Here is a 123,946-nt window from a genome sequence, read left to right on the forward strand (position 1 = left end):
CTCCAACAAGCCCTAGTGTGCGATGGGCTAAGTGGGCTGCCAAACGGGAACCGAAGATAAACATCTATCCGTCCCGTGCAGAGCACAGCAGGTAAAAGCCGTTGCCGCCTGTGAACCCGGCTGCACTAATGTTATTTTAAAATCAATGGGGCTAAGTAGATACACGAGAGACAGAGTGCACACGCACCGAGGGCAGTATAATGACAGAGTCCAGGACAAATCTGATTAGCATCCATTTGGACGGAGATGTGGCGGTGGGAGCTGGGGAGATGGGGGTGTATGGTAAAAAAAAAAAGCCTTCTGTTGGGGTGACCCTGTTTAACCTCTTGACTTCCTGGGTTCAAGTCCAATTAACCTTTGGTTGGGATCAACAAGGGTCCCACAGAGTCACATCAATGAGGCCCAATAGTAATCATTTCATTTTCCACATTATCAAAGGACGGCAGCCCCACCCCAGCCGTTTCGCTCAAAAGGCGGCCGTTTGTCAGAGATGTGGTCGAACAAGCTCAGACGACAACGGCGACGTCAGATGTGTGTTAATCAAATGTACAAAGCCCATCTGCACAACAAACGCACGGGGGGGGGGCGGCGAAAAGAAATCGAAAGTCTTCCGCATCAATGAATTTCCTGTCTTTTTTTCCTTCTACATTATCTTATCACTTTCACTCAGTAATGCGAGATCGTTTCGTCCTAGAACCAAAGTCAGAGTCTGTAGTATCTCCAAATATCAGCTGTCTGATGCAACTATGCATTTCGGCTCATAAACATATTTCTTACTTCCATTCAAACAGGTGACAACTTTTCACGAAATTCTGCACATTGTTCAGATTCACGACACACTGCAGCCTACTGGCTGCCTAACATTGCTTAATATTGTTCATCTTATTTCAAACCTGATTTTAATATCAAAGGTTAACTTTGAAAATAGGCTACAAGTGAATTCTTGGGACATGGAAAGCAGAATTTTCATTTAATTTCATATTTAAAAATGAAGCCATATGACCCTCCAAGCCATGTTAGTTATGCAGAGAACTTGCACTGGGGGGGGGGGTGTGGTGGGATCTCTGAAGCCCTTTGGTCTCTCTGAATTAGTGATTGACCCCAGCGGTTGCAGCTGATCAGAAGTTCCTGGATTGCATCTCTATATTTGCAAAGGCCTGGGAATAATAGAAAGTGTGTGGATAACACATGCGTATTTATAGGAGCCCATAGTGTGACAAGGTGAGGAGCACAAATAAAAGCATCCACAATCACTCATGTCAAGGAAGTTTGCAACGACTGCATCAGCGATAGCAACAAAGCATTTGATTATGTTATATCATACACACTTTTTTATTTCAGTCACTTTCATAGAGAGATCTCAGGAACCCAGAATTGTTTGCTCAATAATCTAGCAATGTCTGCTCTCAGATAATAGTGGGTGACCTTTTATTACGTTTATTATTCAACTGCAGTATTTTCAGCTGGCATCATGGTACAGGTGAGATGTGTTTCCAATGACGTTTGATACACTGAGGAACTGCAGCCCCTGTCTGCCTAAACTTCTACTGACTGTAAAATTTACAAAATAGGTGAAAAGATGCTCTCGCTGTGCGTTTCCAGGAAATTATCACAGCAGTGGCAGGACATTTTCTTTCTAGTGACCAGCTCACACCAGTCCCATCATAACCCAAGGCATCAACAAGCCTGACAGATCCCCATATTTTGCATACGCACCCAGAAGAGGGATGATGCGGGACAAGATGTTTTTGGGTAGCCTGACAACCGAAACTACCCCCAGCACTGCACGCACTCACATGCACGCTTTAAATCTGATTAAAAAGCGTCCATCTGCTCAGCTCTACAGGGGTCAGAGATGGCACTTGTTCTCAGGTCTCCGAAGGATAGGCGCGCAAACGGCAGTGGGTTCACACATCTTGGGTGGTAGCGGGGTTATGCAGCCACACCCTCACTGTGTCCCAACAATGGAACGCAGGGGGGTGGGGAGTAGAGCGTGACTCAAGTGCTTCCCCTTCTTGCGCGATACGGCCTGCGACCTGCATATGGGCCGTGAGAGCCCTTTAAATCCCATTGTTTGCCTGGGGGCGACATGCTCTTGTCACCATATAAACCTTGTTTAATTGTTTGCCTCTTTATCCCCTGGTCCCAAGTGACAGATGCACTTTTACGTGCTGCAGTACTCAAAGTCCAGGAAGATTAGGGCTCACAACATAAGGGCGTTATTTAATCCAAGAAGATATGTGTTGATTGTTGTTTAAATACACATTGAAGGATACGCATATGTGAGAAAGAAACACAGGTGATAAAACTACTCTGTAATCTGCAACGTTTTAAGGATCTGCCCTTAGGACGCAAGTCAGTACAGCTGCATTTCACTTTCATTGTTGACCTGTAAACTGAAACATCCTCCTGTTTAAAGGTCTTAATCCAAACCGAACTGCAGTTTTGGAGAATTGGCAAAATGATGTAAAAGCTTCACTTCTGTAATTAATCTAAGGCACTCTTTTTCTACTTTTAGATGTCTTATGGTCCCATATTTCCAAGCAGTACCCAGAACTTAATAGGGTGAACGTCAGTTGACAGAGGTATTAATACCACCTGATACAAAGCAACGACTCGCTGGCCTGATTGATAACATTATAATGGACATTACAAGCATTCTTCTCTCTTTGTGGATTTGATTCACTAAAAAACCAAACTATCACAAACAATGGGAGGAGTGACCCATGGGAACACCACAGTTCACCCTCCCCTGAGATCTAGTGGCCGTCATGCATACCACTTTCCCTTCGGACAGTCAACAGGGACATTTAAAGGGAGGCCAGCAGAAGCAGTCCTTGCAAAATGTTGCTTAGAGTGGACATACCCACAAAGCCCTCAAAGGTCTTCTCCATTCAGACAAGTTCAAAGTGTCCTCCTGCAATCCTGTGTTTGCCATGACATTGTTTTGCTTCTGTACGCTTCAACAATGCACAACTAGTCATTGTTAGTAAACTCCACACTTGAGTTCATCGCAGTTTCTCGTCTCCAAGTGTTACACAGAACCAAAGGCGCGAGGGCGACTGGATCCAAGCGCAGGATCGGTCATCAAGGACCAACGGATCAGGCAAGTTCTCGTTGTTGGGGATGGGCGAAGAGTCAGTTGATCGGAGGTCAGAATGAGAGCGGAGATCCATGGACGTGGTCAGGGGACGAGGCAAAGGGTCTAAAGCTGGGGAACGGAGACAGGAAGCAAGAGACAAGGAAAAACAGAACATAGTGCAGACGGGACGGTTGTCTCAGTAAGGTTCCCCAAGGGAACGGGAGCTGAGGAGGGTCTTTGAAGGGTGTGTGTACCGATCTGTGTCTTGTGCTTAATTGGTGTCAGGTGCTGTCGATTATGATGGGGGTGTGAACGTGACACCAAGTTTTTTGGTACACACACATAAGTAAAAATCAATCCAGTGCACATGCTGTTGAGGAGAGTTTGCACTGAAGGTTAGCATGTGTCCTCAGGCAGCAGGGATCAAACTTAGCTTATCGAAATGATGGCTTGTTTACTGGAATAAATGCAGAAAAAGCATAAAAACAGCACCAACAGCAGGATGTTGAATAACTTCAGAACAGCAAAAAAAAACAATTTTAAATTAGCATCTAGAAACATGTGTGAGGACACTGCTGTGCACCAGAACCCCAAAGACTAATTTCTGTAATTGTCTTGCATTCACCTGTATAAATTTTGACATTTATAACTTTTTTTCCTTAAAATCTTCTTTGGTTTTCCCATGAATATACATTTCTTTTGTCCTTCTGTGTCAAGCATGAACAGGTTTAACAGCTTTGGATGAATCAAACATCGTGGCATCTATGGCTCTCAGTCTTTTTCATTCAAGGTACAGTAACTCATTGCAGCTCTAGTTCCTTCTGAACTCATTTTATGCTTTGACCTCTGATCCAGGGGTCTCCTGTAACAAGATGAGTTCTACCCTTCGATCCACAGCAATTTTTAATAAAATAAAAACAGTTTTGATAAAGTACTTTCTCCTAGAGTGCTTGGCAGTGGTGACTCCTGACTGTCACTGGGTCTCCAGAAGATCAGTAGTTCCTTGGCAAAAACACTCCTTGGAAGCTAATTTGTGAAAACCATAAAGATTAGGAGCGGTCCCTCCTGAAGACTTTCTCTAACCTCATGCTTAGGCAGCACACGACATCTGACCTGGCACCGAAATCCATCAAAGCACTTCAATTAGATGTTGGCAGCCCTTCTGACAGGTGGGTCTCCTGCTTCCTTCTGACCTAGCAGCAGACAAGAGCGGTGGCTCTGGATGACCACAAACTCATTGTCCTGACACCACTCACCCCTGCCCTGTCACTTTGATCAAGGTCACTCAGTGTGAAAATGAAGTGCTGGTTTCATAATTAGGGGAATCTAGGCACTCACCATGGTTTGTCAAAAACTGGGGACACCAAATTTTGCTGCTAAAATTGAAAAAATGAGGTGTTAATGAATTAAACACAAAATGTGCTTAATAACAAATAGTTTTATTAGAAAATGTAAGATTTGGCCCCTTATATTTTATTTAAACATCAAATGACACGTTGCTACTCATGTCCTTGTAATGTTATAATTCTGTAGGTAACATTTTCTATTAAATTAATTGTTGGTCTCTGCAACAGTAATAGGAAAAACAATATATATCTACTTGTTTCATTTTCAGTCTGCATTAAAGTAACTCCAGTGAGAATTATTGATATTTTTTTGTGCCCCCAAGTTATTACACCACTGAACTGAATGTCTCCTTGTTGGCGTCTGATTCCAGGCGCCTGATGGCTACATGATGTGACATCCAGGTCCAAGAATGGCAACTTCCTCCCACAGGACTTCATCCTCCTCTCTCATCAGCCCAAGAGGTGGGCTTTTGGGACTGTTTCGTTCTCACAGAGTTCTGCGAAAAGATTCACAACCCCACCCATCAACCTCCCAGAATGTCTTTTGTTGTATATGTCAATCTCTGGCTGTGATAAGATGACATATGTTAACAGATGTTTCCTTCAAAGCATAAAGTGATATAAACAAAGGTTTGTTTTCTGTTATCAACTGGTCCACTTATTGTTTAAGCTACAGTGTTTTGTGTGCCTGTTATCCAGAGCTATTTTGTCCTTGTTTAAGTAAATTAACTTCAGTATTAAAGTGTAAACTACTGATTTAGTCTTTAAAGGGTTAAGTTATATAACGATGACACTGCAGTGAATATAATATGAATCTATATGAATCACCGTCTATTTCTTGAGATACCATTTCAATGCCCAGAGAGGTAGTGTTGCTTATTTTATGCTGGTGTGGAATTTTTATGGAAAGGTCTTCATATTTTCTGGGACGCAATCCATGCTACGACAGGAAATATGTTATAGTTTAATTCATATTACCTCAGACAAGTCCATTCAAGGAACTATAATGTAATCTTACAGTCATGACATCAGTTCATGACAAAACACCAAGGCTACATGAAAAGTCATGCACGATGATCTATTTTCCACCAAATAATGCTTTAATATATTGTATTATACAAAATTTAAATTACAATCCTGTGATGGACTGGTATACCATCCAAAGTGTGCCTTCTCGGGCTTGTGGCCCATGTTTCTGAGACAGGCACCAGATTACTGCGACCTTGGCAGTTTAGGTGAGTGAATAAGTTAAGTTATCATTAAGCAAATCATAATTATAATTATACAAATTGCAACCTGAAGTCTATGTATAATTTGTTTTGTTCATAATTTGCTTTCTTTGAAAAGCCAAAGTCACTTTCACTGTAAGTAAATCTATGCTCTAGGCTCCCTTGGAGAAAAGGCTCAACTATATACTTCAATGAATTGAATTAAACAAAATTAAAATTACAGTCCCTTGATGAACTACTTTCCCATCCGAAGTGGAAGTTGTACCTATCCAAAGTGCAAATGTATCGTCATCACCAACACTCACGAACACCGGACACGTAACCAGAAGCAAGAGGAATTACGGCAGTCCCACACTTCTTTCTGTTTGCATTTTACAGAAATTTTCCCTGGAATTTAAATACAGCTCACTTTCACTCTGCAGGAACAAAAATTTTAAGAAATAGAAAATTACGCTTTGTAAAGCGTGTGTATTTCTTAACAAATTTGATCTGAATCTGAAAGGAACTTGTGTGTGACGTTCCGCATGACTGACGGTATTAAACCAATTCTTTATAAACGTCTTGATTTCCTTAACCCCTACACTATAAAAGCTTTGATAGCTAACGTGGACTCTGCCGACGGCTGTATCCGACCCTCTGTAGTTGCTGTAGGACAGGCACCCCACTCTCTGCTTCCCAACAAAAGGATGAAATCCCCTTTTCAAAGGGATTTTCTGCCTCATTTTCCCTCTCACAGCTGTCGATGGCCAGTGCGGTGTGTGAGGTGACACAAATTAGCAAGATGGGGAGCAAAGGCGCACTCCTCTCCCCCAGCAACACTGGGTGCCGCGCACTTGACCGCCAACCTACGGCACCTTGCCAATATTCCCAATCAAGGTGCTTTATCTGATTCCCCCAGGTGTCTTTTACCACGGTTGAAAGGGACAGGACCCCTGTCTGCCAGGTCATGTCAACAGCACAGGTTCTGGGAAGGCTGAAAAGCGGCAATGGCTCTGGCTTCGGGACGGGGGTAATTATTATCTGAGGCGGCCGTGTTCCCCGCTGCAGACGCATTGTCTGGTAACACTCTGCCGGACTGGGGCTGGCCAGTTCTGGGGGCCATCATTTGACAAACTGCAACTTTTCGATCGGGGGTCCCTGGGTGTTGCAGCTTTTGTGCGCAAACCCCCGCGAGCCACGCGAGCAGCCTTTCGCTTGTGGCGTGGCTGATTGAATCTGTCAAGCAGTGCTAAACAATGGCGAGGTTGGGGTCGGGTGGTTGGGGGAGTAACCTTGGTGGGATGTGGCATTCTTTGCAGACTAATTCAATCTACATTTAATCAATGGGAGTAATTCTTTGTTTGTTTAGGGCTAACAACAGAGAGGGTCTTCTGGGGTCTTTGACGGTACGCCACGCGACCCAAACCTTTCCGCTGAACTGGTATCCTCCATGTCTCCACCAGCCCCCACTTAACTACAAGTGCGGCTTAAGAGATTTGACTGAAACAATGCATTAATAAATACATTTAGTCCCCGACACCACCACATCTCATGAGTTCAGCTTTCAGATGACGTTAAGAGTTTAAAGCTGGGGTCAGACAGATGTATTTATCTTGGACGAAATCAGTCAGGTGCAACGTGCCATCGACGGTTGCCGTTGAGGGTTAACACATGCACCCTCAATCTGTAGTGAATAAATTGTTCTCCCGGTATTACGGTAAATAGAAAACAGCCACTTGTGCAAGTTCAAGGGCTCCATTGATCGGCTACCTTGTCTTAATCAAAGTATGTCTTCAATTGCACTCAGGGTGATTAAATAAGGCAAACGGTCTTACATAGGTCTTTGAGTTTTTCTATTGCTACTCTGGACTGGAAATTACACTCTGCAATTTCTTTGTCCCTTTTGCTCTCGAATCTCGAACAGATAATAAAGTTTTATTTATTTTATTTTTTTTTTTTTCTTGAACGGGAAGGTAATACAAATGGTTTCCACTCCAATATATTGCTGCGTTTTTGCTCCAAGCCCTAAACAGCACACATGGGTCTGGGACTTACCTGGAATCTAATAGCAAACTATTTGCAGAAATTTCATTCATCAAGGGTCTAGTACATATAAAAGAATTTTAAAAAAGAAAGATTTGATAAAGTAAACTTAGTGTAATAGTGTGCAAGAACTGGCTGGAGTAAGGTGAACTGTTGAGAGCAAGGGTACATGGCTCCCACAATGCACTGCATCTCACAATCCCTTCCACACAACTGCTTGGCACAACTTTCAAAGGCAGTTTGAGTTTTTTGCACTGGGCTGAATGTTGCAGGCTGTATAAATAACAATCATTTAACAGTAAGTGGTATTCTCGAACCGGATACATGAAAAACCAGGTACTGGGAGTCCGAATAGCGGGATAGGTGCATTTGTACGAAGTTGAGAAAACTTAAGATCCTCTCAAATATAACTGAAAAATAATTTTCACTTAATAATACACATAACAATGTTATATAAAGGTTTACACTTCATCCAAGATAAATATGTATTGTTCATGGATGCTTTGCTTCTGGTCTCCTGTTGAAATATCAGTTGTATATCAATATTGTGTGCTGGGGATAGTGACAGCACAGCACACAATGAAATCTCTTTTTCTGCTGGTTTTTCACAGCCTCCAAAGAAAGCTTTTCACTGCATTGACTCTGTAACCCGCAGCCTGCAGTTTACTTTAAAATGCACGTTTTCAAGGCGCTGTTGATGGAACTTCAGCGGAGGCAGATGTGCTGGTGATGCTGACTTCTCGTGTCATCCTCTCTGCAGACACTAAGACAGCTGCCACTTTTCCATTGCCTGCCTTCCCCCCTCCCCCCAGCGATTTGCATTGATGTGCACTTGGGGACAAAGGCAGGGCACAGAGTGCGGCTCCAGAAACTCCACCACCGCACCGTATGATCTGCTCATTTTCCCCTCTTGCTATATCCTAGGCAGCATCGCACTCCGTCCCAAAGCCCTTTACAGATAAGAGAAAACTAAGAATTGTTCCCCATACACTTTGTACCACAGCTGCACAAATTCCCCTTTGTGTACAGCCGGCTGGAGTGTGTGAGTGTGTGTGTGTGTGTGTGTGTGTGTGTGTGTGTGTGTGTGTGTGTGTGTGTGTGTGCGCATTTGCAGGTGTTCTACAAAGAGCAAAGCATTATCTCTCACAGACGCTGTTTGGATTCTGGTGTTTTCCAGCTAAATTTTGTAAGGTGGATGCAGCTCCTTTTTTTAATTAGAATCGCATCAATACTTTGAGTAGTTACTTATATTTAAGCTTCAAGTATTAATTGTGAATCTCACCTATGATATGTATGAGAGTGTATCAGTGAAATCAGTGACGAATATTCAGTTTAAAGGAGATGTATGTACAGATTATAATATTTATAATATTTTACACTGCTTGTGTATTCCAGGTATTTCACAATTGTCACGGTGAACCGGGTCGGAAGGACTCAAGTGCGGGGTCGTTGGTCTGGATTCAGAGGATCAGGCATGTCAGGGACAGGCGGGTGGTCGGTCGATCGGCGATCAGAGTCGGAACGAAGATCCATGGACGTGGTCGAGAAACAAAGCGAAGGGTCAACAACTGGAGAACGTGAACTGAGAACTGGAGATGAGCGAGGAGTCACAAGGAAGGGCAGTTGTCTCTGACGAGATTATGCAAAGGTATGGGAGCTGAGGAGGGTCTTTTAAAGGGTGAGCGGTTAATCTGGTGCTGGAGCAAAGTCAGGTGTTTTCGTTTGAGATGTGGGCGTGGACGTGACAACAATAAGCAAATAGTAACTATTTTGACTGTTAGATATTTCTTTTTTCCTTGAATTATGAATTTTATTGTGTAATTCGCTTTTTTGTTGCTCAGATTTGTAATACACCTTTGTACTTAGACTGAAATTATTTCTTCACATAGAAGAGTGAACCAATGACCTGAGTAATCTTAATGAAGCTTCCTTACTTTATTAGCATGAATCTAGGTGCAAAGGGTGGACAAAGCAAGATAAACAGTAAAAGTTTAATGTTGAAGTAACTAAATCACAATTACAAATGTATTCGTAAAGATGAGCCATACTGCTTTAATTGTCAGTTATGAATGAGATCTAACAATTAGCACTTTGATTTGTGAGTTTCAAACCAAAATGATGCAACTGACAGAGCTCCAAAGAGGCCGAATAGTCGGTACCTGAATTAGAGGTGCATCGATCACAAAAACTGAAAAATTAATTTATATTGATTATTTATAGGCCAAGGAATATGAGGCCGTGTAACAGGACCAGGTGCACCCTACACTGCAAACATTCTTTCCTCCCACATTCCGAATTCAAGAGTGGTTTCATGAACAAATGCCGTCCATGGCTTCCCAGGTCAACAGCGTCACAGTGTTTTCATTGTTTTATCCACCCCCTATTTCTCTGATGATTCATCATAGCTATATGTGGAGATGCCTTGTTCTGACTGTTATTAACTCATGGAAACAGTTTATTATAAGACTCTGAAAGATCTTGTTGCTGCTGAGAGTCTGGATGTCCTCTTGCCAAAGGCCCAGACATCTTCACTGGGATATGTGAACTATTTATTGCCAACCACTACAACAACACATTAGCTCCTGTGTCTCTTTCAGAGAGTCACACTGCATTGCTCAAGAAGTGACTGATACATTTGGATGATGTACGATCAGGATACTTAGCAAAGGAGATTAAGCCCAATTTTCATTATTGATTTATCATTATTCCAAAGCTGCATTTAGGCAGCTAGGTGGAGTCTAAGTGGTCATGTGCTTATTTTTAAGGGCTTTTACATGTTCAAGTGTAACATTTTTTGATACGATGCTGCTAGAAGACAGATTTGTTTATAGTGATGCAACAGACTTCTGTATTGAATGTTATTTTCAAGGTATTTAACGTAAGATGTGTAAAAATTGAGTTAAAACTAGATATTTATTTGAAACATATATAAATATATAAGAAATATAGAAATATGTAAATGGGAGAAGCTCCTCTTGCAGGTAATATTATTCCAGCAGACTACAAGAGAAATTTGGGAAAAAGCTAAAGAGCTATAGTTTCTAGTTGGATTTTTTTGGGAAAAATGAATTGAATACCCTGGAACCCACTGGAAGAGAGTACTCCAAAGTTTCAGCCTGCATGACTATTTTACCAGTTTATGACTGGTTTTACGTTAAATGAGTTACCCAACTTCATAGTTCATGGAATAAAGACTGTAAAAAAAAGTTTGAAGGCTATAAAGACTATGATCAATTTACATAAATGTCAGCTAAAAAGTCTAAATGTCTAAATTAAATTCAATTTGTTCATTACTGTGTACTTCTTCTGCTGTCAGGACAATTCAGTTTATTTGCAAAACCAGACAAATTTTATGTTAACATTTAGCTGACGCTTTTCTCCAAAGTGACTTACAGCCCATTTATAGAGGCGGGTAGTTTCATTGGAACAATATAAGTACCTTGGTCAAGGGAACTACAGGTGGAGGTGGGATTCGGATCTTTGACCTCTGGATCCAAAGGCAGCAGCTTGAACCACTACCCTACCAGTAGCCCAGATTTTGCTCTTTAAACAAATTTCTGGAATGTGGCCTACGTGGAAAACCCTAAACAATTTGTGTGAAGCTACAATGTGATGGTTATTCAAAGCACCGTTAGACTGAAACAGTATCTAGGATCCCAACCTTTTCTGTAGTGGAACTATGCAAAAGTTGTGAATCCCTTTCTAGGTTGTATTCAACTCTTTTTAAGCTTTAGAGAAGGATTTCTAGTACCAGTTCACCAAACCATATCGTTATGCTCTGGGCCACTTACATGGAAGCTCAGTTTCTGACTTGAGGATATAAACAAGAGCCAATGAACGAAGACCTAGTGTCTTACTTTTATATTCCAGCCGAAACGGCTTTTTTCCACACAGAAAGCGCAGTCATTTTGTGCACAAGAAGAGTGACCTTCATCTTCTGCTCGGAGGTCAATTTCACCAGTCACATTACAGCTGGTGTCTCCGCTCTACATTATCTGTGTAGTGCATTCACCGCTCCCGGGGCCAGATGCGACCCCCTCGGAGAGAGCAACAGTTAGTAATTTCAGCCACTTATCCTCATTTGTTTTACTTTCCGAAACATTTAATAACTCTTTGATCATTGTAGTTTTTTGTATGCATAGAAAATGTGCTTACTTTGTGTGGTTTACTAATGCGAAAATTGGGGTCAAAATGTATTTACAGTATTCAAACAGTTGCAAAAAAACTGAAAATTCTATTAAATAATTAGCATTAATTGGACTTTACATTGAGACATACAGTATATATACTTTAGATGTCAAACATGTATTAACGTTTCTACAGTATTAATTAGTATTAATTAGATGTCATGTAATTATTGATCAATTAGATGTAAATTATTAATCGGCTTGCATTCAGTATTAACTGATATTAATTATATTTTCGAACATCTGTAACATCTATAAATGCTTGTTCTTACACTACATTTTTTTTCAGATCATATTTGTGATCCGTTGCAAGTGATGCAGTGTAACCTTTCCATAAAAACTATACAATTTCCATAAATGCAAAGGTGAGTCTACATGCTTTTTCTTACTTGAGATGGAATGAAATGCAGAAATATTAGAATATAACAATATACAATATTTGAGTGGGAGGAATATTCATTTCCTTTTTGGAAGTTGCCAGCATGCAATATGCTGGGCACCTTTGTTGTGGAGATACTCCTGGGATACCAAGTAACAGGAGTGCGGGTGCAATGGAGTACCCGACCCTCAACATGAAAAAGGCAGGGGCTCTCCAGCCGCCCATTTCCCAGGTCTGCGTCACATTTCGTGGCCTTGAAGTCTCCGTAGAGCCGGGCTCCTGAGCGCTTACTGTACATATGATATGTACAATATATATTCATTTTTTTTTGTTTACGGATCATCGGTTGTTTACTATGAAGCCATAAAGCTTCCACGGCCTGAAGAGATGTGAACCGGAGATGTTTTATCTCTTGTCCAGGGGGGTTGGGTGGGGTTGGAGGGGCTCTCACTTCAATTAAATTAATGGATCCATTCAGCTTTCCATTCCCCCTTTCAGCTGCGGCCACAGCGAGTACATTAAAAAGATCTTATGCCTGGAGATGGTGCATCATGGTATTAGACCAGGCACTCGTCTGAGGTCCAACTTCTTCTTTTCAAGTAAATCAAGTAATTAATGAGATCTCCCCTCTACAGGGCACTTCATCAGTGTTTTGTAGTGGACGCACGGCATCGGGAAGGGAAAGAAAATGCTTTTGCCTCTGCTTTTATCTTTGTTTGGCACAAATGTAAAGCTCTCATAAAGCTTAAAATATTTTCCTTCATGCATAATTAGCATTGTTTTAGAGACAAAAAGGGGGTCGGGGTTCTTGATACATTGCAAATCCCAAGTAAATTACAAGAACTAGGCACAGAAAAGAGAAGCATATGAATTTGTGTCAGACAGCTACAAAAGTGCCCTTGTCACATTGTGTGTGTGTGTGTGTGTGTGTGTGTGATGGGGGCACTGACAACAGAAAATGAATTTAAAAATATTTTTTTCACTCAAAATCTTTGGATTTATTTCTCAGGCAGTGCCACCTCAGGGACTCAGAGTGTCATCTATGACTCTTTTATAAAAACCAAAAAATATTTCTTTAAATGTCAGTGTGATGATTGTATTCTATATTAATTATAGTGTAAAATAACTTGCTTTTTTGATTTTCTAATCCTTTAATTTCCTGAAAAATCTTCCAACTTATACCCTGTAAAGAGAGAACAACAGGATTCGGATGAGTATGTCTAATACAATTTACACAGCCCCATCCCATGAAAGGCATTAATAAGAAGAGTAAATTAAAGAAGAAGCATTTAAAAAGTAGGAGACATCTTGTACATATATTTTTACATGTGATGCTCCCCTTGGTGGTGTGCGCCAAATATCTCAAGTAGCGAAAGGCTGCCCTGAGTGGCAGGTCGCAGTTTGGTGCAAAAGCAGTTGATCAGTTGTCATTGTGCCATAAATATTTCATAGCGCATGTATTTTAATACCATGCTGGGACCCGCCGAGGAGGCGATAAGCCGCTGCCTTGGGGTAATCCTCACACCTCCTCTCCTCCCTCATCTGTACGCCATTCTCTTATGGCGTGTCATCTGTCAGGATCCGGGGGTGTGTTTGGTGTAATACATCCATGCATGACAAAATCTCTAAGAGGAGGATGTCGCACTACTAAAAATAAAGGAAACTGGCAGACTGGGGGTTATGAAGTTCTCTGTCATGTTGAGTTAATAGAACTGGTCATTTGGAGCTCAATAAGGCAGTGGTCAGTGGCCAGGTTCCTTTTGATGTGCAATGAACTAGTAGCAAGAAAGGCACATGCACTCATCTTTTATCCGTATGACAAAAACGGCTGCAATGGCTTTTGAAAATATATACCCTTTATTCATACAATGGGTGTTTTATACTTTAAAAAAGCACCGCTGCTTCCGTTACACATCTTGGGACAGAGATTCGCGTTTGGTGTCTCGAATCCAAAACGTTTTCGTCCTTCAGCGGTGTTTCATTGTGACCATTTTTTTGTATGAAACTTTCCATTATAGGTAAGTTTTCAATGAGGTGAACAAAGCTTTAAAATAGCTAAAAAAAAATGAAGGACACCTCCCATCGAACATGGGCGTCCAACCGCGGTTTCTACACGGGCAGCGAAAAACACGGGCAGCAATCCTGCGAACTTTATTTCTTTATATCATTAACACCTGCAAGTCAAAACATCAAAATGTTGAAAAAGTGCAGAGAAATATAAACCCAAAATGAAAAAATAAAACAGTCAAAGTTAGAAACCATGCTTTTTTGTCAAGTAATTGATTTTTTCCCCATTTACATTTAAGGGTTATTCAAATAATACCTGCCTAATGGGGTGATTTCAAGGAACGAATTAACACCATTGAAATAAGATTGATTTAATGTAATAAGATTTATTTTTAAACATACCATTTTAATCACAGCTCATAAGCAGTGTGATGCTCTATTAAATTTATTCATTCAGGAGTCCCTTTTCCCTAAAGAAACTTACAATGAACTCTTTGTAATATTGAGCCGGCACCTTTTTCAACCCAAGGTGACTTAAAGTGAGTTACCGCTTCTCTGTGCCCTTCCACGTGTCTTTTTACTGTGGGAGGAAACCAGAGCACCCGGAACAGACCCATGTGAACTCTGCAGAGAGCAAGCAAGGATCGAACCCACATCATTTCACACCCCCGAGGGGCTGCTCGCTGCCCCACCATGCCGCCCACCATGCCACTATGCCACAGTACAGTACAACCCTCCAGCTGTACATTTCCAAGCTCTACTCCAGGACCGTTCCCCAGGGCGCTACGATCCCGCAAGCAAAGCAGAGATACTCAATCCTTTCAGCTCGACTAATGGTTCCTCCTCAGGTCCTCATAGCTCTTCCATCCCACCCTCTCCATGCCTACCTCCCTCTTTGAGTTAAAACCACTTTCGCTCCTACCTTTGATGGAGGCTGTTGCTCTAGCAACCTGCACAACATTAAAGACCAGAGCAGCAAGGCAACACAAGCGGGTTCAACTTTGTAATATGGGCCCTGCAACTCACTATACCTCCATCTTCTTCTTTATCTACCACTTTTGTCATTGTGCTTCCTGGACCTTCTCATCATCCACATGCCAGCTCTGAATAGTACAGCTCCAGTTCGCCCTTCTGTTGTGCTCTATAGCAGCTGTACACACATATACATGTACAATATATATATCTATGCACATGTATTTACATTTACAGTTATGATTGATGCCCTCAGCAGACCTCTTTACAACTCTGGGTATTTCATCAGAGGCAAAAGCTTTAGAGACAGATGTGATTATTGAAACACAGTCAGTCTGTCTGATACCACAGACATTTGCAAGTGCAAACTGCTTGACTAACCACATATAGAATAGAGAATCATATGCGAAAACGAACCTGACAGATACGGTGCACATTTATGAGCTGTTACCACATCAGGAAAAAGTAGTTTTGTAAAGGATGTGTTTTAAGACTGGCAAGGATTCAGCAGTGCTGGGGGATATATACAAACTCACATTCCTAGCAAGCTTGGAAACAGAATGGAAAAGCTGGGAAAGGTAATGAATAATAATAATAATAATATTAATAAATATATATAATATACACACACACACACACACACACACACATTTTCTGAACCGCTTGCCCCATGCGGGGGCACAGGGAACCAGAGCCTAACCCAGCAACACAGGGCGTAGGGCTGGAGAGGGAGGGGACACAACCAGGATGGGATGCCAGTCCATCGCAAGGCACCCCAAGTGGGATTCGAACCCCAGACCCACCAGAGAGCAGGACCCAGTCCAACCCACCGCGCCACCGCGCCCTCCATTATTATTATTATTCATAGATTAAACATGAATAATAATTCAGACATTTCTTTTTTTAATCTGGGATTTATCACTCCAATAAGGACACAATGAAAAGTAGCTGGACTCAGGACTCTTCCTGCACACACATCATGCCTGAATCCAGGCCCTACAGTTGAGAATTGACATTGTGCCCACTCCGTCCTCTTTGTGGGTATAGGGTATCCTGGGGCTCGACTGCTGGCGCCACCCTCTGTCCCTCTTTGCACCACAAACCAGAATTAATTGCAAATCAATCGAACAAAGTACAACGGATCAGTAAACCAATTAGTAACTTCATCTGCTCACCCTGGTTTTGTTTACTTGAACTGTATTTTCTGTGCTCTGATTCTTTCAAAGTTCTGTTGTATTTTCACATTGCTGCAAGAATATCTGGAGAAAATCCTGTAGATGTGGGTAGAAAAAATCTTTATGCTTTGCTACTCATTGTGGTGAAGAATCATTCAAAGGAAAAAATTCCATTTATTCTGAAGAGTCAAAAGCTATATTTACAGTAGCAGTGTTGACACAAATGTTATTTTTGAAGAACATCACAGGTTTTTCCTTATTCACTCTGATGTGAAACAAGATTGTTTCCTCTTATTTGAGGCTTGATCTACCCAAAGAGGTTGCTATACAGCTAAACCTACAGCCTTACTTTCAATTTCAGCATAGATTTGTTGTGTATATACATTTATTCATCGACCTTACAATGTTAAACTGCCAACAAACTATTAATCTGTTCATACACTGGGTGACAGGGTGGCACATCGAGTAGCACTGCTGTCTCACAGTGCCTGGAGGGTGTGAGCGGATGTGGGTTCAACACCCTCTCAGTCTGTGTGAAGCTTGCATGTTCTCACTGTGTCTGTGTGGGCTTCCTGCGGGTGCTCTGGTTTCCTCCCACAGTCCAAAGACATGCTGTTCAGGTTCCCCCATAGTGTGTGAGTGACAGCGAGAGAGTGTGTGTGTTCCACTGATGTATGGATGAGTGACCCAGTGTAAGTAGTGTATCTAGCAGTGTAAGTCACTGCGGTGAATAAGGTGTGTGGGCTGATAACACTACAGATGACTTTGAGACCCAAAGGCAACAACTCAATCCACTATGCTGTCAGTCATCCCAACATGAGATGCAACACCACTTTTTAAGTTTTTGGTACATATTGAAATGCTATGATTTAAAAATCACATGTTGATGCGTTCATACACAACTTTGCAGGAAATAATGAGTAATAGGGTGTTTAACAGTAATTTTTCATTTATTTTTTATTGTTTTAAGGGTCAGGGTTTGGATGAAGCCAGACTTGCAATAAGCTACTAATTTTTAAAACTTTTTTATACATCAGAGTTATTTTTACTAGAGTAACTAAAGCTCAGTATCTTCCTTAAGGTCACTACAGCAGGAGCAGGGGCTGAAAACCAGGTCCTTAGGTCATAGGGCGACATATCAAATCATCACACTCTCTGTTGATCACATTTTAACTTAAAAAATAATAATATATCAGTGTACAAAAAGTGTGTGGAAGGCCCAGCCTGGTCACGCTTGTGGAGCAAGTTCAACAGTAATACCTGAACGCAGCTTATTAAGCAGATAACAAGCACCAGGTGCGGCCAATTGTCCAGTAAATAAATAAATAAATAAATAAATAAATAAATAAATAAAGCATCATATTCTGAGACAAAAAGAAGTTTTGATCATGCTACCAAAACCTGGTTTCTCTTTAGCATAATTTTCCCTTTGCTGTTGCCTTCTGTTGTTGGCTTTCTTTTGTTGGTATTATTGTCTCTGTCATACCAATAGCTGTGGATGATGAGAAAAACTAATTAAAAAGTGTCACTAATTCTCCCACCACTGTTCCCCGCTTGGCCACCCCCATCAAAGCTGGAATTTCCCAGCATGCAACAGTGTTAAAATAATATCAGTATGAAACACAATATCAATCATAATGTGCAACGAACTGAAACTGAAATCAAAAGTTGAAAAATCAAGATTTTAGTCATTAGAGTGGAAGCGATGACGTTTACATTTATTGATTCAGCTGATGCTTTTCTGCAAAATGACTTGTAATTTTAATGTATTTGCCCATTGATACAGCTAGGTAATTCTACTGGAGCAATGTAGGGTAAGTACCTTGTTTAAGGGTACTACAGCCAAAGGTGAGATTCAGACCAACAACCTTTGGATCCAAAGGTAGCAGCTCTAACCCCATGTTAACATACTGCCCTGATTACCACAACTTAAAAAAAATACAGTTGGTGCAATTACATCATGGTAAGTCACTGAGAAGAAGATATCCTGCTTCTAAGTGTGGGATGTTTCTATGGAGGACCAAAGCTTGGGAGAAAGCAGTCTGGAGTCTGCAGGAAGCGAGCGGTGAGGAAGGTCTGACCGCAAACGCTTTCTGATTGCAGGTTGCCATCTCTTTGGAGCGGCGATCCCGTTACAGAAGTGACGCGGGGGGTCCTGAGCGGTGTCCCAGATGCCGTGTTATGGACACCCTGGCCATAGTGGCGGCTCAGAGGTCCCGTGAGTGGGAGGGCCGCAGTCTCCCTGGCTCCAACGCGGCATTGCGGTCGTCTGTCTGAGTTACTCAGGTGTTCTTCCCTGAGCTCGGCGGAGAACCGCACCATTTCCCGTTGAGCTCTGGGTGAACATCTCATCATTCCATCTACGGATGTGTCCTTTACAAAAATTTCTGACGTTTCATTTCATAATTTATTAATCGTGCCCTTTTTCACTGCCTAATATCTGCTCTTTGTGTCCAGATGCTTCATCTTTTTCCTGAATGCGACAGTTTCTTTTAAACAAAAATGTAAATGTACAAAATCCATATTCACAGGTCTGTTTTATAACACAGTTACTTTTGAGAAATACGAAGAATAACTGCAACACAAATGATTAAAAAATAAAAAATTAAATATTAATCACATCATAATGCACTTCATATATATCACTTCTCTCAGCACGTCACTCGTTTCAGCTACTTTATGAGGGAAGTAAAACAAAGTATACTTTACCTCAGTTACAGAGTTCTTAAACACTTTCACACTCTCAGAATAAACTGAAAATACCACGTCGGCATCTCGTTTCAACCATGTTTTGCTTTCAAGAAGGAAATATATTATGAACCATGTTCATAAGCTTTCTTGGTATTTCAGAGGGGAACAAGATGAAGGAGTTGTAGTGAGATGCTGGTGGGCTCCATTCAATCAGTGGAACTGAAACTTGAATACAAAATGTTTTCATGGACATCAAGGCTATTTTTTCTTTGTGCACATGGGTTATAGCAGGTTTCAGCAACTTGACCCCTGACCCTTGACTTAAAGTGCTTAGGTCTCCCTAGCTAGTAAAGTCAACTAGAACATAAATCTCTGTTGTATGTATCACCCTCTTATCTGAATTAAAACAATACAAGCATGAATCTGAAGAATCTGAAAAATAAATCACCACTGAAGGAATGCATACTTGATTTCTTGCAAATTATGTTTGTCAGTTCCTAAAATAATTACTAAATTTCTAATTAGTAATAGGAAAAATACCTAAAAGTAGCACAATCTTTGATGTTAACACAACAGGTATAAATTGAATCAGTGGGTGTATTAGTCGAAATATTCTCACTCAGAGCTGTACAAATTAGAACACACCATCTCTCATGTAAAATATGGTATTGTTTTCAAATTCAGTGGATAGGGAACCCTGAGATGATTAACTGAACCGCAAGAGAAATCACCACATGCAACTGCTGAATAAACAAATAATTATTGGATGCACCAAGGCAGCGCCATGCCAGGCCTCTACAATCACAACAGATGAAAGCCAGAAGGACGGCACAGCCAAGAGCCATCTTACTCTATTACCGCGGTTGCCGATTACCTGCGGTGGAACTTCAAAACATGTAAATACACCGTTGTTTTAGTCCTCTCCATCCACTTCTTTTATATATGTGTGTGTATGTGTGTGTGTGTGTGTGTGTGTGTGTGTGCGTATAAAACTTCTTTGAGTGACATCATTCTTACTCCAATGGAATCTTGTGCTCTTTGAAGTTGTCCAGGAAGAGTAGATATAAAATAAGGGAAAATTGCAGCATTTTTCTGTCATTTTTCTAAATTGTTCAGTATTTTAAAGTCAGATTATATCTCGGATGTGGTATCTGTCTTCTGCGCCAGAGCGCACCCATAGTTGTGTAGATGTTGCGGTGAGGAACATAAAAAACCTCAAAAAGAGTGGTCTCGGACACTGCTGGGATGCTGACTGCACTCTTGTGTCTTGGTTCTCGCGATATAAAATGACAAAATGAGAGAAATGAAGTGATTTATCATAAGTAAATAGCGCCAAGGGCATGTCCTGCATGCACGCCTTCACATAATTATTGCTCAGTTGTAAACAGTAATAGCTAGTCAAGTATTCTGCGTGAGATGAGAAGTAATATCCATATTGCCATTGAAAAAACTAGACATACAAACGTTATTAACAGGTGTGCTGTTATGTAATACAATGTTCAAAACGATCATGGAAACAGAGTAAAATTAAATATTTGGTGATATCGATTTCAGAGGACTGGTTAAGTGCATTATAGTAGACATGTAATGTCAGAAGTGTTTATTCTTTGGCCCACATCAGAGCACGGTACCAGTCAAAAGTTTGAGTACTCTTGGTGGAAACTACTTTTTATTCACAATTGGCATTTGGTTAATAAATATGAATAGAAAATCACATTTACATTTCTTTGTTTAGCTAACGCTTTTATCCAAAACGACTTACAATGTTAAGGTTACAATTATTTACCCATTTATGCAACTGGGTAATTTTTACTGGAACGATTCAGGGTAAGTACCTTGCTCAAGGGCACTACAGCCAGAGGTGTGGAAATGAGGCATCATGTCTTGTACAGCAGTTCGCAATGATGTAGGATGCTTGAGTGTTGTTGTTGGCTTCCACACTTCAGCCCGCTTCATTCCATACAGGTGTTGCTCAGGTAGAACTCGTGTTCTCACACTTTCGACTGGTACTGCTTATCCTTAAGCTGAAATGCAATGACAGTTTTGAGAGGACCTTGCCAATGACACACATGCAAGACCATAGATATGATGAATCATAAAGTGCAATTTTCTGGTCATCCTGGACTCTCTGCCTTTTCTGCAGAACAGTTGATCAAGTGTAAATTTATTACCTGTTTTTTTATGGTCATACCTTAGGTTAGTTCTTCTTCTCACTCCACAAACTACTTCATCAGAGATCTGAAAGAGTCCCAACATTCACTCTCAGCAGGCATTCATTCGATGAGCCAACCTGGCCCTACAGAGTCCAAAATCTGAGATTTATTGCAGGACTGAGGTATGAAGTCCCACTCCTTCTGTAAATATATCTTAACCTGTCAAAATATCATCGATTGGCAATCTCTGCACTTCTAATGGTCTATGATAGCAGCTCCAGCTTGTTTACCTGCAAGCTTAGTGTTACAGTGCCCTCTTGTGTATCAGTCCTGGGCTGGAGCAAACGATGGGAGCCAGGATGGCTCTTGTGGAAGTCACAGGCCTCCACTCCAGGGACAATGAGACAGACTACAGACACAGTGGCAAAAACCCTGGGACCAAAAGGATGGCTGTGATAGCACAGCTAAGAAAAACCAGAACTGTGTATCCCATCATGATCATCCATGATATCATCATAGTCATTAATCACCATCATGCGCTCATCAGAAGTCCTCACATTGTTTACAAGAAGTTTTGACATGACCAAAGCTGTTTTTTTGGGGCTGTATCAGTATGAAGCCCTAAGTGGCACCACCACATAAATTACTCACACTTACTATTTGGTTTGAAGCATTTTTCATTTTCATTATTATCAGGTAAACTCTGTGACACTTTGCATGGAAAATATTACGTGGAATCTGTGGGTTCAACGAAATATGTTTTGGCTACTGCATATCTCCCTTGAAGCATTTCAACCAGTCTCTACTGTGCATTGAACAAATTTTACAATCAACTGCAGCATTTTATTTAAATTGCATTTAGCACTCATTATTGGTTTCAAACCTCACATTATAGATTGTTTTGGAGAAAAGCCTCAGTGAAATGAATTATGGCTAATTTTTTCATGAGTGCTTTCTTTCAAGGTGACTTGGAATGTTAGGTTTGAATAATAAGCTACTTACAATGATTTACCCATTTATACAGCAGTTAAGTGCTTACTATATTTATGCAGGGTAAATTCCTTGATTAAAGGTACTAAAGCACGAGCAGGGCAGTGGAGGTACATTGATAGCAGCTCTGTGCCACAGTATACATATATATATGTGTATATACAGATATGTATATATATGATCATCAATATGTCATAGATGTAACTACTGCACTTAGAAGCAATAAATACATTTTCATATGTAATTAATTTAACTATCATAAGTATTTGATGAAAGACTGGAAAGCATTTACATGTAACATATATCGATCTGAGAAGCTGACTCTTTAGCTTATTGATGCTCTAAGTAAGGCTGCTTTTAGTTGGCAAGATTGATGTTGGTTTTTGCCAAAAGCAGCTCCCAGAGGAGTCGCTGCAATATGTATTTGTGATGTTACAGGATCGAGTTTTTCTAGTCAGCAACAGCTATTCATGTCAACAAGGGACATATTAATTAAAACAATAGCTTTTTTCACAACAGGTGCTGCAATGTTGAAAGACAACAGATTTTTTAAGGTTCAGCAGGGTAGAAAATAGCATCTAACATCTGGGCAGGAAAAGATGAATCTACAGTAACAAATAAATGAAATGAAAGCTATAAGAAGATTAGAATGAGAGGAGCTTAGTTTGTGAGAATTGCTGAAAGCTCGATATGTAAGTGTGAATTAAATTATGTCACGAAACAATGAAGAAAATCCACATCTCTCACTGATAAATCACAGAGCCTTTTATGGATATGCTCTAGGAAAGTCCATTTTAATTTTCTGTATTTTCTTTATTTAATTCACTTCATGCTGTCAAGTAGCAGAACTAATACCATGAACAAAAGTACAGTTTTCCAGAACCTGAGAAGACAAGCCATCAGTTCATAATATCAGAAAACTAACAAATTCAAATTTAAATACAATAACTTTTAAATAAAATAATTACATAAATACAATTTTATGAAATTCTCCCTTAATCCAGCCACCAACAGCCAATATCATTTGGGATTTATTTGCATATATCTCATGTTCACTAATGAGTGAAATAAAGTTACTGAGGAGGAAATAATTTTCATTTTAAATGCTTGTAAAGTAAACTAAAAATCTGTTATTGTACGCAATTGTGTTATTATAACCATGACTTCTCTATGTTGAAAAACAGGTGAAGAAGCTGTTTTTACTGCTGCTTTATGGGAAATAGTTTAATTAGGATTCTCCCAGTCTGTTCAATTAAGACTAATTTGTGACTCTAGGTAAAAAAAGATCAGAATGAGTTTAATAGTGTGTTTTTTTTTGCCCAAATACTAATGATTTTCTCTTGTATAGCAAGCAAAGTGGCCACATTGGATTTAAAATCAGAGGAGCATCATGTTAGCTAAGAGGCCTTGCAAAGAACATCTCCCCTGGCAGCAAAACCTCATCTACATAAGAGTATTAAGACAATCTTGGCTCTCCACTACTGTTATTATTGACTTTGTTTAACTGAGACTTATGTTCGAGGCAAATTATAACATTTGGTTTGTATGCTAATCTGTTTACGGTGATACTACCTACTTATACAGCTGGGTAAGTTTTACTGGAGTTAGAAAATATAACACTTGTTCACCGCAACTGTTGAGGGAAATTGACTGCCCTGGGTGCAGCATCCTGAAATAAAGAATATCTAGGAGTCATTCACAGTTGTTAGTGTATTTGTTTACTGCAATGCAAAATGTGTAATTGAGACAGAGATGCCTTTCAGCCGTAAGCCATCATCAGTGTGTGCAAACACTAGTGAGCATCATTGGATAAAAAATAATTTACAGAAAAATCACTGATTGAATAAAGGGAGACCATTACGTTATATTACGATTGTTCATTTTGACTATTCACAATGGCCTTATTGTCCAAAAATAATATTTTGCCACTGATTTTGTTTAAGGCGACTTGCAATGTTGGCCTTGTATACTAAGCTACTAGGAATTACTTACACATTATAGGGCTGTGAAGTTTTTATTTGTATCAATTCCGTGTGGCTCGACCAAGACTCAACAGCAGGAGAGGGATTCGAACCTGTGTCTTTCAGGTATAACACAAGAGCTCTGACAACAACGCCACCATCTTGCCTGTAAGGTTTATTTCGATCGACTGAATGCCGTGTTTGGTTTGCAAGACAGTCATGATGAGACCTTCAGTTAGCTGAAGGATTTCAGCCGTATTTGTTCTGAATTCAATTCCATCTCTGAAATCGAACTAGGAGAAGAGAGTAATTAATGACCCCCCCTCCCAGGTAGCTGGTAGAAATAGTTAAGTAGCTAGTTTTGGTAACTGCTGTTTGCTGTTATGATTTGGACAGGACAAATGAGCAGTCGGAGCAGTGAAGAAGTATATATTCTTAGGTATAATTTCAAAATGTAATAATTTCTGACATAATTTCCAAGTAGCTATTTTTGGAATTTTTATATCTTTCGGATACTGCAAAAAAAAAAAAAAAATTTCTCAGTGCATCTTCAGTGACTAAAGGTGAAATGAGAGAGTCGGAGAGACACCGGAAAGCACACATCAAACTTCAGGACCCCCGCAGCAGGCCAGACGAGCCTTCAGAGACCGCCCTGTCATGGAGGCCAGCGACTCCTCCCCGAGGCCTTGTCGAGCTGAGCCGCAATCTATTGTCGGGCGCTGTTGGTGAAAAATGATTCCCGCCCAGGGCAGGGGCTGTCCAACTCGCCTGTTACCGCTGCCCGTATCAAATATAAATGTGTCACATGACAGGAGCAGCTCTCCCAGGACTCTTAGTCAACACTTTCTCTGTTGTGCCAGAACACCGTTGAATATATTCTTATCAACAGGCCATCTATGCTCAGCGTGCGGCGATAATAAAAAGACTCAAAAGGCAGAATGTGTCTCCAACTTCATTCATGCTATACATGGAATCTCATAATTAAATTAAATTAAAATAAACTTCATGATTTAACTGAACTCATGAATGCAAATTTCTTTAAGTTTGTTACAATAAAGTTTTTATTTAAAATCAGAGCTGTAGAGTATCGAGCTCCATTATTATTTTGCAAAGCAGAATTAGGCAGGATGCTTTAAATTGTAACTAAAGGTCAAAAGCATAGAGCAACCCGCAATACATTCCACTTCTTCCAAGGTCTTCCTGAAGTCTCTTGAAAATGAATAAACACTCATGGACACCTGTGAGGGAAAGGAGGCCTCCAGGATTTTGGCATTTGTTTTTGAACCCAAGGATTCATCTGAGTTTTCACCTGTAAAAAGAAATGATTGTTGCAATCTATTGTTTTAACTTTCATTCTGGGTATGTCTCTGTCAAAGGCAAGAAGCAATGCTACAGCACATTTGCAATGGTTGACCCATTTATACAGCAAGGCCTTCTTACTGTAGTGCCTTGCTCAAGAAAACTGCAGCAAGAGCATGGATTCGAACCTGGGACCTTGCTCTAATTCCTATACTCCCTGCTTATACTACCATATTATTACACACACCCCAGATGTGAAGTGAGTTACACCCCTACTGTGAGAAGCAGATGAGTTTTCCCATTTGTTTCACTCTTAACTAAATTGTCCAGGTTCAGTATCCCCAATCCAGATGCCATGGCTGGGAAAAAGACAGGTCCATCTAATCACAGAAATGATGGGTAAAGCAAATATAAATGTATCATACAACACTTTAATGCACCAGCACAAAAGCAATTTTATCTGCAAATGTTGGGGCTGTTCACTAAGAGATTGCAAAGACAGTGGCACAAAGGTCTAATTCTAAAGCACAATTCCATCTACATATTGCCTGGATGCCATGCATAAAAAGGAGATTTTGACAATCATTTTAATACCTGGAAATTCTGCCAGTTGCTATTTTCTTTTAACCTGTTTAAACCTGCAGCAGCAAAATGACATGTAAAGACTCAACTAATTTCATCATCTTCATAGGAACTGTCCATATGTATATATGTGCATTATATTACATTGAAAAATAATCCTTAGAACAAAACTCAAATGTGGAGTTAATCCTGAAACGGCAAACTGATTAATAGCAATTTTGGGAAGGTTTTATAGAAATATGGAAAATCTGTAAGTTTGTAGTAAGTGAAATTACTTTAAGCTCAGGTTATCCTCTTCTAAGTAAATTTTCTCTGTATTTTAGTAATGAGGTTAAAGATTTTGCGGATGGATATTTGCTGTCTAAATATGATACCGATATACTATTGTTCTAAACCTGACAAGTAGTGCAATCAGTTTTTCAGTCTTAAAGTTCAGTCCTTTTACAGGTATCATGTAGCAGGTCGTCACTAAAAACCCCAGAAAATTACCATGAAAATAAGGCAAGTAAACACTGAACAATGAGGACTCAGCTGAGAATAAAGTAGAACGTTGAATTTCATTTATAAAAATAATATTACTCTGGCTTTTAGCATGTTTTTAATCCCTGTCCTGGTAATATGAATTTACTTTTACACATTTAAAGTTTTATCAGTGTTAAATTATTTTCTGCTTACATTTCAAGAGGCTCCATGGTTGAAGGAAGCAGCCTCATCTTCCCTCTTCTAGTGTAATTTCCTTATTTCAGAGGAAATGTTATGTAAGATGAACTATGTGTCTCGTTTTTGAAACTGCCCGGACATGTTGAACTCATAAAGCCGCTCCTTACCATATGAGTAGGATGCTGGCATCGCAACACATCTTGCACCAGAAAGGTGCTTGTGCAAATATCACCAACAAGAATTGTTAAAATTTGTACTCAGTTACAAGGTATTAATCAAATTGTCAGCCAGGCCCAAAGTTCCCACTGTCTTCTTTACACACACATCACCTGAAGCTGCTTCTCCCATACGGGGTCACAGGGAACCAGAGCCTACCCGGCAACACAGGGCGTAAGGCCGGAGGGGGAGGGGACACACCCAGGACGGGACGCCAGTCCATTGCAAGGCACCCCAAGTGGGACTCGAACCCCAGACCCACCGGAGAGCAGGACCCGGTCCAACTCACCGCCCCACCACACCCCCCTGCTCCCTTTCTTACGAATGAAGCAAATTCTGATTTAGTCTTTTTTACAACCCTCCATCTGCAGAACCAGAAGACGTGTAGATACATCTCAATGCTAGGAAATGAGGGCAAGCACACAACGTGTGCGCGAATGCACCGAGACATGCCAACATTTTAATTAGCCGTCCCTCGCGAAGCTCCCTGGAAGTCAATTTAACGGTAACACTTTGCTCAGCGTGTAGGCCCATCTTTCCATCTTTTGTCAGCAAGAATAATTTATTTTACATGCCGCTCCCTCTGCTCGCAGGGCGGCGTCCCTGTCTGTTATTTCGGATATGGGCGGGATCGAGCGGTTCGGGTCAGCGCGTTGCAGTCTGGAGGTCCGTCGCTCACTTGGGGAAGGGGTTGGGGAGGGTGGCCAGGGAACAGGGGTGGGAAATTACATCTCGGCGGTGAGCCTCTCCCTCCCCCAGCCGCTATTTGTTAGTGCGTCAGGTCACTGCTCCGATCTCGCTGACAGGGGAAGATAACGGCCGCTGTGCTACTTCCTATTTATTACACGCCGAGTGCCTCTGACCTTGGGCAGAGCTGAGGAGACGGGAAGATGCCTGACTACCGGTGTCTCCTATCGTCTGCCTTGACTCCAGGATGCTGCCCTTCGTGGTGCCGAATCAACAAATGAGCAACATTATCAGGATTATTAGTGCTCTATATTATGTCGGTTTAACGGGCCTGGTATATGGTCTGTTTTGTTTAACACTCACTAAGTCTTCTGATATTTCAGTTTTTCTGTATTTAATGCTGTCTGAAAGCCCGATGCATTGAGATGCTTTACTGAACAAAGTTAAATGCAACATTTCTTCTGGCTTTGGACACATCTATTGCACTATATTACAAGGGCAAGTAAAAAAAATTAGATTTAACCTTGTATGTTGCTTATTATATTATATTATATTATATGGGACAAGCGGTTCAGAAAGTGTGTGTGTGTGTGTATATTATAGTATATTATATTATATTATATTAAGGGGGGCACAGTGGTGCAGTAGGTTTGGCCGGGTCCCACTCTCTGGTGAGTCTGGGGTTCGAGTCCCGCTTAGGGTGCCCTGTGATGGACTGGTATCCCGTCCTGGGTGTGTCTCCTCCCCCTCCAGCTCCATGCCCTGTGCTGTCAGGTTAGGCTCCGGCTTGCTGCAACCTCGCTCGGGACAAACAGTTTCAGTCAATGTGTGTGTGTGTGTGTGTGTGTGTGTAGGGGGGGTGTTGTAGCACAGCGGGTTTGGCCTAGTCCTGCTGTATGGTGGGTCTGGGGTTTTAGTCCCACTTGAAGTACCTTGCACCAGACTGGTGTCCCGTTCTGGGTGTGTCCCCTCTCCCTCCAGTGCCCCATGTTGCTGGGTTAAACTCCTTTTTGCCAGGCCAAGCGGTTTCGGACTGCGTGTGTGTGTGTGTGTGTGTGTGTGTGTGTGTGTGTGTATGTGATATATTGTATCATACTGGCAGGCATTCATGCACTACCACTGCACAAATGTTTGGAAACAAAGTGAACACAAGACAGGAAACAGCTGGTGGTACTGTATTTCCGCTTCACTTTCTTAACTCGCGACACACTTCACATAAATTTCATTGTCCTGCTTTTGTTCAAGAAATTGAAAAATGGGCATCAAAAGCAAAGAGCAGTTATATCAAAATAATAGATGAACAGGTTTCGTAAATCAAGGGATGCCTGTATTATTTTGCATGCAATGCGTCAATGGAGGCTTGTGATAATGTTCACTTTAAGATTCCAGTATGAATGACTAGTAAAGAAAACTGCGCACCGGGGTACGAACAAGTAAAAATCTACGTATGTACAATTACAGAGTCCAGCCTAAGGCTCCAAGTGCGAAATTTAGCTTAGGCAATCCTTTTTCACATAAAAGCAAGTTATTGTCAGTCAGCTTTGCTAAACTGTGCTTTCTGTTCTGCCAGTAAAGGATAAATATTAATGATTGGGTTTTTCTCCCGACAAAATTCATTTAAGATTTATAGCTGGCACTTTGATTAAGTAAGTAACATGTTGGATTGGACTCTTCTCAAAAATAATATTTATTGCATTTTTCCTTTATACTTTATCCTTTATATTTTATTCTTTAGTATTATAAATAACGATGTGGGTCGGACCCATGTTTTTAATACTTAATATTCACCAAAAACATAATGTATTTGTTCCAGGTAATACGGAATGGATTTTGCGAAGCAGAAAAACCGACTGCATCCTAGCAATCAAGGATGTGTATGAAGTATACTAACAGTGAGACAAGGTTACCGCAACCATGAGCAATCATAACAAACCGAAACACAAAGTAATTGAATGCACAAACATGACATTATTACAGGTCAACAAGCAACTATGAATAGAAAACAGAACAGGAGGCTTTCTGGCCTGAATTAGCATGTCTTCAAAGCCTTAGACCATGGCAGCTGTCAAAGAATCACCTAGGACAAAAGAAACCATAGTGAATAATGCACTGTATGGAATCCATAGAATAATATATATAATTTTTATTCACACTTAGAAATTTGAAATATCTGCATGCAAAACCAAAAGTGGACAATGACAATACAGTAATCAGAGGAAAACCTGAAATGCAGACATTAACATGCACGTCACAGACGTGTCGCCCACTGACCCTTCCTCACTGGTTTTTCGTAGCTTTTCAGGGAAATTAAGGACTAGCCAGCGATAAATTAAAATAAACACAGCTGTACTTCACAAAGGCCCTACAGGGAACGAGCACTCGATTAATGATCTGGAAACGTTTTTCCCTGTTCCACTGATTAAGTAACATCGACTGAATTTTTTCACTTTTTTTTTTTAAATAAACTGACCCCCCGGGTTGGAATTACACTGTCGAAAGTGAAGCGCTTGTCGTTGATTTCTATTTTGCCGCTTTCAGATTGAGGCAGCTGTGACTCCTGGAAGAAGAGGATACATGGCTCATCAAAGTCTCACAAAAGCTGCCTCACATGAGCCTGTGAATGACAAAATGTTGTATTACCAGGGCAAGTACTCCTCCCTCATACATCTCCTGGCGTTTCAGTGGAACTCTTTCTTTTCTTTCCATTTCGTGCGAGGGCAGGTCACTGACAACCACCCTCTATCCAAAATATGAGCGCGGAGCTATATAATAGAACTGTCAATGCTTTTTAGGGATCTGCAATAAAAAAATAAAACGAAAAAAGAACTGAAGCCAAGGTGTAGTGCAAAAAAAGAATTTTTTGAACAGAACAGGGATATATTTGTATATTTCCAACGAACTAAAAAGTACAGTAAAAAAAAAAAAAAAAAAACTAAAAATGCAGTAAACATCAAAGAAGCTAACAAAATTCATAAAAAATGTATGCAAAGCTGACATGGCAGAACACTTGCATATTTGTAAATCACTGTACAATCACTGTTTTAGGGCTCTTTTGCAGTTGTTGCCAGAGCAACAAAATAAAAATCGTGGAAAATTTTGGTATGAACTGCTTTCAGTTCAGTAAACATTTATAACTTGCAAAAGTGAGCTCTTCGCTTTCCATGGTGCAAAAGCAGTTTTCACAGTCTATAGTCTTCTTCTTCTCACAACAGTTTCAAGGGCATATTGATTCATTATAAAATGAGAGTGTTGGCTGTGATTCTTGCAGATGTTAAGAGACACATATTCCAGAAGCATACTAGAGTCTAAATATAATGTTCAAATAATATTGATAAATTAATATTCCACTTTGAGGGGGTGCGGTGGCGCAGTGGGTTGGGCCACAGTCCTGCTCTCCGGTGGGTCTGGGGTTCGAGTCCCGCTTGGGGTGCCTTGCGACGGACTGGCGTCCCGTCCTGGGTGTGTCCCCTCCCCCTCCAGCCTTGCGCCCTGAGTTGCCGGGTTAGGCTCCGGTTCCCCGTGACCCCGTATGGGACAAGCGGTTCTGAAAATGTGTGTGTGTGTGTATTCCACTTTGTTGAGAACTCTTGCATCAATGTATCGCTTGCTGTTCTCCTGGTGGGATGTGCGCAGATAAATAAATGGCTAAACCATATCATTTTATGCCAAAATCGTATCATGATATTCAAGACAAGACATATGATAAATAATAAATTAATATAATATGTTAAATGGAAATGTGATGTCTCAGAGAAACATAGATAACCGCATTTAATTTTCAAAAATGAAAAATGTGAACAATGTTAATGACATGATTTTGTAGCATGAACCTCATGCATCATTTTGTTTAGAAAGTCTCAAGCAATAAATTTTTCCACGTACTGCTTCAAAGTAAACTGCTTAAAAAACATTTCTTCTAGCATGGTGATATTTGGTTTAACTCTCCCATACATCACATCATGCTGATGACAAAATTGTGCTAATTTTATTATTTCTTTTGTCATTTTTTTCCGTTTACACTATTTGAAACTTTCCTCCAAGACAACACAACGGGCCGTATCAGGTGGACACACTTCAGCAGCAGGATTCAAACCCACATTCTTGGGGTTGCAGCATAAGGGTTCCAACCACTAGACCACCTGCTGCCTCTTTATGTCTTAATATATTATAAGCTTTAATAAAAATACCTTATTTCAACATGTAATATTGGTATTTTTTTCTATTTTTTTTTGTTCATTGACAATAAAGAAATTTTAAAAATTATTTAATATGGAAATGTTTTAACATTTTTTTTTTTTTTAACCCAGACAAAATAGCACATTTATTGTCTTTCTAGGATAATGGTATATGCATTTGTGTTCAGAAAAATCCCAGGCTCAGATGTTTTCTGGAACAGTGTTAAAAGCAGGGCAAATCCAAACTACACTGCCTACCCAACCAGGACCATTTGTCACTTTACCTTGTTTTACAGCCCTACTTATCTGATGAATAAAAAGGAAAAAAACATTGCCCTACATCTCTGGCCCTACCTCCCTTTGGCGAGATAACAATTACTGCTGTGCCCTGCAGTATTGATCAAACGGCTTACAGATCATTGCACCTCCAGAGGAAGTCTGTCTTCATCAACATCAAACCTGTTTGAGCAGAAAAACTGCAGTGTCCAAATGATGTTTACACTTCTGCTCTGATGTCTCCACTTAGTGATATACCCCCATGCGCTGGGTTCGCTCTCCTCGCAGGGCTGAAAGCAGATTAATTACCCATCATTTCTACAGGGCAGCAGGAACATCATGTAACAGCAGTCAGCCTGGAAGAGTGCAATTTTCCATGATGATCCATTGTAAAATTGCAGCAAACTGCAGGATTTGGGCCAATAATGCCTTTCTGTCAAAAATAGGTTTGACTTGCGGTTATTATATCTTTTACGCTATGAAATTTCTTTGAAAAATATTGGGTCAGAAAGAAATATGCAGATATGCAAAGAATATTAAATTTAAAAAGCAATAATGAGGTTATAATAATAGCTACCCATGTGATTTCATACGACCTTTTTTTGTGTTACATTAACCTGCCACCGTAACTGACATGGGTCAAATGTGTTTCTATCTATGCTAACAGAGAAAAGAAGGTACGTAAATGAAATTAAGGATTTTCAGCAGTGTGGGCCGTTAATATTATTTTACCAATCTATTTCATCTATTGAATCTATTTCATTAAAGACCCCTCAAAGACACTAGAAAAAATCTGTATACAATAACATCAACGTGTATTTCGAAGAGATGTCTTCATCCACGACAAACTAAGCATACTCCGAGCTAAATAATGGGTCAAAAAAGCATTTGAACAGAACGTACTAATTATGAACGCACTCAGTAATATTCTGCTACTCTACATCGCGATATGCTCCATTAACACACAACTCGGAGATTAAAAATAGGCCACAAATATGCTTCTCATTGAGTGCAGCTTGTACAACCTTTTCCCTGTTACTTAATTACTAACAGATGATAAGCAAAAAATATTTTGGTACAATATCACAAACATTAGACTGGATGTCACATGGTTTACTGGTGTTATTTTTGACTGGAGCACAATAAGCTGCTCTTTGGTGAATATCATGTATTTTCCCTCCCCCTCCCCCTCCCTTACCGCCAGGGATGATGCCCCGGACCACGCTTCAGCTCACCAAGACGGAACAGGAACAGCAGCGCTGCCACGAAACCTGGGAATGCTGGTGCACTTAATGGCATCCTGGCAAACATCTGCTTGCCCCCCGTCAAATATTTATCTGTGGTGGAAGGGGTGATGCAGAACTGCCTTATCGCTGTGCACACGGCTTATATAAACACCTCTCACATGGCCGGCACCAGCTGGAGTGCGCTGCGGAGTGAAGGAAAATGGCTCATTTTCCTTTGCCTTATTCTGGGGGCCAGTCAGGCGAAGTGATGCGCAGTGACACACGCAGAAGCAATAGGAGCGGGGGCCATTCGACGGCCGGGGCCGGTCAGAAAACAAGTGCCCCTCCCGTGTTTCCCCGCCCCATCACTCACTGAGACAAACGTAGCTTTAATTATTTTTTCCACTTTTATTGTCTCATTTCGTGTTTTCAAACCTCTTTAGCTCATTTCATTATTCTTTTAACATTCTTGTTCTGCTTTCAGTCAGCATGCAGCAGTGCAAATTTTTGCTATTTGTTGGCCGCCTTTATTTTTGGAGGATTTCTCCGTTTAAACTGGGGTCAAGGTTCAGGACCTGTGAAATCCAAAGACGCGGCCTTGTTTCCCACAGATGCGCAAAACCTTGTTCATATAATCTAGACTACAGAAGGCTTTTCTTTCAAAATATATTTTTCACACTTCAGTACAATTAATTAATATTTACAAGTCATTAGTCACAAATTTAAGTAACTATACACCTTTTCCTGTTTGACAATATGTATATTTTTCACTGTAGCCATAGGGGGTGTGGTGGCGCCAAGGGTTTGACTGGGTCCTGCTCTCTGGCGGGTCTGGGGTTCGAGTCCTGCTTGGGGTACCTTGTGACAGACTGGCATCCCGTCCTGGGTGTATTTCTGCCTTTGGCCTTGTGCCCCCTGTTGCTGGGTTAGGCTCTGTTTCACCATGACCCCACTTGGGACAAATGGTGTGCGCGTGTGCATTGTAACCATGGAAAGCCACCCAACTAGTGTCAAGAACTGCTTGTTGTGGCAAGCCAGAGCCTAGCACAGGGCACAAGGGATGCACCCTGGACAGGACACCAGTCCATTGTAAGGCACCCCAAACAGGACCTGTCCCACAGCAGGCACTGGCCAAACCTGCTGTGCCACCACACCCCCACACCATGGCAAGCATAGTATAGAATAACATGAAACAACATCAAAAACACCAGCATTAATGGTTAACTTACTTAAAGTAACACAAATGGGTAATTATTTCAGATATAAAAATGAGAAGGTGGATGAAACATGTTTGATTTAAGAAAAGTGATGCAAGGTGTTTAAAATCTTTCTTGTTGATATAGACCTTCAGTGTCCTCCCCAGCCGGCATTGCAGAAGGAATATCCTATTCGCAGGCAACACAGTCAAGTGGACAACTTGCACTCCCTGCCCCGCTCAGCCACATCTTAGGTAAGTGGAAAAGCATGTTCTGGGGGCAGAAACACGGAGCTGTAGCTGGACACAGCCCCCTGGGAATGGGACTTCAGTTTACTATAAAAGCTCCATATATTTATTTAACCTCTGGTTCAGTCTGTCTTCACAGCAGCTGCTGTATTCCTTCAGGACTCCCGTATGTCCTGAAAGCACAGCGGCTGAATTAAATTTAATCTTTATAAATCTGACCTCCTGCAAGGTCAAAATGCATTCTTATGAAGGATAAATATCTAGACTAAACCTAAGAGCAGCACCAATTAACAACCACAAAAAGAAAAAAATCATAATACAGTTTCAGAACGTAACACAATACCAAATATAAATATTTCTAAATTTAAGTATCAGAATTTAAGTATCAATATCATTGCACCAGCCTTGATCTCAGTGAGTCCAGGATAGGCTCTGGACCTCCACGACCACGTCCAGGAAAAGTGCTTTGTGAAAATAAATAACTAAATGAAGATAAAAAGTATAATGCATAAGGGTATATTGCTTATTGATAAAGACAATAATAACCACTATAATGTAAGCGATTTAGCTGGATAAATGCAGAACTGTTCCTTTCTCTCAGTGGTCATAGCCTCTTTGTGACCAGTATCTGTGAGCATGAAACCAGAGTTCACCTTTTGTCTGCTTCGGGTCCGAAATGTCCACATGCGGCTCTGCACATCACCAGGACAGATGTTGCATTTATGGCTTACAAAACCAGCCCGCGCCACTTCAATTCAGTGTGTAGCCAGCATTAAAAATTGGATTGTAGAGGATCAGATTAGATTAGGCCTGCTGGATTTAAAAATGTTAAAGCTTCGTTTATCCTTTTGCAAAATCTCCTTTTACTGCCGAAGCCCCAAGTCAGCCAGGCGACCCCAGCACCATAGAGGCACGACCGTTCCAGGTCTTCCTGTCGATGTTTTTTATTTTGATTACTTGATTCTCCAGCTTCTGATTTTAAACATTTATTATTCCCTTTTTCAAAGATTTGGAGACCCTTCAACCCATTCTTGAAGGGACTCTTTGGTCTGAGCTGCCAGCTTTTACACTGATTTCGTGTTCCTTCTGAGCTAAATAAATCACAGTGCTTTTAGGAGATTGCCTCTCCACAGAAAGCAATCCTTATGATTTTTGTGTTGCGACGCACAGTACAATGCACACCAGGAGACACCATTATATTGGGCAAAATGGGTCAATTATTTATTTCCTCACAGAATGAGGACACGAGTACCTGCTTGAATTTGTTAGGAATTGTCCTGGATTTGATTCTCTTTTCAGATACTCTTCATGAAAATCAAAGGACCATTTTTTCTTTCTAGTAATGCAAAAAATTCTACATTATTTCTTAGTATGCTTTAGAGAGCATTCCTGGTAATGAAATACAGATGACTATTCACATAGCCTTTAGAATCCAGAGCTAAAACTGTCTTTAAAAAAATTTATGATTTTTTTCCCAATCAGTGGTAATAATTGCCAAGAGTCATATAGTCCTGTGTTACAGAACAAATGAAGGAATTACTGAAGGAATGCCATTTTGCATAAGTTGAATATTTGTAATGTAATGCATGTGAATTTCTCATGCGTTTCTAAATAGAAGGCATGGTAATTCATACCTTAAGGTTTTGACTGGAAGAACTGTGACTCTAAGAAAGTTTGCAATGAGTTCCTGTTTTTAACGTAGCAGAGACGAAAGGCAGTTCTTTTTTTCTCTTTGGAAAAGCCTCCTGAGGCAGGTTAGCTGTCACTGGTAGCACCTTTAGCATTGTTAGCACTGTTAGCACAAATTAGCATTGTTAGCATTATTAGCATTGCCAGCAAGCCCATCACAAACACTCTTTGAACATTTATAGACAATATAGATCAACCTATTAGCTTTAGCTGAGTAAAAATCTCTAACTCCGGCTAAATCCTTGCTTGTTTCGACAAAAAAATGCATTTAAATCAATTTCCTCATCAGTGTGCGGTGGTGTGAAGGCCACAAAATTCATCAGCCTTGTGAAATGAGACAAAGTGCACATGCGTGCGTGAAGGACAACATGCATATAGGGGAGCACCGAGGCATGAGTTCTGCTGACAGCAAATAAAACTGAAAATATCACTGTGTCAGTCACCGACGTCTGCGTTTTTGATTTTTAGTGCTGTTTTTGTTTATTTGGTGTCAGCTAAAACATAACGTTCAGCACGTGTCCAAAGCAGCTAGGCGCAAAACAGCGTAAAAAAAATAACTAGCGTAGCTTAGTTTATTGCCAACTTGTAAAAAATTACTGTCAGATTAAATTTTTAAATTTTTTAATTTTAGAACATTACAGGCCAGGATACATTAAGCTAGGTCATGTAATAACAGTACTGAATGCTCACAATGATTTTCTGTACAGTAGTAATGAATATAGTGTTTATCATAATAATATAGAAGGAATTATAGGCTCTAGGCGTCTGTCAATTTCCATAGTGGCTGCTTGTAATTTTAGGTAACCTGTCGTAAAGTATGCTCTGGTTCATGGTTGTACATCATGATGCCTTACCCTACTTAGCTAACATTTTTACTGTAGAGCTGTATGTCAGTGTTTTTATTCAGAATTTGTGTTGGGGCTGAAAAGACCGTCCATTGGTAAAGGCGGAAGGATTTTGGTTTGTTTTTGGAGATCAGCGATGATAGCGGCGACTCACTGCTGCTCATGTTGAGTCCTCTGCTTGATCTGAGAAGATCTTTGGTGGGAGTTAGAGTGGTCCAGCTGTCTGCAGGGAGATGGACCCCCACCAACCCACCCACAGATTTTGCTTTTAGCCCACCTCTCCCATATGGTGCTTGGCGGGATCACAGCACCAGGGTCAGTGTCGGAGTAACAGATCCCTTTTAAGAAATCCCCAGCCACGGTTCTCTTGAGTGAGAGCACCAATCTGGCCTGAGGAGCACAGATATGGAAGGGATTATGATCACGGGGGGTTGGGGGGTGGGTACAGATTGTGGTAGAGACACTCAATCCTGTTCCTGTTCTTCAAAGTAGGAATTACCTCAGTCGCTATATGGTAGTGAACAATACTGGTAACCATGAGGGTTAAATGTCTAATCCCAGTGCACCATTTCCAACTATATTCTGGACATCTATGTGTCATAATGTCAAAATTATTCTCTGTCTCAAAATGATGATCAAACTCAGTGTAATGGTAATACACTTTGAATGCTCTATTTTATAACATCCTGCAGCAGTTAGCACCAGTCACAAGACTGAACACTTCCACTCACCTGTAAAAGGTTCTTCCACATTCGGTATTTGGTGAACAAGTTAGATCACAAAACCAGCCCACGTGTTTCCCCAGCTCTTCTGCAGCAGTTCCCAGAGAAGTACGACACTGATGTGTTGTTTGCTTTCATTCTTCTGTTAAAAAAAAGGCCACATATACAGTATAACAGATGGAGAAAGAACCATAACACTGGAAAACTATTTCACCCTAGAAGTACAAAGTTTGGAATCTGAAGCAATCATTTTGACTATGGCGCTTAGTGCTACCAGATAATGTGAATTTTCCTTTCAGCTTTGCAATAAATCTGCTAAAAGGCCTTACTTTTGACAGTACAAAGACGGGTATTTAAAATGACACTAAATCACAACGCTGAACCTTAGCTGGGGTTTTTCTGATCTCCTTTTACACCCAAACACTACAATCAAAGTGCACTTCTATGAAGAATAAGCGGTTTCAGACAATGCGTGTGTGTGTGTATGTGTGTGTGTGTGTGTGTTTGTACATATAATCTCTTACAACATACCAGACCTATGCTGAAGGTTGCGTCAAAGAAAAGTCTGCGGATTATACAAAATGCTTGGTGTTGTGCAAAATAATAACTTTGATTTTCCTTTCTCTGTGGGTCACATTTTTATTGTAAATGACTTGAATTCCTGTAACTCACACTTGTGTGTTTTGCTTTATGTGGCCCAAATGAATGGGAAATTTTTGAAGCCTTCATTGTTGGACACCTGGGTCAAGGGATGGAGAAGAGAGGAATTCCGGCTTGATTCTCCAAGACAGCGAAGGTCGTTCCAGGGAGTGCGTTTCCATTCAAAGTGTGCCCTGTCTGAATCGGTCTCATTCCCAAGAGTGACAGCAGTCCTGGGGTTCGACCGGCTGACACCAGCAATGGTCTTTCATTCCAGCTCTGCCCCCCTTCACCTCTCATTACATTTAATATCTGCCCATCTGTCTGAGTCAAGGAAAAAGTGTTCTAAAAACCCTGCTTGCTGAGGGATCTTGGACTGTGTCATGTGAGTCAGAGCTCTTAAACCGTGTCCATTTTCCCATCTGCCAGTGATGATATTACAATTTTTCAACCAGATCATATTCTGAAACAATACAATGACGGTTTATCATTATTTATGAACACAATTTTGAGAATTTTTCCATTTTGATTTGTGCACCTGCCTGCGTTGAGCAATGACCCATAGGCAATAAGTGAATGTTACATTGTTATCATTTACAATGGTATTTATAGTATAATTTGTTTGGAGAAAACAAAAATGGAAATAAACAGGCAAGCCATTAACATGCTCTTTTTTCTATCCATTCTAGCCTTTTTTAGCAATGACTTGTCACATATATCAAAACTATTATATTACAAGAGTGAACATCTCCCCTGGCAACAGGTCCTGGGATTTGGCCCATCTCTGATACCAACAGTGGACACCAATTACCATAATAAACTACCCAGAACCACTGCCTTTGCTTAATGGTGTCCAATGTTTCAGCAGAGGTCCTTGGGCCTGTGTGTAATTGTTGTCCTCTACAGAATCTGTGCTGTCTGGGGCTGACTTGTGTAATGTTGACTCATTGTACCTATAATAACAAAGTATGATTAATATTCCTGTTTTTCTGGGCCCAGAAATTATAGTTATCTTCATTAGAACTGTTCTGCCAGAAATTAATTTCAGTCAAAGACTGGTTTATGAATATGATCATTTGTCTTGCATTATCTACTGATGCCGCGGTGTTTCGTCATCATTTTGGGTATCATTTAAACCTTAGAAATTTACATCTTATGCCAATAAGGAAACGACTAGGCTTAGGATTACTGTTATTTTTAGTGGTTACCTTTTTAATATGTATTTTAACATTTTAGATCCTGCAATGGACTGTCATCTTTTCTACAGTGTATCCCTCCTATTCTAGCAGCTGGTGATTCGGGATGGGCTCCAAACCACAAGCGTTTAATGACAGTGGGTAAGGGAACTTTTTTTATTAGTTTTATAAACAGCTCAAAGTCACAGGAGCATACAGGCTAGACAAAGAACACCAAGAAATTGTAAATAAATCCACATACATTGTGTAAAGGCTGTGAGTGAACATTTTGATGCATTGTTGTTTCGAGAAGTAATGTTAGATCCAGAAGGGAACATTTCACCTAGGAAAAATGTACTATGTGCTGGTCTTTAAATTAAAGTATTGATTAAGGTATTGAACAGCTTGAAACTTAGAATTTAAATTCGGGCACACACACACACACACACACATTTTCAGAACCGCTTGTCCCATACGGGGTCACGGGGGACCGGAGCCAACCCGGTAACACAGGGCGTAAGGCCGGAGGGGGAGGGGACACACCCAGGACGGGACGCCAGTCCGTCGCAAGGCACCCCAAGCGGGACTCGAACCCCAGACCCACCGGAGAGCAGGACTGTGGTCCAACCCACTGCGCCACCGCACCCCCTAAATTCGGGCATGTAATAAAAAATCCTATTTAAAATTTTGATTAAATTTCAGTATAAGAAAGTCACCTGGTACTAGAGAGTACCCCTGAGCTGCTTGAAGAGAAACATCTCCACCCGCTGTGGACAAGTAATGGCCCACATAGTAAAAGGTTCTTCATCAAAGGAACTGGGGGAATTATGGGAAGGGGAAATGCTTGGATAATCATTTATCTGTATCTGAAGCTCTTTGTCGTCAAATGCACTTTTGATGAGTTATACATCACTTTGGAGAAAATCATGTGCGAAATGGATAGAAGTGAATGTAATTTGCTGGATTTTCACTGGGACAGGACGACTTGCACCAGACTCCTCCTGGATCTCAGCCCAGAGCCTCTAGGTCATGGGTCTCCGTCCTTAACCGCTTACCACTTAGGGTCCATATAAATAAGCAGGTCTCTGGAAATCCTGGGTTTAAATTGCTGGATTTGCTGCCCTCTCCAGCAATTTCACATCATTATTTATGTTTTAATGTTCTCATTGTTGGTGTTTCATTATGTAGAACATCACACACATGCTTGCCAAATGCATTACAGAGAAATCCTGAATTTACATAATACAGTTTAATCAGAAATGCGGGTTTTATGGGATGAAACTTTGGTTGCTTCACCACTTCCATACAGACCTCATAGAGTAGTTAAAGGGGTTGGATTCAGACTAAGGAGTTTTTTTTCATCTTTATCATTTTTTCTAGTCTCTGGCTTTTAGTAAGGTTGCCAGGGAAGTTAGGTAGCAGATGGCCCAAAGGAAAATATTTAGGAGTGTTTCGAATGTAGTTTTATTATTTCTCACACTTGTGATATTAGCCTTATGCTCCCTGTTGGTGCCAGCAGTGCCCTTTGCTCGCATGGAGAGGTGTGATTTTGCTTCCACCTTGTGGGAAAATGTGCATGAGCATTTACACTGAATGATATTTTATTACTTTATTGATAGACCAAATCACAACATTCATCTTTTTTTAAAAATTCATATCTGGATTCTACTGGGGGGTGCGGTGGTGCAGCGGGTTTGACTGATCGTCCTCTGTGGTGGGTCTGGGGTTCGAGTCCTGCTTGGGGTGCCTTGGGACAGCCTGGCGTCCCATCCTGGATGTGTCCCCCCGCCCCCCAGCCCTGCATCCTGTGCCACTGGGTTAGGCTCTGGCTTGCTGTGACCCTGCTTGGGACAAGCAGTTTCAGCCTGTGTGTGTGTGTGTGTGTGTGTGTTTGTCTCCATTCTTTAAACTACAGTTTTCAAAAGCTTCACTACCGACTGCCTATTGCCATGAAGGTCATCGACCATCAAGGTACATGCTCCAAAGGATATAACAAGAATACCATGCAGAATAAGGGTAAATCATGGTGCAGCTGTTCACCTAACATTGCAATTCTCCTTTGCAAAATACAGTAGCTAATCAATACTCTGAGAGTAAATTAAGCAAGTAACCCTAAGAATACACACACACACACACACACTTTCAGAACCACTTGTCCCATACGGGGTCACGGGGAACCGGAGCCTACCCGGTAACACAGGAGGGGGAGGGGACACACCCAGGACGGGACACCAGTCCATCGCAAGGCACCCCAAGCGGGACTCGAACCCCAGACCCACCGGAGAGCAGGACTGCAGTCCAACCCACTGCGCCGCTGCACCACTGCACCACCACCCCCCCAAGAATACATAAACACACATATTTCAATTCTGTCTAACAGGTCGTTCAAACCCGCACCCTTGTGTTCCACACTCCAGTTCTGTGACAATAGCTTCACACAACCACCTGACCGATGTCTCTGCCGTTTTGACCGACTGCAGAGCCACCTCGCTAGGTCTGAACAACCCCCCACCGCTTGTCAAGGAGGTACGGTCCATAATGAGCGGGACAAGTCTGAAGGACAAAGAAACTGCATCCGAGTGGTTCTCTTGAGTCACTGGGTGAAGGAAATATCCGAGCTCTACTTTGACATCATAAATTGATGACAATTCACCTCCAGAGAAGCCTACTGTTGTGTGCTGCTATAGCCTTCGGCAACTTCCTTCATTATTAATAAAGTTCTATCTATCTATCTATCTATCTATCTATCTATCTATCTATCTATCTATCTATCTATCTATGACCACTCCTAAGCAGCCCAGATGTTCCTGCTGCAACACCAAACACCATATTCATATAAACACCATCAACTTCCTTATCCCAGGCCATTTGCCCAAAGAGAAACGTGTGAACCTGCCGTTGTGGGGAGTGTTGCTACATGAGCGGGACAATGAAGAATTAATTGGACACAGAGCAGACATAGCTCTTTTTTATAATTTATTCATATGAGCATATCATAGGGGCTATCCATTCTAATTCAAAATTTACGACTTTATGCTTTTTGCCAGCTCTCAATGTAAACCTATGGGATTATTCATTGGCCCCAAATTGCCCTCAAACTCGCACCCCCCGTCCCGGGCCTTAGCTATTGACGGACTAATCACTCCGCCAATGAGCTAACAACTACTGACCTTTCGAAGTCCGACAGCGTGTAAGTCAAAGTCTGTTATCCACATCGATCAGTAAATGGAACATCAAACTAGCCCTTACCAGACATCAGTGTGTCACACAACGCAGTTCAATACACATTCAGCGCCACGAGACACCCAGAAAAGAGTCAACATCAAATAGCAATGATGGCATTTTTAATGATCTTTAACTGAATACTGAGGCGTCTTTATTAAACATTATGATTTTGTTGCCTGTCAGAGTTTATCGGACTAAATTCCACAATTGATCAGTAAGTCTTTGATATAAAGTGCTATATTTTATATTATATTATATTATATTATATTATAAATAACTCTTTTTATCCTGATTATCCTGATTTATCATGCTTAAATAATAGTGAAATGAGGTTTTTAGAGGACACAGAATGAAAAATATCTAATGAACAGCAAGATAAAAAATGTAAGCGAAAATGTCTAAGGCATGCCCATAAAAATTCAGCATGCCCAATTGTTTCCGCACATTATAACCATAATCCACGGCAATGCTTTTATCGCGCTCAATAACTGCGACGAAGATTCAGCTGTCACCGCTCTCCATAGTGTTGACTGCACTATGAAAAAACACGCCAGGAGCGTTCAGGGAGTCAGCTTGTCCAGGTAAATATAGTGTAAGCATCCCGCGGGGAGGAGGCTGCGAGGATGCATCGCTGGACCCTCACTAAAGATGAATCAGGGATGGGGCACAATAGCGTCACGCACGCTAAAGCGCTGCCCGAGCGATGCCGAGGATTTCTGGGGCAGAACTAGCTTTCTCAATGGACATCAGCCATGTCGGCACTAATGGAATATGACGTGGAACATAATGCACCAACTAGGTCCCACACAGCCAGGAGTAATGGCTTATAAATTCAGGCCCCGGAGTAGGAGCTGTCAAAAGCGCGGTAAGGCATGAACAGCTAATGTTTTTCATCCGTCTCCCCCGCCGACTCTGCGCTGACCGCCCCCCCCGGCTAAAAGACACAGCGGCGCGGGGCGGTTCGCGTAGCCGCGGCCCCCGCTGCCCCCGTCGCTGGCGCTCTGTGGTCGGACCCAGTCGGCCATGCTGAAAAACTCCACCTTTTTAATTAATCACCGCCGATGCGGCAGAGTCCGTGACCCACGGCTTAAGCTTAAATCAATGGTGCGGGCCGAGGGCCCAAGTCAATATTTTCCAAAGAGCAGAAAAGGCTCCGAGACAAGCAGGGCTGGTCCAATAATTGGCCCGAGGGCCGGGCGCGTTATGGCTGTCACACTAGGCCGCGGCTCCATAAAGGCCATTGTTCCTGTGAATGTGCTCCGCACCTGACCGTCTGCCTTGCTCTCCTGTCCGCAGTGTGACTTTGTGGGTTCCGCTGCCTGGAAAATTGGTTTCCTTGCTTAGCAGGCGGATAAAAATGTCCGGGCAATAAAACACGCCCAGCGGAAGTGCTTTAATCGTGCTGTACTGGTTAATTTTCCATTTCTTTCACGTACCTCTTTTTACATGGGGATGTTATACAGAGAAATGCTTATTTAAATTATTTAAATCATACGAAATGGAAACACATTGACATTTTTCGGAACGTTTTTGCAGAAAAAACTCATCAAAAAGCCAACAGCGGATAACATTTTTTTAAGTAACAATAAAAGAGAGCACAGCTCGCTCACAGAAACAGGCTTAGAATTCGGTATAACCAGAAATTACAAATACAGTTGCTCAAATAATGAGTTCAATCGGTTAGGATATCAGGCCGTCACATTTAGCATACGGTTATCCTTGGAATTACGAGATACAATTGTCCAGGTGAAGAAAAGCATTGGTTTCGCTTATGAGGACTGCTTTTCGGTCCGTCAAAGAGAGAAGAGATAAAACACCCAAGCACTGAGCATTTTTCATATTCCTCATGGTCAGAACCGCACCGCTGAGAACTAGTTTCGGACCATTTCTCCGGCTTGCGGAAGAGGTGTTGCAGCGGATGTCATCATCGGTACTGAGGTTCATCAGGTATTGAGCAGTTCCAGTCGGGCGCCAGATGGGCGATTGATTTTGGCTTTTGCTGTCCAAGGAGGAGGGATGCTGGCAAACCGCGAGGGGATCGGTTTTCGCCCTGATCGATGGTGCAGGTGCCGCGGTCCCGGCTCCTCGAAGCCTCTGGCAACAGCCGTGTTGCGAACTGCGGCCGTCTGCAGCGTTGCGGGAGGCGGATCGCCAGCTGTGTCCAAATGTGATGTCCACTCACCCACCACGCTTATACTGTACGTACTGCACATATTTGAAAATCACTCCGCAATACATTTAGTACAGCATGGGATGCGTACACACAGCAAGTGCAATAAATGCAAGATCACATGCAAGACATTTTTTGCTCATCCTCAGCATTTGCATGTATTTTGCTTCCAAATGAGTGTACGAGCACCAGGTCATAAAGACTTTCCCATAGAAATATAGAAGAAATTCTGGCCAGAGCTTATGCCCTATATGAATGCCGGCAATATGCAACAGGCAACAGCCAGCAACAGGCTGATGGAGAGTCAGAGAGAGTGTGTTCCACTGATGTATGGATGAGTGACCCAGTGTAAGTAGTGTATCTAGCAGTGTAAGTCACTGCGGTGAATAAGGTGTGTGGGCTGGTAACACTAGAGTTCATTGGAAGTTCCTTTGGGAAAAAAACATCTGCTAAATAAATAAATGTAAATATAAGAGAGCCATATCCCTCACTCTTGAAAAACATCTTCAGTTAGTCTAATTTTAAAGAAAAGAAACAATCCATTAAAAGGCTCCTCCTTTGCCCAATTAGTTTACTGAATGTGGATTTTAAAATTGTAACCAAAACTTTGGCAAATAGCTGAGACTGTCCTCCCAAAAATGATCGAACCTGATCAAACTGGATTTGTTAAGGCCAGGTTTGGCTCTGACAAGTAATGTTATGGTTTAAATACAATAAATATTATTGCTGGAATAATCAAAGAAAGTGCTTTTATTATCTCTCTTACATTTATTTATTCCGCAGATGCTTTTCCCCTCTGTAACTCGCACACTATGGGGGAAACAGAAGGGCATGTCTTTGGACTGTGGGAGGAAACCAGAGCACCCAGGGAGAACATGCAAATCCTACACAGACTGAGCAAGGATTGAGCCCATGCCCTCTTACACCAACCTGATCTAATTCATCTTCTAGACACTAACTATTCACCACTATTTATCAAGGCCATCGCATTTAACACACAATTATGGGACCTGCCCATTAAAGAGGACCTGGCCTCATGGACCTCTCTACCTATTTCAGTCTTTGGCAGAATTACTGCTCTCCGAATGAATGTTTTGCCTTTTCTTGCCACATCTTTTCCTGAATATACTCTTTTACTTGTCAATGAAAAAATAGACCCCTTGATCTCTAGATTTTTCTAGAAGAATAACAGACCCTAGAATTACACTTTACAAACTTTTTCACCCAAAGACAAGGGTGGAGTTTCCGTAGAAAATATGAGATTTTTTTTAATTGGGTGGAACAAATTAAATGTTAATCCAGATTCTTTGTGTGTAGGTATGGCGAGTGCTTCGTGCTCCCCAACACTAGTAAAATCTCTGCCTTTCATTGAGAACTTACATAAAATCCCATCTTTAACCAAAGATTTTGTCATGTTCAATACTCAGCATTGTTGTTTGGAGAGATGTTTATGTAGTTTGGTCATTTTCCTGGGCTAATAAACTAGGTACCTTGCTCAAGGGTAAGACAGCAGAGGGTGAAATTCAAACGGGCAACCTTCAGCTCCAAAAGCGGTAGAACCAAGGACTACGCTATAAGCCACCTCCATAGGTTTGCAATCTCTCGTTCTACTAACTCTATCTGTATGTCATTGTGACCCTATGCTGTTCATAAATTTAAAAAAAAAATAACGATGTACAAATGGATGCTGTATAAAAGGATAAATAATTATAAGTGGCTTTAGGGTTTTAACCTTTAACCTGCCAGCAAAATGCAAAGGGCCACCAAGATGGAGAAGAAGGGAACCCTGATCCAGAAGAGCCTGAAGACAGTCACAGCAGGAGGTGACCCATAAGCGTGAGAAAACCATCTTGATGAATATGGTTGTGTGGCCACCATCCAGCCCCCCTGAACCACTATTATTAACCATGAATTACTTGATCCCTTTGTCCGAGATGACTTACAGTGTTAAATTATTTACCCATCTATACAGCTGGGTAAGTCTTACTGTATCCAGGGCAAGTATTTTACTCAAAGGTACCACGCCTAGGTCTTTCAGCTACATAGCGATGGCTCTTACCGCTGTGTTACCTCTGGCCCAGCACGTCCGACATGTGGGACGGTGCCGGTGCTGGACGGACACAAGTCATCTAAGGGTGTGGTATCAGCACAACATGAGGATGTCTGTTGGTCCTTTGAGTCATGGGACACGCAGTTCACTTGTATTTGATTTCAACCAAACTACCTGCTGTAGAGAGAAATCTACATATCAACATGTGTTATGACAGCACGACGCCTTCATATATGCATATATGTCCTGTTGCTACAACCTCTACTTTCACATCTGAGCCCCCAAATTCTCTCACGGGTAACACGAAGTATTAATTAAAAAGTGTAATTCCATGAGCATTTTATGGCAAATGCAATAGTCTTACAGGAACTCATTCCAAGTATATATGGCTTAAAACTTGAATATTTCATGCTGTTATTTTTAGGTCTCTCCTATTAAAGTCTGAGCCCTTGGTCCTATAAATAAATAATGGAAAGGGTGAGGTGTAGAAAGGAGGGTGTGTTGGAGAAGTCCTGCGTTGGAGAGGAGCCGTACTGTCGCTGGGAGCAGATCCCTCCTTTCTGCTTAACAGTCCTGTAGAATCCCAAACTGAGCAATTGAAAGAAATCCTCTCTTAATACCTGGACATAATTATAATATTATATAATGCACTGTACATTGTGCACTGTATATAATATTATGCACTGTGCTGAATCTTATAACAACAGTAGAAAAATTCAAGTTGTTATATTTTTATTTAAGTGGCACTTTGATATGCAGAATGAATCACGTTTCCGTTTAATATAAGTAAGCTGACCTCGCTCAAGGGTACAACGGCAGCACGTGAGAATGTAACAAGCTGGATTAGCCGCTGCACTGTGTGATGTTTATAGGACTGGAGGCACTGCATTCTTTTAATGTGTCTAGATTTTATTATTTAATTTGTGTATTTAAAAAAGGTCTGTTTGCTCATAGTATCTTCAGTAATGTGCAGTGGTTTACAAGAACAGAAAAAAACACCAGGGCTCCATCTAGTGGTAGATACTAGTAATGACACGGGGAGAGTTTAACACTGGTGTGTGAGGTGTGTGGCTCAACTTTTTTGCTTTGACAATTTCCCATATCTTAGCATTCCTGAGTCAGAATTGCAAACTAATATTTGGCCTAAGTCAGTTCCAGATTTCTTGCACTTTTTGAATGAATGGTGAACTCCTTGTTTTTTCAACCTGGTGAACCTGTAGTAGCAAATCCAAAGTGTTTTTATTATTATTATTATTATTATTATTATTGTTGTTGTTGTTGATGGTGATGTTTTCTCTTACCTCTGTTGTACCACAAAAAATATTCACCATAATTAACAATATGTTCTGCATATATCCTGCATATGAAAACAAGATTTTTACACCAAATACTTTACGCAGATTCATTCAATCCATAATCAATACTAAAAGTAAGAAAAATGTTTAATATAAGGGAAAAAGTGCTTTGTAACTGTTTTATGAATTATCTACTCATTTCAATAGACTGGTGTCAGGTCAAAAAATGATGAAAATGTGTGGAAAAAATGCAATAAATAGACAAATGCGACCTGTGAACTGAAAACAAATGGAATAAACCGAAAACAGCAACATAGGTGCAACACTGATTCGGTTTTCAACATCTTTACTAGCATTTCTCACTCCAATCATAGCACTGAGACAAAAAAAAATCAGACACAGATTCCTAGAGAATGGCAGCAGATATAAAAGAACACGACGAGCTATTGCCACTTTCAGTCCGTTCATCTAGAAGAAGAAAGGGAGACGAGGCGACGAGACGTTCACCGTTTTGCTTGCAAATCGTGTCACGTGCAGGTCGTCGTGTTGCAACAGGACACAAAGAAACACAAACCCACACACAAAATGTACAGTTACTGTTTTTTTTTCCCCCATGTGGACCAGGAACCAGAGCTAAATGAAACACGGGGTGGGTCCGCACTGGCATTTCCCAAGGAACGAGATGCAATTTTACAGGAAGAAATATGTCTAACAGGCAATAAAACTCTACAAAAAAATGGGTCTATAAATAACAAAGCAATGAAGCTAGGAAAGCAAAGGGTAAATACTGCCATGTCCTGAAAAGGTAAGCGAGGTTAAAATGGTCACTCGATATTATTGAATATAATACTGACAAATACTTCGCCCTTGACTCAATATTCACCTCGATTACACAAGCAGTGACCTTTTGACAAAAATAATAGCTCTTTAAAAAAAATATGTGAGATGACTTCCACCCGTAGCTGCGGTGGTAAATCTACCTGCATCACATACAAATTTAATTTGGCTTTCAGTCTCTGAAGCGATACTACGGTAAAACTACGGTTACTTCCAGCACAGTGTGTACTCCGCACCTACTCCGGCTCAACCCGTCAGTACGTTCGCCAAAATTCAGAATCATCCTTTTGGTCGATTACAATTTTACACAAATACACTTTGCTACGTGATCAGAGTCGACGTCCTTCCTCTGTCTAGAATAAATAAAATAATTCCAGATAATTGAAAGTTAAAAAAAAAAAAAAAAATACATGCTATTACATGTCACAGTGGGCCCCTAAAAGAAATACTGGAGTTTTCCTTTAAAAATTTCCATACTTAATAAGTCTTGTAACTCCCCGCATTTGATGTGCAGATGATAAACGACGTTTTAATGTTTTTTTAATTTTTTCCCCCCGGTGGCTTTTTTTCCTAAAGAAAAAGACAGCAGGCCGTCTAGGGATCCTGAATGAGAGCGGTTTGGAGGCGGACGGAGACGGCCGAAGGGCTTCTATGCGGCCTCTTCTAAGTGGCCTCCTTGTTCTTGCTTGGTCATCTCCTTGAGGGTGTCCAGCAGGTTGGCGGGGGTGAAAATGTGGGTGGAGCCTGAGTTGTGAGCAACCACAAGAGAGACCGAGTTAGAGGAGCGCGCACTTTACACGGACACATTCAGCACCGGATCCGTCAAAAAACACTCCATCGGCGAAATTATTAATTAACGTCTGAGACGAGCAACTCGCACCAACACCCGAGGGACAACGGGAGGGGGGGGCAAATCACAGGTCACAGTGACATAGCAGCAATGTGGCTAAACTGGTGGGGTCCACAGGAGATGACGACGACAAAACAGCCCCCAGTCATCTATGTGCTCAGTTATTCCTCTTATTAATACACCTGAAATATAGAATTAAATCATATTCAACAAATACACATATAAAGGACATGTGACACATCTGGGTCTTAATCAGCTTCCCAGATGCTGGACATGTGTGTGTAAGACAGAAAAATGATTTTTTTTGCCCAATCACACCAAGCATTTCGGGCTTTCCCGGTGCGAGGGCACACATTTCCGAAGCGTTTCCGTTCAAAGGCCGCAAATTCGGACACAGGCTTCGAATGCACAAAAAAAATCCAATAAATTGTTGTTAAAAAATACAGCCTGAGCACTTTGCGGCGTTGAAGCTTGAAACGGTTTGGAAGGGGATGACGGAGGCAGAGTAGGATTTTTCAACGGATCAGTGGAGACAACGAAACAACGGAGGGTTTGCACAGACCGAAGCCCGTCGCCCTGCATACACCAGCGGGAAGGTGCGAGGGGGACGGGGTGCGGGCGGTGGGGGGGTCCAGGAACCACAACTCCACATTTCCACAAAGGGTAAATCTCGAGCGGCCGCATTTACTTGATGAGAGAGCGCCGATCTCTTGCTCCCTCTCTCCCTCCCTCCCTCCCTCACTCGTTGGCCGTCTCCGGCTCCTCCTCGGCGGGTTCGTTCGGGTCGATGAAGTCGGGGTGCCGCAGGTCCGTGAGGAATTTATTGGGGGTGATGGTGTGTGTGGAGCCTGAGTGAACAGAGATGCCGCCCCCCCCACACACTCAATTGCCCTCCTTCTATGCATCCGGGCCTCCGCAGCTGTAGAGCCGCAGTTCTACCCACAATGCACCATTCATCGATCGTTCGGCGACAGCAGAGACGTTATAGTGACCAGAGCCATAACTTTGCCCTCATCCATAAAATCGAGCGCATCACTCTTCCGGCTTCTCCATGGCGACGGCAGCAAAAACATCTCCACATTTTGCTTTTCAATCACACCTTCCCACTCCAAGAGATACACAATTATTCCCTAAGCGATACGTCAATATATTGATCTGAGAAAGACCGTTCGACCATTAATCCATAGTTACTGAACCAGTAATATGGTTCATCATTTGATGGAGCTCCACCGGCGCTACTCGACTGGACACAGAGGCCGTATCACTCATGGATGGAAACCCCAGACAAGTGTTTACAAATAGATACATACATTTTTTTTTGAAAATCACAGACATGTGCAATTTATTTGACTGCGACAAACATGTATGCATCACAAACAGCAGAAGTGCAAGTTCTGAACAATATGCGCTTGAATTCAGTCTGACGGATCTGCATTTAAATTCCTTTTCGACGAGCTTAAAGTTCCGAAAAATATTTAATCTATCCTCACTTTGGTGTTAAATTCAAGATTTAAACCGCTTTCTCTCTCAGTGACTAATAGTTCAACAGTCCCACTGGGTTTAATGGGTTATAACAGGTTTAAAGTAAAAAAAAAATTGTTGAAAATAAAATAAAAACTAATTATCATCATATATTGTCACTGAGCAGTGAGATCAGTGCTTTACAGTACAACGGTTGACACCTCCTGATCCCATTAAGAGAAATTAGCCTGCTATCAAACCAAAAATTAACATCAGCCAACATGTCACCCTCATGTGTGTATTACACCTCTAAGTCCTCCCCCCCCACCTTATTTTCTGCGCTCCTCCCCCGATTTGTGACTCACCAACGATGACCTCCCATTTGCCGTTGGTTTGCGTGACCTCGTAAGCGCAGCGCATTTCGCTGAAAGACACCCCACCGATGACGAAGATGATGGCCCGGGGTCCCGTCCGCACCTCCGTGGCAGTCTTGTTCTTGTGCCAGTTGCCGTACCGAGCGCTGCGGCGGTCCGGGGGGCGGGGGGGGGAGTTGGGCCAGGTGGAAGACGAGGGTCATTAGGGTGGGCGGGGCTTATATGAACGTTCTTATCCCGCCCACAAGCCTTTCTTGTGAGCATCCCTGGCATCTTCATTCACTGCACTGAGCAGCAGCCGTGATGCTGGGTGGCTCATCGCCAACACATGCTTGGCCAAAGAAGTTCAGCACACACCCAAGTCATACAGTACCATCTGAACACTGTAAACTTGCCGCAAAGGCCTTCTGTCCCGTTTACTACGGGAAACCACATCCTAAGGTACAATACTTTGCCATTGTAATAAAACAACCTTCTTTTTCGTATTTATATTTACATTATATATACAGTGGCGCAGCGGGTTTGACCGGGTCCTGCTCTCCAGTGGGTCTGGGATTCGAGTCCTGCTTGGGGTGCTTTGCGATGGACTGGTGTCCTGTCCTGGGTGTGTCCCCTCCCCCTCCGGCCTTGTGCCGTGTGTGTGTGTGTGTGTGTGTGTGTGTTTATTGTCGTCAGACTCTGATCTGTGTGCTGCACTGTTCTGTATTTGTCTGTTGGTAACACACTGCACTCTGTGTTCTTTGTGGCACGGAGCTCCAAAGAGAAGCAGAATTTGGTTCCTCTCTATGTGTAACTCACCTGTAGGTGGAATGACAATAAAGTTGACTTTGACTTTGAAAAAACCATTGCGCAGCCTTAATAACACGAAGACGGAAGCAGGACCGGAACACGGTCACCGCACGCCATCCCACCCATCGCCGTACACCCACCTGCTGGTGGTGCTGCTGTGTGAGGAAGAGGAGGAGCGCATGGAGATGAAGGGGTACTGCTTAGGGTCCAGCTTGTCTTCAATGATCTCCTGTAGATACAGGTATGGGGGCTGTCAGTGTTCTTGGAGCTCAGGGAAAAAGAGTGGCTGTGTGTGTGTGTGTGTGTGTGTGTGTGTGTGTGTGTGTGTGTGTGTGTGTGTGAGAGAGAGAGAGAGCGAGAGAGAGCTGCTTGCCTCCATGAGGTCTTTGACCACTGGGGTCCACCGGGACAGCTGGTAGGTCTGCTCACTGACCCTCTCCTTACGGTCTGGCTTCTTTCCACGGCGTACGGTAGACTGCGGAGACAGCAGATTCCACCACTAAACCTTCGGCGGCTACAGGAACCGCGGTTGTCGTTGTGCGATTTCACCTTGCGGTCTGTTCTGGATGAAGGAAAGTTGTCTCACATCTGAGATGATGGGTAGGCCCAGGTGGGCTATGTTGAGGATGATGTCGCTATCGTCCGGGGGGATCTGCGCGTGCTGAAGGAGCTTGCTCAGGTTCTCCTCCGTGATCCCTGACACAAACATGAAACACCATGTAAGTTCTCTCATCTGAAAGAACGAAGGTCAACCAGCAGCCAGAGCAGACATGACAGCTGATGCAGATGTACACTAAGGAGGGGGCAGCCCAGCAAAGGAGGTGACCATCTTCTATTGCCCGCAGCATTAAAGTGTGTGTGTCAGCCTGTATGTGGGTGTGTGAGCAGATGTGGATATCTCACCATTTTTCAGGAATATGTACAGCAGGATGATGCGGATTTTGTCGTAGGTGCTGACATTGGGGTCCAGCAGAACGGGGACAATGGCCCTCATGGGGTCCTTGATCTTCTCTCCCTCGGCATCCATGCCCATCGCCAGGTCCTGAGAACCAGATGAATTGTGAAAAGCGGTCGATGAAGAACATGGCGGAGCCCCATCTTGGAAACCAGAGAGGAACATCTCCGAAAGGAAGTGGCCACCTGTTCAACGCGGCACAGCTTGTCCACATTGCCCTGGTAGTGTTTCATGCAATCTTCAGCCAGGTGGAGATGAGTGGAGTACTGAGGGTAGAACACAAACAGATATCAGCGAAGAACTTATATCTCTTCATTTAGCAGATGCCTTCTTCCAAAGCAACGCACACTTTAGGAAGAAGCATCGTTTTTGCAGGTGCACGGTACATGGATAGCTGCTCATAGAGCAGAGAGTCAGTTAGGAAGAAGGAAGATGATCGTTGGCAAATATGATGCAATTTTACGCAGCTATTTCAAGATCAGGACAGATGAGGGTCAAAAAAAAACATGGGTTTTGACACCATGCTTAAATGCTGAGAGGGATTCAGCAGTTCTGAGGGACAGAGGGAACTCATTTCATCACATCAGGGTCAGAACCAAGAACCCACAGGCCTTCAGTTTTGGACCCTTTGTAAGATCACCAAGTGGCCAGAGGTGGAGGAGCGTAGAGCTCTTCTAGCTCCGGCCACTTGGCAGCTCTCTCATTGTCGTCTACAGCAAGCAGAGGCAAACAGAGAGTAGAATAACAGAGATGGGCAGGTGGGACCAACGTGGGAAGTATGTTATAACAGTCATAGGTAATGGATGATGATTTGATACTATATAATGACAGCCATGGAGGCAATGGTCTCACCTTGCTCAGCTCCTTCTGGTACTGGGGCATCTTCTTGAGCATCTGGGACAGCTCTCTCATTGTGGTCTACAGCAAGTAGAGGCAAACAGAGAGGTGAGTGACAGAGATGGGGAGGTGGGACCAACATGGGAAGCTCAGAGGTATAATGGAACTCCAACACAGCTCGGTAGGTGTGTGTAGCTGTCACCGTGGTTAAGGACAGCAATATACTCATCCCCGTTATTCAGTCTCCCGATATCTGGTTTTTCACTTATCCGGTTTGCAATTATTAACTGGTCTGGATTTCCACATGTCTGGTCTAAGACCAGGCCAGGCCTGTGACGTCTGGTCCTGCTCAATAAAGTGAGACAGCATTTGAATAGAGCGCGAAGCAGCCGTGTGAGAGAGACTATGAGACGCAATGCATTATGGGAGCCGTGTGCCAACGCTCTCACTAGTGCCACACTGTTTTATTTTAACGTGTTACACAATTTTCCTTGTGATTTCCTTATGATATTTAGAGTGATTTTAGGCTGAAACTGGCATGGGTTTAAAATAAACTGGAACTTTTTCAGAAGAATAAATTCAATTCTTAGAACAATTACTAAGATGAAAAATTTTATTTTCCCGTTTTTTTTTTTTTTTGATATTCAGCCCTCTTTCAGGAACAAATTAGGAACAGATATGGGGATAAGGGTATTTTCCCTGTACAGCATTTACCTTCTCTCCTGTGTTCATCTTTTTGCTGGTGGAGAACTCCTTCAGAGAGCGAGTCACCTCCCTGTATGTGTATAAAGTGCGTGTGTTTATGTGTGTATGAGCGAGAGAGAGAGAGAGAGAGAGAGAGAGAGAGAGAGAGAGAGAGAAAACTAAGAAAAACATGAAAATAAAATTCACCAAGATGGTTCTTCATGACCAGACAGAGAAAAAAAAAGAAACGAATGTATGATATTCTGAAACTGTCAACCACTACACTTTGTTCATTTTGAAAGTGCAAACCCAATAATAAATAAAATAATTTAATAATGACAGGTCTAATAATTTCTTTGCTAATAGTATATCTATATATAAGAAAATATCTAACAATAATTATACATAATATACATTAATTATAATTAATATTGCATGATTAACTATAATTAATCATTTATTGAAACGGTTATAATACTATGAGAACAAGCTTTGCCTTGAAACAATAGGAATACAAATATTACGTCGTGGAAATCAGAACATTCATAGCTCATGGAGACGGTGGGTGGAAAGAGACAAAGAGACTCACTGGGACACCTCGGCTATGTGTTTGTGTCGAAGGGTTATCCACAGGTCATCGTCCTCGTCCAGAAGCACCTCCTTTAGACGGGTGTCCCCCATCCCGGTGGTCTCGTACCTGACACAGAAAGGGACACGCACAGGGGAAACAGCTGAATAGATATAGAAAGAATGGGTGGATGGACACAGAGACACATATTTGCATAATGGGGCACAGCGATACAGGCAGACAGCAGTACATAGATCCTACATGCAGCGTATGACAGATATAATCATTGCAATAAGAATGGGCGTTCACTTAAATATTCATGTCCGGTAAATATGAAAAAGACACACTTGTAGACATCGTTCTCAATGGGCAGCAGATCATAACTCATGGCCTGGAAGGTGAGCTCATGTAAGAGCGGGGAAATAGGGTCGAACCCACGGTCCAGGATTAGCAGCTGGGACCGAGCCTTGTCTGGACCCTGCAGGGAGGAGGAGGAGACAGAATACACTTTTGTGAATTTAACCACGGTTTAATTCCATAGGTATCTATAACAGAATTTACAGCCCCCCGACCTCTATATATGTCTGTTTAAAATAACAGAGAAAACATGTGACCAATATTTCCCAAAATGTGATGGAACACAAGCTCTTGCGGAAGTAAGAAGCAAAAGGGAAACCCAAGAAATGCGACTAGTCCAAGAAGCTATTCAAGAAAGCTTGTCTTCATGGCTTCAGTGATGAGAAGTAAATAAATCTGATTTACAGACCATAAGAGTATCACTTGTGTTTTGCTTGTGCTTACTAGTACATTTACATTTATTCATTTAGCTCACTCTTTCCTCCAAAGCAACTTGTGGTGTAAAGTGCTTACAATTATTCACTCATTTATAGAGCTGAGCATTTTTTTTTTTTTTTACTGGAGCAATTCAGGGTCAGTACCTTGAACAAGGGCATTGCAGCTGGAGATCAGATTTGAACCTGGGTCCTTCGAGTTCAGAAGTGGCAGCGCTAACCTTTACCTGCTGCCCCAGCATCAACATTTTAAACAGTATCATGTATTTCAGAAAAAAAAAAAAAAAAACATGATCATGAAGGTGAAGCCTAGCATATATTAATCTTCCCTTCATTCTGAGACAGTCACTTAACACTGTTGCTATAGCAACAAGAGCCTGTACACCACCCTGCACCAACCCCTTTCACTCTCACCTCTCCCATGGTGGGGTCATCTGCTTTATACGCATCCAGCTTCTCCTGCAGCAGCTGAGCTAGGGTGGCATTGTCCTTATACTCCCTGGGGGGGAATGATGACCATCAGTTGGATCCCACTCTCTGGGTCACAAAGGTCAGAAGACCTTGAAGCTGTTAAGCCTACAGAGTGTGGCTGCAGAGTCTTGATCTAGTGACCCAAAGGGGTTGCTTTACACTGAAATAGGCCCAATCTGACTCGGGATCAGACCCCAACTCCTCCTGTCCTGCTCCCTCACCCGCGGTATCGGATCGCGGGGTACTCTTTCAGTGTGGCACACAGAGTGGCAATCTGCTCCGCTATGCGCTCCATCACAGCGTTTCTCATCTGGGTCTTGTATGGGCTGTAGAGGCTTTGGAAGGCATCCGGGTTGTCCAGAGAGTACACCTGTGAGCAGAGTGACAGACAGCACTGGCTGGGTTTCACCGATTCACACTATAGCTTTCACTTTCATCGATTTTCCCTTAGACACACACCCTATTACCATAGTACTCCAACGCAATGTGCCTGGCTTAGCATCAACAAAGTGAGCTCACATAAAACACAGGTCAAGCTTGTCAATAACAGCACATATACAAAAATCATGAAGAAAATATTTCCATAAATACCAACAAACTCTTAAGCACGTGAATGAATAACTGTTTGGGAACCATTACGTCATTTAAGTGTCAAACTAGTTCCTACCTCTAGGTGTCACTGTTTCTTACATTTTCAAAAGCTATTAACTGTCACATACAGCACAACCACTATATACCATAATTCCTATGTTATATCCATAGAACTGTATAATTATGGAACTTTATTTGAGCAATATATTTATTCCGTTAGTTGGTTAATGTTTAAATATATTTTAGGAATCATGCAACACTTTAAACAAAAAAAAGGAGTAAGCTGCAAGTTAATGTTCTTTTTCCCTTCATTTTTTATGTTCCATATCCGAATCTTCCATATTATAGGATATACACGGTCCTTCATATGATTTAACCATCTTTTAGTTGATAGGGTGCAGGAATTTTTGCTATTGTAACAATAGGAAACAAAAAAGTCTGTATTTCATGGAAAATCTGTAACTGTAATTCCCAGCACATTTTTTTTTTACAGGGCAAGTATCTTAATAGCAAATATTAAAACATGTAATACATTTTAAAATAATTAACATTGATAAAGAAACGTGATCACCCATGCACTCATGTAGAAAGGTCCATGTGAGGATATCTGCGGGAAACAAATTATTACTGCCCAATGAGCCTTACAGAACATTGACAGCAATTCTCCCGAGTTTCACAGAATTTACTGTCTGCCCACCACTTCCTCTGGTGGAATCAAATAAAATGCTGTTTTGGAAACTGGACCCATGTGGAAACTGGCGGGGCATCACGGGTCACTGGTGGGAGTGGGGGTTGGGATGTGGCGGAGCCTCGTTGCGTTGCAAACCATGCGGCGGGTGGATGAGAAGCTCTAATCCTCTTTCATGGTATTAACCCCTCAGGAAAGGTGGCGGGGGGACCATTAATGCATCATCATTTTCTGGGCCTTTCTCACATATTGTCAACACCTCTTCCTGGTCGGTGCACTTATGTTCTGCTTTCTCCTTCTCCGTCTCCCCAAATTTTGCCCGCTCGCTGTCTCTTTTCCGTAATCCTTCCCTCTCCATTTCGCCCTTTGACAATAATCTTCTCCGGCCTTCCTTCCTCCCTCCCACCGTCCATCCGTCTGTTTACTGGTTCCTCCTGCACTTCCCCTCCCTTGCTTCCGCGCCCATCTGTTCACGGTCACATGACACCCCGTCTGATACACAGATAGGTCCTGCCAGCCGCCTAATCCCTTCGTTCTCCTATTGGTCACTGAGCATCGTCCTTCGGATTAATTATGAGGAGCAGAGGATTCTGGGCCCACTCAGCTAAAGCTGCTCTGGAGCTCGGCATCTCGGGGGCAGCTTCTGAGTGACAGATAGTTGTATGTGTGCTCAAATCCTCACCTTAGAGCCCTCTTCAATACCACCCCTGCCCTGCTAATTAATTAATACCCTCCCCAGTGGACCCCACCATAGCCTTCCTTCTACCTGGGTATCCCCCATGTCTCCATACAGCTGCTGTGGACCTGCGTCACGACGTCTCACCTGTGACTCATAGGGCAAGAAGGCGATGTTGATCTCGGTCAAGGTCTTGATGGCTTTGGCGGTGCGGGATTTCACCAGCTCGTTGAAGAATGGGTCCGGGCATGCTGTGTGGATGAGAACAGGAAGAGAGGGTTGTGATCCGAACCCGGGTCTGAAGAGGCAGTATATCAACAGAAGACAAGGCCAAAGACACAGCCTGATGTGGGTACTCACAGTCAGTGAAAAAGACATGAGCTGCTCTGTACTGGACATTCCTGGGATCCCTGAAATCAGCAATGAGCCCCTGAACAGACTATGGATGTAAGGGAGAGGAAGTGTTTGTGAGCACATACCGCATCCCCGTGACACAACCCCCAAAAAAAGTTTAAAAAAAAAAAATCCCACTAAACCAGCACCCCGTTCTACTATGAGAGTAGGCTTCCTCTGATTCTGAAGGGCTTAGATCAACTGCTTATGAGCAGGTGTTACAGTCATGCAAATAGTTATGATAACACTAAGGAAAATCTGTACCATTAATAAACTGCAGAGACACCAAAATTCCAGAGAATTGAGAGTTAAATTTCAGTGTTCTTGGAAGAGAAAAGGAAAATGACAAAAAAAAGGAATTTTCAGCCTCCTTTCCTGACACTATGCTTAAACGCTGAAATGGATCCAGCAGTTCTGAGGGACAGAGGGAACTCATTCTATCACATCAGGGTCAAAACCAAAAATCTACGGGCCTTCAGTTTTGGACCCTTTGTAAGACTGGCCACACACTGAATACATAAACAGGTGAACACCATTAAATGCAGACAAACAATTAATTTAGCTGATGCTTTCCTCCAAAGTAACTTATAACACTGAGTTACCTACAGTTTTTATCCATTTGTACAGATGGGTAATTTTAACAGGAGCAATTTAGGGTAAGTACCTTGCTCAAGGGTACAACAGCAGGTGTGAATTGAACCTGTGACCTCTGGGCCTAACGGCAGCAGCTTTAACCACTAACACTAACTACCCCCATGTAAATTAAATACACTGTAACACTATACAGTTACTATACTATACACTGTTAGGCAGTGATGCGTATAACACACTACCAGGCACTGAATGTGGTACCTAATGGCTTTTTCAATAAGATCTGTGTGCGCAACTGGTGTGTGTTTGCGCGCTACCTGCTCAGAAGGAGTGATGAGGTAAATAGCCTCAAGACTGGGAAGAGGCTCACGTCGTTTGTTCACGTCCTCAACAACTGCGAGGAAGGAGAGAGAGAGGAAATAAGTGTGTCGGGAGCACAGTTTGAATACCTTCAGCCCCACCAGTTCTGCAGAACACCAGAAGCAACCTTCACACTCACTGGTGATGCCCTCGGTCATGATGTCCGTCATCTTGCAGCAGGAGGACAGCATCCTCATGCTGAGCTTGTCCACCACCAGCACCTGGGACCAGTCACAAAGCAGGGAAGAGAAAAGAATGAGGGACACAGTGTACAAACTTACCTCCATTTACATGGTCACACTGCAAATATTGTGTAATATGCATAGCCATTAGATTTGTCCAAGTGGTAAAGGACTCCAGTTGAGCTTTCAAATTACCGAAGACAAAAAAGCAATGAAGTATAAAGAAAAATTAGACGGCACTTTAGCACTTTTAGAAAATCAGTTTCGGGATGAGATTCATACCTTCCATTCTCCCTTCGTTTTCACCTTTTTGATCACGTCATTCATAATCTCTACGGAAAAAAGAAAGTAAAATCAGGGCACGTTGCTTAAGCAAAAGTTTGACTGAACTGTCGGTAAAAATATTACATGGATTTGCAGATTTAACGGCAAGTTACATACTTTAAATCGTGCGGAAAGTTCAAAGTAATGATATATTTGTCGCAAATATCTTGAAAAGTACATCCACACATTTTTAATTCAGGTTTCCATTAACCTATTAAGGCAGGGGGGGTTCTCCCTGCCCCATAAATAGGAATCAATAACCACCAGCTCACAACTGTCATATATTCTATGAAAATAAGTCCTAAATAGATGTACACGAAAACTGGAAATTTAAAAACCTACTTTAAATCACTTGCTCATATATTTATTTATTTAGCAGACACTTTTCCCCAAAGGGACTTCCAACGAACTCTATGTAGTGTGATCAGCCCACACACCTTATTCATCGTGGTGACTCACACTGCTAGATACACTACTTACACTGGGTCACTCATCCATACATCAGTTGAACACATTCTCTCTGTCACTCACACACTATGGGGAACCTGAACAGCATGTCTTTGGACTGTGGGAGGAAACCAGAGCACCCGGCGGAAACCCAGGCAGACACGGGGAGAACATGCGAACTCCACACAGACTGAGAGGGGATTTAACCCACATCCTCATACACCACCTAGGTGCTACTCGCTGTGCCACCGGGCCGCCCTCTAACTGCAACTCTGCTCATAAAACATGCAGCCCAGTTTTTGTACTACCAGGATAGGCTCTAAACCACTGGGTCCCTGACCAGGACAAGTATTAATGGAAAATGAGTGAGTGAGTGAGTGCTCTCGTTACTCTTCATTGTGTGTAAACAACATATCACTGAGCAGAAAATTAATGCCATGAAAAGGTTAATATTTTTCTGAGTATGGAAACCACAGTTTGTCGTTGACCAGTCAGAGGTTGGTTTTCTCCTGCCTTGATTGATATCCTTGATTTTTCTCTCATTGGCCAATAGCATAATTTTAAACATATTTGATATCTTTAATACGACTATTTTTTTAATATTCTGGAAGTTGAATGGATGAATGAAACCTTTGTTAACCATACAGGGAAATTGCACAAGGCATGAAATAAATAAATAAATAAAGAGATAGATGGATACGTATATTTAGACAAAAAATAAGGTACTATTAAGGTAGTATAGCATGCTGGTGATGTATGTGAAAGGCTAATAATAAACTATAGGTTTTGATAAGACTGAAAAATCACACAGGATAACACAACGACTTTTCATTAAGACATTCGACTATTTTTTTAAATGAAGTATCTTAGTGTGATAACAACTGCCGATTTGTGAGTGAACACTGGAGAACTAAGTTCTAGAAAGTCCAGAAACCTAAACTCAAGAGGAAGCAGTTCAGCTCAGCACTGTCAAGTCCCACCTATCCCAACATGGCTCCACCCCATACAATAAAGCTCCACCCCACCAAGCCCAGTAAAGCCCAGTCTAGTGAAGCCCAGTTCAGTAAAGCCCAGTCCAGTAAAGCCCAGTCTAGTGAAGCCCAGTTCAGTAAAGCCCAGTCCAGTAAAGCCCAGTCTAGTGAAGCCCAGTTCAGTAAAGCCCAGTCCAGTAAAGCCCAGTCTAATAAAGTCCAGTCTGATAAAGCCCAGTCCAGTAAAGTCCAGTCTAATGAAACCCAGTCTAGTACAGCCCACTCCAGTAAAGCTCAGTCCAGGCTCTTCCCCTAAGGACATGCTCTGCTTTAAGACTCTTAGGACCGGGGCAGATACCAGTCGGATACCTCCTTACACCCTGCGGCCAAGAACACAGGATTCAGTCAGCAGCCCTACATGAACGGGAACGGAATCAACTGGGAGCGAATGAGAGCGAACGTGAGGGAATGAGTACGGATCGTATCTGTAGCCGAGAAGTAAGAGAGACTGAAAGGTGAAGAACGTCACCACCCGAGTCAGCTCACTCGCACTGCATTTCGCGGAGTATCGCCAGCCTCTCCCAGATGTCCGTTCCCTGGATGTTCGGAGGATTGGAGTGGGGGTGCGTGGGGGAGATTAACACAGCATATATTGTTAAAAACATGTCTCCTCTCCGCTAGACGGTGAGGGCCACAGCAATCACAGGGCCTAATCTCTTACAATCCTCTTAGTCGGCAGGGCACGCTATTTCTGGGCTCTTTCCGCGCCGCAGGAAGTGATGTCATTGGGAACTTTTGCGCGAAGAAAATCGCTGAACGTCTCTCCTTCTCTCTGTCTTTCTCCAAAAAACTCCAAGTTCAGGATCACAGAATCACAAAACGCCGACACTTGGAATATCTAACAGAATAAATAATGACATATGATATTGACATTACTGCAGCATTTTACACTGCATTTGTTTTATCTTCACGCGCGCTACCGCATCAGCGATTAAACGTGACGATCCGAACCGTGGTACTGGAGAGGGACCCGGTCCAACATCGTAGGATCATTAAGACAGTGAGTTGGTTGAATACTGAAGTACAACTGACCACAGGTAGACTGATTTACCACTTGTTCACCCTTCTAACCTTTTTACCTCAGTCACAGGGTCAGCTGGTAGTATAGTGGTTAGCGTACCTATTTTGGGATCTGAAGGGTACCAGTTCAAACTTCACCTCCAGCTGCAGTACCCTTGAGTGAGGTACTTAGTTTAAATGGCTCTGCAGAACCTAGCTATATAAAGGGGTAAATAATTGTAAATACCTTAATATCGTAAGTTGCTTTGGATCGAAGCATTAGCTAAAGGAAACAATGTAAACGTAGACAAGCTGTAGCCAAGTGTAACCTACTGACTGATTAGTGTTCTGCTTCACTGCTGGGAAGAGCCAATTTAGCTCACGCAAGTCCTTGTTATTTCATTCCAAGCACAGTTACAGCACTGGACCAATCTGCTGGTCAAGAGAGTAATAATACTCTCAAGAACTGTGTTAACTCCTCCACGGATGGTCCGAACCCTAGCTGAGAAAGGAGGAGGGTTGGGTGCGGGGCTAGCTACCCCGCACCGTAAAAACCTTGCCAGCCACAGAAACGCCAACAAGTAAACTTCATGACATCTCAGATCTTAGGGATGCCTGGAGAACCCTTGTTGGTGGCCTATGCCCCAGGAGGGGCGGAAGGCATAAGAAGAAGAACTGTGTTAGTGGTATGGATTTAAATAAATGGGAGACCCAAGGGCTGTTCAGAGCATTTGAAACCTTGCAGAATTTCAGCAGAAACTGAGGAGGTTAAAGAAGGTCAACCGGGACACGTGAGACGTGGTGTACAATAGGTAATTGGCGGAAGATTTAACACCTGAAAAACGATAAAGAGAAAACAAAGGATGACTGTAGCCCCCTCCATACTACAGAATGTTTTGAGCTGTAGATCCAGTTACACTTGCTTTCAGCTGGAATGTTCTCAGCAGCACAAGTGAAAGAAATAAGAACGTGGAAGGAACCTTGGGGAGGCTAATGAAAGACTTCCGTCTCGTTGAGGAGCTGCTACAGGATCACAGTTCAGCTTAAACAACCCAATGCTCACTCGCACAGATGTTGGGTGTATTAGAGAAGACTAGTAGGAAGCAGATGACTGGAACCATTCCAGAGAAGAATTGAGTAAACAGAATATGTAAGCTTATGAAAGGGCTGTATTTTTTACCTTTGATCACAAATATTCAGTTCAAATGACAAATAAGGATATACAAACAACTGTTGGAAAAGAGAAAGATGATGCACCTTACAAGCAACACACACGTCCCACCTCTCCGGGACGGGGGTAGTGTAGTGGTTTGAGTTGCTATCTTTGGATCCAAAGGTGGAAGATTTGATCCCCACCTCTTGTTGTCGTACCTTTGAGCAAGGTACTTACCCTAAATTGCTCCAGTAAAATTACCCAGCTGTATAAATGGGTAGATAATTATAACCTTAACACTGTAAGTGGTTTTGGAGAAAAGCATCAGCTGCTGCAAACGAGCTGGGAAGACATATGGAAATGCAAAAGGAAGAATGATAAAGGTCCATAAACATTAATTCCAAGAAAAAGACATTTTAACTTTTCAAGAATCAATGAGTCATGTTCGTGTAAATATTTTTATGGAAAAGCTGTAGAAATGGGTGTCAGACTATCATTAAGAGACTCAACTTAATCCTTGTAATCTGTGGCATTGGTGTCTTAGTGTTTGGCTTTGTTCAAACTTGACAGTTCATCAGAATAGTCCATCTTTACTAGAATTTTCAGATTTAAACTCTTTCTAAGCTGAAATTAATAGACAGTTCGCAACAAATAAACTTTACTCACGACCGTGTGCCGTGTTCAATAAACTAATCACTTCGTTCTTACCCTATGGAATCTGACTACTTCATCTTGGGTTATATTTACGTTGTCCGTTAAACACATGGACATTGATTGTTTTTCCAGTTTTCTCTCGGGATAATATGTGATTCAGTGTCATTAACTGGATGACGCCAATTTCTAAATTTCTTCAAAAAGTGGACATTGAGCGTTCTTCTCTCTGCATTTTCATATGGACTCATTTCCTGACTGAACTTGTCAACCAAACGGCTTGCGAACAAAATCTAGTGGACTCCAACTGTTAACGGATACTATAGATATAAGTCAAAGAATAGCTTCTGTCAGCATGGCTATCGTTGCTAAAGACGAGCTACACGTAATTAAACACAGCACACACCTGACAGAGGCAAAAAAACAAGCTCAATTCATAAATTGTGGTGGCACAGCAAGTAGCGCTGCTGTCTCACAGCGCCTGGGTGGTGTAAGAGGACATGGGTTTGATCCCTGCTCAGTCTGTGTGGAGTTTGCATGTTCTCCCTGTGTCTGTGTGGGCTTCCTTTGGGTGCTCTGGTTTCCTCCCACACTCCAAAGACATACTGTTCAGGTTCACCCATTCTGTGTGTGACAGAGAGAGAGAGTGTGTCCATGGATGTATGGATGAGTGACCCATTGTAAGTACTGTATCTAGCAGTGTAAGTCACCTTGGTGAATAAGGTGTGCGGGCTGATAACACTAGATAGAGTTCACTGGAAACTGCTTTGGAGAAAAGTGTCTGCTAAATATAACTCAATAAGCACAAAAAATACAAATCAAAAGAGCCAATATGTGCTTTACATTTAGTCCTGCATGTGGAACCCTTATTTTTAAGTCTGTATCTCTTATCTGTAACCGCCTGTCAATTCCAGCACTTTCCACCATAGTCGTTATAAGATACTCAGAGGTAAATCACCACTCAGACAGTGGGGGAAGGGAAGAGACAAAGTAAACAAACCATTCTGGGAAATGAAACAGCACTGGATGGAAGGATTGTTTTGGGTTTTTCCCTCCCCCCGCACAGCCCAGCACTGCTATTACATAAAGAGCTAAGCAACATGAAGGCGGACAAGAAGAGCTATACGGTGGCCATATAGCGGGCAATGGGTCTAAAGACAGCTGTGGGTCTTTGAGTCTCGCTCCAGTTGGGGCCCTTAGTGAGCCTAGTGCACATTAATTATATTGTGTTGACATTTACCAAAGAAAACCATCTAGATTCCATGTTTTGAAGTGTTGGAGACTTGATGTCAACTCTCGGTGACCACATAACGTTCCTGCGGAACGATGTGTCATAGGAATGTCCAAACCTTATGATAAAGAGCTATGTTACACTGTGATCTTTGCAAGGAGTGCTGCAAACAGGGAAGCTGCCCCGAATGCTAAAAATATTTAAAATTTTAAGCATTAAAAAAATTTTGTTACTGTTCGTTTTGCTGTGAAGTTAGTACACGCTTCCTACAGGGTTTATTAAAAACAATGCTGACAGTTCTCAGAGCATGACAGGCTCAGGGTCTGATGATCCACAAGGGTGCAGTCTGGCAGAACAAAAAGGCAGGTCATCAAGTCCATCTGCAGATGATGGTCCAACAGGAGCACAGTCAAGGTGATCTGGCCTTTACCGACACATTTCGCTGTCTGGAGGGCTTCGAATTCACTGAAGAGGTTCGGAGGGTAGCCGGAGCCGTTACATACCATCTGCGGCTTAAATCCGGTATCTGAAGCACAACAACACACACACCTGCTGTTTCTACACTCACATTTCCCACTCTTTGCCTACAGTATCAAATAATTTTTCATCAGATAAATTTCTAATTTATAGTAACCTTTAGTATACCTTTTTAAACCTTTTTAAAACTACGCTGTAGTATTACAGTTAACCTATAACGGTGGATGCAGCTGGTTAAGGGCTCTTCTCGACCATTGTTGAGTCACCTGGTTACTCTGACCTGATGCTGCCAAGTGCCCTTGGGCTGATGGATAGCTGTGGGGGTCATCATGGGCCACGTGTCACAGACATTCCTGACCGATATGCGCCAGGAACAGAATCAGAGAACAAGAAAAACCGGTTTTATTATGAAACCAGATAAAATATTAACGTGATTAATACAGAAACACGCCTGCATTTGCATACTCTGCGACGATGAGGGCTCGACTCAATCAAAAAACCAATCTGCTCAAAAGCAGCGGTCAAGAAAATCCCACCTCATCACATTTTCACACAGTCATTACTATATGAGGCTATCGCTTTTAGGGGATGGTACTAAACTTTGTGTTCTGTGCTTTATAATATATTGCTTTGACGAAATAGTAGGTAAATTTCGGAAAGGCCAAAGCACTGATGTTGGTAAGAGAGGGTGTGAACATCTAATTCAGTGACAGTGCCATCATCAGAGCAGTGACAGATGGTAGCGTAGTGGTTAGCACTACTGCCCTTAGACCCGAAGGTTGCAGGTTTGATCCCTGCTCCTGGCTGTAGTACCCTTGAGGAAGGTACTTACCTTAAATTACTCCAGTAAAAAAATTACCCAGCTGTATAAATGGGTAAATGATTGAAAGCAGGTAATAACTGCCCCCTTAACATTATAAGTTGCTTTAGAAAAATGTGTCATGTAAATGTCTTGCTATTCTGCTGCTTAGATGTTAGCCCCCAGGTCGCAACCCTACCCAGCAAATGACATTTACATTAAACATTAACACACAAGGGAATTAATGCTCAGTGATATGACAGTAAGGGGCAGGATTCAAACCCAGGTCCTTTATATCCAAAGGCAGTGATTCCAAACACTACACAACCTCCTGGCCCCATGCAGGGCTGCGTGTCCTCAGAAGAGTTCCTCCAGTTTCTACAGTCAAACTCAAAATAGTTCATTTTAAATAAAAGCAAAAGCGAACAATATGAAACGTGGTTTTAGGCTGACAAATAAATACCGAACAAGTAGCAGTTTGGAAAATCTCCTGTTACACACACACTCAGACATATAAATAAATGTTAACATCCAGATGCAAAAACGTTTTTTCCAACAATGTGTATTACAGATATGTCCAAATGCAAAACTGCATTCCTGACTCTTCTTTGTGCCTTAAAGTGTCAGTCTCTGACTGACTCATAGTATTTAGCTCAAATGAGATCTAGAAGCTGTCCTCACCCTCCGCAATGACTCACCCAAGTGGACTATGGGTGAATTCACCTGTGTGACTTCCCAGCAGCAAATATCACACACTCATATACATGGTCTACAACTGCATGTCCCACGCAGGGTTGCAGGAAGCAAGAGCCTAGCCTGGCACCATGGAGTGCAGGGGACACAACCTGGATGGGATGCAAGTCTTCTGCAGGACATCCCAGGAGGGACTTGAACCCCAGACCACATGGCAGGCCCTGGCCAAACCTGCTGTGCTACCACACCCCCCAGCAGGCGATACTTTTTACGTTGCCTACAACTGCTTGGCCCACGCGGGGATGCGGCAAGCCGGAGCCTATCCGGCAGCGGAGGCCACGGGGCCGAGAAGGGAGGGGACACACCCAGGACGGGACGCCAGTTCGTCGCAGGGCACCCCAAGCAGGACTTGAACGCCAGATCCATCACACAGGGGGCACAGGGCAAACCCACTGCGCCACTGCACCCCCCAGCAGTCAATATATAATTTCCATTTTTTAACCTTTCAGTTTTTATGCGATAACTCATATTTCCCTCCTCATGTCTTAATCTTCCATTCTTTTGTATTCAGTCTCCAGAACCTCAACCACATCATACCTCAACCATTGTCTCTCATCTCTCCTGTGGTCCTGTTAGAAGGGGAACGACATTCAACGTATGGCTTTTTAGACCAGTTTTTACACTCCCTTCTTATTAATAACTGCTGGTAGTGTAGTGGTTAGACCTAATACCTTTAGGTCCAAAGGTTGCAGGTTTGATCCCCCCCCTTTGCCTGTAGTATTCTTGAGCAATGTACTTACCCTAAATTGCTGCAGTAAATTTACCCAGCTGTATGAATGAAAAAGTAACTGCAAGCTTATAATTGTAACCTTAACATCGTAAACCAATTTGGAGAAAAGCATCAGGTAAATAAATAAATGTAAATGTTAGTCCAAAGCAGGAACCTAATGATCCAGTCTACAGTGGGTGTCATCCTGGATGGCATGTCAGACCATCACAAGGCATTCGCACACCCTACAAGTAACTTAGAGTCACCAGTTTATCTGAAAACCATGTCTTCAGACTGTGAGAGGAAACCAGATCACCTAGAGGAAACTATGAAAACACTGCATATCCTGGACTGAATTCAGTACCCTGGATGGTTGTGTAACATCCCGTAGAGTGATCATCGCACTTTCTTCGTCTTTTATCAACACCTCCTAAGGGTGATGTAGCTTCTGTTATCTGCCATGTTGTCTGGAAAGGCCCAGGGCCCCCTGCTTTGCTCCATGCTCCGCCCATTTCTGCTGTCACATTTAGAAAGCATCTCAACCTGTAATCTTCTTACCTGTCAACTTGATCCAATTCCAGACTTAAGGAGGCAGGGGAGCTCATCAAAGCCAATCCGTACAAAGAACATTTTCCACTTCCACCATAACACCCTCCCTTCGCCGTGCTTATCAACCGCAGGCCCGGTCTTATAATAAAAGCTTGAAAATGGCTTCATTTATTTATTTTAAATAAATAAACCTGCTTTCAGATGGATGTTGAGTTGATTGTATGATAAAAATAAATGCTTTCTGTTGAGTCAGACCAACTGAAACAGACATAGTCGCATAGTGAAGCAAAGGGAAATAATGGGTTAAATGAAACCTGTTTCTTATTGAAGTTATACATTTTTCCATCCCAGGTATGAAACCACCTTTGAATGTAGGTTATTTGGAGTTCTTCTGTGCATAACACCAGCAAATGTACGCACACACACACACACACACACACACACAGCCTGAAACTGCTTGTTGCCGTGAGCCAGAGCCTAACCCGACAACACAGGGCGTAAGACCAGAGGGGGAGGGGACACACCCAGGACGGGACGCCAGTCTGTCGCAAGGCACCCCAAGTGGGACTCGAACCCCAGACCCACCAGAGAGTGGGACGTGGCCAAACCCGCTGCACCACCGCACCCCCCTCAAAGGTACCCTATAAATGATAAATATATAATGAATTGGGGGAAAAATAATCACAACAGAGACACCGTATACTGACATGTTACAGCAGTGCTTCTTTGCAAATATCTGAATTCACAAATATATTTTTGAGACACTTTCCAAAGTGTCTTCAACAGCTTGCAAGTTTGAACTTACTCATTTACACACTAAAATACTTTTCCTGAACACCAGATAAATTATTTAGCTGAAATCTTTGTCTAAGGAGGCTTACAGTGCTAGATGACCGAGATCACAATTACCTCTACAGCACAGTACTTTTACCACACCTTAGGGTAAGGACCACAACTGGAGGAGGGATTCAAACCAACAAGTTGCACAAAGCAACAGGCCAAACCAGTAAAAGCAACAAGGAGCTTTCAACTCTTGAGTCACGGTATCTATACAGTATTATAAAGATACTACAGTTATTGTTTACACGTTTTATGATGAACATTTCATTTTTAATTTTCACACCGAAAATGAAGACTTAAAAAAGCGGCGCGCGCCTCCACGTCAGCGCGCGGGAGACACGTCAGCGCGTTGCTTTGCCGCGCGCTGCTTTTCCGGGCGCTTGCCTGGGCGCGTGCTCTCCGGCAAAGCGCGCGGCGAGACGTAAATTCAATACGGAAAGGGATTTCAGTGAAACAGCACTGGCCTTCTAAATTATTAGTACTTTATTTTTTACTCGAAGCTTTTTCGGGGACGTTCCGACGTGGCCTTATTTAAATAAACACGAATGTAATTCAACCAACCAATCAATTGATCGATTGATCGATCATAATCCAGCGATTATTAATTTATGTGTCATTCCGAGATAAGAAAAATGAAAATTCAAATTCAATTGTTCACAGATCTCGGACACAAGCCAAGGTGCTCGAGAAATTCTACACACAGAGTAAATACAAAGAATTACTTTCAGATATTAAAATGCTAATTTATGTAAACACATTGCAGTAATTTCATAAATCATAATTTAAATTCTGTTGAGCCTGAAAGTAACTGGCCGCACTAGACTAGTAGTAAATGATTTTTTGAGCTACACAGATGTAAGATCCTCGTGAAACGTCACAAATATGCAGGCAGGGAGGCTATAATTAGGTGAAGAGGGGGATTTTACACATTTTTATGAATATTCGGGACTGTGGATTCTCTGAAAAACTTAAAAAAAATTTTACTGCTTGTCTGTTCCAGTTTTCATGTGAGTACTGAAGATATATTTATTATGTGCAAATTTATTCTAAGGTAATATTTTCCTCCCACTATTCCCAAACATCTACGGAGACGCGGGAGAAAATTAATTTCTCAGCGTTTATCCTAAAGTAGCCAGGAGCCAAATGACCCAACCTGGCCCCTTCTTCTAGAAAATAAAGTACAGTAGACCGTCTTAATAATTAAGTAATGATGATGAAAGTGTTTAAATTATTATTATTATTATTATTATTATTATTATTAGACATGCAATTTATAGGCGTAAATAATAATATGGTTCCTGGCTACTTGAGGATAAACTCGGAGAAATTAATTTTCTCCCGCGTCTCCGTAGATGTTTGGGAATAATATATCCACTGTAAAGAGAAGCTAAATATGTCCTCATTAAAAATAGCCTTGGTGTAATAGTGTATTATTTGTGAGAATGAGGTAACGCTGCCCTCTGTGTTTTCTGGGCTCTTCCACGTTGCCGACAGGGCGCGCAGTACGGAAACAGGAGCCAAACTTGTGCTTGTTCACTCCAAGATGCAGTAATTCGGAGCAGATCCACAACACGCAGCTGTATCTACTCAACAGGCAGAGTCCCGCACACTAAAAATTATAGCTCAACAATTTATACCATTTACTCATCTCATACCTTTGTGCAGTGATAGGAAAGCAGCTTTCCACTTATGAACCCATTACAGTGGGGTACTCCTACTGCCTTGAAGAGTAAGTACTGCACCAAGAGAGGGGATTCGAACCAACAACATTCCGACTGCAAGAAAAGAGCCCCAACAGGACACTATGTGGTCACTAAGTGGCCCTTCAAATCCACAGTATATCAGAGGTGTACAAAACCAGTCTCTCTCTTTTCTGTCCTTTTTCACAACAGTACAAAGAGTCAGAGGAGCAGGAACACGAGGCACTTAAATCAGGGTCTCATCTGTCACTGCCAGCTTTTGTCTCTTAAATTGAAAAGAGATACATTGAGAACAGCAACAATAAATAAAACAACTGCTGCCATGCTGGTTGCTCGTATAGTAATTATTGATACTGTGATGATGATACTCACTTTCTCCCACGACCGCCTTCAGCCCGATGGGTGCCATGGTCCGCTTCCTGTCCTGCGTGTCCCCTCCTGCGCCTCAGTGTCCTGCTGGTTCCAGCCCGAGGATGTGCGCCTGTCATCGGGGCGGATTGCGGGGATTCGCGGCACAAAACGTCACCGAGCCTCGAGCTAATCCCCCTCCTGCACCCCTCCCTCGGGTGCGGCCTGGGGCAAAGGGTGGTGGTGGTGGTGGGGGTGTAATTCATGGAGCAAGAGTTGTTAAGTGTATCGCATGGGTTCATGTTTGTGGGAAAACTTCCGCTACAGTTCTGTTGAGGAGAAATCATCGCATTAATTAAATTACAATTTCAGTCATTTAAAGCAACTTCTGTTCTCTCATTTCCTACCACACACTGAAGTCGTGAAGTGTAAACCTCAGAACTAAGATCTGAGGTCACCGAGAACCAAACAAGCAAGATTTGCTTTTATAAACACAAAATTTGTGCCCTGATTCTGAGATATTTTAATGAATTATAACATTAGGCTTGCAAGTTCATTAAAACTAGGTGGAATAAAATGAAAGCAAGTGGAAAAACCGAATGCTTCAAATATCGGCTAAATTTCAAATGGTCACGTGGGTCTAGTGACCTCTGGTCACTTCATTACGTTTTGTAGGTGCTGAAGAATAAAACAAAAAAGGACACTTTTAAGAGTATCTCCAGGCATAATCGATTGTTTGAAATAATCGACTGAAGTACGAATCTATTCCTGGCAGCTGGTGGCAGTACCGCGGAACTGCCATCAGGGGGCAGCAGAGTCAAGTACTGAAACCCCCATATCACGCACCAAATCGCTCACAAAGATGAGTTACGAGTCACGAGGGCTTCGCAGCACGGGGTCTGAAACCTTGGGCCATGTGATACCACACCACTGCGTGGCACGAGACGCCGTTGCCGTGGTCCAGCAACTGAGCGTCGTCAATTCTCGACAAATAAACTATGACGTCACCCACCCCGAGTGTGGCCTTAACGCGTCTCCAGCACGCGCCCGCGAGCGCATAATCCGACACACCCCCTTTTTAAGGCATAACTGTATAGTGTAAAATGACATGTTTACTCTTTCCCGAGTTGTTCCCTTCTTATAAAATTAAGTAACTAATATGAGCAATGGTGGCTTGGTGCGGCACAGTATTTACCACAGATACCTGATACAGCCAGGTTATCCTGCAGGGTAAGAGTGTGGTACATGTGGTAACCTCAGTATACATGCATGCACTTTATTAGAAAAATACTCAGATTTATACGCTTATTCTATTACTACAAACGTATCAATGTCCAACAGATTTTGAAAAGTGACTTCAGTTTGTAATTTTCACTGTACATCAAATGCGATTTGCTGGAATGAATCTTATTTTGTCATACACCTAATAAACTGATATTTACAGTATATTTTTTCCCTAAATATCCATAGACTTCACATTTCACTGTGCATTTTAACGCATTCTCAGTAAGTGTGGGAGAGGAAAAAAAAAAAAAAACATTAATGCATATGAAAATATCAATAATAACAGGCTGTTTCACTGTAACATTTCTTAATATGCATCATTTTGGTGTGTTATTATGTGGAGTAAAATGTTATTTATCATCCCTTAAGGACTTGTGAAAGTTAGCATTTGTTGAAGTTGCTGTCCGGCTGAAAAGGCACATCGAGTCCAGGTGTTGCGGTGTAAATGTACGAAACGTCACTGGTGCCGTTTATGAAGGTTGTGCGGGTGTTTTCCGACCGTTTTCTGAGCGTTTTCCGAGCGTTTCCTGGCGCCCCGATGGCCACACCTCGAACTCGAACACGCCTCGGACCGCGGTCCTGCGAGGGTGTGTCAGTTTCTCTCCGAGCGCCGGAGTGTGTTTCTGTGTGAACAACAGCACTCTGTCTGTTTGCTCGCTCGCTCCTTCAGCCACAGCCCATTTTTTTCCTGAAAGAAGAAGAAGAAGGAGGAGAAAAGAAAAAGGAAAAACTAACTCTACCTGATCCGATCCTTTTTTTCTTATTAAAAAAAAAAAGCCTTAATTACATTTTTGGAGAGGAAAAAAAAAAACCTCGATCGAAAAGCCCGTCCGACGCGCGACTTAGTTACTGTGGCGCTCAGGATCGCGCACAAGAAGAAGAACTTCGTTCACCTTCGTTTTCCTTCACCGCGTATATTTATTTATTTTTTTTGTTTTTTATTCCAAGTCGCGTTTGTTGGATTCCGGGACCCAAAAGGATCGTCCTCAGCTGCTCGTTTTCACCATGGGGAACGTGGTTTCTTCGCACCTGGATGAAGGGAAGCGGGAGATGATCACAGGTGAGTCGCTCCTTCCAGGTCGGAGACTTTCCTTCCCAGGTGGACCTTCCACCTTCCTCACAAACTCATACAGAAGATCCCAACACTTGTCCCATCTCCCTGCGAGACCCCGTTCTTTGCTAGACCCAACATCTCCAGAAGAAGCCAGTCTGGTGTGATGGGCTCCCTTCAGTGCTCAGTATAGGGACCCTTAAGTCCTTCCCCCATGTCGAATATTTAACCTTCTGGACTGTGTTTGAGTCCCCTTGGGGTAGGAGACGTTGTGTTTTCTGTAAGTTGAGGTGACCATCTTTGCTCTACGTGGCACTCGTAATTTCTGGTTCTTCTGGTGGAAACCTCTACCTGCAAATTACACGTTTTCCCCCCAGTACCATAAGGTGCATGTCCTCCAGCCCTACTTTTCACCATCTGCACCTTCTTATTTGCCTCACGTACCCGTGATTGTTGTTTTGTTTAACTGGGGAGTAAATTCAGAGGGCCACATGGTTCTCAGTGCTTCTTCCAGGATGTACGCCCATTTTATCTGGTGCCAAAAATGAAAATTGTAAGTTATGAAGTAGCGGGAGGTGTTGGCTCTGGTCTTCTCCCCGCCAAGTGCACAGTGCTGGGAAGGAGTGAAAACAGCCAAAACATTGCTGATGAGAAGTGGTGGTTCTTCACAGGTGGTTATGAAGGTCTGTGGAGGTGTATTTGTGGCAGGGTTGGTGGGCGTGAGGTGGTGGGGGACTGGTGAACATACGGGTCTGCTTGTGAGGACATGTTCGAGGGGCTTTGTCGGTGGAGGCGGAGGAACTGCTGGGACACGAGAGAGGGGCGTGGAGGGGCACCGTGGAAGGACTGGTCCAGACTGGTCCTGGCCATTAGAATGAAGTGTCCACCAGTTTTGAGAGACCACACAGAGCTCCTGTTCCTGAGACAGTGGTCCACACCAGAAGCTCCCTTCACAAGTATATGTTTCGCTCAGGTGTCTGACTTGCTTCCACTTGAAAAGTTAACATTTGACCTCCATCGTAATTCATTATGACTCCTGGAAGACCTGGTCATCCTTTTAGAGTTTAGATAGTGCTGCATGACCTCCCCTGCTACACGTTGTCACCTTTTGCCCTCGTTCTCCATTTACTTGAATGTACTTGTATTTGCATTCCCTCGACGTGTTGATTCTGTCTTTTGTTTTATTAACCTTTTTGTTTTATTTATTTATGAAAAAGAGAGATGTTGGTTAGGATGAAGTCTGAGGTCTTGAAGACTCTAGAAGGGAGTCGTCCTTATCCTTAAGAAATGCATGCTGTGACAGTGTATCACTGAACTGACGCCAGAGCTTAGTGTAAGATTTTTTTTTTCTGTTCCTTTTTATGACTCCTATAAATAGCCGCCCAACTTCCTTCAAAAAATGGAATTAATTTCCATCCCTCAAAAGCCGAGCAAGACATTGCCTCTGATCCCTTGTTAATGGTGTGCTTTAAGTTGTAGCGGCGGTGAGTTTTGCTGTGGCTGCAGTGGTGGGGGTCTTGTTTCCAGGATGTTAACTTTTTTTCTTTATGATCATATTTCTACAGTAAAGTGTAACCGTGCGCCTTATTTGGGAGGAACCACAAGCGGACCACTTCCCAATCGGCCCGAGCTCTACATGATCTCACTTCCTTTGTCACTCATCGCTGCACCGTTGAGATGTCACGTGTGTAACGCGATGTGTCGCTTGCTTTATTAACCCGAGCACAGTGTGTAAAAATTAATCGTTAAAAAAAAAAAAATCCAGCTTTCTTTGCATTAGGCTTTTTTTTTTTTTTAAAGTGGTATGCCTTGTCAATAACTGCTTGTTTTGTACAGGGTCACAGTGACCTAGAGTCTATCCTGGAAACATACGGTGCGAGACTCTGATTTCACTCGAACCCAGATTGAAACACACATCCAAAGCTACGCCAGTCCGTACTGTCTGGTGATTAATGTACGGTAAAATGTATAGTAGGTCAGTGGTTCTCAGCTGCTGCTCCAAGCTTTAGTCTCGGTGTAAGATGTCAGTGTGACCACAACGACATTCCCACAGGTCACATTCCAGCAGAAATCACATCGCATCGCACTGACCTTGGGGCCACCTGGGGGTCCTTGCACCCCCGGCTGACCGTCAAGAACTTGTTTGCAACACAGGTACAGCAAGTCCAGCGGTGCTGTGGGGGGGCCAGGCCCCATGGGTCAGTCTCCGGCATACCCAACATTCCCCCTGCTCCCGCCGGCCAGCTCGGTGGAGTGCTTTAACCTTGGAATGCCAGGAATGCTGTGAGAGACGTGTGTCCGCTCCGTCTCTGTGAAACCAGACGCCATGACTGCTCACAGGAGCTCCAGAAAGGGCTTTTGGGGAAGGGGGGGGGGGGGTCCAGGCACGTGCTTTTCCAGCTGGAACCAGCCATGGGTTTCTACCATTTCCTCTGGCTGGAAGTCTGTACATTCACCATTTTTTTTTGCAGGTTGCCAGATGCCCATCTTTATGGCTTCCTGCAACCATGTCTATTTCAAAGATCTCCTCTGGAGTCTGGCTTTAAAGAAGTTCCTCCAGTTGCATGTGCAGGAACCACTTTTTTTCTGGCACCCAAGTGTGCGGATCTTGTTGCTCATTCCTGGCACCCATCTCAAACATGTGAACTTATCGCTATGGGGAAAAGTGAGCCGTGCCGAGCTGGGCCGTCACGGTTTTGGTTGGTAGTTCAGTTGCCTTTCCCTCCTCTGCCTCTTTCCTGTTGAATGGAGCTCCCTTAGGTTAATCTACGGGCCACAGCGTGGGATTCCCTGGTCTTGGCTGCTGTCCAAGGCTGCTCGTCCTACGTCGCGACTTCCTGGAAGCCTCTGGAATGAGCTGATGTGAGAATGGAATGGAGAGTGCCATCGGATCCTGCTTTGGGTTCTGCTTATTGTCTTGCGCATGCCTATCGTGGAACATATATTGAAGAGAGAATACAGTCTAATGACTTTATGGTGGACTATGTTCAGAGAAGGGCATTGTTTTGTTGGTTATGCCCTTAATCGGTGTCTTAAATCCTCAGGAATACACGGGAGGGAAAGGGAACGCACAATGGAAAACGTAAACACTCGCGCATACACACACCACACAAGTTATCTACAAGAGGGTTTGGAAGCAGTGTTTTCTCACTGCCGGGGTGGTCTCAGGTCCTGGAGTTGGAGACTGGAGTGCAGGAAATTCCATTCTGCAGTGTTTGCCCTGAAGCGGAGACTGGGGTCTTTTCGGGCCAAGTGGAGGGGCAAGGCGGGGCACTTGAAAGAGTGGGTCTGTGTGGCAGATATGTGGGTTGGTTCCCTCATTGTGAAACGCCCAATGTTCTCCAGCACCCTCCCTGTGTGAGATCCCTGGTGGCAAGATCTCCACCCCAACACAACTTTTAGCCCTCAAGGCTCCCTTATTAAACCTAAGATGTCATCATTGAGACTCATGTGTCCATATTCATTGTGACCCCGAGAGTCTAGTTGCTCAGTTTTTTATAGACTCCTTTTCTTGACTGAAGTCTCAAGGTTATTTAGAAGGTTCACCTCATCCTAATTCAGTTGCAGTTGCTGGGTTTGGTGCTTTTTTTTTTTTTATCACCTTGAGCTGCTCCCTATGAAGTTATTTGTACTATATTAAGCAATAATTGTTATCCTTTATTAGAGGTTTCCAAAGTCACTAGACTGTAAACTGATGTGCTGATTTGTCGTGTCGGTGGAAATCACTAGATGCTTCTCTTTGATATTCTGCGCTGGCTCAATTTCAGCTCTTTACACCGTATGACTCCCAGCTGTTGGAAATGAATAACACGCCCGATAACGTTCATCTGTCTCGTTGACTGTCAACGGGTGCGTCAAGATCGCGTCTTGGTTCTAAAAACAGGATCATGGTGCATTAAGGCTCAAGTAAGCTTCTTGACCAGGTGTTCCTTTTTTGGTGAGAGTTGTTCTTCACAACATTTACAAGCAACATCAGAGGCAGACTGATCACGTCCCTGGGTTTTGTTCTGATGACGCAGCAGATCACGGGAGGCGAATAGCTGCCTTTTGACAGCCAAACTGTTTGGTTTCCTGGGAGTACATTTCCCGCAGATTTAAGTTTGGATTAGAGGGGTGGCACCCGCCTTTGGCACCAGACCACATTCGCCTTATGATCTGCTCAGTCAGGAGACACTGCCTCCACCGGGCCTTGTGTGGCGTGGAGTATTTTTGTTAGCAAAGTCTGGAAAATCTTTGGTCTCAACCCCTCCTAAGAGAAACATTTGGGGATTTTCATCCACCCTGTAGAGTCCCAGACCTTGTATGTTGAGGTTATTGAGCTGGACATTTTCATGGTTCAAATCCAGGCCCATTGGGATTATTTCTTGAGCACAAACCATCTCTAAGGAGCATAAGATGTGCAGAAAGTAGGTTTTATCTTCTAAGTCCATGTCCATCTCAACATGTGACTTTTAATACAACCTATTAAAAAGGCATTAGCCAGTCAGGTACCAGTTAAACCTGTGCTGAGGTGCTTTCCAAGAGTCCATCCATGTTGTTTTCTATTAATTATTCCGTTATTTAATTTCTTATTCACTGAGCTGCACCTCCTATGTGACTTACTTACACTGTTAAGCTACTTACTATGATTCACCCATTTATATATTTGAGGAATTTTTACTGGAGTAATTCAAGGAAGGGGGGCATGGTGGCGCAGTGGATTTGACCGGGTCCTGCCTTCTGGTGGGTCTGGGGTTCAAGTCCCGTTTGAGGTGCCTTGCGATGGACTGACGTCCCGTCCTGGGTGCGTCCCCTCCCCCTCCAGCCTTCCGCCCTGTGTTGCCAGGTTAGGCTCCGGCTCACCGCAACCCCGCTTGGGAAAAGCGGTTTCAGCAAGTGTGTGTGTGTGTGTGTGTGTGTGTGTGTGTGTGTGTGTGTGTAAAAGTCAAGGAGAGTACCTTGCTCGAGTACAACGGAAGGATTAGGATTTAAACCCAGGTACTACAAGTGCAAGGCATTAACTCTAAGCAGTACACTGCGTGCCACCCCTGTATATATTTTCCGCTATTTAATTTGTTGAATGAGATATATTGAGATATATGGAATTTGTTTTAATCGAGGAGAAAGGAGGGGGCGAAAAAGTGCAATAAAATGAACATGACACAAGCCATGTGATACAGTTCCAGAAGTTTGTCTAGAGTTTTATGAGAGAAACCTCTGTACAGGATGAGCGTCAAAGCCCAGATTGTAATTTTTTTTTATTGCTTCTGTCTTATTTTTAGTATTGTCCGCTGTTAATAACTGCTCTAACCAGTCACCTTGCAACTGAAGGACCAAGGTTCGAAACTCTGCTCCTACAGAGTATTTAAGCTCAATTGGTCCAATAAAAACTACTCAACTGAGTAAATGGTAAATCAGTGTAAGTAGCTTAGTAAACAAACCACATTGCAAATCTCTTCTGGACAAAGATGTTAGAAAAATAATGCTTAATAACTGTCTGATGACATGATAATAATAATTAAAAAATAATGGTGTTCTAGTGAGTGTTTAGATTTTTTTTCTTCTTACATTACTGCATTACTGATTTGCCTCAGACAGGTAGTGCCACCTCATATGCATCCTCTTCCTCATTGCCTTCATCTTCTTTAAGAACGCAGTCGTCATCGTGATAAATAGCTGTTGCGAGAAATCATTTCTACATTAAACGATTATGTGACAGGGGATGTGTGCCCCCCCCCCCCCCCCACCCCCCCGCTCCAGTGGGTGTGCAGCCGTTCAGCAGGGACCTTAGTCATTTCCAGAGCCACCGAGGGGTCGTGTTCCCCATCGCAGAGTGTGTGCAGTCAGCAGCTCCGAGGCGCCCGCAGCAATTAGGGCAGGAAGCGATGACGGCAGAACTGAAAGCAGGCAAACAAACAGCGTCAAAACAAGGCGCGCATCAGTTAGCGGCAGGGTGACGGAGCTGATAATCGCACACACGCTTAATTACGTAAACACACACTAATCACGTTCTACCTCATGAGCTGGCAATTTTGTGGCTGCATCAAAAACTGCCTTCTGAGTAAATTCATCTGCACTCCCCTTGGAACGCCGTGGTGCTGTATTGTGCATTATGATAAGGGACAATTATAGGATGTCGCCCGACTAGGAGGCACTATGCTGCTTTTCTGACCTTCAGTGGTGTTGAGTTGTGAAGATGTTATGTTATTTTTGAGCTCATCTAAACTTGTGCTGGGGGGGCGCAGAGGCACAGCGGCACAACAGATCCTAATGTGTGGTGGGTCTGGGGTTCGAGTCCTGCTTGGGGTGCCTTGTGACAGACTGGCGTCCCGTCCTGGGTGTGCCCCCCCCCCCCCAGTCCTGCTCCCTGTGTTGCTAGGTTAGGCTTTGGTTAGCAGCGTCCCTGCTCCGGACAGGCGGTTGTAGGTAGGTGTGTGTGTGTGTGTGTGTGTGTGTGTGTGTGTGTGTGAGAACTTGTGCCTGATCTATTCTTAACCACAACATGTGAGTGAGGAAATAAAAGATTTTTGTTGCCCAATGAATTGAACTCTTACCCTGGTGGTATCCCTTTTACTCCAAGACATTTCCCCCAGACAGATGATCTCTATGTTCCTCGAACCCAAGCGGCATCCCATTCCCTTGGCAATCGGCGTCAGATTGGGTTCGGTCGGAGTCCCGGGTCTTAACCCAAGTGCAGCACCGTTTGTTCTTCCAGCACCCGGCCATTTCTCGTAATTGTTACCGAGTTATGTTAGTGGGGTTTGTTTCAGTTCAGCAGAGCTTTTGTCACTGCTAATAAGCGTGGACGGCCTTGAAGACTGCCCGCTCCGCCGTGTTTGAGCCGCACATCGCCCGGGTCCTGTCCGTTGACTCGAGCGTCCCGACCAAGCGCGCTCTCGGCGCCTCGCACCCCGGCCTTTCGGCTTCTCGCGCTCCGTTCTCCGTCTCTTACCCCGGGAGAGGAGCGCTCGGACCTCGCGGTGTGCGCCCTGTTTTCTTTCTTCTCTCTCCCTCTTGCTCAGGATTGCAGCGTTTTGTCCAGACATGTTTTAAAGATGAGCTGCAGCTCCTCAAAGTTACTGCCTTGCGCTCGAGCCCAAGTGGATAAGGAACCTTTTAAGCCTCTCAGGAGAACTTAATTCTTTTTATTCTTTAGTTAACGACATCACTAATGGTATTTCTTGATGTCTGTCTATCTTTTAAAAGCTAATTTAAATGTAAAATAAAAGTAAAAACACGGTAAGAAAAATTCAATATTTACAATTTAATTGTAAGAGAATTTAACAATGAATTTTTGCATCAACTTATGATGTTCAACTGATCTTATATTGTCCTCAGTGTCATATTTATGTTTTATTCATTTAACTGGCACCTTTCTCTAAAGCCACTTACAATGTTTCTGCTAGTTTATATAGCTGGAACAATTATTAACAGAACAACTTCAAAATGTCGCATGCGACACAATCAATATATATGGAGAAAGAGATACAGTGGTCATTCTGCACCACTATATATATTTCTCAATATACATTTTGTGGTTAGTTTGTCATCTTTAGATAAAAATAAATTAAATTATTGCAAGCATTCATTATTTTTTTTTTTTTTGCTGCAAGGTTGTTGTTTTAGACACGGTCCTTAAAATCAATATAGAACCTAGAAGACAAGAGCATCTTTTTTTTTTTTTTCCTTTTTTCTTTCTTAGTAGGTCATAATGTGAGAGTACAGCTGTACCTTTTGTTAAACTTCTTTTCTCAGTAATTGCTCACATGTTACCTACCCCCTCCATGCTACCAGCGATTGGCAGGAGCTGCTTTACCACACCTGCTGGGTTACTGATCCCTCGTTTTGAGGTGTGTTCTCCATCTCCCCCTCTCTCCATATTATCCTTTCTGCTTGGATTTCTCCCCCCCTTCCAAAAGCTTTGACCGGTTGCTCAGGTGTCTTACTTTCTCGCCAAGCTGGCTTATCTAATTCTGTGGCGCTAATGCCTTAACCACTCCCGATGACTAAGAGAAGAAGTAGCATGGTACAACCCCTGCCCCCCCCGCCCCCCATTTCTCTGGCATCTTGCCCAGGGCCACACCAATGGGGTGACCGTTCATGGTCGGCGGCACAAGAGTAAACTCGCCCTTTCCCCGAAGCGTCCTTCTGTAACACTTTGTCTCTCGTCACCATAAACCTCACACACATTCAGTGCCTGTAGGATTTGTTCAGCATCACTTCCCCCATGTTTTTTTTTTTTTTTTCTGGCATCATTGTCATCACTGGTCCATTATAGTTTATTCACAGACTGCAGCTGAAATAACTTCTGCAGGGGAACAGACTTCTTTTAGTAATATATAAATAAAACCATAACTACTGGCAGTTCCTTCTGTTTGGGGTCTTTCAGCCCTACACTAATCAAGTACCACATTTTTCATATAACGTACTATTCTGTTGTTTACGTATTGCAGCTTTGGGGAAAAAAACCACCAAATTGCATCAGCGATGTGGTAAAAATTCAGATAACAGCAGGCAGTATCCTCATTTATCCACTTTAACATAATTCTTCTGTTAATGAGACACTTTGTATGTCCTATTGGAGCTTTTACCATTGAGCAGTATTGTCTGTCAGGATTCAGAGGCACAAATATGCTCTTTAAAGAGGAGCTTTTAAGCTACAGTTGAACCACAGGACACCCATTCCTCTGTTGGAAAACTATGGTCAGGAAGAAGGTACCTGTGGAACATCAGGGCCATTGGGACCACTGTGCACTAACTGAGTCCTGCTTGAGTTGGTCTGCTTGGTGTTTACCAGCCCATGGACATTCTTGTGATATTACAGATCTTTTTAAGGCAAAACCAGGGCCTTGGATTTTTTTTAAACTTTTTTTTGGCTCTGGCTGCCAGCCAGAAGGAGGAGGTAGAAAGAGGGTAGATGTAAATGTTGCAAAAGTCAAAACCAGGCAAGCGGCTGATTTTTGGATGTTCTTGATTCTTCTGACTGCCCAGGCAGTAATCCTGGTCCTCAGGTACATACAGATATGACTAGGGTTTTGACCAGATATCTGAGCTTATTAGGACTTCATAATATGAATATTTGCCTGCATTATTGGGAAATGAACAAAGAGACTGTTACAGTTTAGGAAAGTTACTTTTTTGTTCGGAAAAGCACCCCTTGATGGAAGAAAAGCGAAGCTGCCGTGGCTCATTCTTATGAGCTAAGTCTTGGAGGGTTTGTGGTTTATGTTTTGGAGAATTACCCAGGTAAAGACGTCTGCCAGAAATGATGAAATGAGAGAGGAGAGACGTGAATCAGAAGAGTGAAAGGAAGGAATGAAATGCAATAGTACAAAGCGACGTGATGATAGACCCTCTAACGTTAATTTGAAAAGGGGTGGTTTATGTACTAAGTAGAGCCTTGAAGTAGTACAGTGCGACCATGAAAGCCATTGTGTGAAGAAAAAGTACTTGCACACAATATTATAGGGTCATTGGGGAAATAACTCGAAGGAAAGAGGATTGGTAGTTTTGGAGCTCTGTGGTTTACAGGAGGTTATTCATCTATGAAACAGTAAGAATGGTCAGAAATTAGTTGAGTTTGTAATAGAGTAAATATTAGTTCCAAAGGCGAGGGTGAAGCAGCATAATGGTCCAAGTCAAAAGAACATTGATGTTGATATAATTCTTCTCAAGTAAGATAAATATTTACCTTTGGTGATACATTTTTCCAGACCAACGTATGCTTTTAGGGTTGCATTCTAAGCTTCTTATAGTTATTTACCACACAAATGACTGAGTCCTTTTTATTAGAACAGGGTAAGTACCTTGTTCAAGGTTCGACAGAAGGAGCGGTTGGAACCCAGAACAAGCATGGCTCTTAGGAGTTGAAAGTGACAGCTCTAACATGAGCTGAATTAGAAATATTTTAAAAATGAATGGTCTACAGCATTGTAGATCGGAAAAGTTGAGGTAGCTTTGATGAGATTTTGGGGGGAATGCTACGGAATAGAAAGCGAGCTTGGGCGGTGATGAATGAAGAAGGAGACCACAAAGTGGTTTTAGACATCAAGCAACAGTGGGATACACTACGAGTGCAAGAGACGGTACAAATGCTCCAGTTAGGCAGGTTGTTCGTAGGGGTGGCTGAGTAACGGAGATGTGTGTTAAGAAGGCATCGAGAGGTGGATCCCCTTGTCTTGATGGGCAGCGGTATCTCTCTGTAGACTTCTGTGGGAAAGGACTTGGGGAAAGTCAGGCTTAAGAAATTTTGATGACGAATTGGTGGGTAAAGTTGAAAGCAATGACTCATTCAGTGTCATGAAAGGCAGTAACACCACGGTTTTTGCTTGAGGAATGGGAGAAGTAAGAGGTGAACATGGGTAGGAATGCGATGGGAAGATCAAGTCTCAATCAGCAAGTATATATGATCACACTTACTGTATATCCAATAGTCTTCACTGACACTTCATCCACTTAACTTAACCGCGACCTAATCCATTTTTTCTTTTTTTTTTTTTTCCTCTTTTTTTTTGTCAAAGTTGGTGCTGTTGTCATGGAAAAACTCAAGCGCACACTGGGTGAAGCCATTGGTCTGAAGTGGGGTCACGGTGAGCTGGAGCATAACCCAGCAACACAGGACGTAAGGCTGGAGGGGGAAGGGACGCACCCAGGATGGGACGCCAGTCCGTCACAAGGAACCCCACACGGGATTCGAACCCCTGACCCACCAGAGAGCAAGAACCTGTCCAAACCTGCTGTGCCACCGCACCCCCCTAATACTCAAGAAGATCTTCCCAGACTTTGTGCGATGAATGTGTGTGACGTTGGCTTATTTCCAGGAAAGTGGGGTCATAAACGTTGTCAAGTATTCACATCTGCGTTCCCACGTGTGTTTTTCCAGAATACCAGCTCGTGTTTACTGTCGATCCAAAGAGGACTGTGTTTCAAGTGCAGCCCAGACACTGAGAAGCGTTGCCTTGACAAGAAAGGTGTGGTTAACCCCAAATAGACTCAACTACTGGCAAGTTCCAAGAAGTATGCTTGACCTGTAACGTCCTAGGGCTTTTAGTGCTAAAGTAACCCAAACTTGTCAGTTTCTATTGTTATCACCAGTGTACAGTGTAAGGAGAGATCAGCAGACTCAGCAGTGTTATGTTGTGTAATAGAAAGACCGTTCTTGTGACAGTTTGGCTCGGTTTGGGAATTGCGCTAACTTGTACGAGACGGACCTCCCATCTGGGGTGAAGCCTGTTAGATACGCCTGCACAGAAGAGCTCATTGTGAAGGGTTCAGATCTCATGATGTTGATGATGCAGGTTTATGCAGTGCTGTGTGTGAGAGGGGAGGGCAGAGGTGGGAGGGGATAGAGTCAGTACCCAGATCACACGGAGCCGAGTCAGTTGGTGATTCACTGTTGGGTCAGTGCCCGCCCTCTCTCTCCGCCTCGCTCGCTCGCTCGCTCTCTCTCCTGGACTCGATAAACTTCCCAAACCGGAGCCCTCAGTTTCTCACACTTCCAAATTTTACCGCCCTTTCTTTCTCCCTGGTGCTCCCCACCCCACTTTCCTATTTCTTGATGCCCCATAAGAATAAGACCCTTTATAAATAGCAACATCCCACGTTCTCCCTGTCTTGGCATCTGGTTCTCCATCGCGGCTTCCAGCTTTTGTTCTCGCAGCAGCTCTTGTGACTTTCGTTTTGCCCCCTCCAGGCAGCAGTTAATGGCTAGGTTTCACAAAGGCCTTTCTTTCTCCAGAAGTTTAAACTGACACTTTTGTGCTTTTTGCTCAGCGTGTTATCAGATGAACTGTGTGTGTGTGTGTGTGTGTGTGTGTGTGTGTGTGTGTGTGTGTGTGTGTGTGCGCGCGCGCGCGCGCTTTCGGGAGACTTGTTGCCGGAGCGCGGCGCGAGGCCCCTCCTTTCTCTGCCAGGATGTTTGTTTAAGATACTGTGAGTCACTATGTACACAGGGACACAGACACTGCCTTCACTGAGACTCGTCCTTCACTAATCGCTGCTCTTCCCACCATGCCGTTACGTTTTTAGGTTATAAACCCAGGGAATGAACTGCAAATAGGGTAGGGTGGTTTTTAATTTTTTTTCGAGCTGATGAACATGTATTCATTGAGCTGATGCTTTTCTCCAAAGCGACTTACACTTTTAAGGCACTTAGTTATTTACCCATTTATACAGCTGGGTAATTTCACCGGAGCAATTTAGGGTAAGTACCTTGCTCAAGGGTACTACAGCCGGAGCTGGGGATTGACCCTGCGACCTTTGGGTCCAAAAGCAGCAGCTCTAACCACTACACTACCAGCTGTCCCATGTTTGTTATTTAATATCAATAACAGCACATGTGATCAGTAAAGTTGCTGGGTGTTTTTCCACCTGGCTGTCTGAGGTCAGGGTCACGGCACGAGGGACAAGGGGTTATCGCTGCTCCTACCCCCCATTGGGTATTCGGGTGAACGCTTACACCTCCATCCCATCCTCCTTCGTTCTCAAGAAGTGACAGCCAAGAAGGTGAGCCTCATGGCTTTACCAAAGTAAGCAGTCGCATTTACATTTATTTATTTAGGAGACGCTTTTCTCCAAAGCGACTTCCGATGAACTCTGTGTAGTGTTACCTGCCCACTCTCTGTCAAAGCAGATTTGTTATTTACTTAGAATGAAAATACTGTAAACATTTCTCCCCTGCCAAAATTGCTCAAACATCTGTCACCGCCTGTGTATGTCGAAGTATTATGAGAAGGTGTAATTATGGTGACTATCACCTTAAGAAGCTGTAGTGTTTGGGCATATTAACATAATTGCGTAAGAGGCGATACTGAAATAGATTTTTTTTGTCCACGGTTAATTATAGATCACTGCCTTATAATAAACACCTTTTCATAAATACTTCAGATGTGTGGCTTCTGTGACGGGGAAAAATAATAATTCAGTGTGTTGGGTAATAGAAGCCTCCTGTACTGCGTTAACCTGCGGTTGCGTCGCAATTCCGCTGTGATGGTTACGTGCCAATAAAATAAATAGATTAATAAATAACGTGATTTCAGAGAGCAGAAAGGAGGTTCGAAAACTGAACCGAAATCCAAGTGCAAACTGAGGGTTAAGATGGGTACGGGTAAATTATTGTAAATTACTGTAATACCAGTATTAGTGCTGTGCCCTTTATGACAAATGTGTCAATGCAGATTTTCAATATATCATTTTATTTAGCTACTGTCAGGGCAGTTTCTGATTGGTTGCTGGGCCTAGGCAGGGAGTCTCGCCAAGGCAATTCCAGACTCCCCCCTCCACTGTGAGCCCTGGCCTTGCTGAGCAGGAGGGGAAGGGGGGCGTGTGATCACCATCTTCTTCCCAGTTTGGAAACCCCAGATGTTTGGAATTAGCGAGGGAGAGACGCTCCCCCGTCTCTTAATTCTTGGTCACCCCCGCCAAAACGAGCACTGCCTCCTCGGCCCCCCCCCCGCACCAGCAGACCATTCCTTACACGCTACATTTACTGCACCGCAGTCCAAATCAGGAGACGGGAGGGAAAACAAACAAACGAGCGGTTCCTGGACTCTCAGCCTTAACTACATGCCCTGGATTCCCATGATTCCCATGATTCCCTCTGGGACTCCTCTCTGTCTCGCGACGCTCCGTTCCGCGATGGCGATGGCTGTGTGTGACGGCTAATCCTGGTCTACGTGAACTTAGGATCTTCATTAATGGGCTAGTTGGGTCTCCATGGAAACGTATCTCATGACCTCCCAGTGCTGCTGCTCTGGTGTAGAAAGTTGCAGTGAAACTAGAGTGTGGGGGGGTGGCTGCTAAAGCGCACTCTTGCGGATGGTTGTTTGGTCTGCACAGCTGACCGGTCTCCTCCTCCTCTTCTCCCAGCACGGACAGGCCAGGTCATGGGGGAGTTCGGGCGGCTCTACGAACAGCAGTATCCCGTCGCCCTCTTCAACAGCGTCCGCTTCGAAATCGAGGGAAACATCAGTCCCCAGTCACAGCTCCTACACCGCAAGGTAAGGGTCGCGACCCACTCTCATCCTACCATCTTCACCTCTGCCCATTCCCTCCCTTTGCAACGCACTGGGGCAGAAGGGTGACAGAGTGGTGTGTAAGGGCGTGCGCTTGTAACCAGAAGGTTACTGGTTCATATCCTCAGAGCAATCCTGCTCTTGTACCCTACAGAAAAGTAATTCTCTCTTTTTGCTCCAATAAAGAAATAAAGGTGGCGGAGCGGTGGCACAGAGAGTAGCGGCGGTGCCTCACGGCCGCTGAGCTGTGGCTTCGGGTCTGGGTTCGAAACCAGAGTTTGCACGTTCTCACCATGCTCGTGGGTTTCCTCCCACAGCTCAAAGATGCAAGCGCAAGAAGGCAACAATCTCATACTTTCTGTAGCATCCCTACCCACCAATATCATGAAAACCATGCGAACTTGTCAGCTTGGGTTCAGTGGAGCGTTCAAAGATATATAAGAACACCTCCTAAAAATATTATAGTCTATAAATATGTCCAACATTGTAGGCGTACCAGAAAAGTGAACAATGCTGTGGAAAAACTGGATTCTTGACCAGCATGTTCTGAGGTCAAATCCCAGAATGAACTCTGCTTTTTAAATGGGTGAAATGTTGGCCTTAGCAGCAACTAGCGAATGTGATGACTGGCCAGTTGTCTAAATACTCTTCGTTGCCACGGTTTGGAGATACAAAGAAAGAACTGTCTCTCTTCATTATGAACTCTTTGCTGTTGGTGGCCCATAAAGCATGTAAATTTTTTATTGGAGGGGGGGGGAACACGTGCACACGAGGGTTTTTAGGGAGAGTGCAATAAATACCAAATGAGTGCCTTTATCTTATCTGTTTCTTTGTTAGTGGATGTTGTAAATGCCTTCATTAGAAACAGTCCAAATACCTTTTTTTTTTTTTTTTTTTTTTACTGTGTATGTTTATTTATTTCATTAATTTATGTAATACTTTTCTCTACTTAGAACTTGCTGTTACTTAGAGATTTACCAGTTTATACAGCTGAGTCATTTTTACCAGAGTAATTGAGGATAAGTACCTGGTTCAAGGGTACAGCAGGGGCTGGGATTTAAACCCTAATCCTTCTCTTGCCAGACAGTGGCTCTAAGCACTACACCACCTGCTGCCCGGTGAGTGTATTACATATTACAGTGAAAAAGAGCAGAGAGGGCATCCTTTTCCAGCAGTAGATCCTTACACTATGGTTGGGTTATAGGTTCAAATCCCAGGAGGAGAGCTACTGTTATTCATTAGACTACAGAGGTCTAGAGATTATCCACCACCACAATCCATAGTCATTCCCCAGTGAGATTTCACCAACCTCCTCTCCCCTCTTCCAGGCACCCCTGGAAGACAAGTCCATCTTCTCTGGGATGCTGTTCCAGTACCTGGAGGAGAACAAGAAGTGGAGGAACCGTTTCTTCTTCGTCCCCGACTCCTACGTCATCAGCTATTACGAGAACAAACTGGTGAATGAAGCTCGAGAATCCTCTGGATCTTCTTGCTGCTCACCTCCCACCTCTGTTTCGTTAATGCTGCGAATGCCTTGGCAGCTGTAATAGCCATAAATTGTTTTGTTAATCCATCCCAGTTACAGCACTGCACATGAACCACTTCTTATCCAAATGCTTGTCATGTAAATATTTACCATAGAGAAAGTATCTTCGGGAAACTGATCCTTTTCCACTCCTGCATCCCTCAAACGACCCGGTGCCACCGATCCCCGTCTGCTCGCCCTGCAGGCCTACGACAGGGGGCTGCATCCCAAGGGCGCCATCAGCCTGGCAGGGTACCGCGTTCTGGGCTCTCTGGAGAAGTACCTGGAGCTCCTGGAGACCACGCTGCCCGGTGAGTGAGGATGTTCTCCAGGGGAATGGAGGAGGAGTTGCTGGCTGGCTGGCTGGCTGGCAGCACTATGGATGATGTGCTAGTCCGCCTCGCTGTTGTGCAACTTGCTGAGAAGACGGGACGGTTCTACCAGTTCTTTATGGTTGTGTGAAGAGGATTACTGGTGTACAGGCCGGCATTGTGGTCCGGCCAGAACCCCATGAGGCAAGAGAATAGATGAGTCATGAGGGAACATGAGAGGGCAGATGATTCACTGTGCATAGTAGGGTGTGCGTGCATGCGTGCATGCGTGCATGCGCATGTGTTTGTGCACGCACGCCAGCGTATGCACATCTGGACTTTCCGGCCAAGGTCTGCAATCGTTGCTCGGATGGGTGCAAGTATAAAAATCATAGTAAGTCACATACTGAATCTTAAATGTTTAACTGAAGAATTGTAATTTATTGTTTTATTTATGTGCGGTGTGTGTATCTGACTGTAACTATAATCATGTGATTCAGTAAACTTGTACAGCATCTGTGAAAAATGCACACATGCGCACACACACTGGCTGAAACCGCTTCGCCCAAGCGGGGTCGCGACGAGCTGGAGCCTAACCCGGCAACACAGGCTGAAGGGCTGGGCGGGGAGGGGACTCGCCCAGAACAGAACACCGGTCCGTCGTGAGGCACCCCAAGCGGGACTCGAACCCCTTACTCACGAGAGAGCGAGACCCGGCCAAACCCGCTGCGCCGCCGCGCCCCCTCTGTGATAAATACTGCATGCAAATAATTTTACGAATAGGCTTGCGGTTTGCACGTCAGACCCTCCGGTGCCCGTGTGCGTTTTTGTGTGCGTATCTGTGTGTAACTCTGTGTCCGTGCACACTTGTGTTCAGGTGTGAAGGCCAAGGCGGGCAGCGCCCCACCCCTCAAGTGTGCGACGCAGTTCCCCATCCTGCTGTGGCACCCGTACGCCCGCCACCACTACTTCTGCGTCACCACGGAGAAGGAGCAGCAGAAGTGGCTGGCAGTGTTCCAGGACTGCGTCCGACACACCAACAACGGTGAGAGCTCCTCTTGGGCCTGGCATCCACACACACACACACACACACGCACATGCACACACACACATGCACAAAAAACTAACACTGACTCAACCATTTGCATATACTTAAACAACACACAAAACCTCATATTTCCTTTAATATACAGTATATAATATTTAACATATATAATAGCTCAGGACAGCTGGTAGTGTAGAGGTTAGAGTGGCTGCCTTTGCACCTGAAGGTCACAGGTTTAAATCCCACCTCCACCTGTTGTACCGTTGAGCAAGGGGCTTACCCTAAATTGGGCCAATAAAGTTACCCACCCATATAAACGGGTAAATAATTGTATGTAGATGTTTGGAGAAGCATGACATACAATGTAATATATATGTAATAAAATGTTTATGTAATATAATTATCTTGTTATACATATAAAATTTTGCTCATGCTTCTCCAAAGCAACTTCTACATATTTAATGCAGTTGTCCTCTGCCTCAGGTTGGAGTATTTTTTTTTTTCAATTTATATTTAATTAATGTTATACTATAGTAAATGAATTTTTTGGCAGCAACCTCTTGTGGAGCAATTAGGGATCCTGCCTTGCAGTCCTCATTGTAGGTTCAAATCCCCTCCGGCTCTAGTACCCTTGATCAAGACCTTTGCCCTGGATCGATGCGGTAAGAATACGGTACTGTGTAACTGAGCAAGTGACTGCAGAAAAAATACCGGTGTAACACTGTAACAAATGTCAGTTAAATAAAGGGTAATAATAAAATCAGGTGACTTTTGGCATCCGATTGGTTAATGTCAGTAGGTGCGTGTGCTACTAGAAAAGCAGAGGATGACTGTCCATCTTTCACCAGTAGTGTCCGTCGCACACGCTGTTATTTTTAGTCTTTCTAGCGGTAACAGCCTGAGCGGGTCGTGTCTCGCTAGACAGGTCTGATCTTGTCCAGCTTCTTTTGATTCCTCCTTGTTATTTCAGTTTCGTCGTTTCTGCGCTCAGTTATAACAGGAGTCATTTCAACTGGAATGCCGAGAGGTGATCGGTGTCAACGCTGTGTCGCATGTAAAATTTTCCTGGTATTATGAGACACGTAGATGATAACGCAGCTGTTGTGATTCACCTACGAATCAGCGGGTGGCGCAGTGGTTTGGGTCGTCTCCGTGCGATCCGAATGTTCCCAGTTTAAAAACCTCTTCTTGCTCGGGTACTCTTAAGCAAGGTACTCACCCTGATTTGATATAGTAAAGTACCCTCCTTTACCCTGTAATTGTTTGTAACATTTCAACAAATGGGGCAGCTGGTAGCATAGAGCTTCTTCCTTTGGACCCAAAGTTCGCAGGTTCGAATCCCTGTAGTATCCTCGAGCAAGGTTCCGACCCTCACTTGCTCCAGTAAAGTTACCCAGCGGTATAAATAGGTAAATAATTGTAAATATATTAACATTGTGAGTCACCTTGGAGAAAAGCATCAGCTAAATTAACAAATGTGCAATTAATTTTGTTTCCTCAATCGTCCTCCTGATAAATTATCTCAGCAACTTTCCAGCTGTCGTCCCTCTGACGTTGCGCGTCGGCCTCCCGGCGGGCCTCCGATGTGTCACTTTTATTCCCACTCCACCCCCACGTCTTGCGGCTCGGCCCCGCTCCGCCCCCTTCGAGGAGAACCGAGCGAGGCGGTCGGACCCCTGGGCCGCGGGCTTGCGCCATAAGACCACGTCACCAGGCAGCAGCGGGGAGGTGGAATTCCAGTCGTGGTCACGGCTGCTTCTCGGACCAGATTACCCAGAATTCCTTGCTGCTCCGCAACTCCAGAGCACTTGGCACCGCGTCGGCTCTGCATATTTCTTTCAGTTAGTTTTGGCCGCTCTCTCGATGTGCTGTTTTGCCTTTGCGCCCATACTCGTTGTTTATTTGTTTACTCCCCTCTCACTCTAAGAGATGGGTCTCGCACAAATGGCCATGCTGTCCAACGGCAGGTCCTGCCGTGAGGTTTCCGAGAACCGGTCCGTTCGGGGCACTTCTGCGTCTGAGCTGCTGCGGTACCCCTCTGCAGACTCCTGTAGGTGTTCCTGTGCCGGGACACCGCGGTAAGCAAAGGGTGTGAGCTCAGCATAGTAGCTCTATGCAAAGCAGCAGCCTATTAGTGACAGCATAACGTACGTAGTCATTTAAATACACACACACGCTCCTTTTAACCAGCCGTTAAACGAAATGTGTGCGATATGCCCTACAGCACACTATCTGTCCTTTTTTGCGTTTCAGAACAAGAAAACTTTACAACACGAAAGGAACTTCATAATAATTTATTATTATTATTATTATTATTATTATTATTATGTGCTAAATGAGTAATAATAATATCATCATTAATGATATTATTATCACTTAGCTGATTTCTTTCTCCAAGGCAAATTGCATTGTTAGGTGTTTTATATTAAGCTATTTACCATGATTTACCTGTTTGCACAGCTGGGTAATTTATACATTTCTTCTGGGTAAATACCTTTCTCAAGGCTGCTATAACAGGAATAGTTATTCAAATCCAGGACCTTCAAAATGCAAGGCCAGGGCTCTAACCACTGCGCCACCTGCTGCTGCGTTGTGCAAACGACATTTTTTTCCCCCCAACTGTGATTGCTAATGTGTAATTTACACTGATGCTGTGCTGTGTTTACAAATTCTTCAAACACAAATGAGAAATATGAGGACAGAGACCCTTCAGTGGGACTGTTCAGTGGTAAGTTTTACTGCGATGCCACTGAGGCTGCAGGCTGTATAGCACGAGTGGGATTCGCAGGTGAATATGAGGGAGATTCAAAGTGCCCTTTGTGTGAGGTGTCGGCTGAGTTCCTGGTCGTCGTAGTAACGGGGAGATAAACACCTGCGGTAGGGCGAGGCTTTTCCCTGGGGTGGTTATCAAACCTTTGACAGCCTCAGCGGTGTCTGGGTTTGGCCAATAAGTATCGTAGTGGTTAGAGCACTCGACCCCGGTTCCGATCCCGCCTCCTGCTCTCGTACCCTTGATCACGACACTTGCCCTAAATTGCTGCAGTCAAAATTACCCACCTGTATAATTTGGTAGCTGATTGTAAGAAGCTTTGGAGGAAAGTGCCGGATGAACGGATAAATAACAAATATTCCTAAATTATGATACAGCGCTAAGCCTTCATTTGATGGAGACATTTTCCAGCCCAGTCCCATACAGGATTTGCACGCATTTGAGAAATATTAATTAAAGAAAATATTCCACATTGCAGCTGTTCACACTGCATGTATGTGAACTTTTGGGAAGATGTGGCGAAACTGGTTATTTCTGTATTTTTTGGCGGCTGTTGGCGGTGTCCCGAGGTCCCCGTTTAGGTTTCACAACGCAAAAGGGCGTTTTAAGCAGAGGTTTTATGCTGGGGGCAAAAATGTCACGGTCAAAAAAATAGTTGTGCCTTTTCAAACGAGAGCTTCGCGAGCTGCGTACATGCCTGTACACGTGGGCTGGGTGTTTTTCCTTAAAAGCAGGAAGCAGATTTTACTCTGGGTCATACAGCTTTGCTCTGAACAACTGACTGTACTTGTTCATGTTTATACCCCGGGTGGGGGGGTCACATAATTACATTTATTCACTTAGCTGACACTTTTCTCCAAAGTAACTCGGTGGGAACAATCTAGGGTAAGTACCTTGCTCAAGGCTATTACAGCTGGAGATGGGTTTGAACCTTTGGATCCAAAGGTTTGTGGGTGAACGTACCCAAGAAACATGGGTCCATCTAACCTTTGATCCTAACCCTTAACCATCTCCCGGCTCTTCACTCGTCACACCACGTTGTAGAGTCACCATGGGCTCCCTTGTGGCGACTTCCTTCTTTATGTGAGGAATTTTTCATTATTAAGGACATATTTGGCTGGGATGAAATATTTATATGGACACCACTTCTTTATACCTGTTAGGATCTTGTTTAAAAAAATAAAGCAGTCAATTTCTCTCTCTCTCTCTCTCTCTCTCTCTCTCTCTCTCACACACACACCATCTGAAACCGCTAGTCCCATACGGGGTCATGGGGAGCCAGAGCCTAACCCGGCAACACAGGGCGTAAGGCCAGAGGGGGAGGGGACACACCCAGGACGGGAGTCTGTCGCAAGGCACCCCAAGAGGGACTCGAACCCCAGACCCACCGGAGAGCAGGACCCGGTCAAACCCACTGCGTCACCGCGCCCCCCAATTTCTCACAGTTTCTCTTTATTTTTCCTGAAATGTCTTGCCCCCTCCGGCCTTACGCCCTGTGTTGCCGGGTAGGCTCCGGTTCCCCGTGACCCCGTATGGGACAAGCGGTTCTGAAAGTGTGTGTGTGTGTCTTGCTTAATTAGACGTGCGACTACATTTGCTTCAGATTACTGTGTTACTTAGAATTACCCCATTCTCAATCAAAACAGCTCGAACCTATAATGGTTCCACATAACTGCGCTCAGGGTTTGTTGACCCTGTGGTTTCAAGTGTCCCGCCGTGTTTCGACTTTGGAGTCTAAAACCACAATACTTTCTGTCCTTCCCTCGGAGGCGAAGGGATCTTGTATGAGATGTGGTGATTCGAATCATGACATCTGTGAACGCAGCATGTTGTGTAAGGAACCCGCAGAGTTTTTGGACAGAATACGACAATAACCGAGAACATGAGATGGGGTCAAGTTCCAGGCTGTCAGCACCATGTGCGTGTTGGTTGGTTGGTTGGTTTGTTTGTTTGTTTATTTATTTATTTTTTGCAGAAGTGCCTCAGGCTGACCTCTAACTTGATTTATGGAGCTTGGCAACACGCAGCGCGCTGTAAGGATGCCACAGCTGCGGGACTGGCGTAGGGCCTTCAGCCCCCTCAGCCTTCGCGTGGACGTAGTGTCGCGGAGCGGGTGGCTGCCAGCTTGGAGCTCACGGGTAGTGGCGGGCGCTGGCGATCTGAGCCGAGCCAAGACGGTTGGCCTCCGGCCTCTTTTGTTGAGCGGATCGCATGCCGCCGCAGCGGTGATGTCACCCAGAATAGGGCCGGCGCGAATCTGCCTGAAAGGGGCCCGGCGGTATTAGCTCATCGTGCCAGTTCTGTGCGTTGTGTGGAAGTCGTGGATTTTGGTTTGATTACGGTGGAATTGGATGTGTTCGCAAATGCGTGCCTGTGTCACCTGGAGAAGGGGCCATGTCTTCGTTCTGTCTGAAACCGCCCTTCCGTGGGAGCGACCGCCCTGCGCCAGGGGTTTGGCTGAGCGCTGTGCTTCGGACTCGGCTCCCAATAAACTCTGGTATGCGGCGGCAATTAATCTTCGTCGAGTCGTCCGGCTCCGGTGCAGGGCCCAAGCGCCTGCGAGAGGCATGTGCTGGTTCCACAGAGCGCCCCCCCCCCAATCACAGCACAGATGATTCCAGCCGCCACCCGGTGGAGGTCCTCGGATTCGATCTGCTCTTTCTGCAATTCCCTTATCAGGGTGCTTACCGTGGGAGAAAAAAAAAAAAAAATCTGTGCTGGATAAATAGATGTGGTGGCGCAGTGGGTTTGGGCGGGTCCTGCGGTCTGGTGGGTCTGGGGTTCGAGTCCTGCTTGACGTGTCTTGACAGGCTGGCGTCCCGTCCTAAGTGCATCCCCTCCCTCTCCAGCCTTGCGCTTTGCGTTGCCGGGTTAGGCTCCGGTCCGCCGCGGCCCCACTCGGGACAGGCGCTTTCAGACTGTGTGTGTGTGTTTTTCAAATACAGCAAGTATTGCATATGACTCCTTTCTATTATACATTGTAATTTGAGTGAGTTACAGAAATGTGACTCATTCCTTATTGTGCAAAGCATTTATCCCTAGTATCTGTTACTGCAAATCATCGTCCACTTTCGTTAACCGCTTGTCCTCATCAGGGTCTCTGTGGTCTGGAGCCTATCCCAGAACTGGTGGATGGTAGGAGAGGAGGAGTACATCCTGGACTGGGTGCCAGTCCATCACAGGGTAGCCACACACTCACATAGACACTCTCTGTGGACAATTTAGAGTCACCAGTCAACCTGAAACACCTGTCTTTGGACTGTGGGTGGAAACCAGAGCACCCCGAGTGAAGACAGGGGGAACATGCAAACTCCGCACAGACTGAGCTGGATTCGAACCCGTGTCTGGACAGTGTAGGCACTGTGTTCCCACTGCATACTGAAAATCTTATTGAAGCTTTTTTTTCTTATATGAAATGTGAAGTACTTCAGGAATCTTTCCATTTTTAGAGAAGGAACCTGCCCCGCCAACCATGCTAAGTGCTACTCAGCTCCTGCTGCCTTCACATGTCCGACTTGTTGTGGGGGGAGTGGGGTCTTCCTGTTTTTGCCAGGGGTCCTGAATGAGGCGACGGTCCTTTTCAAACACTCACTTCCTGCCTCTTTTCTGAGCACGAATCCACAGCAGCTCTTCTCCTCTCACACACAGACCCGCAGTGTGTATTTGAACCCACCTCCACCCCTCGCACCCACTTCCCAGTTGAAGACGCTCAGAGGGGGCCTGGCATCCCTGCACAGTCCTTTCAGTCGACGCTTCCTTTGGGATTTCGTTATACGACTGCCCTCACTGAGAACTTTCCGGTGTGTCATACCGAGTTGGCGGCTGTAGCTAAGGGGAAAAAGGGAACACGTTTTCATTAGACATTCATTTTTAGTGAACAGTACTTAAAATATGCCTATGTAGTGTTGTTGGATATACAAGCACACTCCCATATTTTGCTTAATTTTTTTTTCTCCCATTTTTAAGGTTTGAGAAGTTGATAGCAATCCTGTCATTATTGGGTTAGACAATGTCTCTGATTCAATTATAATTATCCCCAAGACAGCTGGAATTAAAGAAATCTGTGAGGTCGAGACCCGTGATATTGAGGCCGAGAAGTGAAAAGGAGCAGCGGTGGTGCGTTTCGTGATCAATGAAAGTTATGATAAAGTGATACTTAAAACATTTTTACGTTGAAAGTGCAGACTGCAAGTAATTCAAGTCTGGTGACAGGAAGCACACTTGCTTAAGGCAGCAATATAAACAATTATGTAACTGTTCTTACTGTGAATGATGATGCAGTGATTTTATACAAAAAAAAAGCAACCGGAGGAAAATGCAACTCACAGTTGAGGAAAAGATTTTAAAGGAAGGTCATGGATTTAAAATGATCTGAGGCCTTTGATATATTTATTAATTTAGCTGACCCCTTGCTCTAAAGTGACTTACAATGTTAAGCTACTACCATTATTTACTCATTTACACATCTGGGTGATTTTTCTGGAGCAATTTTTTTTAGGGTAAGTACCTTGCTCAGGGTTATTACACCTGGAAGTGGGATTTGAACCTGTGACTTTTTGGGTCCAAAGGATGCAGCTCTTGCAATACCAGCTACCCCAGATACTGTTGATTCTTCCTTCATCACTTGCTATGACAAGGGGCTTCCACTTCCTTCTGGGGATGACATTGCGGGTTGGAGCCGAGATGTGCAATCAAGGCTTCACATGACCACTTTTCACCTTCTGTACGTAACTTACCTCTTGTTTGGAGTCGGATCCGTTGTGTTTATCAGGGGACTTGTGTGTAACTTTTTTTTTTTTTTTTTTGGCTGGGGTAATATCATTAGAATACTTAAGGTTCCCTGAAATTATTAAAGTAATGAAGTCTGCCTCAAAAATATTCCTCAGTTTTAAATATTTTTACCAATCAAATCACAACAATAAATAATTGCTTCTGCTTAAGTGGCAAAATGTGGCTTAGTTCAGACCATATGCCAACAATGTCTCTCTTAAAACGGGGCAACTAAATGGATCAGCTCTTCCCATTCAAATGAGACCCTAATCACAGATATAGAGATTACAGCTAATTTGAATGGTGCTCTTTGCTGCCCCCTCAGGCCTGTCAGAGGATTGCAAGGTGCAGACGCCGGCCTTCACAGATGCCGTGAGGCTCTACCGACAGGCGCGTGGCCAGTACAGCACCTGGGAGATGATGTGCGGAACCCCAACACAGGTGAGCACAGCCAAATATGGCGACACGATGGCAACGAGCTGACAGTCTGGAACCTGCTCCCCCGACCAGATCAACAACTGCATTGCTGAGTGGACTTCATGTCCTTAGTTGCCATCGCACCTTGATGTGGCTCATTACGCTATGCCATTATTTCTATGAAAGTGGTCTTGCTCTGATAGCCTTGATCAAGGTACTTACCCTAAATTGATAGAGTAAAAATTACCCAGCTGTGAAATCAGGTAAATCAAAAGTAGCTTATGCAATATGACATTGTATCCTGCCTTAGCCAAAGTGTCACTTAAATGAATATGCAGCATTTAAATTTATGGTTTTATGGCTATAAATCATATCCATTTCCCAGCTCAGTCATCCAAGCCTGTTTTTCGGGTTTCTGCTCTATAAACATTCCTTCATGTCAACACACACACACACACAGACACACACACTTGTGCTTGGAGGTCTGTTGCCAAGCAACACGTGTCATTCTAAGAGGTGCATGTTTGAACATCTTAGTTCTTGGGCGGTAGTATGCCGACTTGTCCCTGTTGTCTTCACCCGTGAGCAGGTGGGAGGATATATGCACCTTCTCAGGTCTTTCCTGGAACCTGCATTATGCCCACCCTCATCCACTCGCACCTTCATCTCTATAAACGTGACGCATGAAACTTGCCTTGACCGGCCTTTGAGCCCCGCGTTTCTCGTTGAGGTCACACTTCAGTGAGAAATGGTGAAAGAGCTAATAGGGGTAGAAAAACCACCTTAAGAGTAACCAGGACAACATCCATCACTGTCTGAGAACTTCTGGTGGACCTCCACTCCACCTAGAGATCAACCAGAGAGAGACAAGCCTTGCTGTTCTGAAATCATCTCCTGACTTATCTGAATTTCAGTTTACAGCACAACAAAGTTGGCATTGTTTCTCAGTGTGTTCAACAAAGTTTGATCATAGTGTGTCTGTTGTGGAGAAATGTGGATGTACCAATGCTGAGCAGAATCTGATGAGTCCATTGCCATTAAAATGGATGGTACTTAGTAAAGATTAACAGCATTGTTTGTTTGTTTGTTGCTGGTCATGGTGTGTGTATGTATCTGTATCTGTGTGTGTGGATATGATGGGCAGTCCATGTCCCATCTCCCATCACTTCAGCTGTGCACATTGAGCGGCTCTGAAACACCTTTGTCATGCATGATGATAACGGTAAACATCTGCAGGAAGTTCGATACACCTCCCATGTGTCCTGGTGCAATAGTGATTAATTTAATATAACTTTGCAACTAATTTACTGAGAAAAAACAGAGCAGTCAGGTAGGCTGCTCTTACTTGCACTGATCTCTGTGCCATAGTGGCAACCCAGGCTGCATCTCCTAAGGATTTGGGTGGGGGTTTACTGACCAAGCTCCGCCCATTCCATTCCCAAGTTTCTCCACCCACTTGACTCTAACTCCGCCCACTTTAGCCACACTCATTTCCCACTAACAAGATGAAAGGTCCCAGGTGCTGCTATGCGGCACGAACGTGTCAGTTTATGCGCAGGACCATAAACAAGCATCCTTTTTAATCAAGGCCAGCGCTGCACCTCAGGGGCGCCGCCTGTTGCGGTTTGCTGCCTGCTAGCACTTTACAACCCACTGTGTCAATCATTCTCAACGAGCAGGAAACGGGAGCGCGTCACGGCATCGTACACGGGAGCTATACCGCGGTGAGCAGCATCCAGTTGGTCTTGCCACACTTAGTCTCCTACTTGGATTAACGCCCCACCCCATGGCGTCCCGGCGGGATCGCTGCAAGCTCGCACCTGCAGTCACCTGGTACTGCGGGCAGGTGCGGTCGGCCCATGTTGTTCTAACCGGGCGTGGCTGACTGGGGTGGATTGAGCACAAAGCCCAGTTCAGTCTATCAGGAACGGCGCGGTAAAACACATCGGTTACAATTAGCGCAAACCCAAGTTCAGCTGCTTACACACCCCAGTCATGTTTACCTTTCCAAATATCTTGGTTGTGTGCATTAGATTAAAGTGTAAAATACAGCGTGTGCACGGTACATTTCCTTACTCCTGGGTCGATTATGTTCTTTGTATAGTTTGCTGTTTGCTAATCCATTACGTTTGCATTAAGAATAGTACCGGGCCTCTGGTCTCACCCTGAGCCGAGCCGATAAAGTCGGTTTCCCATATTCCTTAATTGATCCCATAGTAAACACACAGAGAGGGGATGAAAAAGACCACCTGGCTCATTTAGTGAATGTATTTGATCTTGTGCTTTCCAACAGAATTTCCATCCACTGTGAGAAATAGACGTGTGTTGGACTCATTTGTACAATTTATAAAGTATTTATTGCACGTTTGTAGAGTTTACCATATGCCCAGTATTACTCTGAGCACCTGTGTGTGGGTTTCTGATTGATCTGATGTTATACTAACTATGTTTGGGTGTGTGTGTGTATGTGGGCACAGATCCTTGCCAACCTGGTGATGGAGAACCTTGTTTCAGAGTTGAGGGACCTCATCGCTGTGCGTCTGAAAGGCAAGGCCTTCGATAGGCAAAGGAACTGGATGCTGGTGAGTCCGGTTCAAGGTGAAAACACACGGCCCGGAAAGATCTAGAACGTGGTCTCCCAACCTGGGGGGGTCACCTTCCAATTGCATACGAGGGGTTTAATAAAAACTAAGAAAAAATGTCTTAATATTCCTTTCATGTCTCTTTTCATAAAAGGAAATTCATGAATAATTGGTAGAGACATTCCAGGTCTTCCCCTGGACTCCTGGAAGTAATCCACGATGTCCTGGAAATAAGCCTCATCTTCACATATTTCCCTAGTCCAAAAAGTTACCAGTGAATTACTTAATTATATAGCAGTGAATTACTTGATTACATAGCAGTGAATTCTTTTAAGGGAACCCCCCCCAACCCCGGTCTGCATCTTTTGAGAGGAGGGGCGACCCTCCCTGAAATCAGTTTTTCTCAGTAGGGATGTCTGAAACATATAAATGCATGTGCTTCTTTTAATTTTACGCTTGTAGTGGTATGTGGGGTTGGGGGGTTGTGAAATGTATCATATGTGAAATAGGGGGAAACGGCTGGGAGCCACTTACACAGAAGGTTCTTTCAGAAAGCAAGCAGGGAAATGTATATGGTGAGGCTTTGTTGCTGACCTGGTCTCTTTGCGGTCCTGTTCTGCCTGATTTGGTTGTGCTCATGCACCCTGCAACCCCCCTTCCCCACTGAAGACTAGTGCTCTCCTTCATGTGGCCCCCAGATCTCAGATGCCGTGTACAGCCTGGTACAGGAGCAGGTGAAGGCGCAGTACGAGGCCGTGCTGCAGAAGTGTGAGGCGGGGCGCCCCCCACTGGAGGCCACCATACGCACGGATATGGATCAGATCGTCACCTCCAAGGAGCACGTCACCAGCAAGATGTGCGGTAAGGACCCGGATCCTGGAGTGCGGGAGGGCCAGTGCTGCTTCTGTTTTATTCTGATCCGCAGTGTCTTAGATCGCATTACTCGCTGTACATGTGAATGAATGAAGAAGGAGAAGATCAGTTGTATCACTTCCAGAAACTGTGCTGCTGCCTGCCACTGTTTTACACCATGTCATGGGGTCTGACCTCTATTTGAAATATTCACATCCAGAAGTCTTGTTTTTAAAAACAAAATCTTTTTGAGAAGTGGGGTCCAAAAATAATCCAGTTGCTACCGCCTTGGTTCATATGAGAGCTACATGATGTATAGGATTTTACTGTAATTCCAAATTGATTTGCATAAAGTTACTTAATTCAGATACATTTGCATTTATGTGTTTAGCTGATGGTGATGTACATGGTGAGTTAAAATGTTAGGGTTTTATTCTAAGCAGTTTATAGTGGTTCCTGTAAAAGATTTACTTGTTGGGCTGTGGCCCCATCTGCAAAAAGCTGAGGGATGTGGTTGGTACAGTAGAGCAGCAGGTAGCACTGGTGCCCCATATCGCCTGGGCTGTTGATTCGGACGTGGGTTAGAACCTGGCTCAGTTTCTGTGAAGTTTGCATGTTCTCATCGTGTTTGTGTGGGTTCCCTCCACGTGCTCTGGTTTCCTCCCATATTCTCAGTTGTAGGTCCCACATTCACTGTGCTGCTGTTGTTCCTCTGCCGTCGTTTTATTGTGTTTCACCGTTTTTCTCTGTGCTCTGGAATCCTGCAAAGCCACTTGTGTATGTGTTACATTTACGTAATGCAGCGCAGAACTTCTGCATTCTGGCGGAAGCAGCCGAGATGGAATTTCAACACTGTGGCCAAGACTGATAATACCCCCATCCCCGAAACCTGTCTGATGGCTTAGTGTGAACAGTGTGTGTGGGAGGAACCCCTGGAATGAGGGGGAACTGCTTTGTCAAAAATATTTCTTCATTTATTTCACGGTACCAGAAACACATTCAACATAATACTGCAAAATATATTGTATAAGACATGGAATTGTATTACTATTAATTTAGATTACACTTTTGTGCAAGGTGGGCGCGGTGGTGCAGTGGGTTGAACCGGGTCCTGCTCTCGGGTGGGTCTGGGGTTCAAGTCCCGCTTGGGGTGCCTTGCGACGGAATGGCGTCCTGTCCTGGGTGTGTCCCCTCCCCCCCCAGCCTTACGCCCTGTGTTGCCAGGTTAGGCTAGGGCTCCCCGTGACCCCGTATGGAACAAGCGGTTCAGACTGTGTGTGTGTGTGTGTGTGTGTGTGTGTGTGTGTGTGTCTCTTTATATATTCATACTGTGGTGTATTTTGAATTATTACAAGTGTCTTAGTAGAATCTTAAGAGAGGCAGCAGGCAGCACAATGGTTTGAATCCCACCTCCTGCTGTAGTACCATTGATCTACCAGTAAAAATCACCCTGCTATATAAATGGGTAAATCACTGTTTAGTAGCTTAACATTGTCAGTCAGTCAGGTGAAAAGTGTCAGCGAAATATGAATGTTATGAATGCAGATGTAATCTTTGTGGTCAGTAGTGGAACACTCCCCAGAGAGAGTTGTGGGAATCTCTGTTCCGCTTGGTCTGTGCTCCTGCAGCGCTGGTCCTGCCTAAGGCCGACAAGCTCCTGAAGGCCAGCATCCAGCCGTACATCTCCTCGGTCCTGGAAGCCCTGATGGAGCCGACGAGCCGTGGGTTCGCCGAAGTGCGCGACGTCTTCTTCCGCGAGCTGGTGGACGTCAGCAAGAACATGCTCAACGGTGGCAGCAAGGAGAAGCTGGGGGAGGTGAGGTACAGCAGAGGGTTACAGTGATATGGTTTTGACCAGTTGCTGACCACGCCGGGCCACCAGACATGCTGTCTCAGACCTGTTGTCTTACCACCTGATCCCTAGGGTCTCTGTCCCAGTCTGTCTCTGTCCCCATCTTACTTCACTTCCCTTTGTCCCCAGCAAATGGAGAAGGTCTCCATGTTGGCCTTCCACCCAGTGAAGATGCAGAGCTGTTACGAGAAGGTGGAGCAGCTGCACCTGGAGGGCCTCCAGCAGCGCTTCGACGTGCCCAGCACTTCGGTTTTCATCCAGAGAGCTCAGATCCTCATGCGAGAGGTGGGAATAAACCATGGTCCTTCCCTTCCACTGTGTTGCTAGAAAGATCACGTTCAATTCCTGGCTCCGTTGCTTATCTGCCATCGACAAGTCCTTTTAGAAATGCACAGTTTTTCACTCGCTTCATGTTTCAACTTGATTTATTGCTATTGCTTGCGACATTGCGCCACAGTTGGCCAGTGGAAACACCAATCTGCCCCGACTCCCCGCTGATCCCATGGCAGGAAACGGGACCCTTTTGTTCTGCAGAAAAGCTGTAATTATGTTATGATAACAGAAGGTGACTGTTGTGTTTTGTTGTCTGATCGTGCCGCAGCATGTTAACAGAGCTCTAGTCCTTCCTTTCCGCCTTTAGTGCGGTCATCGTAAATTGTTTCACGCAACCAGACCATGTCAAGGGAAGGAACTGGTGGTGTTGCGGTTGGGGGATAAGCAGGGCTGTTTGCTGAACTGTGCACCTGCAGTGGCCTGAAACTGGGTTTCAAGATCAAACACGAGTTTCTGTCCGTGTCACCTCGATATTGGCATTGACACTAATGAATGGAGCGAGTTTCCGTAATTTGTGTAAATGGGTGCTGGGGGGGTTGGAGGGTTTTTAATTAAGTGTGTGTGTGTGTTGTATAATTGGAGGGCTTTGCTTTGGTTGTAATCTGAAAAACCTCTCACATTTGCATCTCTTCATTGGCATCAAGGCTTTTCCTGCCCTCCGGTGGCAGGTTATGGTAGAAGAGCAGCAATGCAGCGATAGCAACAAACGCCATTTTCGAAAAGGTCGTCAGTGTCACCAGTCTGCTGCTTTGATACTCATCCCATCTTTGCTCTGTTGCATGACTTCTGAATACCTGTTCCCGCAGCAAATGGACAACGCGGTGTACACCTTCGAGCAGATCCTGCACCAGAGTCTGGAGGGCCACAGCGGCGATGATCTGGCCAAGATCATCCAGCGCTGTCAGGACAGAGTCATCAAGGTACCAACCTTTAGGAATCCTGTGAAGGATCTGGGCATTCTCACCAGTGTGTAGAACCTGAGAACCAGAATCTAGGGGTTTTTTTTTTTAAAAAAAAAAAAAACTTTAAAGCGCTTTAACATGAGCCAAAAGTCTCACTGCTGCTGTGCCACTTTGAAATCCTTCAAAAAATATCCAACTCTATCAATGGATATTTATTTATTATTATGTAAAATAAAGCATCTAATTTAATTAAAGGAGTAATTACAGTTTGACTGCAAAATGTGCTTTTGGCACTTACTTCAGGTGGTTTGCAATTTCCGTTGTTTAGAAATATGACTATGATAGCAGCACGGTCCGCAAGAAGTTCTTCAGGGAAGCTCTTCTGCAGATCTTCATCCCATACATGTTGAAGCAGCTTTCCCCACCCTTCGCTGCTGTGAGTCTCACATTTTTAATAGCCTGTCTGTGTGAGTGAGTGAGATTTACACCTGACAACGTTACCATCCCTCCATCATGATCTGAGCTTTTCGTACTGGTTCCTCACCTTGACGCCCCCGCCTGCCGAACTCCCTCCAGGAGTTGCCTCGTTTCCGGGAGCTGATCTTTGAAGACTTTTCACGCTTCATCCTGGTAGAGAACATCTTTGAGGAGGTGGTGTTGCAGTCCATAATGAAAGACATCATGATGGGTGAGTCTGATGGTCCCACAAAGCCCAAACTCCCAACGGTGTCCAGCTTCCGTATTTGAGGACCACGGCATCTGCTGAAGTCCTCCAAAGCTGACTTGACCTGACCTGAATTATCCAATTTTGCAGATATTTTTCTCCAAAACAACTTTTTAAAAAAAAAAAAAAAAAAAAAGGCATGAAAACGTGCAGTGAATCATAGACCCCCAATAGTCAATGTGCAGTTTGTGCTGATGTACTACTTTACTGGTACACCAGCCCCTCCTCTTATGAATGGCACAGATAGAAATTTACAAATGTTTTCTTCTTTTTCAAATGTGTATTCTTCACTTATCTATTTTCTATAATGTATGCTTGTTGACATGAATCTCACCTGTTTCCCCAATATAGGTCAATAAAATACACTTAAATACCTTGAAACAGTTAATCGAAAGCTAGTTTTTAGTGTGGGTGATAACAAATTTTTAAGATATTGGTCAACAATCGGTATTGAACCGGATTTTGCAGCGATTTATTTTCAGATGTATTACATTAATAAACCTGCGCTGTGATAGTGAATGAGTTAGTAAAACATTCTCTCTCTCTGTGCAGCTGTGAAGGAAGCAGCCGTCCAGAGGAGACACAACTTGTACCGGGACAGCATCGTCCTGAACAACAGCGACCCCAACCTACACCTTCTGGATGACAACCCCACCATCGACTGGACAGGAGAGTATGGGGGCCAAGGGGACCACACCGACAGCGGAGAATCTCATAAGAGGCGTCGGATGAAACAGGTGGTCTCCATGATTCAAGTGGATGGATCGCACCCGCTGCCCTACGAGTCATGCCTGGAGGTGCCAGGAGTTGGAGGCATCGTAGAGGAGGGGGAAGGCAAGGGCACGGACACCCATTCTGCCCCATCTGCTGAGGAATCACATCAAGAAACTAAGTCTCACCCAGAGAGTGCTCCTCCACTGACCAATGGAACAGGCCAGAAGGAGGATGGACAGAAGGTTCAGGCTGATCCACCAAAAGCAGTTGCCCAAAAGGAAGAAGAGATGAGACCTCCCACAGAGAGTGCCCCACAGGCAGTGGAAAAGAAGAGTCCCCCAACAGAGAGCGCCCCACAGGCAGTGGAAAAGAAGAGTCCCCCAACAGAGAGCGCCCCACAGGCAGTGGAAAAGAAGAGTCCCCCAACAGAGAGCGCCCCACAGGCAGTGGAAAAGAAGAGTCCCCCAACAGAGAGTGCCCCACAGGCAGTGGAAAGGAAAGTTCACCTGGAGAGTCCAATCCAAGATGCTGCAAGCAAGTCGGCTATCGAAAGCGCCATACAGGAGATTGAGAACGCTGTGCTCGGTGAGGACAGTGGGCTCCTCTCAGAACCCGAGGAGCAGGTGGTGCACAAAAGCGCATCCTTGAATCCGGAGCTGGAAAGGCCGGCACCAGGGAAGAAGCAGGACACCTTGACGGCCGTGCCAGAGTCGGAGAAACCCCCTGGTGACTCCCAACCTCATGAGCACAAGGAGGCCGTAGCCAAGCCGAGCATCCCGGAGGGTGATGAGAAGGCTGGAGCTGCCACTGCTCATCCGGAGCAGATGGCGGTCACCCCTCCTAGTGACTCTGAGACAGGAGAAGAGGTTTCTGGGAAAGAGCCTGTGTCAGAGCCAGGTGCTGTGCAAGAGCCTTGAATTGACACACACATCCGTTGATAGCCGAAAAACGTGTTTTCATCCATGATGGGAGAGAGCCGACACAGGAACTATCAAAATTGCAAATGTGGAACAGTGGTGCGATTTTTCAGTTTTGCTTTACATTTATATTCTGTTCATCATCCTTTGATAAATCAATTAAAATGCATTCCGCGTCTCAATTCCAAAATTGCAAAAAATCATCTGAATTCGGAATTCCGCTCCAAAAAAAGGGAGACTTGAAAAATCATGCTGTTTTTAAATATTCCAAGCCGGGCTTGGTTGCAATCGTAACATTTAAGTATCTTTAATAATATTACAGAGAAATATAGAGTATAAATAAATTTTTTTTCTGTCAATCTGTTACTGTCACCATGTTAGACAAAATAAAAATATTTGAATTAATTCCTCAACAAAAACAAGTCACCATATCTCATCTTGAGGATTTAATTTTACCGGTGCAATTCCTAGATTTCAGCATGCATCTTTGTGTTTACCGTTGTGTTCTGGGAACGACGAGAGTAAAATTGTTACACTATGGGTAAAGGAGCGTAACTTGGCGGTGGCCCCACCCGTGATTCTCGGTTCAGTTTTGGCGCCTCCTATGGGTGGGGACTTCTTTTCCTCCGGCTCCAGGAAGGGCCGCTAAGTTCACAGCCACAAAAACTGAGCAGCTGAACTGTCGAATAGTCATAAGAATAAACATCGCCTCCAATATAAACTGAAAACACTGAAAATAACATTTGTTTAGTGGTTAGTGATTTCATATTGTTTTTTTTATAAATTTTCACACATTTTGACTCAATGTTGTGCAAAGCAGAATATAATTCCGTATTTAGTTTTATATGTGTATATTTACACATTGCTTTGTTTTTAATTTGATTCATTATTTTCTCCTGCTTTTGCGAACACTATGGCTTCATTTCAACGGACACTTTCGACTGCTCAGTTACCGTGGGATTATTCATATGCAACCTGGCTAATATTGATGACTAATTTATGATGAGCTGTCTAAAAGTGAGAGAGCGGTTTCAAATGCTGCTGGCACTGTGCCTGTGGGGCTAATGTAAGCTCCTACAAATGTAGGCCTGTAAAAGCAGATGAGGTCGCAGCCAACTGAGTTTCTGTCGTCAGCTTTGAAATGTGCAGCAATTTCTGTAGCTACAGTAGCTGGTCTCAGTGAGACAGCCCGGTCTTGTGTACGACCCAGTTCGATGTTCATCCGTTTAACTCGAGGCTGGTGTGCTTTGAGCAGAACATCCCGCAGCCAGCAGATGGCATTGCAGTTAAGGAACTTAATTTACAAGACTAAGAAGTTCCAAGAAGTTCCATGCTGGTGTACTCCTGAGAAACATATTGAACCTGAAATGCCAAAAGTCCTAAAAGGACCAAAAAAAAGTGTCATCTAAGTAAAGAATCACTTCTGTTTAATGGTTATAGGCAAACAAAGACATGAGCCTTGTTCATGACAAATTGTAATATTGTATTGAAAGAATAAAAAATAGAGAATTAAATTTTTCTTGTGTTCAGTCTGGCGATGAGCTCTAGACCAAATATTACATTCTCCACCATAATAAAGCATGTAGACTGAAACACGGCAAAGTACTTTTACTACTAAAGTCTCTTCTATTAAAGATTCATTAGCATTTTTGTAGTTGTTTGCATAAGGAATTGGCCATTTTGTTTAGCAGGCTTTAATAATTTAAATTGGTTCATTGTAAATGATTCTATTTTTTCACAGTATAATTATTTTGGGACATAAATAATGAAGTGATTATCGCTTTTTCCTGGTGTTTTATTAGCTGTGATTGACTGTCCTTAATAGAAACATCAGTTGTTATGAACATCTGTTATGCGAGACATGACTACTACTATATGGGACTGAGCTTCGTATCTAAAAACGTGGAACACAGACTGGTTAACAGCATATTTTTCCTGGATGATGTGTGTGGAGCGAGGAGGTGGATGGGCGGAGGTGCAGTTTGAGGAAGGTTTTGAACTCGGAGGCAATTGACAAGCTGGAAAGGGATGCCAAGTGGTTGGATCGCTGGAGCCATGGAGAGGCGATGGAAAAATCAGATGGACGGGTTTTCTCCTCATTGGCCTTGGATGCACTGCAGAATTAAACCAAAACGCTAGAACAAGAAGGGAGGAGCAGCAGTGGTGTGGAGCTGAATGATCAGATTGTGACTAAATTGTTTCAGGTTCTGAATTGGTAGGAGCCATTCTGTTCTTCCATGAGCAAATTTCTTTCCGTGGATCATCCAGTACAGTCTGAAAGTTCATAGACTATGTAAGTTGCTTTGAGCAACTTTTTCTGCAAGCTGGACCTGTCTTTGTGATGTTTTATTTCAAATTGAAATAGAAAATCTGTCAATTTTCTTTACAGTTTTAGCAAACTGGCAAACGACATGACACACTGACAGTACTACAATTCTAAAAGTGCAAACCGATACCGTTTCCCAGTTGTGTAGATTTTTTTTTTTTTTTTTTTTTTAATATATATATCCTAGACTGACACAATTTTCCTGCTCTATTCTATATGATGAATTCATTTTCTTTTGTCTTACAACAAAAGTGAAGCAGTGCTTTTGAGACGGGCAGGTTGCTGTATGCCTATGAAAACTTTTGTTTTATTTATTATGTAGTTTTTTTTCTTTTTGTACCATATCCGTATCTGATCTTTTTTTTATATATATATAAAAAACTCGTGTCTAATGGATGATTGGATTAGTTTTCTGTATTTTTATGTGATTACAGAGTATACATAAGGAAAATAAAATAAATTTATGTAAATTTAGTTGTCCTAAGATGAATGGTGTCATGTGTTACTACCGTGTAAGAAGTAATGACAACTTATCAAACAAAAAAGCAACTTGAAAATGCACAGGGAGGCATCTTAACTACTCTTTTTACTTCAAGCTACCTGTGTATCAAACCACAATTACCTGTGCACCTTTGCAGACCTTTGAGGAAATCTTAGGACATGTCTTGAAAAGAAAATGATATATGTATATGTCATCTCAGTTCAGGATTTCTTAGGTTTGTGTTCTCTCTATGGTGTATTTTACAGGTGTTCAAAAATAAGAAAACTCCCATGGTTTGTAGCATCATAGTGGGGAAACATACTAATGAAACACCTGCAATCATCTCTCAGGTGCATCTGTATCTGTAGGTGCTTCCAAAAGGGGCCAGAGGGGATTTGGCAGAAAAGTTGAGCAGGCCAGGGACACTGCCCTCAGGGTCAGGAATATCTGAGATGGAGTGTTTGCTCAGCCAGATCCTCCGCATCTTCAGGAGCTCATGGGCCATGGCGAGCAGCAGGAGAACAAAAGCTGTCAAGACCATGCCTGTGAGGAGCACAAGACCAACTGACAACGCATCATCTTGGTTACCTGCCATCCACCATAATGGTCAGCTCTCTCTACACAACACAGTCTAGAGTATAATCAGTTGCACACACAGGCCACTTCACTGGTCACTTCTTTTTATGGTGACTAATGGCAAATCGGTACAGCAAGCTTTAACGACCCATCCACCCAATTTGTCAGCTCTCTTTACTGGCAATACCAAACTAATATAACCAGTTGACAAGACATCAGTTGTATTGGTCATTAGCTTCATCTTAACGAGATTTGTTAGCATGACAAATTTTTTACACATTTTAGATTATTTTGTAATTGAAAATGAAAGACAAAGACTAAACGCACCATTGTAACAAACTTATTTCAGTTAGAAACAATAAGTGTGTCTTTATGTATGCATATGTCTGGGTTATCTCTACTGATAGAATTATAATCCCTCTAAAGGCTGCAGACAATCTGTGTTCTCTTCTCAACATGTAAGACACCTTATTGGTCACCTCATCCATCCATCCATCCATCCATCCATCCATCCATCCATCCTGCTTGTCCTAATAGGGTTGCGGTGGCAGCAGGGAGAGCAGAGAAGCCCAGCCGCCCTTGTCCCCCGTAACATCCTTCAGCTCAGCCAGGGGAATCCCCAGCCGTTCCCAGGCCAACTGTGAGATATAATCCCTCCAGCGGGTCCTGGGCCGCCCTCGAGGCCTCGTCCCAGTTGGCTACGCCCGGTATACCTCCAAAGGGAGGCGCCCAGGGGACATCCTTATCAGATGTCCGAACCACCTCAACTGGCTCCTCTGAATGTGCAGGAGTAGCGGCTCTACTCTGAGTTCCTCCCAGATGTCCGAACTCCTCACCCTGTCACGGAGAGTGAGTCCCAACACCCTGCGGAGAACACTCATTTTGGCCGCTTGTATCCGCGATCTTATTCTTTCGTTCATTACCCAAAGTTCTTGACCATAGGTGAGGGTAGGGACATAGATCGACCAGTAAATGGAGAGCTTCGCCTTATGGCTCAGCTCCCCCTTCACCACCATAGTCCAGTACAGCGACCGCATTACTGCTGCCGCTGCTCCCAGTCTGCGGCCGATCTCATGCTCCCTTCTCCCCTCACTCGTGAACAAGACCCCAAGATACTTGAACTCCTCCACCTGGGGCAAATTCTTTCCCCTTACCTGGAGGGGGAATGCAATCCTTTTCTGTGAGAGAACCATGGACTCAGACTTTGAAGTGCTGATCTTCATCCCAACCGCTTCACACTTAGCTGAAAACCGTTCCAGTGCATGTTGGAGGCAACCATGTGACGGTGCCAAAATGACATCATCATCTGCAAGAGCAGAGATGTCACCTTCCAACATCCACACAGAATGCCCTCCTGGTCTCAGTTGCGCCTTGATATCCTGTCCATGAAAACCACAAACAGGAGGGGGGACAAGGGACAACCTTGGCGGAGTCCAACACCCACATCGAACAGGCTTGACTTAATACCGAGTATGCGGACACAGCTTTTGCTCCGTATGTACAAGGACCAAATAGGCTGCAGTAGTGACCCCGGTACCCCATACTCCCGAAGCACCTCCCACAGAATTTCCTGGGGAACACGGTCATAGGCTTTCTCCATGTCCACAAAACACATGTAGACTGGATTAGCGAACTCCCATGCCCCTTCAATTATCTGTGAGAGGGTCAAAAGCTGGTCCACTGTTCCATGGCCAGAATGGAATCCACGTTGTTTCTCTTCAATCTGAGGTTCAACTATCGGCCGGAGCCTCCTCTCCAGCATCCCGGCATAGACTTTCCCAGGGAGGCTGAGAAGTGCGATACCCCGATAGTTGGCACACACTCTCTGGTCCCCTTTCTTAAAAATAGGGACTACCACCCCAGTTTGCCAGTCCAAGGGCACTGTCCCCGAGGTCCATGCAACATTGCAGAGGCGTGTCAACCATGACAGCCCTGCAACATCCAGGGCCTTAAGCAGTTCTGGGCAGATCTCATCCACCCCCGGTGCTTTGCCACTGTGGAGCTTACCAACTGCCTCAGTGACTTCCACCAGGGAAATGGACTCTGACAGCCTGAAAGCCTCTGGCCCTGACTCCTGTAAGGGAGGCATATCACTTGGGCTTTAAAATTCTTCAAAGTGCTCCTTCCACCTCCCGACAACGTCCTCATCAGAGGTCAGAGTTTCTCCACTCCTGCTAAACACAGCCTGAGCGAAACTCCTCCGACCCCTTCTGAGCTGCCGGATGGTTCTCCAGAACCTCTTTGAAGCCGACCGATAGTCGTTTTCCATGACCTCTCCAAATTCCTCCCATGCCCTGGATTTTACTTCTGCAACCGCAGCCACTGCTGTCTTTTTCGCCTGTTGATAGTAGAGCTAACCAGGCCCTAAAGGCCTCCTTCGTCAGCTTAACAGCTTCCCTCACCACCGGTGTCCACCAGTGGGTTCTCGGGTTGCCGCCCTGGCTGGCACCAAGAAGCTTTTGGCCACAGCTGTGCCTGGCTGCTTCCATAATGGAGGTTTTGAACAGGGTCCATACAGACTCCATGTCCCCTACCTCCTCCGGGACATGGGAGAAGCTCTCCCGGAGGTGCAAGTTAAAATCATTCCAGACAAGGCCCTCCGACAGTCATTTCCAGCACACCCTCGTTAAACATCTGGACCTACTGCGTCTGTCCATCAAGTTTTCCCCACCATCTGATCCAACTCACCACCAGATGGTGATCGGTTGACAGCTCAGCACCTCTCTTCACCCGAGTGTCCAGAACATGTGGCCTCAAGTCAAATGAAACGACTATAAAATCGATCATTGACCTTCGGCCCAAGGAGCCCTGGTACCAAGTACATTTATGAGCATCCTTGTGTTCGGACATGGTGTTTGTTATGGACAAACCATGGCTAGCACAGAAGTCCAATAACATTTCACCACTTGGGTTTAGATTGGGCAGGCCGTTCTTCCCAGTCACCCCCCACCAGATTTTCCAGTTATTGCCGACGTGAGCGTTGAAGTCCTCCAGCAGGACTATGGAGTCTGTAGGTGGAGCCCTGTCCAGAACCCCACCCACCCTCTCCAAGAAGGCCGAATACTCTGAACTGCTGTTTGGTGCATAAGCACACACAACAGTCAAAGTTTTCCTCTCTGCGGCACTAAGTCGCATTGAGGCGACCCTCTCGTCCACCGGGACAAACCCCAGCTGTATGGCAGCCAGCCGGGGGCTTGTGAGTATCCCCACACCCGCCCGCCGCCTCTCACCTCGTGCAACTCCTGAGTAGGAGAGGGACCACCCCCTATCGAGGAGTTTGGTTCCAGAGCCAACACTGTAAGTGGAGGTGAGCCCAACTATATCTAGTTGGTATTTCTCAACTTCCTGCACCAGTTCCAGCTCCTTCCCCCCAAGTGAGGTAACATTCCACATACCAAGAGCCAGTTTCTGTTGCAAGGGGCCACAACACCGTGCCCTGCCGCTGCCTAGTACACATTGCACCCAACCCCCATGATTGACTTTGCATTTGCCCCCCCCCCCCCCCCCCAATGTCTTTTTGGGCTGAGCCTGGCCAGGTTATGTGGGCTGCCCAGACACCAGGCGCTCGCCTAGGAACACTACCCTCAGGCCTGGCTCCAGGGGTAGGTCCCGGTGACCCTCTTCTGGGCAGGGTAAACGTTTTTCTGTTTCCATTTTTCATCTGGTTTTTTTTTTGGATCGTGTTAGTCTGGATCTTCACTCCAGACCTGTTCGCCTTGGGAGACCGTAGACGGCAGAGCATATGCTCCCAACGACATAGCTCTGGAGATGCCTAGATCACACAACCCCTTCCGCCACGCCAAGGCCCCGATCCAGGAAGGGAGTGAGATAACACCTCGGTTTGAGATAAAGTTACTATGCAAACTATTTTATCTATTGGTCAGCCCTGGGGACTAGCTAGTCAAAATAGCCGTGCATGCCATTCACTTTATTGGTCAGGTGGCATAGCCAATCGAATAAAGGCCACGTGTAAAACATTCCCAAGTTTCACGTCACAAAGGAGCCGGTCACCTTAATATACGACAGATAGCTCATTGCATGAAGCATGTTTTAATATTTAAATATATAAGAAGAAAAGGACTGTACCTCACCTCTAACAATATAATACCTGTCAAACCATAGTTATAAGAAGTAAATAGGAAGCCCAAGCAGTAGCTCCTCGTTAGTATAGTGGTAAGTATCCCCGCCTGTCACGCGGGAGACCGGGGTTCGATTCCCCGACGGGGAGAAATAGCTTTTTTCTTATTTTACATTTCATTTTTTTCAAACTGCGTTCGCTGGTGGACAATATGTGAGCTCTGCTTAACATGTAAACTATTTTAATCTTGTGTGTAGAAAAGTAAAATTGTAACGACAAAGGAACCACCTAAATAATTTTATAATAACCCAGTATCTTTTTTTTTTTAAACTGTAGTTCGCGTTCTGTTGCAACTCTACGGGCTGCAATGGGGCAGCAGAAGCTTTAAAAGGCTGCGTCCGTGTACCACACTGCCGCAACAGCACGCAGTCGTGCGCGAGACGACGTGACGGCGCCGAACGCTGACGCGACGCGACGTGCACGTGACCGACGTCTGCCGCGGCGCGCGCTTTCAGGCGCTGATTCAGATTCCGGAAGAAGTGTGTGTGTGTGTGTTTCGTTGAAGAGAAGTGTGACGCTCTCGGAGTCGTCATACATTACTATTACTATTTTTATTGTTTTTTTTATTATCATAGAATGTATTTTAAAATCTGTTATTTATTGTAAGTCATAAAAGCGTACGTACGTACACAAAAAAAAAAGATGTTCCCGGTGTGAGTCACACTGACAAAACAATTTCAGTTTAAAAGCTCGTGAGAATTTTAACTCGTTTAATTTTTCACTTTTTCCACATGGATATAAAACTGATTATGTGAGATGCATCCTAGAGGCGTGTTGTTATGTCACTCTGCTTTTACTGTATAACACAGCTACTATTTTTACTCTCCCAGCGAGAGCAGCGTTCTAGAGAAGAGCAGATACTACAGGAGACACACACACCACTAAAAAAATCTTCTTTTTTTTATTCTTACCAGTTTGCTCTTTTACAGAAAACTTACTGCCGAATACATAAATGTAGTTTCAACTTCGACATATAAGAACTCAGATCACACAGACCTGTTGGAAAGTATGACAGTAAAATAGCGCTTAGTTTCCTTGTCGCTCTGGGCCTGTAGGAAGAAAGACTGTCAAACTGTAACTCTAATTTACCAGAATAGCTTGAGAGGAGTTTGTCAGAAAACCGCAGATCACACACACACACACACAAACGCACACTCCTTCGGACCTTCGTGGGATTTCCGCCTCTGGATTTCCAGTCACACGACCGACATAACTGCATAACATCATGTAAAGGATTTTTCTAAAATATCTTATCCTTCATGAGAAATGCTGCCCATTTGAGTTCAGTTCAATTGTTCATATTCTCCCACCCCTCGTTGCCCATAGCGGCACAGGGTTCAGGGTTCGAGTCTGGGCTTGTTCTTCACGCAGAAAATGACAAAAACAGGACAACCCCACCTGGAAAATGCCAGGTACTTTTGTTCTTGTACACTGTTCTTCTCAGGGCAACCAGTGGAAAATGAACTCACCTTCAAATAACTCCTTTTTTAAAAAATTGATTTTATTCTTTATTTGCTCCCCTGAAATTAAATATGCAAACAGGTCTGCCTGGCATGAGATTCTTAGCCTTGGGGTTGTGCTTTCAAAGCCCATGTTGGGTGACTATGTGCTTTTTAGTAGGAACTTGTCTCCCTTCCAGGAGCACTTGCATTGGGAGACCCAACAGGTGGTGTAGTGGTCACAGCCCCTGACTTTGGACTCAGAGGATCCCAGTGTGAATCCCACCTCCTGCTGTAGTACCCTTGAGCACAGTACTTACCCTGAATTCATAATTTATATAGTTTAGCGGTGTAAATGGGTAAGTAGCTGAATGTTTGTCACTCCAAAAACAAGTATCAGAAAAGGAAAGAAATGTCATTATTAAACTTGGGGCACCAAAAAGCCTTTAACCAAAAATGACCTGTTTCCTAAAGGTTTTGCTTGTACATTAGGGACAGCAGGTGGTGTATAGGTCTACACCATTGCCATACACTTGGAAGGACCTGTGTCTGAACCCCCACTGCTGCAGCCTTAATCAAGGTACTTACCCTGAACTGATGCAGTAAAAATCTCAGCTCTATAAATGGGTGAATTAGTATAAGCAGCTTAGTGTACAAACCCATAGCATTATAAGCTGCCTTGGAGAAAAGGGCCTCCTAAATCATAAATGAAGCTGAAGATGTGGGCAAAAGTGACATAGTGTACAAATTATAAAAAGTTTTATGTTGTGGAAAAATTAGAACCTTTTTTTTAATTCCCAGTATCTTCTTTCGTTACCGCAAACCCAAAAATTAATCTGGTTACCAAACAGTGGTTGTGGACCAGCATGGGTGTTTGTGACAAACACTCTCCCCCACTCCTCCCTCCCCACCTGGTCCTCACACTTCCCATGGGAGTTTTACAGGCCCTTTAGTCTGGCCCTGCAGGCACATGTGTGAGACTCCCAGGCAGCCTACCTGTGGCTCCACGGTGACTCCACAAACTGTGGGAAGACGGTTTAAACCAGCCTGTCTGTGACTCCCCACAAGAGTCGGGGGCGGGCGGGGGGGGTGCCGTGTTTTCTTTGGGGTGGATCCTCAAAGCAAAACTGATGGGAGACGCAATGGCACCTTCTCGCAGATGGTGCCAATGCATGACCTCAGAGTGTTTGGGCCCAAAGTTCTGCAGGGAAACTGGAAACGGATGAATGTAACCCTTTGTAAATTCAGTTCCCTTTAATACCAATCCATTTATCAGCATTAGTCTTTTAGATAATACATTTAAAATGCACATCTTGGATACCATAAAAGGTGCTAAACTCAGCTCCCGAATTACAGAATGAAACTGTCGGTCAAATTCATCATAATCTGCCTCTCTTCATTATCTCAGTTTATTGGGGGTAGAGGGAGGATGAGGGGGAAGGTAGTGTCTTAGGTAGGCCATTTCTTAACCGTCTGAAGGTTCCGGGTTCAAATCCATTTCTCGTCGCAGTACCCTTGATCAAGGTACTTACCCTGATTTGATATAGAAAGAGAATCTATATAAAGGGGGAAATCATTGTGAAGTTCATTATCAAGTATTATCTAATGTAAAGTTGCCTTAGATAGAGGTTTCAGAAGAAGAATAATAATTTTCCACCAAGAGCTGGTACTGATTTGACCGTTTTCGGTTCCCCCCATTGTTGTTGCAATTCTTGTAAAACTTGTCATATGTTTCAGCATTTGAGGCATTTAAATTCAGACTTAATATTGAATCTTGTTTCCAGGTGGGAAATAGATCATACAAGGCAGAGAACACAAGAATTTGTTTACACCCAGTAGTCACAATACACAATGAATTCAAGTCAGAGGATGTACTTCTAAAGTGTTTCAACAGGGGGCACCATGTCGCCACTCTAACCTCAGACTGCCAGGTATCTGCACTTCAATACAAGCTTCCCCAGCTTAGAAGGCCCAGTTCTTTCTTTGAAATTATCCTGTTACACTGCATTTATTTATTCATCTGATGCTTTTCTGTAAAGCGACATACAACGTTCAGCAACTTACAATTACTTCTCCATTTATAGGGCTGGGTAGTTTTACTGGAGTAACAGAGGTGGCACGGTGGCACAGCAAGTAGTGCTGCTGTCTCGTAGCACCTGGGTGGTGTGAGAGAACGTGGTTTGATCCCTGCTTAGTCTGTGTGGAGTTTGCATGTTCTCCCTCTGTCTTTGTGGGTTTCCTCTGGGTGCTCTGGTTTCTTCCCGCAGTCCAAAGACATGCTGTTCAGATTCCCCCATAGTGTGTGAGTGTCACAGAGGGAGTGTGTTCCATTGATGTACAGATGAGTGACCCATTGTAAGTAGTGTATCCAGCAGCGTAAGTCAGCTTGGTGAATAAGGTGTGTGGGCTAGTAACACTACATAGTATCCATTGTAACTTGCTTGGAGAAAAGTGAATAAATGTAAATGTAATGCAGCGTAAGTACCTTGCTGGAGGTGAGACTTGAACCCGCAACCTTTGGGGTCCAAAGGTAAAAGTACTAATCACTATGTTGCCAGCTGTCTCTATTAAAGGTGTACTGTTATTTTAAGACTTGTTCTCTCACTTATTGGGTGGGAATCTCCTGTTATTTTTTTTTTCCTCTCTGGATGTACAGTTGTGAGGAAAAATCTGTGAATCCTTTGAAATAATCAGTATCTTTGCATGAAATACTCCTCAAATATGATCTACTATTCATCCAAGTCATAATAGTGAACATCCAATTAAATAAATACTGCATGGAAAATGATACCTTATATCCTTATTGAACATATTAGTAAAATATTTCAAGGATGGGAAAAGCATAATTTTAAGAAATGTGTGGAAGCTCTGGGGGGGTGTGGTGGTGCAGTGGTACAGCGGGTTGGACCAGGTCCTGCTTTCTGGCGGGTCTGGGGTTCGAGTTCCACTTGGGGTGCCTTGTGATGGACTGGCATCCCGTCCTGGGTGTGCCCCCTCCCCCTCTGGCCTTACGCCCTGTGTTGCCGGGAAGGCTCTGGTTCCCTGTGACCCTGTATGGGACAAGCGGTTCCGAAAATGTGTGTGTGTGTGTGTGTGTGTGTGGAAGCTCCTGTAGCAACAATAATGTCATTGACACACTTCCTGTAGCTCTTGATCAGACCTGCACATTATGACTTATAATAACTTAGATGATACACTGTATATAAATAAAGAACATTGGTTGAGTACCCTGAAATGTACTTTTTAATGCACGCTTTGAAATTTATAGTTTTAATAACATGTATACCCTTATGCTAGCATGAACAAAGCCTTGCAATCAAACAAAGATCATCAAGTATGGAACATGTTTGCACCTCTACTGGACAAGCAGTTTTTAACCATAAATGAATGAACGGAAGTATTGCAGTAAGAGACATGCTATAAATAATATGTCAGTGTTATCACTGCCATGTATAAAATACCTTTTTTCTTTTGGATCTCTAATTAATTTTAGGTGATACATTTTTTGCTCGGGAACCGATTTTTTCCCATTAGAACAGTTTTCATTTGATGCCCTCGCAACAGGCATTTACCTAATGGGGTGATTTCACCAAGCAATGGTGCACTTACCTGAAGGGCAGCAGTGATCACAATGGCTAGGGACGCTGAATTATAACGTGGAGGTTCTCTTTTCTTGTCTCACTAGGACTTACCCTGTAGTCCATGGACCCTTTGGGTATTTATTGCTTCTAAATAACAATCTTACTACATAAAGGTCATAGTAATAAAAAATATTACTATCCAATTATTATCAACATAATTCTTTGCCAAAACAATCAAATTTCACATACACACATTTTCAGAACCGCTTGTCCCATACGGGGTCACAGGGAACCGGAGCCAACCCGGTAACACAGGGCGTAAGGCCGGAGGGGGGGGACACACCCAGGAGGGGACGCCACTCTGTCGTAAGGCACCCCAAGCGGGACTCAAACCCCAGACCCACCAGAAAGCAGGACTGTGGTCCAACCCACTGCGCCACCCCACCCAATTGAATTTTGCTGATACAAATTCAGTTCAACATGATCTCAGATTTTATTTATGGACAGTTTTCTAGGAAAGGTCTTTAGTTTTAATCACAGTTATGCAGGTGTCTGTGGACCGCTAAAGGTTACCACATTAATACTGATTATAATTTTAATATTAGAATGGTAAACCTTGCTGTTGGTACTTGACCTGATTGCTCAGGTATTGTCAGATAGGCAAATAATAACAATTCACATCTACTGTTATGAAAGACACTCAACTTTAAATAGTGTCCATGGTCATTTGTAATTTGATGTCAGCTGAAACTGACAAGAGGGAAGTTATTCAGCACAAATTCAAATGAGACATATAATTAATCACAAATTGCCCACATGGTGGCTGGGGAATGCTGTATGTGATAATGAATGCCCTTTTATAATGATTGCCCTGCTTAATGGCTTTGCATATTTCACTCCAGTTTGAATGACGAATTTAAGACCAGCCAATTTAATGAATGACACAGTGTTTAAATGACTCACGCAATGGGCCGTCACAAAGTGCAGGCCCTATTTTTTCGCCTGATGGCGGTCAGGGTTGGGCAGCAGCACTTCTCAGTTAGGGCAATTCAAACGTACTGGAGGAAATCATGAAGCTACTTTACAGTTATTCATTTAGCTGATGTTTTTCCTCCAATACAACTTATAACATTCAGCTACTTTACGATTATTTAACCATTTATACAGCTGGATAATTTGACGGGAGCAATTTAGGGTAAGTGCCTTGCTCAGGGGTACTGCAGCCAGAGGTGAGATTCAAACATGAATCCTTTGGGTACAGAGGCAGCAGCTCTAACCACTAAAACACCAGCTGTCCTGCTTTCACACTGAACTCCCATGATCAAGAGGCCCATCGCAGAAGTGCAGCACATAATGCAGGGAACACCCTAAATGGAATGTCAGTCCATCACAGGACAGTCACACATCCATTCACACCAATATATACACTACTGATAGTTTAGAGCCATCAATTCACCAGAAACACTTGTCTTTGGACTGTGGGAGGAAACCAGAGCACTTGGGGGGCCCCACAAAACTACAAGAGGATAATGGAAACTCCACACAGACTGATTGGATTGAGTTGAACCTACAGCACTGGGGCACCAGTGCCGCCTGCTGCACTATTGGTCCTATGAATGTGATCCTATTTATATTATTTATTCTGTTTCAAGAGGGGCTCTATCAAGTGCTCTGGTAGTGCAGCAGGCTTGTCTAGGTCCTGCTCTCTGGTGGGTCTGGGGTTCAAGTCCTGCTTGGGGTGCCTTGTGACACATTGGTGTCCCATCCTGCGTGTGTCCTGCATTGCTGGGTTAGGCTCCAGCTCGCTATAACCCTGCTTGGGAAAGGTGGTTTCAACGTGTGTGTGTGTGTGTTTTGAAAGTATTCCAGATTTTATTTTTTATCATCGAAAGCTTCTTTTGATAAAGTGCTTCAAAAATGTTCAAATCCTCAAAAAAACTGATAAATCGTATCACAAACACAACGTGTCAAAATAATGAAATTGTTACTCATTCCTGACTGACTGCACGCTCATCCACCCACATAACAAAAATATAGCAGCATATGAAAATAGGTGCCTTTTGCACACATAATGGGATTTTGGATGGATATGGTGGGATTTTTGCCTGTATTATGAGCCATTCTTACCGCAATACCAAATTTGACTTATGCAATAACAAAGATGTTAAATTGCACTGTAGGCCTATATTAGCTGTACTGTTTTGAAATGCTAATAAGTGGGTACTGTGCAATAATTATTGTCACAAATATGATAAATATGGAGCTGTGATTTTTTTTCATAAGAAAGTCTTAATTTTGGTATATTATCGTTTTCCAAGTTCAGCAAGTGGGTTAATGTCATGAAATCATTCCTTGAATTAGAAACAATGATAAATTGACCCCTGAGCCCCGCCCACTAAGTAAGATAGCAGGGCTCTCTTAAAGTGACAGTACATCCTCAGCCTACCGAATTTAACAAATGAGCAGAAGAATCCCTCAAGTTCACATTGCAAAAATAAGGAAATATGGCAGAGCTGCCCTGAGAGACAACTGACAGCTCATAAAATTATGAGCTGTCAGTTGTCTCTCAGGGCAGCTCTGCCATATTTCCTTATTTTTGCAATGTGAACTTGAGGGATTCTTCTGCTCATTTGTTAAATGATGATATGTGTAAATTGGAGAAGGGTGACAAAGACAATCCAACAATC

At 43.6% G+C, this 123,946-nt stretch overlaps 2 protein-coding genes and 1 non-coding gene across 5 annotated transcripts; 2 read left to right on the plus strand and 1 right to left on the minus strand.

Annotated features, from left to right (window-relative positions):
• Nucleotides 1–48,992: 48,992 nt before the first annotated feature.
• Nucleotides 48,993–73,417, minus strand: LOC108938094 (syntaxin-binding protein 1-like). 3 transcript variants are annotated; one of them, XR_001966387.2, is made up of 20 exons: nucleotides 72,703–73,417; nucleotides 60,950–60,999; nucleotides 60,625–60,706; nucleotides 60,443–60,519; nucleotides 59,502–59,580; nucleotides 59,289–59,392; nucleotides 57,408–57,556; nucleotides 57,130–57,214; nucleotides 56,272–56,402; nucleotides 55,946–56,053; nucleotides 55,387–55,447; nucleotides 54,688–54,753; nucleotides 54,021–54,101; nucleotides 53,784–53,922; nucleotides 53,467–53,576; nucleotides 53,254–53,355; nucleotides 53,021–53,109; nucleotides 52,083–52,237; nucleotides 50,945–51,104; nucleotides 50,085–50,150 (listed from the first exon to the last, which is right to left on the minus strand). XR_001966387.2 is itself a non-coding variant. In XM_018758412.2 (19 exons), exons 1-19 carry the CDS (start codon nucleotides 72,737–72,739, stop codon nucleotides 50,056–50,058), a joined length of 1,800 nt encoding a protein of 599 aa, XP_018613928.2. In that variant the 5' UTR covers nucleotides 72,740–73,413; the 3' UTR covers nucleotides 48,993–50,055. The 3 variants fall into 3 exon arrangements, 2 of the variants coding, with proteins under 2 accessions (XP_018613928.2, XP_018613927.2); XM_018758412.2 differs by lacking the exon at nucleotides 50,945–51,104 and having other exon boundaries at nucleotides 48,993–50,150; nucleotides 72,703–73,413; XM_018758411.2 differs by lacking the exon at nucleotides 50,085–50,150 and having other exon boundaries at nucleotides 50,721–51,104; nucleotides 72,703–72,753.
• A 407-nt stretch (nucleotides 73,418–73,824) lies between these two features.
• LOC108938093 (niban-like protein 1) lies at nucleotides 73,825–111,209 on the plus strand. The gene is made up of 15 exons (XM_018758409.2): nucleotides 73,825–73,908; nucleotides 74,911–75,022; nucleotides 88,859–88,989; nucleotides 90,333–90,461; nucleotides 90,735–90,840; nucleotides 91,718–91,885; nucleotides 99,751–99,866; nucleotides 102,320–102,424; nucleotides 103,123–103,285; nucleotides 104,905–105,092; nucleotides 105,258–105,413; nucleotides 106,268–106,381; nucleotides 106,692–106,799; nucleotides 106,940–107,051; nucleotides 107,640–111,209. Exons 2-15 carry the CDS (start codon nucleotides 74,968–74,970, stop codon nucleotides 108,716–108,718), a joined length of 2,730 nt encoding a protein of 909 aa, XP_018613925.2. The 5' UTR covers nucleotides 73,825–73,908; nucleotides 74,911–74,967; the 3' UTR covers nucleotides 108,719–111,209.
• A 5,048-nt stretch (nucleotides 111,210–116,257) lies between these two features.
• On the plus strand, nucleotides 116,258–116,329 carry trnad-guc (transfer RNA aspartic acid (anticodon GUC)). Its single transcript has one exon. It is a non-coding gene; the product is annotated as a tRNA-Asp (tRNA).
• Nucleotides 116,330–123,946: the final 7,617 nt, after the last annotated feature.

The sequence above is a fragment of the Scleropages formosus genome, chromosome 17 (assembly GCF_900964775.1).
Source record: "Scleropages formosus chromosome 17, fSclFor1.1, whole genome shotgun sequence".
NCBI classification, from domain to species: Eukaryota; Metazoa; Chordata; class Actinopteri; order Osteoglossiformes; family Osteoglossidae; genus Scleropages; species Scleropages formosus.

Bases quoted from the DNA above. Each gene is read 5' to 3' on its own strand.
- LOC108938094 (XM_018758411.2), bottom strand. From the start codon at position 72,739: ATGGCACCCATCGGGCTGAAGGCGGTCGTGGGAGAAA. The intron at 53,923-54,020 runs GTGGCCACTTCC...TCTGGTTCTCAG, and splicing joins AGCTGTGCCGCGTTGAACAG to GACCTGGCGATGGGCATGGA. The intron at 53,356-53,466 runs GTGAGACAACTT...CTGTCTCCGCAG, and splicing joins GCCTACCCATCATCTCAGAT to TCTACCGTACGCCGTGGAAA.
- LOC108938093 (XM_018758409.2), top strand. From the start codon at position 74,968: ATGGGGAACGTGGTTTCTTCGCACCTGGATGAAGGGAAGCGGGAGATG. The intron at 106,382-106,691 runs GTACCAACCTTT...TCCGTTGTTTAG, and splicing joins GTCAGGACAGAGTCATCAAG to AAATATGACTATGATAGCAG. The intron at 106,800-106,939 runs GTGAGTCTCACA...AACTCCCTCCAG, and splicing joins TTTCCCCACCCTTCGCTGCT to GAGTTGCCTCGTTTCCGGGA.